The sequence below is a fragment of the Peromyscus californicus genome, unplaced genomic scaffold (assembly GCF_007827085.1).
Source record: "Peromyscus californicus insignis strain IS unplaced genomic scaffold, ASM782708v3 Scaffold_6__1_contigs__length_162567912, whole genome shotgun sequence".
Taxonomy (NCBI): Eukaryota; Metazoa; Chordata; class Mammalia; order Rodentia; family Cricetidae; genus Peromyscus; species Peromyscus californicus.
Window position 1 is genome coordinate 108,230,499 of NW_026294584.1, and position 144,179 is coordinate 108,374,677.

The following is a 144,179-nucleotide window of genomic DNA, read 5'->3' on the forward strand; positions in this document are numbered from 1 at the left end:
GGGGTGGTGATAACAGGATAATAGGGTGTTGAATACAGCCACACATTGCATGTACATGAAACTGTCGAAACAGCTTTTAAAAGAAGGCTGCTAGTTTCTGCTGCCAGCATGGGACATTGTGGTTTCTGTTTGGGGTCTTTGGATTTTACTCAGAAATTTGTGAGGCAATTAATCATTGAAGGGATGTCTAAACAGTGCTTGCCCGTCAGGCAGGGAGCTGTGGCAGACCCAGAGCCAAGGCCTGACACTAAGAAGAATTGAGACACTTTTGGAAATTTTTATAGTAATTAGAACAGTAAATGTTGCTTGTGGGATCCAGATTGTCAGTGGAGTTTATATGCATATAACTCTGCATCATTTCACTTTTCTAGCAGCTTATTTTATTGTACTTTATAGAAACAGTCCGGGTCAAAGGAGTATTAAGGCAAAATAAAATAAACCTCATTTTAAATAATTTCTAAAACAGTGGTCCTCAGAAGTTTGTTCCTAGAGAAAAGCAGTACCTGGGAATTTGCTTGAATAAATCACTGGGCCCCAGACCCACTGAACTGTGGATTCTGAGGCAAGGGCCAACAGTCTATTTCACAAAGACCATCAGGCAATTCTTATGAATATTAAAATTCCAGAAGCACTGACATGGTCTCCAGAATAGTGTCTCATCCTCCAAATTGAGTGAGCAAGAGTGAGGATCACACTCCAGCCCTGGAACAGGGAGAGAATACAGTGCCTTGTCTCTAAAATTAAGCTTGCTCAGCGAGTTCCTGTTCCAGTCTGGTAAGATCAGGTTCAGTCCCAACCAGTTACAGAAGGCTGTCCCATAGACAGACTTGGGACAACAGATGGAGGTTCTCCAGGGCTGAGTTTTATCTTTCTGACTGGAAACCCAGACCTATGAAGCAAGGGAACACAAAGGTGGCTCAGGGAGTCAGATCTCAACACATGAGCCAATGACAGCCATCCTCAGCCATAAGCCTTGAGCTAGACTGTGGTTAACAGTGCTTGTCAAATTGACAGGATCTACAATCAACCAGGAGACAAGCATCTAGGCACCTCAGTGAGGAATGGTTTTGGATTGGAAGACCCACCCTAAATGTAGGTGGCACCGTGACATGAGCTAGGGTCCTGGACTGAGGAAGGAGGAGGTAGTGAGCTGAGCACCAGCATTCACCTCTGTGCTTCCTGACCGTGGATGCAATGTGACCCAGTGCCTCAAACTCCACCTTTCAGCCATGATGGACTGTAGCTCCTGGAAGAATACATGAAACAGACCCTTCCTCTCTTAGTTTCTCCTCGCCAGACATTTTGTCATGGCAATCAGAAAAAAAAATAACTAATACATAAACCAATTCTCTAGACCTCCTTTTAGCATGGTAGTTATTTGTGTATTAAGTAGTTAGCTACCACCCAACCCCAGCCTTCCTCTTCTGGCATCTTTCCAATTCTGTTCATAGGTTTGGAACTCAAATTATTTCTTCTTCCTCATCCCCACTGATCGATCAATAAGTCATTCACATATGAGAGGCTTTTGTTTTCTTAGTGTTAGGAAGCACATTTCACAAATCCATCCTGATACATGGAGTTGAATCCCAAACTGAGAAATTAGTCCCCAAGAGGCATTAATTAGGCTTGAGATGGATGCTTTGTACATAACCGGGTCTATTTCCTGTCTGCCATATTGCTGTCTGTTCCATTGTCTCCTTGGCTAAGGGGTTTTCCCAGTCTCGCTCTTTGAGTGGCAGCATGTGCAATTGTAGCTTTAAACAGTCAGTGCTAATACAGGCAACTTAAAGGAATTACAATGTGTCCTCTTATCCCCACTGCAGTAGTGAATGAATACTGCAGCTTTGTTTAGTGACGTAATTATGTATTTATTTCACTGTGCACTTATTTGATTGTGAAAGTTTCAAAGTGAGAGTGCTCAGGATTCAAGGTGGCTTAAAGACTGCTCATGTTCTCTGCTATCAGTATGGGACATGAATTTAAACCTTTGTTTCAGAATCCAAAAACCCAAGGAGCTGGAGAGATGGCTCAGCACTTGGGAGCACATGTTGCTCTTACAGAGGACCAGTGTTCAGTTCCTAGCACCCATATGGCAGCTCACAATAGCCTATAACTCTAGTTCTAAATGGGATCTGATGCCCTCTTCTTACCTCCATAAGCTCTTGCACACCCATGGTGCACACACAAAACACCCAGGCACACACACACACACACATACACACACACACACACACACACACACACACACACACACACACACACACTGTAGGTGAAAGTTTCTGTCCTGCTGGCATCTCCCAAATAAACACACTGAGGCTTATAATTAATTGTAAATGCTTGGCCAATGGCTCAAGCTTGTTACTAGCTAATTTTTACATTTTAAATTCACCCATATTTCTTATTTACCCTCTGCCATGTGGCTCATGGCTTGTTACCTCACTTTATACGTGTCATGCTTCCTCTGTGTCTGCTGGCATCTCTTCTGACTCTGTCCTTCTTCCCAGAATTCTCTTAGTTTAACTCTGCTGCCCAATCCCTTCCTGCCCAGCCATAGACCCATCAGCTCTTTATTAACCAATGAGAGTAATACATATTTACAGTGTACAAAGATTGTTCCATGGCAACACACAAACACAATGAATAAAATAAACAAATCTTTTTTATACCAGCAAGATATGTTTCTAAGTATAGATATATCCTTATTTACTTCTCCAACAAATATTTCCAGGAAAAAAATAGAGAGTGAGGAATTTTATCAATCAGATATTATGCCATGTTAACTTTATGGGAATAATATGCTATGCAACTTGAAAGTGGAATCCATTCTTTACTTCCCTTTACAATTTAAAATAGCTAAATTCAAGTTTTCCATCACATTAGGTCTTAGTTTTAAGGAAGAACAACTAGACATCCACTTATGAATCCTTTGGTTCATTTTCTCCTAATGTTAAAGAAAGATGTCAGTAAAAACACTGCCATCTAATTATATATCACATGTGTTTTTTCGTATATTCACATGAATTCTTTTCTCCAATTTGTGAATTAATGCACACTTATTAAAAATTCAAAAGCTGAATGAAGGGAAAAGTTGGCTCTGTTTTGTTGGCAAACCTTTGGACCTAACCGTTCAGAGATCAACTAGATTGGCTTCTGCAGCCAGAAGGTATGGTGGATTATTTCTGTCCCCAATGACGGGCACAACAGTTACTCTCCAAGGGCCTTCGGATGGGTTTAGTTGAACCCCTAACTGAGAAACTCTAGGTAATAGTCAGAAAATAGCATTGTTTTGCAGTTTCTTCTTAGAAGTAATGCCCAAACTTGTTCTTTTGACTCTGATAGAGTTAAATGCAAGAGGGCTGCATTGTTAATTGAGTTTTAGACACTTACGTTTTATGTGTTTGGGTTTATTGTGTATGTGATTGTGCATGCATGCTTACTTGTGTGGACATGTAAGAGGCCAGAGTTTGATGGCAGGCATCTTCTTGGTCTCTTTACATTATGTATTGAGATAAGATCTCTCACTTGAGCTCTCCAACTTGGCTGATCCAGCTAGCCATCTTGCTCTGGGGATCTCATGTCTCTCTGCCTTCTGTGTGTTGGGACTAGAGCCTGGCACTTACATGGGTATGGAGAGTTGAACTCTGGGCTCCACGCTTGTTTCAGCAGGTACTAGGCTCTCAAGATATCTCCCTCTGCCATCTCATCCCCACTGTTTTTGAGACAAAGTCTCATGTACCTCAGGCTGGTCTCGAGCTCCTGATTCTGCCATCGTCTCCTACATGCTAGGACAGTGGGCATGGTCCCCCATACCTGATTAAATGTGTTTTAATGCTCTTCTATTTAACAGGATACACTGTGAAACTTACCAAAACAAAACCACAAGCTTTGAGGGTGTAAAGAGGAAGTACATGGATGGAGAAGAGCTGGAAACTGTGAAGGTAGAGAGTTTTATTATAATTAGACCCTGATAGCCACTCAGTTCAGAAATTAAGAGCAAAGCATTAAAAAAAAAAATCAAAACCCCAAACTGACAGGTGCAAGGGGAAGAGGAGCTGTGGCAGTTGTGTTTAGCACATGAAGGGCAGATGCACAGTGCACTCACTGGAGCTGACCTTTTCCCGCCCTTGAGAAACACTGCTTTCAAGGTCACAGTTCTGCTGTACCTGGATGCGGCTCCCTGGTCTTCTTGGGTACAGCTCACGAGGGGGCTACTACCAGTCTATCATGGGTGGCTCAGTAGATTGATTTTCTGTGTGCATTATTATTCATTTATTCACCATTTATTGAACATGAAAACTGTGCCAGCCATGTTAAAGGCATTCAGGAGCAAAATATGAAACTTGCACTCTAGTAAATAGAAAATGTTTTGGTTGCCCTTTTTGGCATGTAGCAAACGCTCAATTTTTCAATTTTTTCTTTTTCTTTTGGTTGTCATACTACATTGAACTATTTGGTGAAGAGCATTCTGGTGTCAGTTAACACAGCTGAGCAGTTCAGGGCAGTTGTGACTCTTCCTCAAATAATGAGGACATTTGTTCCACCTCAATTCACTTCCTGCTCAGGGGCTATTAAAAACACACTGTCAAGATTCCCTCTCAACTCAGTGTGTTCCGAGGGTGGGGGTGGGTACTGAGGACTCAGTGTGTTTCGAGGGTCAGAGTGGGTACTGAGGACTCAGTGTGTTCCGAGGGTGGGGGCGGGTACTGAGGACTCAGTGTGTTCCAAGGGTGGGGGTGGGTACTGAGGACTCACTGTGCTCCGAGGGTCAGAGTGGGTACTGAGGACTCAGTGTGTTCCGAGGGTGGGGGCTGGTACCGAGGACTCAGTGTGTTCCGAGGGTGGGGGCGGGGTACTGAGGACTCAGTGTGTTCCAAGGGTCAGAGTGGGTACTGAGGACTCAGTGTGTTCCGAGGGTGGGGGCGGGTACTGAGGACTCACTGTGTTCCGAGGGTCAGAGTGGGTACTGAGGACTCAGTGTGTTCCGAGGGTCAGAGTGGGTACTGAGGACTCAGTGTGTTCCGAGGGTGGGGGGCGGGTACTGAGGACTCAGTGTGTTCCGAGGGTGGGGGCGGGTACTGAGAGGAGAGTCAGACAGAGCATTGCCTCCTTCCAGGGAATCTGGTCCGTGCATGCCTTTCAGATGTGCAGATTAGATCCTTGCTAGAACACAGTGTCAGGGTCCGTTCTCAGAGGAACCGAATGAAGCTGCACCAAGTGAGGACAAATGGCTGACACCATCGCCTGCTCACATCTTGTGAGCAGCTGTGAACAGCTGTGTTGGTGCCAGTTTAGCTCTGACCACACCACCAGGAGAGAGAGAACGGGCCATTCATTCACAAAGGCCACACCACCAGGAGAGAGAGAACGGCCATTCATTCACAAAGCTCTAGTACCAGAGGCTCACAGGTGTGTTCCAAGGAAGATATTTCCATTTCCTTCTTCCTAATGTTTATGCTGACGTCAGGCCGCAGGGTTCTAGAATTCTTTCACAGTTAAAGGTTTTCTCTGCCCAGGAACAGTGCTATATGGATGGATATATTACAAACAGACAGGAAACAGGAAAAAGCATTCTGCAGCTGCCAACGAGGAGTCTCTGGGTGACTCAGTGACCATCCATTCATTTCGTTATGAATAAGCCTCAGTTGTTTCCTCTGCAGAGGGGAGAGAATGTACCAAAGAGAGGAACTACCTTAGCAGCCCGCTTTAACACCCTCACATATGCAAAAAAAAAAAAAAAAACAAAACAAAACCAAAAACAAAACAACAACAAAAAAAACATCGTCTGTCTACCAACTGACTATACAGGGCCATTCCATCAGAAGACTTACCAGTTTAAATGAACCTGCATCACCTTGGTATTTGTTGTGACTTATCCCTGACCCCTGGTCCAATAGGCATAGTAGAATTATTATAAGTGCTCAGCGCTTACAAGAAGGCTGTCTCGGCAACTATATATCCAAAGGTTCTGAAATAGGGGCTTTGTTGAACATTGTTGATCTGAGGACCTACTGCACCCTCTTACCAGAAATAGAATCCCCAGGAACTCACATCTAAGTGGGCTTTAGACTTAACATTTGCATGTTTTACATAATTGCTTGAGTAATTTTCCCTTTAAGGGCCTCATCCTAGGAGGCCTTATTCCTAGATCTTAAAGTTAGAGACAGTTATGATTTGGAAAACTGCTTCTAAATCAAACTTACCTCGTGTCTGGGAAGAAGCATAAGTTGTGAATATTCATTCGTAGAACATGGAAAACTATCTTTTGGCAGTGGTTTATGGCTTACATGAGTAAGAAAAGGAATTGGCTGTGTTTCAGTGCAAATCCATTTGGTTTACATTTATTCCCTCATCCAAATAATGTTCAATAAACACCGACTGTGATTCGGGTACTGTGCTAGCTTGTGAAGATGCCTTGGTGAAGAGGTTAGAAACTGTCTCCACCTTCAGGCACATTATAGCAATGGTTAGACATTGAGACACTGGGCAGTGGCTCTACAAGCATGTAGTCATGATTCCTGAAGGTTATGAAGAAAATTACTAAGGTAAAAACAATAAGCAGATAAGTACAAAGAGAAGCCTGGTTCACATGCACGCTGCTTGGAATGGGCTTTTCTAGACAGTTGACAAGGGATACAAAACCCAGAAGAAAGAGGGGGAAAGAAAGACCATCTATCTTTCTTCTGACTCATTCTTTAGTCCTGGACTCTTTTCTGAGTTTAGACATTGTTCCAGGGGAAGCTCAACCCAAAGATCATGGGAATATAAATGCAAAGAGAATCTAACTGGTCTTAGTCCAATATTAAGTTTGCAAGACTTTTCATCAACCAATTCCTTTCTCTGAGACATGGATACCTTGAGATTTAAGAACCAATTTTACTCCCGCACAGCAGAAAGATCTGAGTCCAGTCCCCAGCATCAGCCTCCAAGGGCCATCACTAGAGAACTTGCCTGGCCCCCTGGGCCCACACGATGTCCTAACAGGTCACTTCTCTTTTCTCCCAGGATCACCTTGAAGCTACAGAAGTAGATTTGGCCTCCATGACACTGAAAGGCATCAAATGATGCACTTCTGCAATGTGTACATGCAGCTTAATTTTCAGATCTCGCTATGGTTATATCAACAGTACTGATGTTTAAGGAAACCTGCCCTTGGTGGTAGGAGAAAGGGGCCCTGCTAACACTAATATCCTCATGTATTTATTCCAGTTTTGCTGTTCATGGATCTAGAAAAGTGAGTCTCCCGTATCTGGGGTCCTGGCATGTATGGCAGCTGCAGGAGGTGGCACATAGGGACTAAGCAGGATTAGGTAACTAATCATTTACTCATCTGTAGAATTTCTAAACATGCAGTTATTATGTAAAACTATGCTTTGGGAAATTGCTTCAGGGATGTGTGTGTATCTAATAAACAAATGCAAACATTTAGTAGCAGTATTCGGATACAGGTCAAACATCTCTAATCTGAACATCTAAAATTAAAAAATAAAAAAATGCTTCAACATCTGAAATATGAATGCCAACACAATTAGACAAGTGGAAGATTTAATACCTGACCTCTTACACTTCAATGTATTCAAACTTTGTGTCATGCACAAAATTACTAAAATACTGTACAAAATTACCTCTAGAGAATGTGTGTGTTTGTATAGTGTGTATATACACACACACATACATATATATAAACACAAATGAATTTTGAGTTGAAACTCAGATTCCATATGTAAGATATCTCATTATAACTATCCAAGTAGTACAAAATCTGGGGGAAAAAAGTTCAAAAGCAAAAGATCTTCTGTGCCTAAGCTTTTGGGATAAAGATACTCAAATTGTATAGATTTCATGTCTAGATACTAACACAGCAGCTACTCACCTAATCCATACATACTTCTTGTATTCAGTTCTAATCATAACTTTGTGAAAGCATTACTATCATGGTGTCACAAACAAGGAAGGACTGACTAGTATAGCTAAGACCTGAGGTGTCTGGGTCAATAACAATGGACAACTCATAGTATTCATGAATGAAAGGAATTGACATTCAGTTCATCCCAGCCATGTCAGTTAGCACTTCAAGTGATTTGTGGAACATATCCATCATTGCAAGGGCTCTGTTGGACAGTGCTGGAGACCCTAGGCCTAGTTTGCTCAACAGTGATACTCTGGCCTATTGTATGTACACAGTGATGGTCCTATCATCTAGAACAGTGGTTCTCAACATGTGGGCCATGACCCTTTTGGGAGGGTCGAATAACCCTTTCACAGGGGTCACATATCAGATATCTTCTATATTAGATATTTATATTGTGATTCATAAAAATAACAAAATTACAGTTAGGAAGAGGTAGCAATGAAATAATTTCATGGTTGGGGATCACCACAACATGAGGAACTGTATTACAGGGTCGCAGCATTAACAAGGTTGAGAACCACTGGAATAGAGGACGCTGAGCAGCCAGCAGCCACTGGTCACAGTAGCACTATTCCCCAATGGGAGCAACCAGAAACATTTCCAGACGATGCCCGATGACCATTGAGAAAGGAAAAAGAATCTGCCCTAGCTGAGAATGAATGCCCTGGTCTCAGCCCAGGGTTTGTGATCCGACAGAGGACTTGTGCAGGTAGCTTTAAACACCTTGAGCTTAAATTTCCTCATTGGGGAAGAAAAACAACAAAAATGTATTTTTTAGGGTTTTGTGTCTGTTAAGTACTGTAGGCAGGTCATTTGCTGGAGAGTGAAAACACATTAAAGGTTAGGACCTTGAGCCCCAGCCCTACCTAAAGAGTTCTGGATTAGATGATGTGGCAACAGGAAGCCTTGAGACTTTGAGTTCTACTGTCCCATCACCTTACCCATGACTTTAGGCTTCCATGTTTAAATAACTCAAGGGCTGAGACCACGACAAGTTTGATTGTTTAGACATCAAATCCTGGGGACTTGGAAATTCTTAAAAGGTTCTACATGAAAATGTCATATGGAAACCCAGTGCTAGAGAAGCCTCCTAAAAATATACTTGTATATGTATAAAAGAATCTGACCTGCAAGTCTGGAACTAGCCCGCTGCCACTCAAGGGCCTGCTCACTGTATGTGTATAGCATGGGGCACTTTGCTGCTGCCTGAGGGCCTCCTCCTGTCCATCAGCCTAGTCATGAATGAGTCATTCTTCATATTATCTACATAATTTTTTTCTTAATATAACCTAAAAGTTTCTAGACAAGCATCATTTGTTTTTCTAGGTTTCTTGTTCATCAAAGGACATTCTGATTGATCATTTTGAAAAAGGAAGCTGCCATCTGAATCAACCAAACCATCCCAACACCAATAGGCCCAAGCTAAGAAAGATGTTAAAAATAGTTTCAAAGGAAGAATTTACTAAATTAGAGCTATTGAAGGGGAAGACAATTGGAAATTAATAAAACACCATAACTAAAATATGAGTTTAGGGCGGTGGTGGCACATGCCTTTAATCCCCAACAGGCGGATCTTTGTGAGTTCGAGGCCAGCCTGGTCTACAGAGTGAGATCCAGAAAAGGCACAAAGCTACACAAAGAAACCCTGTCTCGAAAAACCAAAAAAAAAAAAAAAAAAAAAAAATGAGTTTAAAAGAGGAAGTCATTATCCTTTTGATATTTGATTCATTGATTAATCAAACTCCATCATGGAAAGGATATAATGATATCAACTTGGCAAAAATAGAATCACATAGGAGGAGTCATTGTCTCTCTTCTGGCAAATAGACAAGACCATTAATTATCCGTTTCCATGTGGGTCAAGGTGCTACTGCACTTCAGAAGAAAACTCTTACTATGAGCTGGTGAGCACTCCTTTGCAGTCTTTTCATGCCATATATTTGGAGCTAAGTCTTTAAAAATATCACAGAGATGATGCACATCTTAATCTCTGCTTACAGCTGCTGTATTGTTGGGATTAGAAGGCATGCCGTCTTATTAGACAGTTGCTCTAGTTTTGATGTGGTAGGAGCCTGGTCCTCAGTGTGTCAATCATGAGGCAATGGTACCTCTAAGGCAGAGCATACTGTGAGGTGGGTTCCTGGGGCTTTACTCTTGGGAAGGATGAATGCTAATCTTGAAGAGTTAGTTCTCAAGAATGGGCTGTTACAAAGAAGCTGTGTGTCAGGTCTCTTCTGCCCTTCTGCCATATTGTGGTACCCAGTGGGTTTTTTTGAATATGTGGGGCCAGCAGATCTTGGATTGTCAGCTCTCAAGACTGTGAGCAAAATAAATCTCTTTCTGTATAAAATAATCAGCATCAAAGGTATGAGCAATAACTAAATGAAGGTCGACTGAGTATGACTACTTCTATTCAAGCCAATCACATTTGTTCAAACAAATTTGTATCTCTCTTCAAATTCATACTTCATATTGTGGGAAACTAAAATAATTATAATTTGATATGTGGTATTTATTTATTTTTGGCTTGGTAAACTGCTTAGTGCTGTGTCCAATATGTTTCTAAATCAGCCAAAACCAAGCAGAGGCTTTAACAAACTGTAAATAGCTTTGTAGGAAGGAAAAGTACTGTGGAAATCTGAATGTATCAAATATCTGATATTCCTTATATCAAATTCTCTTATTCATTTTACATTCAAAGCACACATGTTCATTGTATAAACAGATGTACAGTATATATACAGTTTTAAAATCTCATTGGGGTGAAGTGAGTAGGGAAGAATGGCTTCACCAGTTCCTTGTGAATTGATAAAAAGCTAGAGTAGGACCAAGAGGGGGGCAAGGGCTGTCACTCAGCCTGGGCTGGGGAAGAAACACGGAAGTTGATAGACAGCAAATGAATCTTCTCAACACTCGCTGGCCTGGAGTTTTACCTCAGTGTAATGGAAATTTCTATTTTCTGAGGTTTCCCCACAGGTAATCAACCCAGGGAAAGTTTCTCTCTGGTTTTGTACATTCAGCAACAGTTAAGGCTAAGCACAAAGGTACAAACACTTGCACCCTGAGGTACCATGTGAGGGGCTGGTCCTGATGCTTACTGTGGTGGTTTTTTTTTTTAATGAAAATGGCCCCCATAGGCTCTGAGGGAGTAGCACTATTTGAAAGGATTAGGACATGTGGCCTTGCTGGAGTATGTGAGGTCTTGTTGGGGGATTTGTGCCACTGGGGGTGGGCTTTGAGGCTTCAGATGCTCAAGCCACGCCCAATCTCCCCCCCCCTCCCACTTCCTGCTGCCCGGAAATCCAAATGTAGAACTCTGTGCTCCAGCACCATGCCTGCTCGCATGCTGCCATGTTTCCTGTCATGATAATATTGCATTAAATCTCTGAACCTGCAAGCCAAACCCAATTAGATGTTTATCTTGGGCCATGGTGTCTCTTCACATCTTCACAGCAATAGAAACCTTAACTAACTCACTTACAAGTGTGTTGTAGTTTCCTTTTTCTTTCTTTTATTGATTTTTATTATTTGTTGAGACTGGTTCTCCTTTAGCTCAGGCTAGTTTCTAACTTAGTATGTAGCTGAGAACAACTTCCTGACCCTCCTGCCTTCAGAATCCTGGGACTCCAGGCATGTGTCACCTGTCTCGTTCATTCAGTACTGGGAACTGACCTCAGGGTGTTGTGTATGCTAGGCTAGCTTCAGCTCCAGTGCCCGTTTTCTCATTTTAAAAATCTAGGGTTGGTGAAAATGAGTATTTTAGGCTGATCCCATCCTCAACAATATGGCGTGCCATCTCTAATCTATACAATCACGTCTTCCTCAGGCACGTCACGCGCAGCTGTTAGAATTGCATAGTTTGGGTCAAGACGTTGAGTCTCCTGATGTATTTCTAACCTGTGCCAGATCAGTGAGAGTGAAGCTGTTGACCTGTGGTTGGCATCTTTAGGTGAACTGTACCATCGTTATCAGAGAAAAAGATCCAATCCCTAGGAATCCTGAGGATTGACAACAGGAGTGAGGGATAAAGTCCTTGTGGGTTCTCCAAGACTTAGAAACTACAGAAATACTTAGTCCAAATCAAAATTTTACAGAAAGCCGGTCCATTGTGTGGAACCATGTGAAAGTCTGATTTTTGTAGGTCAAAAATGGCTGACTGGCCAGGCGGTGGTGGCGTACGCCTTTAATCCCAGCACTCGGGAGGCAGAGCCAGGCGGATCTCTGTGAGTTCGAGGCCAGCCTGGGCTACCAAGTGAGTTCCAGGAAAGGCGCAAAGCTACACAGAGAAACCCTGTCTCGAAAAACCAAAAAAAAAAAAAAAAAAAAAAATGGCTGACTGGTGGCAACATTATAGAATCTGTAGGGGACTTTAGCTAGCATGTCAACTGTCCTTAATGGAAAGGAAGTATTTTATCTAGTTATTACATTTATTAAATGGTTGACATTGAGTTTTTTATCAGCATCTTTTTCCCCAATGCAAGGCATAACCAAATTTCAAACTGTAAACAAAACGATAGGCATCTGCTTTTTATGACTTGACCTCAAAACACATAAAAGCACTTTTTTCTTGTCGAAAAGGAAGTTTGACTGCTGAGATATGGCTAACTCAGTTTCCAAGACTGCTTTAGTTTACCATATGTTTATTCATTTATTTATTTATTTTTTGCTGTAGAGTTTTCAACAGTTCCTGGTGGAACTGGCCCATGATGAGCTGTATTTCCAGCTTAATGATCAGGAAGAAGTCCAGGGCAGGGACGGAAGGGGTGGGCTCCATCCCTCTTCCATGTCCACCTCAGCATGCTGTGCCTTGCGCTAGGATTCTGAGGAAATCTATAAACTCAATCTCTACGTTAGAAAGTAAAGAGACTAGATATGGAGGCTGTTTTGAAAAGAGGGAGAGAGAAGAGGAAGAGGAGGAGGAGGAGGAGGAGGAGGAAGGAGAATTAGAAGTGGATGGAAAAGGAAGGGGGTAAACAGCACTTGAAGAATTCCGAGAAGTGGAAGAAGAGCTGAATGAGCCGAAGGAGGGGACCAGAGAAAAATCACAAGGAGAATGGGGGATGGGAGGGGCTAGCTTCCAGGCAGGAGTCACACATGGGTCACTTAGAGGAAAGTAAATGTTTCTTGCTTTTAAATTATGACTTATTCCTTGCATCCTTCCAAAAGAACGTAGAGTGCCTACGAGAGCAAAGGGACAGGGACATTCCGGAACTGCTTGGAGAGAGAGAATGCTTAATTTCTACTTCTTGTTCTGCTCCCAATGATAGAAGATGGTTCAGCCATAACTATATTAAAAAACTTACTGAGGTAAAATGGAAGGTAGGAAGGCCAGCCAGCCGGCCATGCTTTCCTCTCTTGTGGCCTCTCCAGTCCTTTTGGGGACTCACACATCTGTGACTTCTAATCCTTCTGGAAAGGAACACAAACAGGACATGTCCTGGAAACAGGGAGAAAATGTTGTTTGACATGTGGATTAGGCAATGTTGACAAATAGAGTGGTCTGTCAGATACCTCCTCAAAGCTCTGACACCTGGAGAGATGAGATGCAGCCCCCCCATTCTTCTCCCGCCCTGCCCCCAGGATCTGTGTCTCAGCTCCTGGCATATGTAGACCTGTCACACTTTTCAGTGAAAGTACAGCAGACAAAGAGGACTCCCATGTCCCTTCTCAGGCCACTGCCTTCCTTACATGCCGCTGTAGCCAACAATTCACAGCTAGCTAGCGTAATCATGCCGGTAAACAAATGCAATAAATAAATAAACAATCTGTCTCCAGATCCTTTTTCGCAGGCCCCTTCTCCCAGAACCCCCTTCTTCTCTCCAGAAGCAATGCTGAAGGCCAAAGATAAGGATATTATTTGTACACATGCCAGTTCGCTGGCAGCATGCGTTTTCAAACTGCCAAAAAGAAAAGAAAAAAAAAAGGGAAAGGGAAGTGTGTTGAATTTAGCTTCCCTAGAATTGGATTCAACTGGATGTCAGACTTCAGTGTGGGACTTGTAAAAGCTCCACTCCCACTGGTGTCTGCAGTCAGAGCAGGGAGACAGCTGTAAAAAGCATCTTCCAGCCAAAACGTGATTTCAAAAAGGTCATTTTATCACATGATTTATTTATATTATTTCTCCGTGGTACAAAGTGTTCTGATTCATATGCAGAACCCAGAGAGGGAGGAGAAAAAAAACAGAAAGAAAACCTTAAGGCCCATGACTCAGGAGCCCTGCTGCGGCCAAGGAAATGGCCTGCCTGTGTTTGAAGGCCCTTTGAAACCTTCCACATGATACAGCTTTTTCTGGATCAATCAAATTAAAACAGGAAGCCATATCATGATAAGATTGATCTTTTCCCATACCCTCTGAGGCTTCGTCAGTAAGAAACATGATTAGAGGTAGGCCTGGCTTTTACAGTCAGCAAAAACAATCAAGATAGTCTTTTTCCTTCAGAAGAGAAAATCAAGGGTCAGCTTAATCAAATTTCTAAGGCTTTGTTTCATCGCATGGTATGCGTCAACTTCAAGGGTTTAAGTTTTCTCTCCTGCCTTTCTTCTCCCAAGATGCAAAATCAATCCCATTCTAAGGAGACCTAGAGAATTTACTATGGAAGGTTTGGTGTCCTTTGGAATGTAAGTAGATGGCTGCTTTAGTTTGTCTTTCCTTAGCTTTTTCCTTGCTTCCTAAATACAGGACGGGGGTTTTAATACCAAGTTGGTGATGTTGACAGGTAGGAGTTACTGGGTAAATATTTCTTTGGCCATATATTGTATTTAACCTCTCCCTGAAGCAAAGTCCAAGCTAAATGTTCCTAGGTTGTTTTGATTTTTGGTTTGTCCTTTTGCTTAATCCCTATCCCTGGTCATTTACCCTTAGCTGGCCTTAGATAGGGAGGTCAGGTGTTTGAAAATGTCTTCTGAGCATTACTAATACCCGGAGAAAAGAAGAGTCAAATTTATTGAGAAAGAAAAGAATGTAACTCTGCCTGCCATGTCTCACTTACCCTACCAGTGCTAGGCATCTTTTCTTTCTTTCCTCCTCCTCCTTCTTCTCCTCCCCCTCCTCCCCCTCCTCCCCCTCCTCCCCCTCCTCCCCCTCCTCCCCCTCCTCCCCCTCCTCCCCCTCCTCCTCCTCCTCCTCCTCCTCCTCCTCCTCCTCCTCCTCCTCCTCCTCCTCCTCCTCCTCCTCCTCCTCCTCCTTTTCCTCTTTCTCCTCTTCTTTTTATTCTCCCCTCCCCTCCTTCATCATCATCATCATCATCAATCATCATCACCATCATCATCATCATCATCATCATCATCATCATCATCATCATCATCATTAACAAACGTTTCAATACCATCTTGCTAGTTGCAAGTTACAGGACAGTGCAGATTCTCTCACAGTGGCTCACTAGGGAAGACATGGAGCATAGATCGGATTCTGTGATAATATCTGTGGATATATTTGACTTGTTTGCATCTCGGTTGCTGAAATCTGATGTGCTCACGAAATTTGACTTGAGAATGATTTAAAAATTCAACCTCGTGAATATTCAGCAGTGCTGCCAAGTCAGTTTCCAGAGACTTAGTCATTTCTCTGCAGTTTCTCTTAAAGAAGGCTTTGTTTAAACTAGGAAAGCATTTTTCCTGAAGTTGAAAAATTAGAAGTTAAGTACCAATACTATGTGGAACAATTCTACAATGTGTTGAATTTTATGTCTCCAAAAATGTATCCTCCTGTCTGGGATAGTTTCAGAGGGGCATCTCTCTGATTATGGGCACATGACATTAGCTTTTCTGAAACAATACAGAACTTTGCTATCAAAAAGTCATCTCAATTAAGTCCATTTTGCTTTTTTTTTTTTTTGCTCTGGGTCAGAAAAGAGAATCCTAAATCAGGAGAAGTCTCATTCAAAGTTAGGAAGTTCATCTGAATCATTGGAATAGCACTAATAATGTAGGACAGGTAGAGTCAGAAAAATCATCTAAAACTTGGAATAAAGCAAAAATTATTTCGTTCTTCAAATTCATGCCATGTTTTTTAGCCTAAACCTTGGACATATATAAAACAAGCAGTGCCGTTGTCTTGTCTTTTATTTGGATACCTGTGTGTTTACACACTTTGTAAAATAAATTAGAGTGTCAAAACCCAGGGCAAAACAAGGGAACTGGGACTTGGCCATTTCATTAGCCAGGCCAGCTTTAAGTGAACTACTCATTGTCGTTCAGAGCTAAGTCATGCTGGATCAAGTCCAAAGCCAGGAGGTTTTACACCAATGTCTTCCATTTATAGATAGTGAGGCTTTGTATCTACACTCTGAGTGTACTTTGTCAATCAATTAGAATCCTATTAACTCAATATGCCACTAACTAATGGATGCGTAAAATGATAACAGAGTACATATTGTCCACCATTTTAAAGTCCAGGAATAAATTCTCACAAGTCTCACTCAACTCCTTAACCTTTTAAGGGAATATCATTATCTTCATTTCACAATTAAGTGACCAGATACTCATGAGGCCAAACAATTTATTTGTTCTCTAAAACTCAAAGCTTGGATTGGAACTCAAGACCTTGTTGAGTTGGGTCATAGGATGGAACACACCTAGAGTTTAGCCTGTGGGTTTCATTCTCATACTGGCTAGATGAGTAATCTTGGGTGAAACATTTAACTTTTCTGAGGGAAACACACTACTAGCTCTGTGTGTTGAGTATTAAAGGAGACCTTTCATTGACAGCTCTTACACATTGGCTGAGTCACAGTAATTACTCAATAAACCGTGTTTATTATAACTCAGGAACTGTGTTGGTGAAGAAGGAGCAGCAGAGCAATAAACCCATTGTTTAGTTCCATTATCTTGGGTGGGGAGGCATGAGAGGCATTCTGGTTTTATGATATAGTTGACATGTATCTCCAGAGTCTTCCTTTTAAAGTTAGTAGGGCTTAGAAATACTGAAGAGAAATTTTCCAAGGTTATTTGAAAGCAGCCAGGATTCCTGTGTTAACTCTCTTTCTTTCTCTGGGACTTCTTGTGACTTCCATCAAAGTTTACTTAACCTTCCAGTGAAGGCCCCAGCTTACTTGGAGCAACGTGAAATAGGAAGATTAAAGAAATCAGCCTCATGGGATGCTAGGCCTGGAAAATGGATTCCAAGCACAGACTCCTTGGGCCTTATGTCCTATTCAGAGACAGGCTACCCCCAAATCCAGGGCAGAACAACAAATTATTTGTAGGCCATCTTCAAAGCAAAGCAAGTCAAACATCAGTGTTGGGATCCCATGCTGAAGACACACTGGAAAGAGCCATGGGCAGCTCTGAGCAGGAAAGTGTGAGGGGGCTGAGGAGCCAGCAAGGAGGAGCACTGAGTTCAATAAGGACAAAAGACCCTGAGAGAGCTGGGAACACAGACTGGGGAAAAGTTCCTAAAACACAATGACCTGATCCATTCTAAGCAAAGTATGCCAAGTCTCTAGAAGGGGCATTCTCCCCAGTACCCCACTTTCTTACCTCTTTCTTTTTGAAAATGTCCCTGCTTCATAAATAATGCTGCCCTACCCACAATTACTTTTACATGGGTTTACCACAAAGAAAATATGTTTTTCTTTCCTCCCCACCCCCACTTTCTTACGAGATAATATTGGTCCCTGTATGAAGACCCTTATTCACTGATAAACAATTCAATCCAGTGACCTCCTTATTCTGGGATTCCCTCAGCAGAATCCCATCTCAAGCATCAGTAACACTGAAGTCCAGCCTTGGAGAACAGTTCATCCCCCAATGTCCTTGATGGGGAAACGGGATGAGAACCATTTCCAAGGGCTTTCTCGTGACATTTACTCCTCACCTCCTGGGGACATGTCAGTTCTCTCTGTCCCCAGCTGAGCTTGTAACCACTCTGACTGCAGTGCCCCCAAGACTGCGTCCTCTTTCCCCAGAGAGGCATTAGTAGGAGCTGAAAGCTGGAAGGGAGCCACCATTGGCAACCATCTATAAACAGACTCGTCTCTTCCCACTTTTTTCAGCAGAGAAAAAAATACGCAGATTGACAGAAGGAAATATAGGAGGGAGAAAAAGGTCTTAGGAAAAAAATAGCCCTGACTGCCTTTGTTTCTCTGTTGCTGTGATGAAACACTGCTGACCATAATGAACTTGGGGAGGCAAGGGTGTGCGTGGCTTACAGCTTATAGTCTATGACCTAAGAAAGCCGTGGAAGGAGCCTAAAGGTAGGAATTGAACAGAGACCATGCAGGAATCTTGCTTTCTGGCTTGCTTTCTTTGGCTCATGCTGGGCTCACATCCTTATACAATTCAGACCTGTTTGCCCACACTGGGCTGGGTCCTCCGACATCCATTAGCAATCAAGAAAATTCCCCACAGACATGCCCACAGGCCACTCCTATGGAGTCAATTGCTAACTGAGGTTCCCTCTTCCCAGATGTGTTTAGGTTTGTGTCAAGTTGACAAAAGTATATGACAATCCCCAAGCTTAGAAATAAGGCAAACATTACCCTGAGCTCTTTCAAAGTCATACTAACTGTTCTAGTTAGTTCATATAGCTAGGTCATCTGATGTTCAGTTCAAGAGTTGACTACACAATGATGTGGTCACTAGTCCCATAGGGCTCTTCAAATTTAAACATTAATCAAACAAAATTAAATGAAGTTAAAACTCTAGTTCCCTGGTCACTCATATCCAAAGCTGAAGGACTGCATGAAGCTAGCCAGTGGCTATCATAGGCAGATGAGACAGAGAATATTTCCTTCATTACAGAAAATTTGTTCAGATAATTTCTCTAAGGGGATGTAAAGTTGCCCTAAATTTGACTGTTAATCAGAGTCCAGACTTCCTGAAGTTGGATGGTTGCCTGATTTTAGCTGTGAAAATAATTTCTGTTCAAGAAAAGGGCAAACTTATAGATTGCAGTTAATTGCCCTAAAATGAATCAGTTTGGGATCAAAATTTACAATCTTGTTCTGAAATTAAAAACATTCATTTATTCACTCTGTGATAATTTCATACATGTCTATAATTTATTTTAATCTATACCCACTTCTTCTCAGCAAGTCCCCCTCTTACCTTATTTTTTAATGACCTACTGGGTTTAATTAGGGTTGCTTGAACGAACATGGTGTAGAGTTATATTTACTGAAGAATGGACAGCTTATCAATAGATACATCACTGAAGAAAAATGATTCTCCTTTCTCCAAAAGCCATCAACAGCTAATAGTTCATCAGCTAGCTATGGGGCTCTCCTTTATCCATGTCTAGCCTTTTTAACTGACTGCATATGTATAATCAACCTGATAGATTATCCTTAAGCCCTCTTAGTCATCCTCCTGTGTCTTTTGTTATGGAGTTAAGTACTAGATGTGTATATCTGAGGTAGTTTGTTTCTCATACTTTACAAAATATACTCTGACAAAGAGATTGAACTACACACAGTAGGAATTTGATTTAAAGAGAGTCAACATTAAATACTGGGCAGATTATTCTCTTGGAAAAACACTCAGCTTCCTTAACAAGTCAACAGTGGGCTACAGACATTGAAGACTGGGTCAGGGTCCATGAAGCTACAGCCAGGACAATGCAAGAAGTTAGAGATGACACAGAAAATAATAATGAGAATGATGGAGACTTTTCTCTTTTTATTTACATAATACTTATGACTTGATTACTTTTGAGTAATCAAAACTACACAACTAAAAATAAAACCTAAGCTGTACATATATGGAATTTTATCGTTATTGTTTTGAAGGCTTTGGTACATGCAGATGGAGATTAATGCCATATATGAGCTATATGATCTTGGGCCATTTTTCTAATTTCTTTGAACATCAGTTTTCTCATCTGGTAATGACAATAATTAGATCACAGAAATGTTGCAATGATGAAATTAGGTCATATCAATGGTCGATAATTGTGTCACTTGTTCTATCACATTAGAAAGCCAACAAGATCGTGGGGGAGGAGTAATACTGCCTCTGATCCATCTGATCTTACAAGCCTACATTCTTCCCATTGATTTATCTCATTTTGATTTGAACACACTTTCCTTTTAATTCTTCTAACATTAAAGTGCCACCTCAGTCCTGACTTTGCTTGTTCTTTCTAAGCTCCGTGTGTCATCAGAAATGCCCATGCCTGTGAGAGATATCACACCGTGAGTTCAATGTCTCTGAAAACTAACAGAACAAAAAAAGCTTTTAAAACTTCATTTGGTAAACATAAAATCGCCATAACCCAGAAAGAACATGCAAACCACTGCCCCTGGCACCAGAACTGCAAGCATGCTCCAAATACTACCCCCAAACTTGCTTTCTAAAGGTAAGAGAAGAACACGAGTTCCAAGAGAAAATGCAAGAGGTTAGGGGGCAGCCAGCAGGAGTCCTTTCTCTTCCTAGCTTCATCACTGCCACAAGAACAAGAATGTCAAAACCTGAAGCAGTCTGGCAGGCACCCCTGGGAGCCTGGAATCTCTCTTCACCAGGCCCGAGGAACACAGAAACAAGCCTTTCCGTTGTTCAGCACATAGCAGGCGATGGTTCTGTGTATGCTCCTGGTTCCTGAGGAAGGAGTTAGCAGAGGAGAGGAGTTGGGAAGCAGACAGTAGGGAGAAAGCACTCTTCAGCACTCAGGAACCAATGCCAACTCGGTCGTGTAACTTCAGAACCAGGAGGATATAGGCATTCAAATACCTCTCTCCGTCATTTGAATAGGTCCTCCCCGCTGGGGGAGCTCTCATGTCTACATGATTAGCTACCCTCCTGGGAGATCATATCTTCTGCCTATATCTGGGCAGTCATAATAGTCCAGCAAAGGACATTGGCTTACCTTAAATGATCCTTAGGGAATGAACTGATAACCATGACCAGGAGTACAGAATTCTTTCATTGGCTAATTTTGATCAAATGGCCATCCCTGGTATTATTTAAGCACATATGAACCATGAGCACTGACCATGAGGATGAAGAAGGGACTGGGTGAGTAGTCAAAAGCACATAGTTCCTAAGAGATTTGGTATGCATGCCCACATAGAATCTTTACCCAAATGTTGATAGTAGTATCAAGCACTGTACACAATCTGAATGCCTATCACCCAATGAAAAGGTTAACTGTATAATCATACTGTGAGAGGCTGCTCAGCCATAAAGGGTGAAAGACTACATTTATTTATTTGTTTGTTTGTTTTAGTTTTTTTGAGACAGGGTTTCTCTGTAGCTTTGGAGCCTGTCCTGGAACTCACTCTGTGGACCAGGCTGGCCCCAAACTCACAGAAATCTGCCTCTCTCTGCTTCCCAAGTGCTGGGATTAAAGGCGTGCGCCACCACTGCCCAGCCAAAGACTATATTTATAACACAAATATATCCTAAAGATAATAAGCTATGTGAAAGAATCCAGTTATGAAAGTCGGCATAGTTCCATTTACATGAAATTCTAGAGTAGGCAAATCCATAGGGACTAGAAGCAAGTGGTTTCTAGGGTCTGGGAAGGAAAGGGCTCTAACAGTTACAGGATTTCAATTGGGAATGATGACAGAAATCTGGAATTTCATAGCAGCCGTGGTTGCTCAACTTTGAAGAACATCCTAAAATCCATATGATTTGCATCAAAAAGGGGTGAAGTTTCTGGCATGTTCTATCTATCTCAGTAAAAGAAAAAGTCACCATTACTTCAGCACTAACATATTTGCAGGGCCAAATGGTGCTTAGCTGTTACTGCCATTGAAACAGCAAGAGTTAATGACAGATTCATAACCACTATTAACCAAAGAAAGGGTCCACATCCACCAGGTACCCTTAATAGAAAACATTTCATAAATATAGAGAAATAAGCAAGGTGGATAGGTCCGTATGAAGATATCATACAAAGGCCCATTGTTTTGGATAATTAATGTATACTAATAAAAATACCTACAAAAGTAATGTGTAATATTTCTGTTTAAGAATTCTTTCCTTTGGAGATTGCCAAGCTTTGTCTCTAAGTGCCTTGTTAGTGGTTCCTGTCCCATGAGCCCTGACTTTAGGATACTTGCTCAGTCTCCAGTTCTGAGATCCTACCTTGCAAGGCTTAGCATAGAACACCAGAAAACTTAGGAAAGGTTCAATCCATGGGGACTGTTTCAGATCCATCCACTCTAGAGCCAGCATTAGACCACTCCTAGGACTTCTTAGGCTTACTCAGGAAGAGCCAGCAGTCACTTTTCAGGACGCTGGCAGCTAACCAATTGTACTGAAAGTTGTTAACTAAGGGAGGGATGGGAGTGGTTTAGGAAACAGGAGCATTAGGAAGATGTCCAGAGATTGGCAAGCTCAGCATTCCCGAAGATCCCTTAGGCTGAAGATGCAGGGACTGGTATATTGTAAAGGATTACAGAATCTGAGGGAGCAGAAAAGCCTGTAATGATTCCCCTTCCTTGTGGCTTTCTGGCTAGGGTCTGGCTCTAGTAAACCCAACTTGAAGCTAGCTAGTCCCAGAGCATCAAGAATGCATTCTACAAGGGTCAGTCCCCTAGGGTGTTATCAGAAATACAGAGACTGCTATTACTCTTTGCTGCTGATGGTTAAGACCCTCTTGGCCTCTGGCCCTAGATCTGGCAACCTCTTCCCCCTCATTAGCACATGCTGTCGTGAGGACTACAGCCTAAACAAGTCAGAGGGCATGCAAAGACAACTTGCGCTACTTCATTTCAAAGACGTAACTCTTTGAACAGCATTAAAATCTGTTTCTCATAGAAGGCAAATTAGTTCATTTCAAATGTGCTCTGTGAATATCAACAGACCACCCAAATGTTTACTTATTTTAAGCTGTCCTCCTAGTGGGTTTTAGGGGGAAAAATCCAGTTGCTTTGAGGAAAGAAGAGGGTGGTTTCGTGCATATAAATTGTCAACATAAGGCCCAGCTCCATATTAAAACATTAATTGCTCATTTAGTAACAGAGGAAAATATACTTACTATAGAAAACCTCTAGGGAAACATTTTTTCCCCACAAACCTACATCTAAAGCCAATAGCATGCCTAGAACACCTCTTACCCAAACTTCCTTCTTGCATACAACAGAATGTTGTGGGAAGAAAAGCAAGCAACTGCTTTATTGTTGAACCATATCTCGTGGCTCACAGGTCAGTACACACAAGGTCTTCTGGACCAGGAATTCAAATGCATAATTCTAGAGCTGAGCAGTGTGCGGAAAACAGCCCCTTGCCTCCAGCATTGGAGGCCAGCACACACAGTTGGAAATGATCTGCACACACAGTTCTAGGCTTGGGGTTGAAGGTCTGTGGTGCAAAAGCCCCTGAGGTGGTATCTAACTGTGGCTGGATTTCTGAGGCCTCCTTCCTCCATCCCCAGCAACTTTCTGGAAATAGAACAATCATTGTCCAAAGTCAACTCACAGTGGTCTACCAGGAGTAAAGTCTATTGTTCTGCCAACTGGAATGTTTTGGATTGTCAACAGCAGAGAGAAGACATGTTCTGGGGACCCAAGGGGATGAAGAGCCAAAGAGCATGTTTTTATTTGCTAGAAAACCACCACCTGGTCCATGTGACATGAGCCATGCCAGGGATCTGAACTGCTGTATTATAAAACTGCCCCCGCTACTTCCTCAGACTCTGTGGATTTAAAGCAGTGGCCTTAAAGAATTATAGCTTTGGTTTGAGTAAACCAGAGAATTTGTGTGCATCTGTCTTGAGAAGTGTTGCCAGGGGGTGTGGGCTTGCTAAGACATCAAGTAGCAGCTCCCTCACTGCCGCCACTGAAGAGTCTCAGGAAAGACTCCTCCACCAAAGCAGAGCAGGCCAGCTCTTCCCTGCCTGATTCAAAAGCTCTGAGACTCACAGCAGGTCCGTGCGTTAGAGCTCCCAGGTCTTTTGTCCCCTAAGACTTTCCTATCAAGTATAAATGTCTTTAAGAGAAGATGATCTTGGAATTCTTGAGACCCTAGGCAGTTTGGGAGACAGTAGAAGTTGGAAGGGCATTTCTCTAACTTGAAAAGAGCATACTGTAAACTAGTTTAGGCACTATGCAAGTCAGCATGGTGGTTCTTCAAAACAACTAGAAATACAGCTACTGTGCGTCCAACTCTGTAGTTCAAGGACATATGCAGGAAGAAATCTAATAGTGTGCCTCAGAGATGCTTGCACAGAGAATGGTCACTGCAGCCCTAGTTATAACAGCCAAGATAGAGAACCAGTTAGATCCCGATCAACAGGTGGGTAGGTAAGGAAAATGTGATACCTACACCGGCAGAAAGGGGACTTGGGGGGTACAGGGAAGAGGGATCAAGAGAGGCCAGTGGTAACAGAAGGAAACCAATATTGCATGATCCCCCAAATGCAGAACCCAGAGTTAGCGCACATATGCATATGTGTCCATTTATGTGTGTGGGACACAAACACAATGGGAGGACGATGTGAGGGGAGAAGAGGGACTAGGCGGAAGGGGAGGCGGGGAGGGGGGTGGGGGAGACAAATAAGAGCGGAGTGCACCGATACACGCGTAAGGAAATGCCATCAAGAAACCCACTATTTCGTGCCCTTTCTAAAAATAATTTTGAAAACGTAAAAAAGCATGATTGAAAGGGTGCCAAAGCTACTTGAACATACTTGATGATTTTCTAAAGGGTTCTCAGGGCAGCCCAAGCTTCTTACAGAAGGGAGAGGTTCGAATTCCTGAAAACCCCGCTTAAGCTGTGTGGCTTTTGGCAAGTCCGGTCAGCTTCCTCCTCCTCCTCTGTTTTACCACCAGGAAACGGAGGCTTACTACTTCGTTAGCTTTGCTGAGGCTTATCTGAAGTAATTTATATGTATTTATTTTCACAAACATGCTGCTTAGGAGGCGGCCGTGTCCGGTAAATAGAGCCCGAGGATGACAAGGTCAACTCTAACTTCTTCCTGCAGACAGATAACAAGACAGCAACATCTGAATGCGTGCGGAGGAGGGGAAGACAAGGAGAGGGGCAGATGGAAGAACGTCTTCATGGCAGCTGGCTCTCTCGTTCACTACTTGAGTCCCATGCTGGGAATAAGGAGGCTTAAAAAAAGGAAGCCCCAACCTTGTGGGTAGAGCTGGGAAGGAGAGCAGAGACACATGGGAAACTCTAAACAGACACAGCTGTCTGGTTCTTCAGGTCTGTCCCTGAGAGGATATTGACTCAGCTCCGAGGAAAGCGTTTTGTTTGGCAGATTATGATTTTAAAGTCTTGTGCGTTTGAATGTTGACACTTCCTTTTCTCCAGCTAACTGCTTTGTAACTTCAGCAATGCATCCTTACAGACAGTACCCACTGGGGTTTCTCCTATGACTGAAATTCAGCCTGAGCTGGGCTTGTCTTACAAAATGTTACATCATATATTGATAAGATGAGACAGTAAGAATGAAAGAGAGCCGAGCAGTGGTGGCACACGCCTTTAATCCCAGCACTCTGGAGGCAGAGGCAGGAGGAATCTCTGAGTTCGAGGCCAGCCTGGTCTACAGAGTGAGTTCCAGGACAGCCAGGACAACCAGGGCTACATAGAGAAATGCTGTCTGGAAAAACCAAAACCAACCAAGCAAACAAACAAAAGACAGTTTGAATGGGGGGCAAAAGGTACTGGAGTAGGAGGGAGATGGATGTGAGTTTTCTTAGAATGATGTTCCTTATCTGGGACCAATGGTGTTTACAGAGAAAGAAACATGGTGTGGATTTCTTAAGTTATAAAATAGATCTTAGAGGAACAATGTATTCTTAGATTCCCCTCATGGCTTAATTTTCTGTTGTCATTTCATTCCCTAAGCTATCCACGTTCATCAGGCAACACGGAGGACAAGGAGAGAAGAGGCGTTGGCATGGAGTTGTGGTTACCAGCAGAGCAGCGGAGGCGCCTGCCCATTGCTTATTGATTAAGTTCTAGCTGTAGAAACCATGATCTTTCAAGGTCAGCGAAGACTTTGTTACCTGGGCTCACACACCACCCCTGGGGCTGCCTCCTCTAGCTGGAGATGGTCAGAAAAGGAGTTTCCAAACAGCTCAGTCAATAAAGTGCTTCCTTTGTCAGCACGGGAACCTGTGTTTGACCCTCATGAGCCGCGTGAAAGAGCTGGGCAAGGAAACGTGTGCCTGTAACCCCACAACTAGCATAGGCAAAGACAGACCCCTGCAGCTCACTAGCCAGCCAGCCTAACCTACTTGGTGACCTTGACTCAAAAATAAAATGAAGGTGGATAGCTTCTGAGGGATGACATCTGAGGCTGAGGTTGAGGTTGTGCTCTGGCATCCACATGCACCCCCTAAATACACAAATGTACACACACACACACACACACACACACACACACACACACACACACACCAGTTACATGCTTCAGCTCCAGGAAGGGAGACTAGACCATAGGCTACCTCCTACCATCTTGTTGGGGAGTTTGAATCCCCGGAACTTACCCCAAAAGCTAAGCCTAGGCATCTATAATTCCCTACTGTGGTGGCGGGGGGGGGGTGGGGGGGGGGGGGATGGTGGGGGGGGTGGGAGGGGGGTGGGTGGGAGAGGGGGACAGGGCAGAGACAGAAGGATCCAGGGAGCTCCTGGTTAGCCAGTCCAGCCAATCAGTGAGCTCCAGGTTCAGTGAGAGAGCCTGTTTCAAAAAGCAAGGTGGTACAGCATAATAGAGGACGCCAGACACCAAGGTTGATTTCTGGGCCTCCAGACACTCACACACAGGCACATACTCCACCCTCAGTAAAGAAAACATTAAAATGTAAATAACAAGTAAATAAGAGGCTCGAGAGCTGGCTCAGCGGTTAAGAGCACTGGCTGTTCTTCCTGAGGACCCAAGTTCAATTCCCAGGTCCCACATGGCAGCTCACAACTGTCTGCAATTTCAGTCCCAGGGGACCCAACACCCTCACACAGATGCACATGGAGGCGAAACACCAATGCATATAAATACAAATAAAAAAAATAAGGATCTACTTAGAGACTCCTCTTTAACCCTAATCCAAGTGCAGATGTCCTGTGCGCCTCTTATCTATTAGATTTCTTCAAATATTGGTGTCTCCAAGGCTATCAGCTACTCCATCTCTATCTCCCTGGAACGGAAAATCCCACAAGTGCTGTATGTATAAAACTCAGCAACTTCCAGCCCCAAACTCTCATTTGGTCTCCTGCTTTTTGGGTAGTAATACTCTCCATCCTTCCTCCCAATTGTGGTCATGTAAATACAAAGCTAAGTGCAGCATTTTCTTAGAAGAGAGAAGTTGTCTACAGATTGAGAACTAATTTTAGTCCTTTATTCCAGATTCATTACTGATAACACCCATGTACCCCTAAGGTTGTTGCAATTTCAGTGATAATATGCAGGATTAAGGATTATGTTGCTTTAAGAAAAAAGACCTTAAAATAGAGTAGCTTCCCTTAGACAAAGATCTCAGTATCTCACTTATTATGAGACAGGCATTCAAATCTCCCAGGATGGCCTTGACCTCAGTATTTAACGAAAGATGCCTCTGAACTTGCTGTCTTCCTGCTTCCACCTCTCAGTGCTGGGATTGTAGGCACATATCACTGCACCTGGTTTACTGTGGTGCTGGGGATGATGCAGAGCTTCCCATATGCTAGGTGAACACTCCATGAACCAAGCTCCATTCCGACGTCCAGGTTTCTTTCATTCTTATTAAACAAAATCCTGCCATATCATTATTCCCCCATCTCTTTGAATGTTTGGATTTATCTATGTGGGTTTTGTGTTTTCTTTTGCAGTTTGGGGGTGTGTGGAGTTGTCGAACCTGGGCATGTAAACATGCTGGGCAAGTGTTCCAGTGCTTGCACTCTCAAAGCCTCTTCTCAGCCTACGTTAGTCCAGTTTATAGCTTTGGTCCAGCTCCAAGAAAAGAGGAAAGAAGACTTGGGAAGAGTATGCTACAGGGGACACAGGACCAAATCAGCCCCAATTTCTATTGGCAAGCCTGTTACAGAGACATGGCTGGTGTCTTCCTCCAAGTCCCTTTCAAAGCAGAGCTTAGGCAAAAACAGCTTTTTATGCTGTTTTATTATGGCTGTAGTACCAAGAGGCAGAAGTAAGTAAAAGTAGGTGTGACTGAGACATGAGCAAGAGTGATTATCTTATTGAGTGGTCCGACTCCTGGTATGGAATGTGAGCCGCTGTTGTGGGGTCAGCCTCTGAAATGCCAGGTAAAGTACTGGGGAAGATTTTATTTCTGCTTCCCATTTTCTAATTATAAAATGTCCACAGGCACAAAGTCCAAGATGGTTCATGTTGGATGTCGTGTTCTCTTTCTTCCCCATCCCCAAACACAATTATGAAGAATAATAGTCCTACAAGTTTGGACCACTGTGGACCATCATGTACCATTACAGTGATCAAATGAGGAACACATCCACCATTTCAAAGTTTCTGCTTATCTGTAGTAAACTCTGACCTTCGTTCATTTCAACCTTTAGTAACCTTTGCTTGCTCTTATATTCTTGAGAGCTGCCTTATTCAGAATGTCCTTTATAGAGAGTCATTCTTTTAATTCTAGCTACTAGCTGGCTGGGAATTTAAAAATGTCTGCAAAGACTTATGTGAAAAGCAACTGGATGATTTCTCCCACACCTGATAGAGACATTTCAGATTCAAACCATAGGCATTTCAGATTCAAACCATAGACCCTGCCAATCAACTGGAACATTATCTTGACTATGGTAGGCACGCACTAAATACATCATCATTGGAACCCAGAGAAGAGCAGCACATTCATGAGGAGGCAGGTCACCTGCCCGCCTTCAGCTCTCCCTGGTATACAGCCTCTCCTTCAGTAACAAGAGAAATTATGAAGTTGCCTTCATGGAGGTCTTTTCAGGCATCTTAACATGATTTTTTAATGATCAGCCTATCCCCTGAGCCCCAGGAATCAAGGGATTTTACCACTAACGAGCCCCATCGGATAAGCAGTCCTTGGCCTCTGAGCTGCCAAAGTGTAGACAGGCCAGAGATGTAAAACTTAGTCAGCCTTATCTCTCAGTATTTTGCCAACTCTGTGGAGGTCTTGGATTGTGTGCCTTGCCTCAAGGCACCAGCATAGGTTTTGTCTAAAGAAAGCTGAATCCCACGTGGCCTGAGGTCCCCAGGGCCCCAGGTAGACAGAGAAGGGAAAGATGGGCAATTGTTCAAGTAGGTCCTTAGGACAGAGGACTGAGGTGGTGCACTGAGAGGCTAGAAGGTGGGGTTGAAGGCCCCTGTCCTTTGCCTGTGCCCCCTACAAAAGTAGTATTTGCTATGACAGAAAAATTTAAAATACCATGGATCAAAAGAAGAATCTAAAATTATACCATCCTGTCACTAAAAGAGTAGCAGTTAGCATATCAGATCGAAGGTTTTGTGTTTTTTGGGAGGCTACACAAAGTGTGCACACAAACACCAGAATGATCCCTGTGGTAAGCCAGGCCACACAATTAAGCACTAGGGACATTTTGCATGTTAGCAGGAGTTTGCTTGCCAATTCATTTTAAGTACCTGCATTTGGTTTGGAAACAGATTTGAAAAGTTGTCAGAATGAATTTATGTTTAATCGGTCTGCTTTTCTTATTTGTTTGTTTGTTTGGGGCTTTTTTTAGAAAACAATATCATCACAGGTGCTTAGGAGAATGGCCTTTAGTGTGGGTTTGAGGTTCAAGGCTGACTGACTTCATCATTCTTTAGAAGGTTGCCTTATCAAATAGAACAGCAGCTACTTCATGGGTCTTTTGCAAGGATGCACTAGGGTGATACATATGGAATGCTATGGTACCAGTGCACAGGAAGCTCTTTGTACATGTTATCTATAATCCTAAACAAAAGAATCTAACTAAAGAAAAATATGAAACATCAAAACCACTTTCTACAGATAACTGATGTGAATTGTAATGATACAATGTGTTTCTGCAACCAATAGATCTCAGGCACCTTCTCGTGACAAATAATATATATTGCTCAATAGTATGTCAAATTCGTTAATGACCACAGAAGTTTCCATTGATAGAAAAATGCCAGGATATAGTACTGAGAGAGAAGAAAAATCACACAAAGAACAGCAGAACACAAAGCCTGGGTTTTCTACCCAGTCAAATCCTCCTCCCTGAGCACATGGGATGACACCAGAGAGGAATAATAATTTTGCCACAAGCTTGGACTCCACAATACCAGGAAGGATCTGAGAATGGTGTCCCCATTTCTAAGCTGGACCTGTATTGTTCCTGAACTTCACCCTTCACCTGAGCACTCCCCTCTTGGCATTGAGAAGAAACAAAATTGGAAACAGTTGAATTCCTCTGGTGGCTTCTGCTGACTAAGCAGGCAAAGGACCCTACTGCAGAGTTCATGGTGGTTTTGGCAAAGCAGGATTCCCTCCCGAGGTTCCAGCCTCCTGGGGGCCAGATGAGGGGCAGGCATGTTTACACAGCATCTCAGACCAAACAGCTGGGGGAACTGTAACCATTTAAATTTGCCCTGCTGACTTGAAGAGGAATTTGGTTATACCACACAAGGGAGAGGCTTCCTCAGCTCATTCCTTGCTTTGTGGGTCTCTTCCTTTCTTCCTTTTTCCTTTAAAATTTTTTTCTTTCTCCCGCCTCTTTACTCCCCTCTCCCTTTCTCATGTTTTCCTCCTTTTCTTTACTTCCAAAACAAAGTGCTACGGAAAGGAGAGAACACTTAAGACAGAAAGAAATCCTTTATTTTTAGAGCCAAGGGGTTTTGATCCCTAAAGATCTGTTTGTGGCTGAACTAGTAAAATAAATGGGCTAAATCCTTTTTTCTTATTCGGGCAAAACACCAACCTCACATTGGCCTTAGAGATGATGTTTTTGGAAAAAGAGGAATGGAGTCCCTCAGGGAGTCTGGCCCAGCAACACTGGTTGAAAAGTCCACCCAGGTCCAAGTAAAGGAGAGGAAACGGAACCCAGAACAGGGTGGCTAATTCTGAGGAAACATTTATCCACATACTGTATGGGAGAAAAACTTCGGCCTTAATTAGAGTCCTCATTTTAATCCTTATTGCTTATTAAGAAGGCAATATAGACCTTGTGAGGTCAAAATACAAACACCAGCTCAGCTATTGAAATGGTGTGTCTTCATGAACAGGATTCCACCCTGGAAGCACTCAAAGTTCTCTACCTTTCCAAGTGAGACTAGCCACGGTGGCCATCTGCTTGGGTTTTGTGTTCCAGGTATTGAGCGGAGCAGACAGCGGAGGCAGTTTGGAGCCTTGGGTAGTGATTATTCACAGTTCAGTTAGCTGCGGATCCAATCTCCAAATCCCTATCTAGCCCGTGCTTTCACAAAGAAGCACACACATCTGTGTATCAAATGAGCTTGCAGGAATGCACACTGTCTGGAATATTTTATTGATCTATCAAAAGCAAACCATTGAAAGAGGAAGCAGCTTAGGGCAGTGGGCTGAGTGAAGTCCTTCAGGCTCCCAGCCATCTCTGCTGAACGCTCCTTCTTAAAAGCTCCTAAAATATGAGTAAATAGTCGGATGCCGTACCCTACGATCACTGCCTTCTAGTTTTTAGAATCCACATTTTTCTCATTTTTAAAAACTGGAGTAGCATATTCTTGTCTCCAGTACCCTGGCCTCGATCCCAGTCCCTGATTCCTTTAAGTGTACTAACAGTGGTTTTGTAATCACATCTGCAAGTCGGTTCTGTATTCCAGAATTTAATCCAACTTGAACTCATTAAGTATCTAGTTCCTCTGTTATTACCTCTTGTGCAGTCTTTGTCTACATCTTTCTCCACAGTTCCCCTTTCTAAAGATGTTTCTAAAAAAAAAAAATCCACCTACATGTATGTAATGTGTGTTCCTGGCTGAGCATATAAGAACTATAGTTTAACCCCCACCCCCCTGTTCTTGCACACAGCAGTTCTTCTTCATTTGAGATAATGTCTTTGGGGTTTTGTTAATGTAGAAACCGATACATACGCTGTTGCATGATTAAAGCATGAGAGCAGCTGGTGATGTCACACAGCAGAGGCCTTGTCTAGCATGTAGAGGCCTTGGGTTTGATCTCGCGCATCACAAATAACTGGGGGTGGGTGGCTCAGGTCTGCAATCTCAGCACCCGGGAGGTAGAGGAAAGGAGATCAACAGGTCCAGGTCATCCTCAGCTACGTGGTGAGGTCAAGTCCAGCCTGGGATAGATGAGCTCCTGTCTCAACAAACAAACAAGGCTTTTCTTATGTTTTCATTGTTTTGCTTGTTTGTTTAAAAAAAAAAAAAAAAAGACAAGCAGGCAAGATGGCTCAGTGTCTAGAGGCATTTGCCATTCCAACCTAGTTTCCTGGATTTGGAAGAAGAGAGCCAGCACCCCCCTCCCCAACAGTGGTCCCCTGATTTCCATATGCACGCTGTGGTATGCACATGCCTGCACTCACACAGTCACCACCCATACATACAATAATAATAAATTTAAAAATCCTAACATATGGACACGTTTCTATAAAATTAGCCCCCTTTCTGTTGTCTTATTTTTACAGTTTCTCCATAGTCCTATGAGATAATTTTTGTCTCACTTAGCTGCTTTGCGTAAGGATGGTGGAACTTTTGACCCTTCTGAATTATAAATGATAGTCACTACTTTGGGAAATTGCACAGGTATTTAGGAAGTAGCTGCTGGTATCCTTAAGAGAAGAGGTTCCAGAAGCATTAAAGGTAGCTTACAGCCCTGACCTGATGCCTCTCTTTCTCAGGTAAAGGGCATACATTAAGCAGATCACTCTATTTTCAGGGCCTCAATTTTCTTCCTGAGGGTGCTCGTCTATTAAAGAGTGAGGAGTGATGGACAGTGGCCCCCAGAAGCAGCTCTTGTGAATGCAGCACAGGTATAGCATAGTGAATTGGCTCAGTAAATGGTAGCCATTGCCACCAGCATGGTTTTTGTTATAAGACTTGGTATGGTTCAAGATTTGCAGACATTGAAAGGAAAGATCTTGTTAGCCATCCATGATTAAATTGTGGATTTGCATTTCTAGCTCTACGCACAGCTGGTGGAATCTTATAGCACACCGTAAATCATGTTAGCCTGAGGACCTGTTTACAGATATTTGTGTAAGCTACAGAATGGCTCTGTTACAATGTACACATATTCCTAAAACTCAGCATACTATTCGGGTAGTGTGGTAAATACCACAGAGATTATGGGAAGCCGAGTCAGAGCAGCCATTCCCAACCACTCAGAAAAACCTTATGTGAGTTAGACCCTTATCCCCAGGGGATATTTACAATGTCTATAATCATTTTTTTTTTTTTTTTGGTTGCTAAGGTGTGGTGGGGGAGCTCAGAGTTGGGTATTCCTGGTGAATAACAGACAGGATAGACTGTTACTAAACATTCTTTAATGCACAGGCTCCTCACTTACCCCCAGCAACGAATTACCCAGCCAGCATCTCAGTAGGGCTGGGGCAGAGAAACCCTGGATTTGTGCACAATACTCAAAAATTACAGAAAGAAAAAAAAAAGATAAAACCTGATTAAATACTAGTGCAATTTAACTTGTGCTAAATGTTTCATAGATATGTAAGTAAGCAATATATACTGCAGTTAGCCTTGTCAATGACCTAGCATTTGCCTGTGGAAGTGGGTGCCAGCAGGGCTGCTGTTTGTGAGTTAATGGGAAGTGGTGGAAGGGGCTTCTCTGACCCCCAGATGTAGCACAGGCATGCATGGGTGTGGTTCATCACACCTGGTGAGCTGAGGTGGATGGTGGATGGTGCAGGATGTTCCTATGCATGTAGGGCGTTGTTCCCATGAAGTGCAGGCCATTGGACACTGCGTTCTGCGTTCGTCTGAGCATCTCCATGATTAAGTTGTGAGTCAGTGAGTGTGAAATGCAGTTGATGTCCAAATGATTCCTTACCATCCTAATGGTGCTGAAGCAGGCCCCTGTTTACAAAACAAGCTAGATACCAGAACTGAGCTTGCACGGCTAATCCCACAGAGCTGACTCAAACGATCCGAGTTCACAGGATCCAAGAGACTTTAACCAACACAACTGAACAAAGAAATGTTTCAGAGAAAAACCTTAGGGCTGCTCCTATCAGCCTGCCCCATGTGGTATTGTATAGCATCAGACTTTTCTATGACCTGGCAAGTGCCCCAGGCTATTTATATATATCAAAGTCTATTTAAAATCCTGAACAATGCTGGAATGTTTAAAGGCAAAACTGTATGATATATAGCATTTGTTGAAAAACAGTCTGAGGAGGGACTGTGAATGGAAGGGCTAAGATCAGTCAAGGCTGGCCATGAGTTGTTCAATGAGATGAGGAGGGGAGGGCGTGAGCTTTGCCTATCTTCCCCGCCAGATTGTGGCATACTGAAGAGAGAAGGAAAGACGGTTGGTGTAATCGTTATGCAGCCGCAGTGGACTTGCAAGCGGGCTGGGTTTTTAGAGGGTTATGCTGTTTTTCAACATCATTTGATGTCATGCTAATGCAAGGAAATACCGTACTGTAAGCCTGGGATGCGCTGAAGGCCCATGAAGCCAGCCAGCTCCCTTTCCACAAGTCCCAGTGACTCTTGAGGATGGCATAGTAGGTAGCAGAGCCAAGTGTCAAAGGGAAAAAAAAAATGTGCACCCAAGTCATGGTCAGTGACCGGGAGAAATACACAACGAGGGTTTCCCTGAACTGAGATGATACAGTCCTGATGGGGGAGGAGAGACTCTGAGCCAGGGAAGGCATGTAAACCTCGTGAAAACCCAGGGAGGCAGAGAGCTTGGCAAAGAGCTCTGGTGGGTGTTAGACCTTGACCTCACTGAGAGGCCTGATTTTACTGAGCGCCCATGAGCAAGTGAATCTAATCATTCTGAGAACTTTTGTGTTCTTTCCAGATTGTGAAAACTGTATTCTTTTGGTAATGAAAGAAAAAAAAAAACCAGATGTCTAAAGAAACAAAATAGGAGGCTGGGATCATGAAGCTGAAGACACCGAGAAACTCCTAAGTGATTTTGGAGGCCATGGCAAGAAGTAGAGATACTCGCAGCCCCCCCCCCCCCCCCCCCCCCCCCCGTGCACACAAGAATTCACAAAATTCACAGACCCCAACAGCCACCGGAGCACAGGGTTAAGTGTTTGGGTGAGGAGCTGTTCCCAGCGTCTGCATCCGCCTCGCGGCGAGGATGGAGGCAGGGTCTGTGGGTCTGTCATCTTAGCTCCGCTGTCTCCCCTCCTCTGTTTCTTCTCATCTGTTCCTCCAGCCTGAAGTATTGTTTACTCTGCTCTCCAGATTTCACCTCATTCCTCATGGTCCCCAGCTCCTGGGATGCCTTTCACAATCTGGGCTTCTAGGGACGCTCCCCCTCTGAGCTCCCCTGAACGCTTATCTGTGTTGCTATTCTGGTCCTCAAGTGTGCACTCTCTTGGAATGCTTATCTCCGATGCCTGTGCACTTTTCCTTCTGTGCCTGCAGGGGATTTACTCCGGTGACCCCCCAGGGATATGAAAGTCTGCAGTTGCTCAAGCCTATAGCCTCAGCACATCTTGCCACCCACTTTCGGGCATCTAGATTACTTCTAACACCCACTATAGTATAAATGGGCACAGTTATACCATTTTGCTTAGGGAGAAACAACAACAGCAAAGAGCCCATTTGTTCCATAAAGATTTCTGTTTTGATTGGTTGAATCTAAGGCTTGTGTGTGTGTGTGTGTGTGTGTGTGTGTGTGTGTGCTAACTACAGTGTAAACAATCTGAGAGGGACTGCTTATCAAATTTCCTAGTAAATGGCCTCAGCATCACAGAAAAAACTGATAGACATGTGACTAAGGTAAGCAGGCATAAAATACTGATTAGATAAATATCCTGTCCTTACTCCTCTCCCACTACCTTAAAGCCAGACATCTGTGTTCTTTGTGTTTGGAGCCCCCTTTCCCACTGGGAATCTCTAGCAAACTCCTATTCGTGTTTTGATGGTCAGTTCAAAGCCCTTAAGGAAGTCCATTCCACCTATTCCCTTCTCTCTGTGCCCCGGACCTACTCTGCCTGAGCCTCTGTGAGACATCTGACTCATATCTGTACATAGCACACCATGTGACCAAGATCTCCCATGGGCAGCACATAGGGAAGATGGGAGTATACTAGGTGTAAGGTACACAGACGAACAGGTTTCCTTGTATATGTATTTATTTTAATGTGCACATAGAATAGTGTAATGGCATATCTACCTATAATGTCCCAGAGCATATTGGTTAGGATGAAACTACACTTAATAAAGGAAAGATAGCCTGAAGAAAAGTGGTGGGAAAACGGTAGTCTAGTTGTTGATTTTTCCAGGGAATCATGGGAAGGTAGGGTACAATCAGGCAGGCCAGCACTGTCGAGAAGGTGGATATGTTGTAATACAGGTATCTTTCTATCTGTTTTCCCCCTCGAAGGCAGTTCTCAGAGGGTAAGGATGGGACCTAAGTAAGAGCCATAGGTTCCAGAACTCCCGTATTCAGGGAGAGTTGACTGAACTGAAGTAGATGAGAAAACAGAACTCCCGTATTCAGGGAGAGTTGACTGAACTGAAGAAGATGAGACAACATCGAAAGCCTGCCCCAGAATTCCCCTTGCTCTCCTCAAAGCACTGTAGTGGTTGATCTTAGAACAGAAGACAGTTAGGAATAGCCCAGATATCCTTGTCCCCAGCACTTCCCCAAGGGGTCCCACGGAGGACCGGCGGAGCCTATGCTCACATAATTCCCAGATGCCTTTGTTTGCTTATGTGTTCTGCCTGGGTGTTCTAGCAGGAATGCCTACTTGGAGATGTGCAAAAACTTACCTTGCCTTTAACACAATTAACCAACAGCTCTCAGAGACTCATTTACCCATGAGGACTAGTCTCGTGTCCCAAGCATTTGCTCACTCTCCTGAACAATGGTGATTACCTGACTCATGGGGGTTACTGAAAGAGAGGAGAAGCAGACTACCACTGTTGTGCCAAGGAAAAACGGAGTCAAGTTTTCCCCTCGGCACCTGGGAGGAAAGACTAGAGGGTGGTCCTGGAGTGGGAGGTCCACTGGCCTCTTCCCCAGGGAGCCACTGAAATTTTGGAATTCTGAAGGTCTTTGTGCAAAAGGTGAAGGGTGCAGTGGAGGGAGGGAGCCCTGGCTGGGAGGGAACAAAGAGAGGAAAAGGGAAAGGCAGGGTGCTTCCACTTTTCAAGGTAACATAGCTGAATGAATCCCAAATTGAATTTGGCTCTAAGCACTAGTGATTCATTTGGAGACGAATCACAAAGGGCCCTTTCCCCCTAGTTTCCGCTTTACAGATTTCCCAGGCTAAAAGGGCGGCCCAGATTTGAGTCACTGGTTTTAGGAAACCCAGAAATGATAACACGAACCAGATCTGACCTGTGGGAGATTAACCCTGTGTTTACAAGGATTCCTTAAAAATCATTTATCTGCCCTCAGATCTGGATTCCTGCAAGTGCCCTGACCCCGGCTGCTGGCTCTGCTCTCCTGCACTGTGTCTTCCCGCTTTGAACACCCACCTAACCAAGCAACAGGTCAAAACGGTGATCAATGTGGTTTGCCACTGATGAGCAGGTACACCGAAGATAAGTTCACCTTCTTTATGACGTATGTTAAATACCTTTCTCTCTCTCTCTCTCTCTCTCTCTCTCTCTCTCTCTCTGTGTGTGTGTGTGTATGTGTGTGTGTGTGTGTGTGCACATACACATGCACTCACTTGTGCACATATGTCTGTATTTGTGAAAACCCAGGCCAATTTGTGGATTCTTACTTGATTGCTCTCTCATGGTATTAATAAAGGTAGTGGCATGAATGAGAATCTCCCCCATAGACTCAAATGTTTGGATACTTAGTCCCAGTTGGTGGCTCTGTTTGGGGAGGTTAGGGAGGTGTGGCTTTGTTGACCTTGTATGTCACTGGAAAAAAACCCACGCCATTTCCAGTTCTCTCTCTATTTTGTGCTTGAAGTTCAAGATGTGAGCTCTCAGGCTCCATGCTTGTTACCACGGCTCTACTCCACTATCATGGACTCTTACCCTCTAAAACCGTAAGCCCAAATAAACTCTTCAATCTGGAAATGGTCTTGATCATGATGTCTTATCACAGCAAGGAGAAAGTAACCTGTTACCAGCAGCCTTTCTCAGTCAACACACAGCTACCTGAAAGGCTAGACTTGCTAGCCAGCTTGCTCTAGGAATCCCGTCTCTCCTTTTGAGACTGAAATTGCAGAGAGGCTGCTACATCTATCCCAAATTTACATGGGTTCTGTGGACCTGAACACTGTCCTTCTACTCACACAGGAAGCAAACCACTTCCAGCTCAAGTATCTTCAATAAACAGTTCACCTGGGATATCAATATAGTTTCATTTTTATTTGACCAGAAAATAAGTTGTCACTTAAAAGTACATCATTTCCTTCATTCCATCAGAAAAGCCAGTGAGATAAGTAAAATCTCCTCACTGGAAGACTAAGAAAATTAAATCCCAGAGAGGTGAAGCCATGGGTCCACCAAAGCACTCACTTAACCAAGGGTAGAGCCAAGATAAGAACCTCAGGTTTTCTCTATTCCAATGATATCTTTTCACTCTCTTTATCATCTTTCTAGAAACACTGTAGAAAATAGACTTAAGAAAAGCAAAGAGGAGACTCTGGCACAAATAAATTAGGACTTGCCACAAACATCCATCATCTAGGACATAGTCCTTGCTATGAAATAACAAACAAACTCATATTGTCCAGCCATTCACGAGTTGGGCAATCATTATGAGTCTCCTGGGGATGTCCCTAAAGTTCCTTAGTACTCTACTGGATGTCTTCAACCTTTGACCCACACTCACATCATACTACCTCTTGCTCTTTTGTTAATGTCAGGGAGAGGATATAAGTGAATCAGAGCTGTGTCTTTCATTATTCCTTCTTTATTCTTTAACTCCTGGTGTTTGTGGATAGCGAGTACATAACGCTCAGCAGTTGCTCATTTCCACGAGACTCCGAGATTTTGAAAAGGGAGTTTCATCATGATTGTGGCTTCTCTTTTGTCATTTCCAATTCCAGGAGCATCTCTCCTCTCTCTGTGAAATAATTGAACTGCCAGAGTGGTATAGATGGAAAGAGAACAAAGGAGCTGATGTCACCCAAAGGAGCAAAAGATGAAAGGCAGCAAGGACCGCCTAACCTCTTGTGGCTGGGAGCTTCGCCACCCCCAGCCATACCAGACGCTACAGCTAGGAAGTGCCATTTGAAAGACTCCTGCTAGTCTGTCACTTTTATTTTCTGAGCACTGCTCTCAGTGTTTCATGAGAATCCAAGGGGCATCGTGTTTCCAGAAACAGCCTCCTTATTCACGGACTGTCTCAAACGGACCGCTCAATTTAGACAAGATAAAAATGAAGCACAAGGGCGTCATATTTCCTAACTAACAGACAGGAGAATGATCAGCTGTTCCGAGAGCAGAGGCCCTGATGATATCCTCAAGGCATCTTGATCATGGCCATCCTCACTGTCCTTCTGGAGGCAGCTCTAGGACCTCTTCACTTCCTAAAGTGCTGCCATTCATGTACTTCTGGTTCATTTTATCCCCTGACTATGCATCAGAGCTAATGATTGTCCTTTGTTGATGTTGTCCAGACCCCCTTAAGCCCACTTTCACACTTTGCAGCATTCTTCTAGCTGCTGGGGAAACTGGATCTGGGCTGCCTTATAAAAACAAGGAATTTGCCTCCTCCTCCCACAAGATCCCATCTCCTCAACATATTCTCCCTGGGAGGTTTTGCATTCCTGGGATCCCCCAACTCTCCAGGCACAATCTTGAGCCTATGGCTTATGTCTGAGTGGAACTGACTGAATTAAGTATTGTTCCCATTCCAGATGGTGAAACCAAGACCTGTAGATTAAAATCACCGGCCCAGTGTCACAAAGGTAATTCATTGTAAGTGGCCAGGCTGTCATCAGATGGAATGCAAGGTTTTAATGGGGAGTATTTTAGTGGTCATTGTAGAGACATTTGTGGGCTGGTCAACATTCTAGAACAGTTACCTAATGCATCAGCAGCAGACAAAGGGTGATGAGGTACAAAGGAAAGAAGTGGCAGGAGGGGAGAGTAATGTGAAAGACCATGGCAGGAACTCATGGAGTCATTGGCTTTGAGTGGCCACTGAAGTTGTTTGCCTTTGCCATGAGTAACTATACCCCAGTTCTTAGGAGTATGTTCACACTGTTACTCACTTGAGTAATTGAGCCTTGAGGCAACAAGATTACATTTCTTATTGCCCTAGTCTTTTTTGTTTGTTTGTTTGTTTTTTTGTGATTTCTCAAACATGCAAATATTCCTCACCCTGCGACTTCCCAGCTTGGCAGAAATCAGACAACGTTCTTGTCTCTGGCTCTAGGGACATCTGGCACTGTCCTGGCCTGTAGGTACCCAGAAGCATTGCTGGCTTCCACCATGGGGTCTTCACGCTACATGCCTCCTCCTGTCACAACAATTATAAATGACTCCACCACACCTCGCTTAGCAAACTCATTCCAGGTGAGAATTACAAATCTAGATCAAAGCTTTCATACAATCAGCAAGTGCTTAATTAGTCCATTATTGCTTACCCCACCACTTCATTTCCATAATGTCTTCTGTCATCCCTTTTAAAATATCTGTTTCATCATTTTCTTTCAAAACCATTCTTGGTCAGATACAAAATACTTGGTAGACTGAGGCAGAATGATCACATGAGCCCAGAAATTTGAGATATTCTCCAGAAACAGAACAAGAATCATCTAACAAACACACAAAGAAACAAAATAAAAACAAGAAATCATCAAAGCAAAACCAGTAGTACCTCTGAGGAGAAAACTAGACAAAGGAATTTGCACTGAGAATGTTTTCATTTTAATCTGGGGTCATTATCTAAGGCATGGACACTACCTCTAGTGGGCAAAGTTGAAGCACCATATACAAATTGTTCTCAAAAGCTGCCTACTTATAAGTATGCTCTCTGGAATGTAAAGAATGTAATTACAATTCTAAAGAATGTCAATATTTCACTATAGAGTTGCGTGGTTAAATAAATTTGAGAAATTAAGGTTATCCAAAATTAAACCTTTTTTTTTTTAAACTTCTTGGGCCTTCTCCGAACCTTTCCAATGCTAATATATACTATCAATATTCATGAAGACATATGGTTTGCAGCTTTCATAATCTTATTTTTGTAACACGGGTTTTTATAGTTTAGGGTCAGCAAAGTATAATCTACAGGCTAGATCTGGTTTACCGCCTACTTTGCAAACAAAATGTTATTGGAACCCAACCAGCCCACCTATTTACACACTGTCTGTGGCTCCAAGTTGAGTCATTGTGATCGAGACAAGACAATTTTGAAAATCTAAATTCTCTACTGTTTAGCTTTCCAAAGAACAAGATAGTTGATCCTATTTCAAGCTGAATGGTTTAATGGCATATTCACTGGGAAACATTAGCTTTGAGACCTGTGATGTTGAAAAGAATTCTATAGTTTATCTATTCACTTGAGGCTCAGTGATGTCACGGTGAACAGGAAGTAAAGAAACACATTGAGAACTTGTTACAAATGCAGATGTGTCTGGAATCTGGTCCTGACCTTTTGAATCAGAACCTCCAGGGGAAGGGCTGGGGACAGTTCAGTCATAGAGTAGTACGTTTCTAGTTTATGCAAGGCCTTTGACTTGATCCTTCGCACTCTAAGAAGATAGACTGTTAACTGGGCAGCCAAGGAACTAGAGCTACCAGACTGTGTGTACAGCTAATGCAATGTAAAGGACAAAGCTACCACAAAAACTCTATACTTTTACATTTTCTTAGCACTAGAATTCTTCAAGAGGCCTTCTCCAGCTTCTCTGGGTAAAGTTACGTGCACCCAGTGCTCCTAACGTTTACCAAAGGTCCCTCTATTCATGTATTCTCCATATTGCTGTAGTTTAGTACTATGTATGGACACGTGACTGAGTCAGATAAACCTGAAGCCCTCTTTCATCTGGCCTGAGTAAATTACCCAAATCAACTAGCTCTTAGGTGCCTTCCTGAATCCGTGGGTAAGATATTTCACCTTAGGCTTCCATTTTCTCATTTATAAAAAGTGTCAGGTAAGAGCATAAACTTGGACATAATAGTTCTGAGACTCCATTGCATGAGTTGGCTGTTTGAAACCTGGGGCCTATGCAGGATTGTTTGGCGCGGCCTGGGAGGAGGGGACTAGACCTACCTGGACTGAGTCTACCAGGTTGACCTCAGTCTGTGGGGAAGGCTTTGCCCTGGAGGAGATGGGAATGGGGGGGGGGGGGGTTGGGGGGAAGGTGAGGGGGACGGGAGGGGGGAGAACAAGGGAATCCGTGGCTGATATGTAGAACTGAATTGTATTGCAAAATAAATTAATAAAATAAAAAAAAAAGAAAAAAAAATAGTTCTGAGACTCAATAAGGTCTCACAAGCCTAAGTTCACAGCAGTGCTCAGTCAGGATTAGTAAGAAACCAGGCATGGGGGCTTATGCCTGTACTCCCAGCACCCGAGAGGCTGGTGAAAGAAAGTTGCCTTCAGTTCAAGGCCAGCTTGGGATACATAATGAAGTCTAGGCCAGCTTGGACTATGAGTAGTATTCTGCTGAAACAAACTAAAATGAATTAACAACTAACTAAAAAGGAAGAAAAGGAGAGGGAAGAGACAAGATGTCAGTGAGGGAATTAGCGAGTCTCCATCCCCACAGGGTGGTCAGCTTTTCCAGGGAGAGGGCCACTCATAAGTCATCATCCTTGGATTCCCCAGTGACCATAATACAATAAATTCCTGGAAATAAAAGATTTATGGAAGGGATGATGAAAGACCAAAGGGGCAGATAAAACGGTGGTCAGGGGAGGAGACAGAAAGATCCTGCGCATCGCTCCCAATCCTTTTACCACCTGTTGCTTCCTGTGTGGTCTCCAGAAAAGAGCCTGGGTTCTCTCTACTGCACTTTCCTCCCTGGTCCAACGGAGCCCTGCCTAGGATGGTTGGAGATGTTAAATAAGGCACTGTAGGCCAAGCATGTGACACGCTAAAATAGAAGCTCCGTCAAGGCTATCACTCCAGACAATTATTGTTACTACCACAGTTAATTGCTAGCATCCCCACAGCATAGGCCATCCATTGCTGGAATAAGGGGCCTGAAGAAGATAATTTTCTTTGTTTGTGGATAAGTCTGATTTCTGTTTTTGCTGCTACTTATCCTTACATCCCATCGGAAACACAAAACACAGGGAAGAGCTTGAAATTTGGGATTAGGCTAACAGCACATGGGATCTGCCGTGGAGTTATATACACAGTAAATCCTTCAGCTTCGCTGCACTGTGCACAGCTGACAGTTCCCACAGTGCCATAAAGTGGATACCTCTCTCTCTTTCCCTGGCTGTTTGTAGCACATTAGGAGCAGACTTAATTAAAACCCTAAACAAGGAAATGGCAGACTCCAAAGGGGATAGAGGGAATGTCTGTGTCCAAACCAAATAAAGCAGAAACCATAAATACCAGGGCTTTGAGACATCACCACTCATGCTCAAAAGGTTCTTCCTGCTCTGCAACCTGGCTCTTTAATCCCTTGGAGATTTGCCTTTGGGTATTCCCCCACTGATCTGAGAGTCCAGGACAAATGTGAGCACCTGGGGGCTTTTCACACACATGCTTCTAAAGAGGTCAAAAAAGTTGAGTGTGAAATGTCTGCCTCCAAACTCTGTGAGCACAGTTCTAGATCCTGGGGCAAAAAGCACGCACACACTATGCTTACCCTACCAGAGCTCATAGTCCAGTGAGGGAGACAGACATCAGTCAAAGAACTATATTACGTGTAAAATGAAGGGGAACAATAGTATGAAGCAAAGCCCCAGGTGCTCTGAGATAGCATGGTAAGCCACCTGCTTAGAAAGACAGGGACCTCTTCCAGTGGAGTCAACAAAACTAATGATGCCAGGAGAAAGCGCAGCCTATGACACGGAAGGACCAAGGATCATCACCGGAAGTGAAAGAAGTCCTGAGCAAACAGTATAATACCAAGACGTCTGACCCCCTAGCTGAGAATTGACAGCTGCAGAGAGTGGGAGAGTCAGCTCTCTTTGATAGTGTAGACCCCGGTAAGAGGCCCACACTCCAGTGGAAGACCACAGCTCTAAGAATATAGAGATGGCACAGACTGGACTTGATAGGTCTTAAAAATAAAAAGAGAGAGGGCACAAAATCGGCTAGGGAGGGAAGAAGGATGGATCTGGGAGGGGTTGAAGGAGGGGGATGAATAAAATCAAAATGCATTGTATGAAATTATCGAAGATCTAATAAAAAATGAGAGAGAAAGAATATTAATATAATGGAATTCATTTCTTTGCCAACCAAAAAGTTTAAGTTTAAAATGTAAAAAAAACCCAAAAAAAACCCCTAAAAACCTTTATGATACTCATTAGTAATTTTAGCTGAAATGACGCCAAAAGTAACAGAATAAATATATAATTACATTTGGAAAAAAAAAGAAAACTGAGAGGGAGAAGGTACTTAGACCATGGTGACATTAAGCTGCCCTAACAAAGACTGTCTTTATGTCCCAGCAAAGAGAAGCCATTGAAACACAGGAACAGGCGGTTGATGTAGCTTGCATTTGAAAGAGACCCGAAGAGACTAGACAGTAGAGAGGACATGAAAAGCTAGCACAGGCGATCTGGCAAGATGTGGTGCTGGGATGTTCCTGTGCAATAAACTGTGAAGGTGAGCACACCTTGCTGAGGATCTGATGCAGAGGCTAGGCAAGACAGCAACACTTGATCTGGAACCAGGAAATGCAAAACTCCATTCTTCTAAAACGGGAGTTGACAGAGACCCAAAGACAGAAAGCAGACTGCATAGTCTGACTGGGCAATGCTAATAACATTTGCATATCCATGCTGCCACGTCTTAAACTTTGCCCAGTACAGGCACTTTTCACTAGCATCAAGAGCAGCAGGGAGGTGGTGGTCACCTGTCATCCCAGCACTAAGGAAGCAGAGGCAGGGCCCCTGGGGCAAGCTGGGAGCTAGTCTAGCTGGAGTCCATGAGTTTGGGTTTATCAAGAGACCATGGCCCAATAAACAAAGTGAAAGGAGTCAGGGAAAACAGCTGTTATAAGCCTCCATGTGCACATACATGTACACCCACGCCACACATACCATACACACACATGCACATCACACATTTGTATCACACACATCACACATACACACATGCATACCACACATGTATCATACACATCATACACACACATGCAGGCACACACACCCCCCCACATGTATACCACACTCACACACTCAAGCACATAATACACATGTATCACACACACATCATGCACACACATGCACACACATACACACCATGCATACCATATGCACACATGCACACCACGCACATGTGTACAAGCAGGAGAAGGTTCAAATCTTATCCTAACCAACTTCCTAGAAAGTGACTGTCAATAATGACATCAAGCCTGGCCAATATTCTTCACCTGGGTGCAGAGAGGGGCCTTTTAGTGGCAGCTATCAGCTTAGAAGGCAATGAGAGGAAGATTAAATGTGGATCATATGTATAAATTGCCTATATTTGAGGGGACATGTGTATTAGCTCTTATCCTCATCAACAAAATACTCTATCATGATTTGTTCACTGGAGGAAGAGACAGGGGAAAGGTGAAAGGTGATTTTGGGGATGAGAGTATTGTACTCTCCCATCACCTTTACCAGCATTGGAAAAGATCATGGTCAGCAGGGTGTGGTGAATACAGACAAGGGAGTGGCAACCTCTCAGGAATCAGAAAACAGAGCAATGGATTTTCATCTCTCTGATTACAGCTTCCTAGAGAAGTAAACTTTATGCTGTGAAACAGAAATATATATGGCACTCTGCATCCTATTTGATTAAGCTTTATGATAAAAAATATTTCTGGTCATGATTCATGAAAATGGTTTCCTGACCCGAAGATCATGACCTCCAGTTTGGAAAACACAGAGTTCAATAGTTCTCATGCAAGTCCTTCAGGAAGCCTCTGGAGCACCCTCACGTCTGGAGGCTGTTCCCACACTCGGGTTTCCTTGGCTCCTAATGATTTCAGGCTGTGCCCCACCCCCTTCCTCCTTAGACACACTTCGTGGTGATTCTTCCTTCCTACTCAGCTTCCGAGTTTCATTTATTGTTTTACTTCCTAGGGACTTAAGAAGCAGATATGTTTTTATATTTGCTATGGCATGGGGAGCGGCGAGGGTAGGTAGAGGCAGGTGGAGATGAAAATCAGCATCTATTTAAAACAATCCATGTTGGTTGGGTGGCTGTTTTGTGCCTTGCACTCCAACAAAGCTGATGAGGTAAATAGACCAATTTGAGACTCTCAAAGCACGGAAGCCGAGAAGAAGTTGAGAGTGTGTGGGTATAGCAATCCGTCCTCAGGGTGGAGTCTCCATGCATCTGAATTGGGATTTAGGAAAATCCAGCCTTTGCTCTGGGCAAAAGAAACTTCCATAGTGATAGAACAAGCCTCCATTTACCCAAAGAATGGGCGCGAGCAGGTCTCCTTGCTCACCCTTCCGAAGTAGCACGCCCGACTCAGAGTACACCGTGGATTCTGACATAAGCCCAGATCTCAGGGGCAACACAGGGACTTGATTCCGGCAGGCTGGAAAGGGCAGGCATCCTTGTGTCTGCGAGGCTGTTCGGGGTTGCTGAGGAGCCTGGAGGCTGTGGTAGCTGAGAAAGCAGCCCACCGCTGAGGCTACAGTGGGGCAGCTTCTTGGCAGCCAGCCTCCCATACTCCAGTCAGACCCCACGGCTGTGTAGCTGATGGACTAGGAATATTGAGCTGAGCTTCTCTTCCCTTAGTAGAAAAGGAAGTTATTAATATCTACAGACCAGTGTGCCCTGAGAGCATGAATGAGAGAGCCCCCAATACAGTCCCAGAAACATTATAAGCAGTTAAATAAATACAAGCCAGGGTTATTATTTTTAACACTTAGTTCAGCATAATTGAGGGGTGGGGAGACAGTCACCTAAAGCAGCTTTTCCTCCAACAAGTCGAAAGGACTGTTTCCTAGAGAAAAAAAAAAGTCAGTGAATTGGGGCCTGACAACTTCTAGACCAGATTGCTATCTACCAGGCTTTGTGTTATGCTAATGAACAGATACTCCTTAGCTGTGGGGGGTCACCTACTAGCTCTGCAGACACTGTTTGTTAGTTGGTTCCTGGCTTTGAAGGGCAAGCTCTCTTGACAGCATTCTTAGTCCCACAGGGACCTCCAGCCTGTCTCCTTCTAAGTTTATTGGTAATAGCAAACGTTGGCAGCCTTGTACCAGAGGTCTTAGGAATGTCCACACCTTTCCTCCCTCTATATCAGTGGGTCTCAACCTTCCTAATGCCGCGGCCCTTTAATACAGTTCCTTATGTTGTGGTGACCCCCAACCATAAAATTATTTCATTGCTACTTCATATTGTAACTTTGCTACTGTTATGAATCGTAATGTAAATATAGGAAACACAGGATATCTGATATGCGACCCCTGTGGGTGTCTTGACCCACAGGTTGAGAACCACTGTTCTAGGGTTTCCCAAGTCAACTCCCACCTGCTCAACAGGAAAGCAGTCCCCCAGATGACTAATAATTCCAACTGTACTCTGTTCTCAAGGATCCATGACACTCAGTGGCACTGTCCCCCGGTCCCTAGTCTGAATCAATATCTTCCCAAATGTCCCATAGTGAAATACTGACTTCTGTCACAGCACAATATTGCAATGTGATTGGAACTCATTGTATATCTAGTGATCTGACTAAAGAAAAAAGTAATCAGTGGCACCGACTTTGGAGAATGTATTTCAAAATGCATTTTAAAATCTAATATGAATTTTATCCTGAGAGCACATCTCAATTTTGACTTGCCACATTTTGTATGCCCAAAAGTCACACAGAACTAGAGTAGCAGAGGCCTTAGTACATACACAGACACACACATATATGCATGCATATGCATGCACATACAAGTATATATATATATTACATATACATGAAATTAAATCTGCTATATGTGTATGTGTAAATTGATACATCAACTAATATTTTTGTTGTTTGAAATGTTGTTTAGATACAATGGACTGCATAAAACACATCATTTCTACTGGATGCTCTTTGACTGACAGGGGCCACTACACTGTCCAGTCCTTTTTCCTAGAAACAAAGACTTCAGTCTTCCTTTTACTCACAGCTGGAGCTGCTGCCAGGGAATCCAGCAAATAGATAGAGGAAGAAAAAGAAAATCCCCCAGAACCTTCCCTTTCTCCTCTCTCCAGAGCCCACTTGCTTTGCTCAGCCAGCAGATTCTCTTCCTTCTGCGTTTGGTGATGCCTGACTGGACTCTCCTGTGCATACCACTGTCTGGGATTATAGCTTCTGGACCAGAATGAGAAAGTAAGAAAAAGAACTCAACACATTCCATTATTTCCTCTGTCTCTTAGAGCTCCCTCCTTGTCACCCAGACTAGGGGGACAACTTCTGCTGGGGTGGCCTCTTCTGTGCCCCATGCACTAACTCAGGACTCATGTTGCTACTGGGCCCAGATTAGTGGACCCAGGAAACTCCGTGTTGAGATCATACACGGCGTGCTGCTTCTTCTGTTTGCTGCCTGTCTTCTGTCTGAGGTTTTCAGCTACATTCAGTGGGCGAAACCAGGAGAAGTGTGCTTACTCCACCTTAGCTGGGGCCAGATTCCACAGAGGGGCTTTCCAGAGCATTGCATTATCATCTCTGTGACACTTGCTATCTGCAAACTGCATAGATAGAAACTTCAGATAGGATGAATTCCTGAACCATGCCAAATACCCATTATATTCACAGTCTTCGAATGGGAAAGAACCACTTTTCACATTAACAATAGGTGTAGAGTGATTTTATTGTTTGTCCTGAAGTAAAAAATGAGATAAAGAAAATGACTGATTGATTGATTGTGTGCATAGTGCATGTGTGTGCATGTATATGTTTATGCACATAGTGTGTATACATAATGTGTGTTCATACAGAACTCAACAGTGTGTCTTTGTATAGAGTTCACTACATCTATTCAGTTCTTTCACATAATTAGAAAACATATAGACAATGTACACTACCTAATTAAACACATATGTGACCAAGTCTATAATGTGAATTAATAGGCATTTAAATGTCTCTCTCTCTCCCCCTTCCTCTCCCTGTCTCTCTCAAAAGAAGAAAAGAAAAAAAAAAAAACAGAGTCCATTTTGAGTTGGTGCACTGCTCCTGAGCTTGGCTCCTGCCCTGGAGTATGAGTGATACATGGTCACTCCATTGAGGAAAACTGATTCTCCCTCTCCCAGCAGCTATCAATTCCCAATAGCTCCTTGATTAGGGGTAGGACTTCCTGCTCCCTTTCCCTTCTCCATGCTGGGATTTTCTCTAGCTTGAACTTATACAGGCCTTGTGGATGTCGTCAAAGCGTTGTGAGTTCCTATGTGGATCTGTCCTGTTGTGTATGTAAAACACCATTTCCTTGAAATCATCTACCACTTCAGACTTACAATCATCCTGCCCCTATTTTTGCAAAGATGCCTGAACCTTGAATAGAGGGGTGTGACATAGACATCCCATTTAGGACTAAACATTCTAAAGTCTCTTATTCTCTACACATTGACCAGTTGAGAGTTTCTATCTTAATTACTGTTTACTGCAAGAAGCTTCTCTGATGAAGGTTGAGTGATACACAGATCTATGTAATAAGCAATATGTCATTAGGAGTCTTTCTTTTTTTGCTATGTTCACTTACCAAAATATAAGTAGTGATTTTTCCCTTAGGGCCTCTGAGCTACATAACCTTAGGGTCTTGGCCTCATTGACAGTTTCAGCTGTTGCTTCTATCTCATGGACTGGGCCTGAAATCCGATTTTCAGAAAGTGGTTGGTTACTCCCGTACATTCATGCCACTGCTGCACTAGCAAGCATATCTTGCAGGCAGGTTGTTATTGTAGCTCAGAGTTCACAGCTGGATGACACTGATGATTACTTTTCTCCTTTGGTAGCACGTGTAATACCTTCCAGAATTATGAATACTAGCCAGTAGGGGTGAATCTTCTAGTTGAGTATCAACTGGATTTCTCCATGTTCTCTGCCATAAGTATGTGGTGCCTTTAGCAATAAGATCTTATTATCAAGTTTGGGAGGGGAACTAATAGCACTGGCAGCAGTCTGTGATATTTGGGGGTGCAGGTTGTCTTTAGAATCCCATTGGCCAACAAGTCAAAAAGATGTGACCCATTTCTGGAACTGGAGGTTTTAATTGGTAGCATAAGGTATCTAGTTGGGGTATTGTCTTGTCATTTTATGGTAATTCCATTTAAACTTCTTTTATATATGTATGTATTTTAGGGAGTTTCTACAGTAGTGGTTTTCCATATGGCTTTTTAAAAAGGCTTTTAGTGTTGGTTATTCCTCCCCACATCCCCTCCTCTACCCTTCCCTCCCATCCCCACCCTATTTCATTCTTTTATTCTAATTTCTTCCTTATCCCTTTATAACATTATATTCTAGTTCCTTTTCCTTGGGATATCTTCCTCTTTCCCCTGGTCCTTTTCTAGCTAAATACTGTGAGTATTCTGAATGGAATATAAAAAGCATAAAAACTAGAATCCACATATGAGAAAAAACATGAAACATCTGTCTTTCTGGGTCTGGTTTACCTCACTCAGGACGATTATTTCTAGCTCCATCCATACCTGGAAATTTTGTAGTTTCATTTTTCTTAACAGTTAAATAATATTCTATTGTGTAAACGTACCACATTTTCATTATCTATTCACCATTTAATGGAAATCTAGTCTGTTTCCAATTTGTAGCTATTATGAAAAGAGCAGCAATGAACATGAATAAACAAATACCTTGTAACAAGACGTAAGTCTTTTGGTTTGGGGTATATACCCAAGAATGGTATAGCTGGATCTTGTGATAGAACTGTTTTAAGCTGATTTTTTTTGTTTTATAACCTGACAAGGCAGCTGGGGATTGTATTTGTGTAGAATCTCTAAGGATCACATAGTGGTCCCAGTTTCCTTTTGTGGAAGACAAAAGTTTTGAAATCAAGTAATGAAGGGTGTATTACAGAGCAAAATATGTCTATTGGCAGTGGGTAAACTAATTTCCTAATTAAGTTCCTATTGTCCACTTTACCAAAGAGGAAATGATGTACACATATAAATTATTACAGTGCCAGTCATGACTTAAGACACAGTATGTTCACAGACATAGAGCTGATAATGTCCTGATAAAGATGAACTAAATTCCCAAAATAGTTGTGAAATAATTTGATGGTTAAAAACATCTAAGTGTAAGAGTTCCTGGCAATGATAAAGTGGATATTTGCATAGTTAAATGTGCTACACTGAGTGATTTCAATCAGCTAATTGTTCGTTTTTATAGCCATGACTTACAAGGTGAGTGTGTCAGCATTCTGCTAGATACTCACAGGTTCAGAATTTGTAAGTCATCCTAGGTGTGCTCTGAGTCAATCAAACTTCAGATAGGAAAATCTGAATAAACTGAGCAAATATAGCAAGAGCTACACAAACACATTGTTGAGGCCTTAAAACAACAAACTATAAGAATGTTTGATATTTATAAACATTAAAACTATACATGCATCTCTTGGAGTGTACAGCATGGGACATGAGATTTGGAATCAGAAGCACTGAATTTTGAGTCTTTGAACTTAATGTAACCCTGAGTTCATGATCTACATAATTTGTGATGTGTATATGTGTGTGTGTGGGGGGGGTACATGGGTGAATATATGTATGTCTATTCATATGGAGGGCAGATGGCAATCTCCGATGCTCCCCAGGAGTCACTGCCTGGCTTATTGAGATGGGTCTTTCATGGCCTAGAACTCGTTGAGCCAGGTAGGCACTTTGTCAGGGAGCCCCAAGGATCCACTTGTTTCTACTTCCTTAGTATCAGGTTTACCAGTTCCTGGATGAGGAGTGGACTCAGGTCCTCAGGCTTGAGTGCGAGCACTTAACAGACTGACCTGCTTCCATAGCCAGCATCCATAACTTAGAAGACAATAAAAGTATGTTAGAGAGTTGTGTTCAGGTGCCCAAGATTTAACCATCTCAAGCCTTGCTGGATTCAAGCAGGTGGTGTGGGCTCGGGGTCTATATGTGACAGACAGATACTCTTGATTTACCATGGGATTACACCCTCTAGTAAGCCCATCAGAAGCTGAACATTCCATATGGTCAAAATGCATTTGCTACTTCTAAATGACTGAAGATCACTGATGAGTCCGGTGTACCTTAAATAAGCTGTGTCCTGGCTGCTTCCATTTGCCAACATCACCTAACGTAAAACCCACTTTATAATATAGTATCAAATAGCTTATTTACATGCAGATGGGCATCTTTCAGAAATTATGGGACACAAAAAACACAAAACACAATATGCAAAAATCTCGGTTATGTCATGAGGCTGCCTGGGAGTTGTGACTCACTGTCATTGACCAAATTCACAGAAAAGAACTACAGCCCAGGAAGCGATCGAAATGAGTAACTCAGAGTGAGGCTTTTCCTGAGTGAGTGAAGCTTTGACACCATCATGAAGCTGGAAGGAGTTAGTCAGACCATGCTCTGTCGGGAGCCCTTTGTGCATCTCTGGAACACAAGGCTGTCTGCATGACACAGAAAATGAATTATTTCTAACAGATTGATATGGATGCCATTGATATGGATGATTCTCTTGCCTATCATGTTTAAGAGGAATGGTCGCATGGCAGAAAGCTGGTTAGGAACAAGGCAGTGTTAGATACTTGAAGTTTGACTTTTCATGACTCATAGACTGAACAAAACAGTTTTCATAGTCAATATTTTCTTAGGTTATTCTCATTGTTATCACTTACTAAATACTCACTCTGTGTACTTGAGGATCTATAGAACTCATAGATAATACAATTCTGACTTTCACAATTTACTTAGAGAAAAGGTATGATGCATTCCTTAAAGAGAGTCATTGAAAGGAGAACTATTGGACACTAACCTTTGTACTGGAAAGCAGGTAGGTTTGCCCAGTTCTCTCTCCAGGTCTCCTCTTTGGGACCCAATTATTTTTTTTAATTCGCTTACTATATTCATATCATTTCCCCTCTTTCTCCTCCTTTCACGTTTTCCCATGACCCTTCCATTCCTCCTCAAATCCACAGCCTCATATTCTTCAGTTATTATCATTGCACACATGTGAATATATTCACACACATATTCAGAAATACAACTGATGAGCTCATCTAGTATTGCTCATATATGTGTGCTTAGGGCTGAGCGCTTGGGATTGGATATTCTATCACGGGGCTCTTCCCTGGAGAAGACTCTTTCTTCTACTCTCAGCACCTACTAATTGCCTGCAGCTCTTCTAAAGGTAGGGTTCTGTGAGATTTCCCCCATCTGTGTTTGCTCATCAATTGGTGTCGTCATTGTTCAGGTCTTGTTTAGGTGACCAGGTTGCTAAGATTTCCCAGGTGCAGCCTCCCTGTCTTATGTAGAAGACGTCTGTCAAATGGAGTTGGATAACCCGTGGTCAGCTCTTCTCTGGATTTTGAACGGTTGTGCCTTCCTGTAACGGTTTTCTGCCTGCTATACTAATCTCTAGGTTTAAGTCTTTAGAATGGAACTTTAAATTATAGTGGTTTAGGAAGCGGCAGTAGTGGCTGTCCTCTAGGGTCCATACCTCTCCAGCCAAGGGTAGTGGCTAGATATACAGTACTAGGAATGAATTCCATCCTACTGAGCAGTCCTGACATCCAGTTAGATGACTATTGTTACCCTAGGATAGAAGGACCACTAACTCACCTTTTGGGATATCTTGTCATTCTGGTCATTGGGATTTGTGGGTGTCACAGCACAGTGAAACATTTCTCCCTTGGCAGCTTATATAGCTCCTTCTGGTACTGTAAGAGCTAATCCTCAGAGTAGAGGCTTCTGGTCAGTTCCAGCTCCAAGTCCTCCACCCAACATGTGTGATGTCTTTAGCAATAATGTCTTCAGTTTCTGGAAGGCAACTGAGGACAACGACAATAGAGGGAGCTGTGGTTTGGATGAGATAAAAATTGAGCCATTTTCCTGAATTTCAAACGGGGTTGAATCGCTTCTCAGCATTTTTGCTAAAATCAAATGTAGTATCTGTTCTTATCAGTTTAATATTAAATGGGGTTGAGTCTTTGATTTGAGTGAGCAGAAAATAAAGTGGCAACATCATGATTCCAAAGTGGTTTAGGAAGTCCTTGATCACGGTAGCAATGATTAATATCATTTGTTAAGCACCTTTTCAGAGCCAAGTCCATTGCCAAGTATTTGCATGTAATCCACACAATAAGCATCTCTGGGTTGCCTTGGTGATCAATGAGGTTCAGAAATGCTTAGCAACTTGTACAAAACAAAGGCAGCAAGTGCCAATTGGAGCTCACAGGTGAGCAGGGTGGTACACTCCCTCCCGTATCCCCAGTTATTCGGAAGGCAGGAGGGGCAGGAGAATTTTCTTGAGTCCCATGAGTTCAAGATGAGTAGGGGCAACATAGCAGGGCCTACCTAGCTCGAGTTAGCTGACTCAAGCAATCGAGCAAATAAGCAGTAAAACAGACCCAGGATCTGATATGATCCCTGCTAAAGTAAATGCCAATGTAAACAAGGCCTGAAGCCTCTCTCAGCAGACAAAGCTCAAACTTGCTGCTTTTTTGTTGATGGCTCTGTTGTTGTTTCTGCTGGATTGAACCTAGGGCTTTGAACATGCTAAGCATGAGCTCTACCATGGAGCTACACTCTTGGCCACAACCTTGATTACTTATGCAGAGTGATCTGTTCCTTATAAATGCTTATATTATAAGAAAACCAGGAAGAGAACTTACGCTCAATGAATCAGAAGCAACAAACAAACTCACAATTATATAACTAGGGACTTTCCAATGAGGTAGACCAATTACAACAGCTATATGACTGTAACCAAAGATTTTCTCTGTTTTACTTCTGTGTTTGTCCTGCAAAATCCTCAGTTTACATTCCCTTCTAAGGACTTCCGCGCCGCTTCTAGTTTGGAGCTGTCCAATCCATGATGAATCACTGATCAAATTATTTCTACCGGGCCTCACTTTATCTCTTTACCGTTCTTTACTCACCCAAGAATATGAACTACCATCTTGGAAATGTCTGTTCTTTTTGGATGTTTTTTCTGTTATCTGTTTCTCAATAGATCTGTATATAGTACTAGAACCCTTAAGTTTCCTGCCTTATTAATTATTAAAAATTATTAATTGATCACAGACCTCTTCTCAACATCATTCTAAGGCAGTCAGTCTCAACCATAATTAACAACATATCTGTTTGGCATGTCTGTCACAACATCTTGTTTACGACTCTAGAAACAGCACATAGATACCCTATGTTAATTACTTGCTTCTGTTTGGTTTTCCATGATATATTTCCATGATATCTGAGACTTCAATGAGAAGACCATCCGTCATCCCAAGTTCATCATCCCGCACACAGCATACTACTCAACACAATAAACACGAGTGAGAAGTTTGTTGAGTTGAACAAAGCTATATATTTTGATTTAAAACCTATTTGATTCCCAAATGCCACCGCAGATTACTGCTTGATAATGAAAATAGCTAATATTTATTGAGCAGTGACTCTGGGCCATGTGCTAAGCTGGGCAGTTCACTTACACTGATTCCACCGAAATAATAATTTCATGAGCTAAAGATGTCCCCAGTTACAGTGATAATGTTGAAATCTAGAGACAGCATAGGTTATTTGTACAAGGTCATGGGACCCAACCCAACCATTCCGATCCATAAAACTACACTTTGAACCACTCCATTGGCTGTTCATAAACACGTCACATGAGGGCCTGGCAAGAAGACTCTGTGGGTGGAAGAGCCTTGGAGACTGACAACCTGAGTTTGGTTCCCGGAAGAAGAAAGGTAATCCAAAATTGTCCCCTGACCTCCACATTCATGCTGAGGAATGCATGTGGCCCCCACCCATAATAATAAATAGATAAAGGAGGTCCATAAAATATGCTTATAATCTCATAGTACACCTACACTAATATTACTGTACCACTTCCCAATATAGACATTTAAGAACTATGCCAGGTGATGTTTGAATTTTATTTCAAAACACTTTTCAGGTAATCATTAAGTATATATCATTGTTCTTCTTTGACACACACACACACATGTGCACACACAAATGAGAACAGCATTAGTGTCTTAGACAAATCTCCATTTTCCAGTTCATCCCATCACAGCTGCTTCAGACTCTATCGTGTGTGTCAGTGAGGTACAGGGATGATTAACACTATCCCCTAACAGTCCTCAGATCCTAGCAGATATATGCTCCCATGATCGCAGTGGGGCTGCCATCTAGAGACTCAAGCGATGCCTGCCTGGGTGAATAAGATTTGCCTAAGAGAATCTTGCACAGTGAAAGAATCATCCAGGGAGGAGATGAAGAAGGAGGTATCACAGAAGAAACACAGGAAAGATGATGCTTTTGAGTATAAATCCAGGCCTTAAGAGACATGACTGCCAATTTTAAAGTCCTCAGAATACATCCCCCCCCCCCCCTCTCTCTCTCAATGGCCTCAGATCCTTCCAAATAGAACACCAGCAAGTCTGGGAATATCCAAGTTCCAGGCACTAAGCAGACCATTGTAAATATCTTTGCATGCCAACACATGGAAATATTCTTCTATTTATTTATTGTTTTAATGCAGTGATTGATCATGGCTGTTGAAGGGAATCATGAGGTTCTGAGGATTTCAGCACACCTTTTAGATACCCTGAGGGTCTGCCCTCTGAAATCAATGAAATGCCTCATGAGCATATTCTGTCAGAAATGAGACCTTCAAAAACAGGCATATAATTTCCTCCAATTTCCTATGGAAGGCATTATTCAGATGTCCTCAAATGACAGATGGTCTAATAATTTGCAAAAACGTGCTCCTTACACTCTGAGGTCAGTCATGTTTTACTTAAAAGTTTATACTCACACAAGTGCCATCTGGAGCCCACATCCTCATCTTAAGCTTCAAATAAATCCTGATTTACCTCAGAAATATTTGCCAAGAGTCTGCCTGCTGGAGAAGTGGCTAATTTCTCTCTCCTCTCTGAGCATGTCTGTGCAGTATAGGAAATATAGTAGACATGTAATAAATGCTTGCCCCCTGAGATGTTTCAGGATGCTACAAAAAGTACTGATTGGGAGACAAAGGCTGGGCAACCCAGGCTGCAGGTTTTCTGAGGAGAGAGGGAGGGGTGAATCTGACAAGAAAGTTTTTTCTTTCTTTCTTTCTCCCTTCCTTCTTCCTTCCTTCCTTCCTTCCTTCCTTCCTTCCTTCCTTCCTTTCTCCCTTCCTTCCTTCCTTCCTTCCTTCTTTCCTTCCTTGCTTTCTTCCCTCCCTCCTTCATTCCTCTCCTCCTTCTTCTCCTCTCTCTCTCTCTCTCTCTCTCTCTCTCTCTCTCTCTCTCTCTCTCCCTCCCTCCCTCTCTTGCTGAAACATCCTAATCCACATAAAAGTTCCACATTTGGCATCGGCATTCTGACTCAATACCACAGCAGTTTCTTCACCAAACGCTTTCTGGCTCAGTCAGTCAGTCTGAGACACACTGTGATCGGATGATGTATCTGTATAGAAAAACCAAAACCCAAAGAGACAAGTGGGGCTCAAGACACTGCTTAGCGGGTACCACACTTGCCATGCAAACATAAGAAACTGAGTTCAGATCCCCAGAATCCGTGTAAAGTTGGGTCTAGCAACATATGTCTGCAATCCCAGAGCACGCAAGTGAGATGGGAGCCTAAAATAGGAGAACTGCCCCCCACTCCCAAAGCCTATGAACCAGCTAGACTAGCCTAGACCACGGCGAAGACACTCTGTCTCAAACAAGGGGAAAGATGAGGACCCACATCTGTTGTTGTCCTCTGATCCCCCTCTGTATCTTATGGTATAGCTCCACATTCACACACATGAACATGAGCACACACACACACACACACACACACACACACACACACACACACACACACAGAAAGGGGGGGGGGCGGGGAGAGGATGGATGCTTGAAGAGGAATGTTTAGACAGTGAAGGGCTCATGTAACTATTTGTTCTTTATGAAGCCTGAGCCATACTTTTGGTGGGCTTGACCCCACAGCCTGGTGGTATATTTGTGGCTACCACCTTGCAAATAAGGCCCTTCATGCATATGCTTTCTCTCTGGGTCAAAATGATTTCTCTAATAACTCTAAGGTGTTACCAAGTTCTGGATATAATGTATTCAGGAAAATGCCTTAAGCCTTTCAGCCAGAGTAAAGAAATGAAGCAAATGTAGCTGCCTTGTGTTGTGTGTGTGTGTGGACATAAGTGTGAGTGTGCCTGCATGTGAGTGTACTTGTGCACACATACACACATGTAGCTGCTGCTAGCCAGTGGATCCACAGATGCTCTGAGCGATGGGATGCTTGCCAGGACCGGAAGTGGACCACTCCTATGCTTCATATTGAGTTCCCTTAAAAGCAGGAAGTACCCCTTCCTCTATAAAGAGGAGTTTCAGCACTGGCTGGACTTTTTCTTGAGTTTGATTCATAGTCTTTGAAGTCAATTCCTGGTAGAAGGTGAATCCTACACATGGCTTTCCTTTCCAGAACCAGGGAAATGAGTAACTCCTAAGTATTGGGCCAAGAGGAACACCTAGAGCTTTAGCAGGTCTTTCATGTTCTGGGAGGAAGAGTTATAAATATGACATTAAGTCATCCAGAGTTCTGTTGTATAGCAATAGCATTTTTACCACCTTAAATTAAAAAAAAAAATTTCTATTCTACCTATCTCAAAAAATAAAATCATAATAATGATAATTAAAATCTAAAGAATGCATTTTCTTTCTAAAATATTAGAACCACTTTTCTTGCATGTTTAATTTCTAGATATTTTCAAAATCATTTTATATAGGGGCCACTTAATAATTCATAGAATCTTATGAGAGACAGTCAATACAGTCAACCTGAAACATACATCGGTACTGCTAATAGGGAAGGACCCACCAGAAAGACCCAACTTTGAGTCTTGGCTCTCCCTGAAGAAAGGGGAATGTGAGCAATATGTAAATGAATGTGACACAGCACTTCCTGAGAGCCTGCTTCATAGCAGGATATTTGTTAAGTCCTTTACAAACCTTAATTTTTTTTTTTTTTTTTTGGTTTTTCGAGACAGGGTTTCTCTGTGTAGCTTTGCGCCTTTCCTGGAACTCGCTTTGGAGACCAGGCTGGCCTCGAACTCACAAAGATCCGCCTGGCTCTGCCTCCCGGGTGCTGGAATTAAAGGCGTGCGCCACCACCGCCCGGCTACAAACCTTAATTTTAAGTCCTCCTTACAAACCCCAGGCAGCTGCTCTTCCCCGCCTCCCCCTTACAGAGCAGGATCAAGCGGGAAGCTGAGTTCAGAAAGCCAGGACGGGGAACTGAACCTGGCCCACGCTCATCTCCACCACTGCATCAATGCCATCTTCAGACAATGGAAACTGGTCCCCTAAAGGCTTGTGTCTTCCTACCCTTAGGCTCCAGGCTCCCTACCAACAGTCACCCCTCCTCATCCTTCACATCTCCCCTTAAATGTCCCTGCTTCGAGACTAGGGCCTGACACATCATCTCTTGAAAAGGTACACTCCATAATCAGGGTGGAGATGGGTTATTTTCACAGCTCAGTTCTATGTTGGCCATCCTGTCCTGGGCTGAGGCTCTATGAGGCCCTGCATCTATCTGTCTCACTTGTGAGTGCGGTAGGTACCATCCTCACCCTTTTAACCAACGATATGCCGGCTCCTATCATCAGTTCATTTCTAATCCTGTGGTGTTCAACATGACAAAGACGAAGGATGAGGGTCAAGAGTGGCTGTTCAACTACAGTATGAGACTTGCTTGGAAAAAGGGGGACTCTGGAAGATTCTTCCATCTTGCTGCTTTTGGACCAGAAGCTTTAGTCTACCCAAGTCTACCCAAAGTCACTTTTGCCAAACAAATATGTAGACTGTTGTGAAAGGGATGCTCCTGCCTTTCAATTGCAACAACACAAAACTCCAAGCTCAGGGGACTACTACCAAATAAAAAATGTGTGCAGGAATGGGATAAGTGGTTATTATTATTATTATTATTATTGTTGTTGTTGTTGTTGTTGTTGTTACTGTGATAATATCTCATTATTGGCCTTGAACTCATAATCCTCTTGCCTCAGCCTTCTGAGTTCTGGGATTCCAGATGCATACTTCTGAATATCCTTGGCTGGGATAAGTAACTGCTAACGTGTGTGTTGTTCTAAGGTATACCAATTACATACACTTCCTTTAGAAAGGGTAATATCCCTTCAGATTCCACAGTTACAGGAAACGCTGCCACAAGCCCTGCATGGGAATTTCACAAGGCATATTAGCCTATTAGAGAAGCCAAAGGTCATAGAAGGGAGGGCTTGGGGAGGAGTGTTGTAGCACATGTATCTAAGTTCATTTTTCATGTTTAGCTATAGAATGCTGTCTTAGATTAGACTGCACCAAAAACAAATCTCAAGATAAGGATTTCATGTAAGCAGTTTTAGTTAGAAGGTGAGTGTGTAAAAAGTTTTAGCAGGGGAGACAGGAAGCTTGGCTGGAAATAGAAACCAACTCAAGTTGCATTAAGGAGCTGATTTAAATTTTTGGACAACCAGTACTCGGGACTGTGTTGAGGAACGTGCTTCACAGATGTTTTGTCTAAGGAGCAAGTAGCTGGTGACTTACCACTAAAGCTCAGCAGCCATAGTAAATGGGTAGCCTCTTCTGGGGAAAGGAACCAACTCTATGGTCTCTCCATTTTACCTAGCTAACAATGATGATGGTCACAGCAGGTGCTTGCCAGGGTGCCTTTGAGTCATTGTGCAGGAGCACTGACAGTGTTGATGGGAGAGTAACAATAACGTGTGAGGCATGCCGTCCTCCTCACCTTTCTCGGTTTCAGACAGGAATCACGGTAAGGCCCAGTAGAAGTAGTATTTGAGAAACAAAAACTGGAGAAGAGAATGCCCAATGCATCGGAGTGGTCTTATGAATTCTAAAAGGCTCTGATTTAGCTTGACACACAGAGACAACATTATTCTATAGCTGGTAGAACTCCAAAAGGAATTCCCACAAATGCCACCAAATACCAGGCACATAAAACTTCAGGCTCAGCAGAAATAGCCTTGGAAAATCATAATGTGTAGGGTGCTGCCACAGGAAAGAGGCTTCAATACTCCAAATGTAGTCAGGTTCTAACTTTATCTATTTGTGAAACAGTAGACATCTCTCCACAGCCAGGGGCAGAGGATCGTATCCTAACTGAGCCCTGGGGATGATGAGCACAGGATGTTACTTAGAAAGCATAGGCATAAAGGCTCTGAGGCCCCTTTCTTAACAAAATTGCATTCTGCTAAAATCTAGGAATATCAACCCTGTAGAGAAAAACAACCATGTAGAGTGGTAAGCATAGCAAAGACCTTAAAAAGGATAATGAGGGAGGAGCCAGGGGAGAATGATGTCTGACATAGTGACAGATTTCTTCTTGGAGGAAGAAAATTATTAGCTGACCTCACCTTGATAGGATGGAACAGGAGAAAGGGCATCTCGGGTATGTGTTGGGGGGGAGGAGACGGTGAATGCGAAGACCACATGATGTGGACAGAACTGGAATAGTTCAGGAACAGAGGAAGGCAGTCTGTGAATAGAGAAAGTTAGGTGAGGAAGGCTGTAGTCAGAAGTTGTCAGTGTGTGTGTGTGTATGTGTGTGTGTGTGTGTGTGTGTGTGTGTGTGTGTGTGTGTGTGTAGAGGCCAACCTCAGATGTCATCCCTCCAGTGCCATTTATGTTCTTTTCCAGACAGGATCTCTTACTATCTAGGCTGGCTGGCCAGGGATCCCTAGGGATCCATCAGTCCCATCCTCCCTAGAACTAGGGGTGATGACAAGTGTCCTCCATCACTTCTTTAATGGAGGTGGAAATTAATATATTCTTCCCCAAATTTCTTAGTCTCTAAGGAAGTAGCTTCCCAAAGCAACAAATCACACTCACACTGCTCCACAAGCCTGGACTTCTGAGCCACCTCCAGAAGGAAGTCCCCCGAAGTGTTTCTGGAAGACCAGGCCAGTAGGGCGCATTCTGTTCTTGGACGTTTCTTCCCAAGATCTCAAGCCATCTCACAAATTAAAGCCAGTCCTTACAGACTGCATTTCAACCTTCCCTTCAAAGGCTCTCCAGTCCCAGTTCCAAAAGGCAATAGCTTCAGGAAACAGGACACATTCTTGATATGACCTTTTTTTGTTGGAAGGAGCTGGGCTCAGTATCTCTGTAGAGATGCTTCTGATGTATAGTCTCAACCCAGGCAATGCAAACACTCCTTGGACTGTAAGTGGCTGGAGGCAGGATTCCCATGATGCAGCTACAACATACCACTCTGTGCCATGAGGAGGGTTGTGAGGGATCATTTCCCTGAATGGCAATGTTGGTTGTTGGTTCTATAGTATCTAGCAAGGCCGAGTTGGGGAGCAGAGAGGGAAGAGCCTTGCCCTGGGGCTGAAATTATAACAGGGGCGTCTGTCCTCCATGGAAGCATTACTCAGGAGCCTGGCTCAATCTCAATTCTCTGTCACCACAGCTATTGCATAACTGCTATATGTTCCCTAGGAAGGAGTAAGTCACAGGTCCCAGGTGCCAGTTACAACGGCCCCTTGAAGAGGAAAGACATATTTGACCACCTAATAGTTGCAGGCACAATGAAATCAATGTCAGAAGATACATCCAAATTGGGAACGTCAGGAGCACAGAAAGAGAAGTGATTTTGCTCACTGGCTCCTTTGGTTTGTGTGGTGGTATTGTGTTCCCCAAAATAATGTGCACCCTAATAAACTTATCTGGGGTCAGAGACAGAACAGCCACTAGATACAAAGGCTAGAAAATGGTGGCACTTACACATTTAATCCCAGCATTCCAGAGGTAGAAATCCCTCTGGATCTCTGTGAGTTCAAGGCCACACTGGAAACAGCCAGGCATGGTGACACATGCCTTTAATCCCAAGAAGTGAGCCTTTAATCCCAGGGAGTGATGGCAAAAACAGAAAGATATATAAGTTGTGAAGACCAGAAACTAGAAGCTTTTAGCTGGTTAAGGTTTCAGGCTTTGGAGCAGCAGTTCAGCTGAGATCCATTCAGATGAGGACTCAGAGGCATCCAATCTGAGGAAACAGGATCAGCTGAGGAACTGCTGAGGTGAGGAAGCTGTGGCTTGTTCTGCTTCTCTGATCTTCCAGCATTCACCTGAATATCTGGCTCCAGGTTTGTTTTTATTAATAAGAACATTTAAGATTCCTGCTAAAGATTTGAGAGCAGCTAATTGACTCTGCAGATGCACACAGCACTCTGTTTCCTTTGTTTCACAAATTAATAGCCCCCCCCCCACACATTTCTCCTAGGTAGTATGTGAGGGGCTGGAGGCATAGAGCTGCACAGTTGGCAAAGTGCTGTTTGCATCCTCCTCTGCACAGGTGAACATCAACAGGGCCTGCCTGTGCTCTTTTTATTTTTAGGGTAGTTATCTATGGGAACCCCAAATGTGGTCAGAGTAGCCACTGTTGATATTGTGAGCTGTCAGCTATCTACTTAGAAGGCAGCTGTAGGCATTAAAGTGTAGGACCCTGTAGGTGCTAGACCCTTCCCTGCTTCAAAATACCTGTCAAAATAAAACCTTGAATCTTATCACAGCGTTGTGATAAATTACAATATATAATACAGGATTGTTACAAGTCATTCTGAAAATAACAGTCTAGCAAAAAGCAGGTAAAAGTCAGAGTCCAGAGTACACAGTTTTGCTTGGCCTTCATCTCTTTCTTTAGGGTGCCAAGTCTCCAGATTGTTCTGTCGTCCCATTTGATCTACATGGATGGTCTGGAGCTGACTCTCTACCCTAGGTATGGGACAGGGGCTCTCAAAGCTCCCGTGGACAAATCTCTTGCCTGGGGCTTCTGTTGAAGCTACTGAAAGACATTCTCATCTCCTGGGGCTCTGGAAGACAGGCTTAGTAAGTCTGAAGAACAGAGAAGGGATGCCAGTTTGCTAGAAGGAGCAGGAAGTGAGCTAGCCCAGAGACACTTTAAAGACACCAATCTAGCCCTGTCTGGAGCTATTATCAGTTGCCTCTATACATGATCCAGTGGGTTCCTTTGCATTGTGTTCATGTAGACTTGTCTCGTCTGGAAATCTGTTGCTTACAAGTGGAATCATATTGACTAGTCGCTCAAAAAGAACCGTTTCAATTTGTGTGTTCTACCCTTTCAGGCTTCCTCCTCCTCCTCCTCCTTCTCCTCCTCCTCCTCCTCCTCCTCCTCTTCCTCCTCCTCCTGCTCCTCCTCCTTCTCCTCCTCCTCCTCCTCCTCCTCCTCCTCCTCCTCCTCCTCCTCCTCCTCCTCCTCCTCCTCCTCCTCTTCTTCTTCTTCTTCTTCTTCTTCTTCTTCTTCTTCTTCTTCTTCTTCTTCTTCTTCTTCTTCTATTCTCTCTGCTTGTTTTTAAATGAATAATGGCATTAATCCATACATTTAATTACTTTCTTTCCTTGCTGATCTTACATGTACTGTGGGTGCTGAGCTTTTAGTCCTTGTACAGAAGCACAAGATTGCTGCCTGTCACTAATCCCCCTGCCTCCCACCCTCTGTCCCAACAGCAGGTATTCCAGAAGGACAAAAATGCTCATGGCTCCACCCATTGTCCGTTCCTCCCACACTGTCCTGTACCAGTGGGCTGGAGACCATCAGCTTTCATAGAGACTTTGGCCTGAGGTCAGCTTGGATGCCTGCCTGATCTTTCAAAGCTCTTTCCGCTTAAGGTTTCCAAACACAGCATTTTCCATAAACATTTTTTTCTTTTCTTTTTTTAAGTAGAAAGAAATTCAAAGATGGGCAAATCATGTATTAGTGATAATCCAGAGACACACAGCACAGGAGGCAATTGACTTCCAAATGACCGTTTGGAGTTCTACCGAAAATTTAAACTGCTATAATAACATGGGGAAATGATAGCTGTGAGTCTTAAAGACTTCTGAGGTGAAGCGCCCTTTGCTTTATGGTTAGCATGGTGAAACAGCACAGGCTACAGAACATTTGCTACCAATTACAGCACTTGCTCACTGTGCTTATAGCACAAAAATAGCAGCGAGATTTGTTTTTCTGATCTCTCCCCAGGATTTGTGAATTATTTGCTTTTATTACCTTATAGATAAACAGGGATGAAAAATCCAACAAAGAGGGAATTTTTATACCAAAGAACATTCCAGTTGTCTTTGGATGTGAATGCTGATCTTAATTTAATAAAAAACAAAATCAGACCCTGTCAGAAGTTCTGATGCAAGAATGTATCTACAAGGAAAGAAGTCACAGGTCAGAAAATGAACATGGACTTTGGAACCAAGCTTGTGGGTCATACCCACTCTTTATTGTGCGAGGTGACTTGGACTAAGTTGCCTCTTCGTTTTGGGTTCTAAATTCCTCCCTCTGCCAGTGGTATGAAAATGCCAACCCTGCCCGCTCAGAAGCTGGGAAAACGAGCAAAGGAGATAATATGCTTGAAAATATTTGGGTGTTCTTACAAATATAATGAATTTCAATGCCACGATGCTAAACAGTGGGCCCCATAATTTATATACTACTATTAATGCATCCAATAGGTGTCATAGTTTTAACCACTTCTCCTACTCAGTAATGTCACAGATCTCAGCTACTCAGGGTTAGTCTATTTTGAGTTGTTATAGAAAAGACCTGGGTCCAGGTAATGTCTAAGAATGGCATTTTATAGTGGCTCGGCATCCTGGAGCCTGGTAAGCTCAAAAGGATGCTGGCATCGTCTCAGCATCTGCTGAGGGCCAGCTTGCTTCATTATACCTACCCTGCCTTCACCAGGGTAGGGTATCCCCTGGTGAGACAGAGCAGGCATGCCAGCTCTGACGAAACAGAGCAAGTGTGCCAGCACTGGTGTCTCTCTACTTTAATTTATTATTATTATTATTATTATTATTATTATTATTATTATTATTATTATCACATGTGTTTATTTGGGGGAAAGAGTGCCACAGTGAGTGTGTGGAGGTGACAAGACAACTTGAAGGAATTGATTCTCCCCTTCCAAGACCTGGGTCCCAGGGATTAAACTCAGATCACTCAGTGGACTTCACCACACATGCCGTTACCCATAATACCACCTTGACAACCCTTCCTCTTCCTGTAAAACAATTCATGTCATCATTATTGACCTGATTGTATCCTAATTTCTTCTCATTCACCTCATTTCCAAATATTATTAACAGATTAATTTGGGGCTGAGTTTCCAACACATGAACTTTTAAAGGGGGCACATATAGACCACAGAAATAAGGCTTGATTTTCAGATAAATTAAAAAAAATATTGTAAATATGTTCCACTGATTACTTATCTGAAACTAAAAATTAAAATGAACTGAGATTCCCACATTTTATATGGCAGCCTATTCTTGGGTGGTTGGACAGGAATGACTTTAGAGCGTTGTTTCTCAACCTATGGGTCGTGACCCATATGGGGTCAAATGATCCTTTCACAGGGGTCACCTAAGACCATTAGAAATATCAGATAATTACATTATGATTCACAATAGTAGCAAAATTACAGTTATGCAGTAGCAGTGAAAATAATTTTATGCTTGGGGGTCACCACAACATGAGGATGTATTAAAGGGTCACAGTATTAGGAAGGTTGGGAACCACTGCTCTAGATCATCTTACTGACAGACACTTAAGAAGCTATAAGATGTGGTACTATGGTCATTTAATGTCATATTTTCATTTTTTGTAAATAATTATTTGAGAATTTCATACATTGTATTTTGATCATATTTATCCCTCTTCTCTAGTTCCTCCAAGATCTATACACTATTCCACACACCCCTAACTTTCACCCTCCATTTAAAAAAACCCATCAAGTCCAATATGTGCTGTCTCTATATCTCTTGGGTGTGTGGTCAACCTATCAGAGACCATACTATTAAAGAAAACTAATGGCCTTACTCCCAGCAGCTCCTCGGCTAGGTTGGGACTCCACACCTACCTTTCTTCTCCATGCTGGGATTGCTTCCAATTCTGTAGGCTGCCTCCTCTCTCAAGTGATGGTGTACTTGCTTGAACAGAAGCTTTTTCAGTTTCATAAGGTCCCATTTATTAATTGTTGGTCTTAATGCCTATGTACCAGGGTCTAGTTCTAAAAACCCTTTCCTCTGCCCATGGTTGAAGTATATTCCCTATATTCTCCTCTACCAGATTCAGGGTATCAGGCACTATGTTGAGGTCTGTCTTAGTTAGGGTTTCTCTTGTTGTAAAGAGACACCATGACCATGGCAACTCTTATAAAGGAAAACATTTAATTGGGGCTGGCTTACAGTTTCAGGGCTTTAGCCCATTATCGTTGTGGTGGGAAACATGGCAGCCTGTAAGCAGACATGGTGCTGGAGAAGTAAATTAGAGTTCTACATCTTGATCCACTGGCAGCAGAAGGAGGCTGTGACACTAGGCCTAGCTTGAGCATATGAGACCTCAAAGCCTGCCTCCACAGTGACACACTTCCTCCAACGAGGCCATACTTCCTCCAACAAGGCTATACCTTCTAATAGTGCCACTCCCCACTGGCCAAGCATTCAAACATAAGAGTCTATGGGGGCCATCCCTATTCAAACTACCACAAGGTCTTTGACCCATTTGGAGTTGAGTTTTGTGCAGGATGAGAGATAATGACGTGGTTTCATTCATCTATGTGGAGCCATTCAGTTTGACCAGCACCATTTGTTGAAGATGATGTATTTTCTCCATTGAATATTGTTGGTTTCTTTGTCAAAAATCAGGTGACTTTAGGAGTGTGGCCTTCTATGTGGGTCCTTGTAGCATGAATCTTAAAAGGTCTTATTAATAAAATCAAACCTGAGGCCAGTTATTGGGGTCAATGCTGGAAGATCAGAGAAGCAGAACATGCCACAGCTACCTCACCTCGCCGATTTCTCAGCTGATCCTGTTTCCTCAGACTGGAAGCTTCTGTGTCCTCATCCAAATGGATCTCAGCTGAACTGTGCTGCTCCAAAGCCTGAAAGCTTAACCAGCCTAAAGCTTCTAGTTTCTGGTCCTCACACCTTATATATCTTTCTGCTTTCTGCCACCACTCCCTGGGATTAAAGGCTCACTTTCTGGGATTAAAGACATGAGTCACCATGCTTGGCTGTATCCTTGAACACACAGAGATCCAGAGGGATTTCTGCCTCTGGGATGCTAGGATGAAAGGCGTGTGCTACCACTGCCTATCCTTTATGATCAATATTGTGGCTGTTCTCTTCTCTGACCCCAGATAAGTTTATTAGCAAGCACAACATTTTGGCGAACACAATACCACCACAGGTCCTCAATAGCATTCCATTGATCAACAAGTTTGTGGTTAAGCCAGTATCAATGCATTTTTACTGCTGCATCTTTGAAGCACAACTTGATATCTGAGATGGTGATCCCACCAACAATTATTTGTTAAGGATTGTTTTGGCTACTTTCAGCATTTTTTGTTTCCATTTGAAATTTAAGATTAGTTTTTCAATTTCTGTGAAGATATGCATTGGAATTTTGATGAGAATTGCATTGAATCCATAGAGTGCTTTTGGTGGGATGGTCATTTTCATGATATTCTATAAATCCATGAGACTTTCCATCTTTTAGTATCTTCAGTTGTTTTTAATTCAGTGTCTAAAAACTCTTATTATATAAGTCTTTCAGTTATATATGTGGGAATAAATATTTATATATGAATAATGTATCATGTAATAGGCATATTTACATTTTTAAAATTCAATTCTAGGACTTTTCGCACTTCTTTCTTGATTTCTTTCATTGCCCTATTAACATTTGGTAGTATGCTGCTTAGTTTCCATGAGTTTGTGTACTCTTTGTAGTTTCTATTGTTGTTGATATCCAGCTTTATTCCATTGTGTTCGGACAGAATGCAGGATGTGATTTCAATTTTCCTATATTTGTTAAGACTTGCTTTATATCCTAATACGTGGTTGATCTTGGAGAAAGTTCCATGGGCTGCTGAGAATATCCTGTATTCTTTAGTGCTCGGGTGGAATTTTCTGTAGATATCTGTTAGATCTATTTGATTTATGATTTAATTCAACTCCAGAGTTTCTCTGCTTATTTTTTTCCAGATGACCTTTTCATTGGTGAGAATAAGGTAGTGAGGTTGCCTTCAAATAATATGCTGTGTTTAATCTGTGATTTTAGATTTAATAGTATTGCTTTCATGAAACTGGGGAGTATATATGTTTAGGATTGTAACATCCTGTACGTGGATCTGTCTTCAATGAGCATGAAGTGACCCTCCTTATGTCTTCAACTAGTTGCTTGAAGTGTATTTTGCTGGATATTGGAATAGCTACCTTTGCTTGTTTCTTAGTTTCATGGAATGCCTTCCCCTGAGGTGGTGTCAATCTTTGATGGTAAGATATGTTTCTTGGGGACCCTATTTTCTAATCACTCTGATAGACTGTGTCTCTATATTGGGGGAAATGATACTGTTAATATTGAGATTTATTCTTGTATAATGTGTATTAGTTCCTGATATTTTGTTGTGTTTTTTTTAGATCTCATTTTATAATGAATTTGTTGTGCAAATTCTTTTAAAAAGTGTTTATTTGCTTTTATTTTATGTGTGTCTGAACATCCCAGTCCTGGGATGGCTGGGGTGGAGACAGGTGGATCCCTGGAGCTCACTGGTCACCCAGTCTAGTGGGACTGGTGGACTCCAAATTTAGTAAGACATTCCAGTTCAAAAACAATTGAAGAAGACAGTTGATGTGCTGAATAGTTTTATATCAATTTGATACAAGCTCAAGTCATCTGAGAGGAGGGAACTTCAATTAAGAAAATGCCTCTGCAAGATCCAGTTGTAGGCAGTCTATAAGGCACTTTCTTAATTAGTGATTGATGAGGGAGGGCCCACCCCATTGTGGGTGGTGCCACTCCTGGACTGGTGGTTCTCTGGGTTCTATAAGAAAGCAGGCTGAGCAAGCCATGGGAGCAAGCCAGTAAGTCCTCCAGTGGCCTCTGCATCAGCTCCTGCCCTGTGTGAGTTCCTGCCCTCACTGCCTTGATGATGAACTGTTATATGGATCTCTCTCTCTCTCTCTCTCTCTCTCTCTCTCTCTCTCTCTCTCTCTCTCTCTGTGTGTGTGTGTGTGTGTGTGTGTGTGTGTGTGTGTGTGTGTGTAGGATGTGCCTACCCGGTGTCCTTGAAATTCAGAGGAAGGCATCAGAACCATGAAACTGGAGCTATGGACATCCTAGGTGCTGGAAACTTTTAACTTTTTCACACTGAGATATTTTTTCTAGTATCTTCTGTAAACCTGGCTTAGTGGTCATAAATTTCTTAAATCTGTTTTTATCATGGAAAGATGTCCTTTTTGCTTCTTTTATGACTGATTGTTTTGTGTACAGAAGTCTGGGCTGGCATCTGTGGTCCTTCATAACTTGAGAACATCAGTGCAAGCCTTGGAGGGCTTTCAAGTCTCTTGAAAACTCAGTTGTTATTCTGATGGACCTTTATACATGACTTGCTCTTCCTTGAAGCTTTCAGTATCCTTTCCTTGTTCGATGTATGTAGTGTTTCGGTTTTTGTATGATGACATGAGTTTCTTTCTGATCCTCTCTATTTACCGTTCTATATGCTCCTAGCACCTTGACAAACATCTCTTTCCTTAGAGAAGAGTGCCCTCCATCATTATTGAAAGTATTTCCTGTGCTTTTTATTTGGATCTCTTTTCCTTTTCTCTACCTACAATTCATAGATTCAGTCTTTTTTTTTTATCACGTCCCAGAGTTCCCGTATGCTCTGTTCATAGTTGTTTTATTTTTTTTCCAGTTTTAACTTTTTTTTTTAACTGAGTGATTCAGTTCCTCTAGTTTGTCTTTAAAACCTGATAATCTTGGGGCAAGAGAGATAGCTCAGTGATTAAGAGCACTGACTGCTCTTCTAGAGAACCCAGGTTCAATTCTCAGCACCCACATGGTGCTCACAACTGTCTGTAACTCCAGGATCCAACACCCTTACACAGACATACATACAGGCAAAACATCAATAATATAATAATAATAACCCCCTAATATTCTCTCTTCCATTTTATCCAATCCATTGTTGACACTTTGCCTCTAGGTTTTTTTTTTTAATTGACTTTCTGAATCTTTCATTTTGAGTTTTATTTCTGCTTGGCTTTACTTCAGAAATTCTATCTTAATTAAGTTCTATTTTCATATCATGAATTGTTTTCATTATTTCACTCAATTCCTTGTGTTTTCACGGTCTTCACTTCAGAATTTATTCTTATCTTTCTTGAGTTCCTTGGTAATATTTATTATTACTATTTTGAAATCTTTGTCTTGTACAACATCTAAATTTCCTTTCTCAGGGAACATTACTATGGGAGTACAAAATTTTGGAGGAGACAAACTGTCTTCATTTTTTGTTTGTGTTTTTGCGGTGGGACCTGCACATCTGGAGTTAGGTAGTTATTAGTGTTTCTTAGTCTGGGTATTTCATCCCCTCTTCATCAGTGGGAGTTTGGATCTTTGTTTCCTATGATCCCAACTTGTCAGGTTGTAGACCAACTGAATGGTCCTTAGCGTTCAGTCTTGGGATAATTGAGTGTTGATTCTTGGTATCAGAAGTGGTCCCAGATTAACTAGGGATGGGTGACATTTCTAAGTCTAAAAGCAGACATTTTGTAGAGTTAGAGGATTCCCACAGGCAATCATCTGGTGTTTGGAGGAGGTGCTCAGGTCTCATCTTCAAGTGGTGAGAGTCTTTCAAAGGTCTCTACCTTGAAAAGGGGGACAGGCAGGAATGCCATACAGGTAGATGAAGTTGGTACAACTCTGCGATCTCTACCTAGAAAAGGAGCTTGTTGGGTAGGCATAAGAGACGCAGGCCTCAAGCAGGTCACAGGGGTGGTCAATTTCATGTCATTCTGAAATGTGTTTTCACCTGTTCCTAGACCAACTGAAATCATAAGCTATTTGCAGGAAAAGAATAACTGATACTATTAATTCCATAAATAGTCCCTCTGATACTTTCAAAAGGATTGAATTATTTAAATAAACTGTCAGGACAATCTGCTATAATAAATAATATTTAATTAATTAAAGAGAAAACTGAACCTCAGAGCCATTCAATAATTTTCCCAAAGACACAACAAAAACCAGAGTATCTCATTTTAGCCTCTAGTAATATAAGAGACACGCTATTGCAAATGAAGGTTTTGTGTATATATATATGTGTAGTACATATGTAGTATGTAGTATATGCATATGTTCATGTGTGCACCTGTACGTGTATAATTGTGTACTCATGTGTGTGTGTGTGTGTGTGTGTGTGTGTGTGTGTGTGTGTGTACATGAAGAGGTCGAAGGTCAATGTCAGGTGTTTTCTTCAATTGCTCTCTACTTTACATTTTGACACAGGGTCTCTTTCTGAATTTGGGAGTTCACCAATTTTCCTAGGCTGACTAGCCAATGAGCTCCAAGGATCCACCTGTTTCTACTCTACCCACCTCCGACACTGGCATTACGCTATTATGTCTGTCTTTTGCAACTCAGGTTATAAAATTATGGAAATAATTCTGGAGAGATAGCTCAGTAGTTCAGAACACTTCCAGAGGGCTTGGGGTTGATTCCCAGAATCTACTCAACAGCTTACAACTGTCTTTGACTCCAGTTCCACAGAATCTGATGCTTTCTTCTGGCCACTGCAGGCACCAGGCACACATGTGGTACACAGACATACTTGCAGGCAAAAACTTAGACACATAAAATAAATTTTTTGAAGTTAGTAAATTAAGAAAATACTACTCAAGTCTAGAGCCTAATTCAAACTTCGGTTAATAACAAGGCAGACTTACACTAAAGCTTATGACACAGTCACACAGATCCATAAGCCTAGTCAGTATGAAAATAAAAGGCAGAAGGGGAAATTAACTTCAAATTTAGTATTTAATGCTAAAATCATACATATCTGCTTTAGTCTTGGCCTAAGTGATATTTCTCTATTGATAAAGTTTCCACTCATTTGTCCAGTTTACACTTATCAATTTTTATTGCTTAGATACCTTAATAAAAATTTATCATTCCAAAAGAATAGTCAATAAACAAATACGGAAAAACTGGGGATATAAAATTAAGTCAATTATATAAGGTTCTAATTCCAGCTAACAAGGAATAGAGCTGAGTTCAATTTCAAAAGGACTCCTTCACTAGTCCTTATGACACACACTCTGCAACATGATGTTTCAGACATTACAAATCAAATTTAGAGCTGTTTCCCTTGGATTCTGGGAATGACTGCAGAATCCTTCTCTTTCCATTATTGTGGAGAACCAGTACTGGCTTATTGCAGCTCGCCTTCAGTATTAAGTCTATTCTCTCCTCCAGCCACAACTTCTGCTTAGTTCCCTTATCTAAACAGCTTCTATGACAACATTGCATGGTTACCATGACAACACTGCACAGTTACCTGTACACACTGTGTGATTGGTGTTGCTTTATGAGGACTGCTTGGTAAGTTCCAGAATCAGAGATCATCAGACACTTGGCGCTCCACAAGCTGCAGATCAACCTCTTTTGTAAAGTCCCAGAGTTCCCTGCCACCAAGCCAGTTGGGAAGCTACCAACTTCCCAAATCATGATGGCCTTTTGCATCCCAGAAAAGGAAAACTACATACTACCCTGTGCCAAGAACAAAGCAAAAGGCCCACCTCCTGTCTGAGGGCTTACGTCTATTCTCAGAAAATGTGCTTTTCCCTGTATAACCACTGTCCTATCTGGGAGTGGTCCGGGTCATGACATGGTATGGATTTAGAGACTCATTACACTGGCTTCTTAGTCTGTAAACCAAGTCCAGTTGCTTCACCTCTTTATGCCCCTAGATCTCCTCCCATCCTCCTTCTAATTCCAGGCCACAGAGCAAACAGATTTTCTTCTTTCTCAAGAGAAAAATTTAAAGCTATGGGAACAAGCCCAAAGCATTGCTGGAAACATTCAGCAGGAGACCATGAATGAACTGAGTCAGGCATGAACAGTCCAAGACAGAGTAGGAAAGAAAAAGAAGGGACTATTGCCCTTCAGATGTATTTATTTCTAAGAGATGAGGTCCAGCAAATTTCATGAATAGGGCTCCCAGATTGTATAGAGTTCTTAACTCTACCTTCAGACAATTTAAGAAGGCAAAGTATACCTTGAGAGAAAGGACTATCGCTGCTCTGAGGCCTCAGTAGAGCAAAACTGTAACCAGCGTAGGGAGGTGATTGGAGGGTGCTAAGAAGGATAATGCCCATTCAAGGGCAGGAAAAATGCCCACAGAGTGCAGCACAGGTAAATCAGAGGGATTTGGGAACTGCTCTGAAGAGACACAGTTCTAGATAGAGAGATGGATGGTGGCTAAGGTTTGTCTAATGTACAACTGCTGGAAGCTGAGTCCTGGCTCGCCTCTTACTAGCTATATGGCACCAGACAGGACACTAAACCTCTCTAAGACCCCATCACTCTCTAAGACATTCACAGTAGCCCTCACATGGCACTGTTTTGAGAACTAGGGAAGATGATTTTGCATCCGAATAGCTCAGTAAATGTAAGTTACTGCTGTTAAATAAATATCCTTATATTGTTGAGATTTTTTAATGTTACAGAATACTATTAAGTGAGCTTGTTTATACAAAAAAATAATCTATTTAAAAATTTACATATATTCTTACTTGTACAAAGAAAACACAAACATTAGAACTTTGAAAGATATGGAACCCAAACTATTAATTATAGGGGACAGAAGTGGCTTTTATCTGCCTTAAATACTTGTGTATCGCTTGAGATTTATTATCTCTATAATAAGAGTATAAGACAGGAAATAGAAAAGTATAAAAAGAACAACTCTGACCTTAAAGTATAATGTGCAGTCTAACAAAGGCTAGCTACTGCAACGGATTAGATGGCCCCAACCAAAGCCAGTCTAAAAAAATACAAAAAAACAAACAAACCAAACAAACAAACAAACAACAACAACAAAAACGAAAACCACGAGCAAACAAAAACAACTTTGCAAAACAAAGAATACAAATAAGAAGGACAAGTGCTCCATGACACAAAACGGGGCCAGGTGTGAAGCAGCACCACAACACACATGTCCTTTAAGCCGGGAGTAGATGCAGCCCAGCATCGTCTGCCTTTTTTACCAGACAAAGGGCTCGGTACTGTCTCCCGTGAAGGTGGTGTTCACTCTGTCCGCCGCCATGCCTGCGCTTCACTTGAGTTGTTTGGAGCCTGACAAAAACTTCTCAGGAGAGGAAAGGCCAGAGCATGCTTGCTACATGAACAGGAACTTGGGAAGAGGAAAGAATGACTGACGCTAAGGATCTAAAAAGCTGTACGGAGACCAACAACTTCATAAGCTTCATAATACACATTGCGCTTTAATTGAAGTTCTCCTACCCTGAGGGTTAATGCTCTCAGAAACCATCGGTTATAATGCAAAAAACCCAATTCCAGGTGTGGCATACAAAGCCACCATTGACTGAAGTATTCTGGGAACTAAAAATTAATTATGAAAAATATAAAGACCAGCTTGCTGGTGTGACTGAGGTTATTGAAACTATTGTTTGACCCAAGAAACTGATTTTAATTGAACAGAATTCATCCCATTAGTCTAGTTGTGAAGAATAGTCAATGTTTGAGCTTTCCATCATCAATATTAGACAAATGAAAACAACTTTTCTTTGCTACCACTATTATTGTTCCCACCACCCAAGGGCTGGGGGTAGACTTCAAGTTCTTGAACCTGCTGGGCAAGCATTCACCTATTGAGCTAGTACCTCAGTTCCCACAAAATACCTTCTCTATTTTTCCTGGTCTTGAGTATTGAACCCAAGACATTAAGCATTCTAGGCAAGTGCTACGTAGGCAGTGCATTCCTATGTTCATTTCTGGAAGCCTTCTAAAGAGGCTACCGACAAGGTATGAAGTATTGAAAATTCTATCAGACATATTTTGATTTCTTCCTGAAACCTCGAGCTCAAGGTTCTGCAACTGCTCCAAGGCTGAAGGATCCTGTCCCTAGCTGGTAATGAAGGCCTCAGCTTCTTTCTATATGGACCTCTCCATAGAACCTGTTAATCTCCATTGTCAACTTGAAAGGTTCTAGAATCATTTAGGGCAGTGGTTCTCAACCTGTGAATCAATGACCCCTTGGAGGGGGGTCAAACGATTCTTTCACAGGGGTCACTTAAGACCATTGGAAAGCACAGATATTTACATTACAATTCGTAGCAGTAGCAAAATTACAGTTATGAAGTAGCAACGAAATAATTTTATAGTTGGGGAGTGGTCACCACAACATGAGGAACTGTATTAAAGGGTCGAAGTATTAGGAAGATTGAGAACGGTTTATCTAGGCGATAAACCTCTAGGCATGCCTGTGATGGATTATTTAGATTAGGTTACCTGAGGTGGGAAGACTCTCGCTCGTGCTGGATGGCACTGTTTCATGGACTGGGTCCTGAATAAAAAGGAGAAGGGAGCCAAGCACTCATCACTTTCTGCTTCCTGATGGTGTCCACAGTGTGACGCCTGCCTCAAACTTCTCCTGCCATGACCTCACTGCCAGAGTGGACAGTGCCCTCCAATTGTGAATCCAAATCAGGTCTTCCTTCAGTTCTTTCTGTCATGGCAGTGAGACAAAAGGACAGCTCCTATGCTTGCTAGCATGACAGCTGGATTTGGTCAAAATGTGTTCTCTGAATTAGGGCTTCTTAAATGTTTTCTACCCACAGCCCCTCTACCCATAAGAACTTTCTATATTATCCTGTATATGTAGGTATATAAGATAAGAATATAAACCAAATATTTGCTGATAATAACTATAAATTTATTTAAAGATAATTATTTTGTATACATATATTTTCACGAATATTCACTAGTACAAGACGCAGAATATCAGTACTTTTCAGAGTTGATCAGTATTTTGATTTTGTGATCATCAACACTGAGCAGGTTTCTTATCACTCTGTAGTACAAAATAGCGGAAACATGTTTAAGACCACTTCAGAAATTGTTGAAAATTCTGTCTTAATCTCAAGGCCAAATTCACCGAATGTTTTAGTTTGTTTGTTTTTAGTGATACTTCAGTCAGCAACACAAACAGTGTTATTTAGTAGCAAACATTCTAGTATAATGTAATCCAAGGATAGATCATTTAATATTTACATGTTAAGGCATGACAGTGGGAACATGTATGAAAATCTTGTTTTTTCCAAAATGAATCAGAGAATATATATATATATATATATATATATATATATCCCACTGCAGTTTATAATGTACAATAGTCTGGAATCTGAGTGTGCTGGATTGTGTTGTGGCATGATGGACGTGTGAGTTCAAAACCAAGGCTGCAGTGACATCATAGGACACCAAGGGTGAGACTTGCCAGAAACATTTCAGGTTCATTATATTTGATTCCAATTAACCTTTTGTGATTTCAGAAACTCTTTACTGTTGATGATTTTTTTTGTGTGTGTGCCCTCCATATTCAGTCATGAAACACTGTGTGGGGTGATGGCAGACAGTTCACGCAACTGGGGTCTAGAAGATCCAGGCAAGGGCTGCCATGGCCATGCCTTTAAGGACTTAGCTATGTCATTGTTGTGCAAAACACCTGAACAAAGCAACTTCACAAAGGAAAGCTTCGCTGTGTGCCACAGTTTCAGAGATTTCATAGGAAGAGGCAGAGAGAGAGAGAGAGACAGAGACAGAGACAGAGACAGAGAGACCAGAGACAGAGAGAGAAAGAGACACATAGAGAGGAAGATTGCATGCTTGTGTGAGTGGGATGTCTCTTTCTGTCTGTCTTTAGTCTGTGAGGGCCCCAAGACTTGGGACGGGACTCCCACAACTCACATTTCCCACATTCAGGGCAGGTCTTCTTCCCTTAAGTCTCTCTGGAAACACTCTCAGACACACCCTAGAAGTAGGCTTTACTAATCTCCAAGGCATCCATGAATCCAATCAAACTGATAATCAAGATTAACCATTGAAGTGGTCTAACCTTGGAGTTGCATAGCAACCTAGGAAGTTAGCAGAGGCCAATCCTAACTCACCACTCACCCGCTCACCGTGGGAGGCAAACACAGGGAGGGATTAAGAGGAGGATCATGGGGGTGATCACAGTCACCTGTGTGTACTGACAGTTTCTTGAGTCTGCATTAGAAGCAGTGTTGAAGTGTCATAATACACTTTCAGAGGTCATCAGCACCCTTTATGGGATGGAAGTTTTAGCTAATCATAAAGCCAAGATAGACCTCGTCTGGAGACAGAGGTTGGACTCCTTAACCTCTAAGGTTTAAGTGGGAATCATTTTCCACTTCGGCCTTGCACCAAGATGGAATGGAATATCAGTTAAATGGATTAATTAATATCAACAGAGTCTTTATAAATGCAGACACTTGACATTCCAGCCATCCTAACCTCACGATGACTGCCTCGACACAGACCATAAATGTTGACCAGATGCGATGAGTTATAATTTTTTGTAAGAAAAATGAGAGTACTCCATGAGGACTAAACTTGCCAGGCAGTCTCCGGGACATGGTACTAAATTGAGAAATGATGAGTAGGAGATACTCAGAGAAAAGGGAGTGGACAGGGAGGTGTCGGCAGTGGAACAGCTTGTTCAAAGGCCACGGGGTAGTAACAAGGCAGAGAACTCTGAATCCTGAATTCCTTGCCTAATATTTTGGGATTTACTAAATATCTGATTCACTTGGTCCGGTGTTTAATTATGGAGATAAACGTATTATTCATTGAATGCCAAATTATTTCCTCTTTCACCTCAGGATAAAAATCAAATTACTTGTTTTCTGGATACTCAAATCATCAAGGCAATATTGTGGATCACATTGTAGAAGAGAACTCATACATTATAGAATAAGAAAAATAATAGAGTTACAACAAAAAAATAACCAAGGATTTTATCGCTAAAAGCTCTGTCTGTTTTTAATGCCTAAAATTAAACAGAATGGGGTATTCTGATCTCATGGTTACCGGTGTCTTACCTAGGCAAATAATTACAACCCCACACTTGGTTACGTGTATGAATCATTAACTTTTTTTTTCTTTGCTCTGAAATAACTTCAAACATAAAAATCAAAAATGCACACAAACAAAGCCATGGAATGTCCCTTTAAAATAAACCTGGCAATGTTTAACTAGAAGTTACCGGCTGTTCCAAACACGACACTCTGTACTCTGTCGAGAGAGAAGCCCTCTGTGTGTGTTTCTTCCCTCCCTCGGTTACAGCAATGAATCACCACCATTACCTGCAAAGCTAGACATGTAGGTTGCTGTCTGGGCCAGAAAGGCAAGGCCCCAGTTGGCTGGGATTTAAAATAAGAAGGGGAAAAATGTGGAATTCACAGATTTAATTAAACATGAAAGCTTCCAGGAAAGAAAACATGTTCCCCAACTACTACTCACCCCTTTTTAAGAACATCTCTCTATAGCTCTATTCCCGAGACACTGCACATATTAGAGACCTAACGTCCAGTGATCTGTAGAAAGGATCAGTGTGCCCCACATCAGAAAAGCTGCATCCTGTGTCATGAGGATTAATGTAAAGAAAACTCCCCAGATTTGTCCAACATTAGCACGCGATTGATGCTAAGTCAGCCTCTGGTGCCCACCTGCTTGTGACTTCCACGAAGCACAGTGAAGGTGACGTAGTGGAAATGTAAGCTCCAAGGGGTCCAAGAACACGATGACTGGGTGCAGTACACACTAGCCCTGAGTTACCATGTAAACGATCCTTATTCTCCACCCCTTTCTTGAAACGAGAGCCTCCCAGCCACAAACGAACTCTTACTTTTATGAAGTTTCAGACATGCACAGCAAACCCCACTCTTTCTGGCCTAGTAGCTGAGATAGGACCCCAGCATCCTGGCTGAAAAGTTAGAGTCTCATCTCTTTGTACTGATGGAACTGAATAGCCAGAAAGAAAATAGGAGAGTTAAAAACTCACGATTTATCATTCCAGAAATACAGGAAGGTAACACACACATTTCCAAACATCTCTTCATGAAGTGAGAATAGATACATATATGTATTTCAACATATCCACTGGGCTTCCAAGACATGGGTGGGCTTATCAACCACGCCAAGATCTATTCAGAATCTGCAGTTTCATCTGGTCCTGAAGCCCAGTATTCTCCATCCTAAAGAAATGTGTCCAAATGTGGGACTCTTGTGGGAGAGAGTCTGTGTGTATGGAGATGGGGGAAGGTGAGTGGTGAGTTGACAGCTTTAAAGCATGAAGCTGGAAATGGGAAACCCAACCCCCAACAAAGAGAAAACACATTTCCTATGGAGGGACCAAAAAGTCTCTTTTTGACACACACACACACACACACACACACACACAGAGACACAGAGAGACACAGAGAGAGGGAGAAAGAGCAAAAACTTTGTTTCTCTGCAGGGCATGGTCAGATAATATTAGTGAGATGCTCCATTTGTCTAGCAGACCAGAACTGGTTTTAATTCTGTTCTGCACTGTTAGAACTCAATAAATTGTTAGCAGCGGTGTTCCAGAGGTGATAAGACATTGTTAGAGCTTGGATATAAACTGTCCCCGACAGGTTCATGTGTGAGGTGTTCCCAGTTGTGGTGCTGTTTTGGGAAGTCCTGGAGCCCTTCGGAGGTGGGGCCTGGTTGGCAGGAGTGGATCAGGGAGGTGCATCTCTGCAGGCTGGAGCCTGGCCCCCTAGTTTTAAGCTACACTCTGTGTTACCTGATCTCTTGTGTGACAAGCCTCTGCCACACACTCCTACAGCCATGTCTTCCCCACCACCACGGCCAGAGAACCTCGGAAGCAGTCATCCAAAGCAAACTCTTCCTCTGCCAAGTTGTTTCTGTCTGGCATTTTCATGACAGCAGCGCAAAAGTCAGAGGTGCAGAGGTCCAGCTCACTCCTTGCAGCAGCGACTGCATGAGCATGTTGGGATCCGGAACAGACATCATGGACAAAGATGCCTTTAGAGCAGCGATTTTCAGCCTTCCTAATGTTGCCACACTTTAATGCAGTTCCTCAAGCTGTGTTAACCCCAAGCATAAAATTATTCTCTTTGCTACTTTCCAACTGTGATTTTGCTACTGTTATGAATAGTAATGTAAAGATCTGTGTTTTCCAATGGTCTTAGGTGACCCCTGTGAAATAGTTGTTTGAGCCCCCTAAGGGGTCGTGACCCTTAGGTTGAGAACTATCGTTTTAAAGGAAGGTTCATGTCTAAGGCTCATTATTCTCATACAGCACACACACACACACACACACACACACACACACACACACACACACACACCCCAAACAAACAGCACCTTTCTTTTTTTAATCTCCTGTTACATTTTCCTCCTGTTCGGAAGCTTCAATGCCAGTGTCACAGTCTTTACTTTCAGCCAAGACATCCATAATTTCTCCCTAGATAAAACAGTAATGTGGGCCTCATGAACCTGTCTCTCTGTGTGGTAAGCAGATCTCCTTAATTCAAAAATAGCCCCCTTTGCTTTGGAAATGCACTTTCCCTGACTTTAGTTATTTGGTTTTAATGTGGGTTCACCATCAACTTAACCAACCTGTTTGTTTAGGTGATTGAACACAGGATACCACCTGGTTGGTTGGCCTGACTGACCTGTCACCATATTTCACCTGTGATTGGTACCAGGGATCCTCACAGGATCAACACAGCCAATGAATAAGAATGCTGTTTGGAGTTCATACTCAAGACATCCCTGAAAACTACCTCCAACTTGCCTCTAGCGATGTCCACAGGAGGAAAAGGTTAAGAAAACATGGAATCAATTCACACAGAAGTAGAATTGAGAGAGGAAGGGTATGACCTTGGATCCTCATCTCTGACATTCACTCAGCTCTCCCTTCAAATGTATGAATTATATCACAAGTCTTCTATGCACTCAACCTTTTATACTGGGCAGCTTGTGCTAGGTTTCTGGTCCTTCCTGATTAACTTAGGTTGTACCTGCAGGAAGAAGCATCTTGCATACTGGTTTGTATAGAGTAGATACCTAATGGATGTGCAATGTTAAAAAGACACTATTTCTATTCTTTTTAAACAAATGAACTTTGAAACCCATAGAAAGGAGTCCAAATTATTGGTGCCAGTAGTACCCGTAGAGACACTTTGTCAAGTCTACTAGCATTTCAGTTCTTACTGGTACAGTAATGAAAGGGATAGATCAGTGCTGTCCACAGAAATACAACTGAAATGTAAGACACTGCCAAAATTAATCACAATATTCTACTTTATTTAACCTAATGTATAAAATTATCATTATACTGCAATCAATGTAAAATACACTAATGGCATAGTTTAATAACCACCTCCTCATTATCACACAGGTTGGCCATGCCTAATGAAAAACTCAGAAATCTGAAATGCCCCAATACCAAAACCTTTTGAGGATCACATCAGCTCCGAGGATGTTCAGATTTTCGAATTAAGTGTGCTCAATCAATAAGTCTATGCAAATATCCCCAAACGTGAAAAACCTGGAAAACGGAGCACTTTGGGTCCCAAGCATTTTGCATAAGGCTTACCCAACTGGGATTAAGTCTTTCAACTCTCGGATGTATTTTGTATTTATAGAATACTTCAGTTTGGACTTGCCACGGTTCAAGTGCTCAACAGCAATACTTGACGAACATGTTGGATGGCATAACTGTGCTTTAAAAATTCCAATCCTGGTGCTGCTACTAACCAGTGCTTTGACCCTAAATGTAGACACACTCTTATGGCGTTGAGAAGAAAATGTAATAGGTTACTGAAGAGCAGGTAATAATGATGGCAAGGATGGGGAGGACCGAACGCTGTGGGTTATCAGGAAGGGCCTCTTGGAGGAGGCTGTCCGCTATTTACCCTGGAGCTCAACCGTAAGATGGAGCCAACCACATCACCACCCAGGGCTAGGAGATCAGTGTCGTTTTCCAGAATGAAAATGAAGAAGCCGAGTATCTGGTGACAGGAGACGCTGCTGTGTGACCTGTGCGGCCACCAGCCTCACATCGTTTTCTAAGCTCAACGGTGTGGAGTGCCAGCAGCAGCTGTTCGGTGTGCTGCATAGTTTTTCAAATAGTCCCTGCATCTGTTCCTCCTGCATCCAGAGAAGTTAAGAAGAGAAACAAACTTGGCAGAAGGTGGGGAAGGCCGTGGTGGCACTAAAAAAAAAAAGAAAGAAAAAAAAAAAAGAAAGAAAGAAATCAAGCAAGGCAATTTCAGGCAACTCCAGCTTTAGAATAGATAGGTACAGGTGCCATGGAATAGCCCCAGCTGATCTTGCTCACGAACGCAGGGGTAGGGGTTCAGGACAGTATTGAGCTGGTGAGGCCCTGCAGAGACACACGCTGAGCCGCGTGTATCTTTGCTGCTGCCAAATTTGTCCAGACTTAGGGCTGGGCCCACTGCTGGCCGCCTCCTCCCACCCCCTTGCCTGGTTCTCTTTGAAAGCAAATTGCTCTGCAGGCTATTTATGACATGTCTCAGGCAGCTGCCGGCTTGGCAGCTTCTGGAGGAGCGTAGTGTTTGCGGGGCAGGTAAGAAACCACAAAGGTTAGCTGCTTTATCGCAGATCTGCGCATTTGGGAGTTTGTGCTCGGCCTTTGCTTAGCTCTGCTACCTTCCTCAAGACGGTCCCACAGATAGCCTCAGAAAGGTTAACCCGTTTCCTTGAACCCACACAGCAATGAAGTGGTAGCTCCCTACTCCCTGACAGTTCTGTTCTAAGCTGAATGAGAAGGCTTAGGCTGGAGAGAGGGAACTGTCACAACCCATGAACTCCTGATGGGCCACAAACAAGCAAGGAACTTGACCCAGTAGCTGGGGACATTCCGAGTGTACACTCAGGTCTGACTGAGTCTAGACTTTCCACACTGTTTCCAAGTCGGCTCAAAAAAATGACAGATGATGAATAGAAAAGACACACGCATTAAGGGTTTGTGGACTGCACCATTGGGTTCAGAATCCAGAGACAGGGAAAGAAGAATGTGGAGGGGACTGCAGAGCCAGCTGCTGAACTCATTAATAAATGTCTTTGGGAGAGCATTTAGGAATGCAGGATCATAATATCCAAACAAGAATCTGAGCACAACATAGAAAGCAAAACCAGATCATATTATTAATCCTCAAAAAGTCACGCTACTACCTGTAGTGGAAACTAGAGTTTAACCTTGAGAGCCTCACTTAAGGGGTGTGTGTAAGCCCACACGGACCCTGACACCCTTTCTTCCCTAACCCCGCCCAGAATGCTCACATGATTTCTTTGTGAATCACAGCACCTGCCTACCGGCCAGAAGTAAAGCTTTCTCCTGCCTTGTCATCCACTGTTATTTCTGCTCTCTTGGCCATCTACGATAACATTTGTCATTCACGCGTCTCAAGGTTGTGCCTTCTCTTGATGTCTGACGTCACAGGAGAGGATCCAGCCAGGTGTTGTGTAACACACTGGTCCCAGCTTAGGAGCTTAAAACCGGACAAATTCTGGCCTAACATTTCCTGTGGGTCAGGAAGCCAGGCATAGCTTATCTAACTCATTGGTACTGCGATGTCTCTCAAGCAACAAGGAGGCGCTGCCTCTAGCTATGATTCTCCCAGCTAAGGTTGGCGCTGTCCTCAGGCTTCCTCAGTGATGAGTGATGGAATCTGGTTTCTTGAGCATGGTTGGACTGCTCAGTTCCTTGTCATGTGGGGCCTCTCTACTGGGAGCTTCATCAAAGTGAACGCTCGAAGGAGAGGGTGGGGTTAGCAAGTGAGGACAGGGAAACCATGCCAGCAGTCTTGGGCAGCACAACCATGGAAGTCTCCTCTCATTATTTTAGCTACATTCTTCTTGCTAAAAGGAAGTATCGGGTATAGCACCCCTTCGTGAGGAAAGGGTTATTCAAGGGTAGAGACATCAGGATGTGAAGTCCATTGACCACAATCTTGGAAACTGTCTCCTGCAGAAATTATGTGTCATGTCTAGTGAGCACCGTATGTACTTCCTCTAAATGCCCCAGGAAGAAATAGCCACACTGAATTTCACATTTCCCTATACTCTTGCTTCTTACACTCACTTCAGAGGACGGAGCACTTACTATGATAGCAGATAAAAGAAACTGAAGGTTCCCTCTTCTGCTCCATATTACTTATCCTTTTCACCACGAAGCAGCCAGGATGCATTTCCTAAAACTCAGATCTGATCATGACAACCCCTGTTCAGAATTTTTCAGTGGCTCATGGTGTCTATCACACATCTTATCGTGAGTCTGGAGGTCTTGGGTACCGGCCTGGATTCCCTGTCCCATCTCACTGTTCTCACATCACCTCTAGTTGACTCCATGTCATCAGCCATGCGTATGCTCTGGGTATTCTTTTAGGCAAGGCATTTTCTCTCCCCATCTCCCTATCAAAATTCTGTCCTCCTCAAGCCCCATCACCCCCAGATAAATGAACACTCTTTCTCTCATCCGGAGTGTCCATGGGGGAGAGATGATGCTAGCGGTTTATCACTGTTCCAGTTAGGTTGATCGTTTCTGTGAAGAAATGTCATGACAAAAGCAACTTGGGGAGGAAAGGGTTTATTTGGCTTACACTTCCACATCACTGTCCATCACTGATGGAAGTCAGGACAGAACTCAAACAGGCCAGGAACCTGGAGGCAGGAACAGAGATGCAGTACCTGATGCAGAGGGTATGGAGGGGTGCTGCTTACTGGCTTGCTTCCCATCGCTTGCTCAGACTGCTCTTTTTTTAAGAAATAGAACCCAAGACCACCAGCCTAGAGGTGGTATCACCCACACTGGGCTGGGCCCTCTCCCATCAATGACTAATTAAGAAAATTCCCCACAAGTTTGTCTATAGCCTGACATATGTAGACATTTTCTCAGTTGAGGTTCCTTCCTCTCAGATGACTTTAGCTTCTGTCAAGTTGTCATAAAATCTCCAACACAATCACTCTGCCCTTAGTCTCTTGCATTGTATCTGGTGTCAGTCAGTGTTATGGTTGATGATAACATTTTAGAAGATAATAACGGAAGTTCCCTAGGCAAAAGGGCCCGGGGTCTCACTAGGTGCAACACTGCTTCTTTACACTTGGCTCTTGGCCTCTTCCTCAGTGAAGGGAAGCCCTCCCTGAGAACCGAAAGTGGTGACAACACACCTTTGGGCTACTATGTTTCTAGGGCTCCAAAATAGATGGAGATGTACTTATACCAATGAATGTATGGTATGGTTTTTGAATGAAAGATTTAAGAGTTTTGGACAAAAAAGATAGCACATCATCCCTGCAAATGGCACATAAGTCAACACTGATTAATATGCAGGATGCAAGGTGTTTTGCATGGAGTCATCACCCATGTCACATTGACAACATTGTAAATGTATATCATTATTCCCATTTCACAGATGAGAGGACATAAATCCAGGGAGGTACTGGTGCTTAGCCACAGGAGACAGATACTTAGTGTAAATTGAGTTGGACCAAAACAAAGATGAGTGCTACTATTTTGTAAGCCTTTAGTATGTGCCAAACTTTTACCAGCACTTAATATTGGTTCTCTCATTCTACCTTCCTTGAAACCATCAAAATCAGATACAATTATCTTTGAATCAAAATGAAAAAATATTTAAAGAGTTTATGAATATTGTCTCTGATTATGTAGATAGAAAGAGGCCAGCATTCATATTCTTTTCCAGTACATATCTAATTGCAGTGGCATTTTAATGAAGAACTCAATTTCCAAGTATGAACTATTTTAGGACATATGTTAGAACCCCAGACCAATAATAGCGGTGAAGACTAGCCTTTTATTCTTGGTTATTTTCCTAAATAATAACACTGGCATAAATATTTAGAAGACTTGAAATCATCACTTTTAGACAAGCCATGAAATATCTTACAGTGAACTTTAACTCTACTTGACAGAGAAATTAAGGCTAATTTAAAGCCAGCCATGAAAATGTAACTCATGTGCATGCTAGTCCACGAAGGGAAACATGCCACTATACAAGGACTTGGGAGCGTTTTTATTTCCTGCTGTCTTGAAAGCAATTACTAAACCATAACTGAGGATTTTATTTCTCCTGCTGGCTTTTCACTTGCATTATGTAGCTGATGGTGGTGACATTAAATACTCTGAATATCATGGCCTTCGAGGGTGGGCCCACAGCCCCCATACTCCATATCTTTCTTTTTCCCAGCTAGAGTGTGTCCTCTCTCCCTCCTTAATTCCACACTGGGATCTGAACCCAGGCCTGTCTGGTATACAAGTCTGTGCACTGCCCTCACACAAACCCTTCTCAAGGTCTTTTCTTCCACCAGTGCAGGCCACTGTATTAAACGTGAAGCATGGAGCCCAGGAAGGTTGAAAGTTGGTGTGTACCTGCGCAATGGAAGACCGTGATAGTCTCTCTGGATCAAAACATAATTCCACCAGTTCCTCTGAATCCTCCAGGCGTAAATGAATAGGAAGGCTTTCCAAGTCTTATCAACCAGGGGGTGGTAGGATTTGTTCATTCCTTTGTTTGTTTAGTTGCTTTGTTTTGGTTTTTGACAGGCTTTTATTATGTAGCCCTGGGTGATCTTGAACTCACTGTGTGAACTGGCCTCAGACTTATAGAGACTGGACTGCATCTGCCTCTGTCTTTGCCTCTGCTTCCCAAGCTCTGGATCTAAAGCTTGTGCTCCATGTCCAGTGGTTTCAGAAGCAGGCTGATGATTCGTGTTAGCTGCAAGTTTCCATTTGCCTGTGTTTCTCAGGAGCCATCACAGATCTGTGGCTTCAGGCACTCAAGGGCCAGGGCTTAGAAAGTTGTGTGACCAAGCCCCTAAAGGATTCTGGTAGCTAGTCAGACAGAAGTCACCAGTTCCTCCCGCTCTACCAAGCACCTGCTGTAAAACAGAACCTGACCCCATGAAGTCTCTTGCTCTTGACCCTTCATAAACCCCAAAAGGATGCTGCCTTGGTAGCTGGTGGGTGTTTGGCCCAATGAATGGCAGCAAGATTTTCCATTTCTCTAAGGAGGTTCACCATTTAACTAGCCTCTTGCATACCTAAACCCACTAAAACACTTGTTCCTTGCTGTGTATCTCAGAATTCTAAGCATGAAATGCAAAACAAGGATGATGATGATGATGGTGATGATGATGATGGTGGTGGTGGTGGTGATGGTGGTGGTGGTGGTGATGATAATGAGGAGGAGGAGCATAGCATCTACAGTTACTTTGGGAACATATAGCGTGTGTATTGTATTATCTTTAAGCTCAGCAGCTCTGTACGTTGTGTCTCCATTTTTCACATGTGAAAACTGAGTCAGAGTGTGAGGTGTCAGCCGGAGCAAGGTTCAAATCCAGTTCCTAGGAACTCCTGCCCCAGTTCCTTGTTCCCCAGTGGCTGAGTCGTTTTGAACAAATTGCTGAGACTCTTGATGCCTTTTCTTCTGCAAAGGTGCCGGGTTAGGGGGCAAACAACCAGTTCACAAGGCTGTTGCTGAAATCCAACAAACCGATTTATGTGAAACAAAAGCACGGGGCTATGAAATATCATCATAGTCATTTGGTAAACCATAGCCTCCCAAATACATCTCGGAAAATGTTTGACCACTCTCAACCTACAGGTTGAAAATAATTTCGGCATTAGTGATTCTTAGTACTCAGCAGCAAAGAAAAGATCGCAAGGCAGCCTTCAGTTAAGCCTGAGGATGGTATTAGCTAGTATTATTTTTTAAATCACTTGGTCTTTACATTTCATCTGGCCAAGAAGGAAAGGGGGCCCTTTCCGCCTGATTTGGAGTGGAATTACTTGGGTAATCACCCTCTCCCCGTTGTGCTTGGAGAAGGCTGCTACTGCAAGAATATACCATTAAGTTCTTGCTTTGATTTCGGCTGTTAATCCCATGGCCCAGCTTGACATTGTCTCTTAGCAACCTCCTGTCCTTTTCCCCTTTTCATTCTTGTGTCTCTAACAACACTTCCTCTCTCTGGTTTTTCTTCAGCTGGCCTGCGGCTTTCAAGGCCCCTTAAGCCTAGTGTACACAGAGAAGTGGGAGCCCGGAGCCCATGCGCACGTTTATGTTAATAGTCTGAGGGGAGGAACATGCTGTTCTGGAAGCTGCTTTCCAACTGTCACATAAATCAGTCAGGGAGAAAAAAAAAGGGTTACTATTTTCACAAAGACACTGCCAAGGAGAGCAGCGGGTCTTGGCTATGCGTCAGCACCCAGCCCCACTCCCCAGAGCTGAGCTTTCTCAAGTGTTGCCTGTGTTCGCCACTGTTCTGTAGTGTTGACTTATTTCGTAGATGCAGAGGATTTCCAAGTCAGAAGGGACCTTTGAGATCATCTGCGACTCCATCAAATGGAAACTTCCAGTAAGTGCCTATTCCTGGACTCTTTCCCTGGAGATTCAGGGCCAGTTGTCCAGACTGGGGCAGATGACTGTCATTTACTGAGGGTTGAAAAGCACTGATGTAGCCATAGCTTCATGGAGATCCCAAGGTCCAGAGTGCTGGGGCTGAGGGTGACGTTGAGAGCCTTGATTTACAGTGGTATTTCCTTACAGCACTGTGAAGTGCTGTAAGTCCTGGAGTAGAGTGGCGGGGAGGCCCAGACAACATTTTCCCCAGTGCTCTGCACCCAATCACTTGTGGAACCCACACAAATGTACACTGACTTTTCTTAGTCCACTGGACCAGATTCACCAGAATCTCTTCAGAGACCCCAGCCACAGATTTTATAGGCTTCGGAAAAAAATATTTTTAGCAATATTAAAATATATTTCTAATTACATCAGCCACAGCCGGCCAGAAAGAACATCAGGTCTGGAGTTAGAACTGGATCTATCAAAAATGGACACCAGGAAGTACAGTGTGTTAGGGCTCAGGACTTATTTGTTCCCTCAAGGTTTCATGCCCCCAGTTGAAAAGTGTTGGAACGTTAAGAGATGGGAGCAGAATAGGTAGTTAGATTATGGGGCTCAGTTCTTTGTGGGGTGTGTGTGTGTGTGTGTGTGTTCATGTATGTGAATATTTTTCTGTATGAGTGCCTATGCACAAATGTGGGCGTGTTCATGGCAGTCAGAGGTCAATGTTGGGCATCTCCTTCTTTTGACCTCTACCTTATCTTTGGGATAAGGTCTCTAACTGAACCTGGACTTCACTGATTCAGTTAGACTGGGTGACCAGAAACTCCCGGGATTCTCCTGTCTGTCTCCCCAGGGCTAGGATTCCAGGCACAGCTTTTTATGTGGATATTGGGGATCTGAACTAGGCCCTTGTATTTCTGAGCGAGTACTTTCCCAGCTGAGCCTTCAGATCCATTCCTGAAGGATGGATGCTCGCCTGTAGCTAGGCTGAGTCTCAAGGAACTAAGTTGGTTTCTGTAAAAGCACATCAGGTTCCTGGGATTGCTCAGCTGCCTCCTTCTCGCCATGCAACCCTGTCTCCTGCAGGAGTGTCACTCAGCTCTAACATTTGCTCTGCCGTGTGATGCCATATGCCGTCTTATGACATGCTATGGTGCTCCCTCAGAGGTTGTCCCTGGTCTTGAACTTTCCTACTTCTAGAACTGCAGTCTCCTCTAGACAAAGTACTCAGTCCTGGGTTTGTTTGTTTTTTTTTTTTTCTTTTGTTTTGTTTTGTTTTAGACTCCAGCTCTTTCAACAAGTTATATGACCTTCTGAGTTACTATTTTTTGATCTCCAAAATAAGACTACACATATAAACTTCATCTAACTTTCAAATTTATAATGCAAAGGTTATTTCTCCTTAGAAGTCTTGGCCAAGTTTTCAGATTAGGCCATTGCCTACCAACCTGGAAAAAGGAATCACCCTAGATACCTGCTTTATAGTACTGATCACAATTCATCAGTCAAGCAATTGAAGTTTACCAAGTCCTTATGAATGAACTGACAACAAATTATGATTAAATAGATATGCAAATGATTGCTCATTCCCTACCTCCATCATCAATATTAAAATTTTATGATATAAGATGCAAAGATGTCCAATTCAACTTTGTGTCCACAGTGCCTGGCAGAAAGCTGGCATTCAATCAATGCTGGTTAAACAAGCAAATGGCTGGATGGATGACTAATACATATGAAGTACTTGACATGTAAACAAATGTTAGTTTTAATTACTTTTAGAAAGGTTAAGCTTCTTCCCCAAAGAAGCAAAACAGCTAAGAATTGAGCTGGCTTCAGGCTTCATTTTTAATGCATTCCAGTAATCTACCTTAAGGTTTATGTATGAGTGGAAGGGATGTAGGAAAATGTGACAGCTGCCTTCCCCATTAGCCAGAAACTTATGTGGCTTTTGCACATCCCCAGCCTCAGGGATGCAATCGTGCATGAGCACACACACATTTCCAGATGATGATGTCTGCTGGCATGAAGAGCCTTGGTCTGTGTTTGAGAAAATGTGGAGTTATCAGATTCTTAAGGCCGGTGACAATGATTCTCATTCCCATCGCAAGATAGACTCATAGGAGTGTGACAAAGCTGTGGGCAGCTGCACTGACCTGATCCCAGCACCAGTCAAACTGTGGGACAAACCTGTGACAGCCCCTGACCCTCCCACTGGCCACCACGTGGTATGCAATTTTGGAGGAGTGTGTGAAAAGAGAGGTGCCGAGGGAAGGCAGTCATATGACTGGCTGTGTAGGCCCAGGGTCCAGAAGTCTGAAAGAAAGTTCATTGTCTTCTTGTAGATTCTAGTGTTTAAATCAAGAAACTCTTCAACATGTATTTTAGTTGTTCTGGTTAGTAGTGATTACACCCCGGAGGTACTGCCCAGTGCTCCTCAGGGATTATCTCACTTCACTCTCTGAGCTTGGAAACCACTACCATCAATACTTGTTGCTCTTTTTTTTTCTTTGAGTGGGAGAATAACTCTGTTTGGGGTCAGATACCGTTGGGTCTCAGACTTCATAGAACTGCTTCTTGGTGTCAGTGCCCTTAGTAACCCCAGATATTGAAGGATACAGTCCTGTTCAGGACCCTGCACTGGGCCACAGTAACGATGCTGCCCATCTTCACTTCCCTGAAGCAGGCACAGGGCACACAGGCACATTCTTACATTGTCTCCTGGAACAGCCCTCCCTATGGATGCAGTGGAGATGGTCCTGAAAGATGGCAACGCCCCTCTGCCTCTTCGTCTTGGTCACCATAATGGACAAGAGCCTCCCTCAGTTGGAGACATTTGCAGGAAGTTTTCTTGTCAGTATATGTGTCTTGGTTGTTTCCCTGGGCATCTTGAAGCCTACACTGATGTTCTTGCAGTGTGGAGGAAGCTTCTCCTTGCTATTTTCTTCCAGATCCTCTTCCCATTTTGAAAGATGGTAGGCTGCTCTTGGTGGGCATGCTTGGTCGGCCATGCTCTGAATCTAGCCTGAGAAAAAGAGCATCATTATTATTTTATGGGGGAGAAAACAGGATCTAATAGGAATTTCCAAAACATTACATACATTCAGGAAACACCAGCCTTGGGCCCTTACCTTAGTGATTATTTGATTATTCTGTAATGTGTCCAGTAGATATTGCCTAGCATCTACTATTTGTCATGTTGCTTTCTACTTGCAAAAACAATGTGTTAGAGGCAAAAGTTCATGCCAGTATGACATGGAATGGACATAATGAATCTAAGTCAGCTATGTGACCCACCAGACGTGAAGGTCCCACGGGACAGAAGTAAGGCAGCACCAAAGGGTGGAGAGTTTGGTTGCAGGTGGAGTAGCTGTGGCAAGGGGCCTATGACACAAGCTCACAGTCTAAATAGAGCAATTTGGACAAGAGTCAGTGATAAAGTCACCTTTGAGGAAAGAAGGAAAGATTTTTAAGAGGTCTAAATTATACTGTGGTCATTAACCCTCTCAAATGGATTAATGAAAAATAAAGACCTACTGCAAATTAAGTACCAATATATATTAGGGACCAGTACTTTCTCATAGTTTCTCTTGGAATTCTTACAGTAGCTGTAGAACAATATCATTCATTTCTCAGATGAGGAAGTTGGGTCTCAACAAGAATAACAGAGACTGTTCAAGATTATTCAGTTAATAAGTGATGTGTGGCTGGATTGTAAACTCAGGTCCAGCTCATCACTGTTCTTCAGCCTGCCAATATCCTGCCCTTCCTTCAATTGAGCTGCCTTCCCTCCTATCTGGCTGCCCCTTTACCATGCCGACCTTCTGCCTTCTAGCACATTCCTCATTCATTCCTCTGTCCTGGACTGATGGGGACTGTAAATCTAGGAAGAACTGTGCACTGTCAGCCCTGACTCAAGTATGTCACCTTATTTCACTCCCTGAGAGACCAGGAGATCTGAATCTGGGCGTTCGCTTGCCTCTCTCCTTGCTCAGTCCTCCTGCTCGTGCTCTTTTGCAGCATGGTCCTAATGGCCTTGTTCTTTAGTGGGGGCAGACAACAGATGTGGAGAAGCAGTTCCCCAGAGCAATACCTGAGAGAATATTGAACAGGAGGAAAGGTTTATTTTGGCTTACAGTTTAAGATGCTACAGTCCACGTTTAGCTGGCTCCATTGTTTCTGGGCCTGTGGTAAGATGGAATGTCACAGTGGAAGAGCATAGTAGGGCACAGATGTTCGCTTCATGAGTGACCCATCGACAAGACACGGCCCTCAAGAACACATTCCAGAAATTTGCTTCCTCCAAGCCAGCTCCACCTTCTAAGTCTCTGCCATTCCCAACGATAGCATGGTGCCATTCACATTATAAATCCCTCAATAGACTGTGGAGTCTTTGTGGTCCAATTAGCTTTCTGTAGATCTAGAAGCTGGAAAGCAAGACTTTTACAATAAGTCTTTTTTTTGGGGGGGGGGGGTCACATGAAATCCAAACTGGAACAGTTTCTAAAAGTTCATTACTCTCAGTTCCCTAAGACGAACTCTCTTCTGCTGATGAACTGTAGACTGTCAGGCACCAAAGGTAAGAAGTTAGTTTATCATCCTTCTAGGTGCTCATCAGGAACCAACTGTTCACAAACTTGATTGCTTTCGACTTGGCAAGCATGGCTTTCATCGATGTCTCCCCTAAGTCTGACCTCATCTCCTCATGCTGCAATTCTCCATCCCCATGGGCTCTTAGAGCCACACAATGTAGGACTTTGCCTGCCAAATATAAGTATATTCAGACAGCAAGTATGTTCTATCTCCCTACAGCCTCATGAGGATGTTCATGAACACGTGCCAAAGAACACACATGTAGACTCCTGCAAACTTGGATATGATCACTAGATAACAAGCTTATCAAGACAGACCAGCACAGATGGAAATGACTGATGTGTGAGAGCTTGGAGATATTAGGAACACCATGGTCACACACTGGAAATGATGAGAAAGAAAACATTTGAGAGAAAAATGTCCACATCCCATCTTTCTGGTACCCCAGAGTTTCACAGCCTTGGTTTACCTTTTAACTCTAGCAACTCCAAGGCAGAGAGTAGTCCTTGATACGTGCTGTGCATATGCACACTTACATGAAGAGCAACGAGTGGGAGTGTTTTAAAGCATTTCTACCCACTGAGAGCCCAGCTGGTGGGCAGGAACTTGCTGATCTTATTCCAGTGCTGAAACAGCCCAGTCTGTGGGATTGAATCTTTACAAGCCCTATTTTGCAAATGAGGATACAGAGACAATGTGTCAAAAGCCAGTTTGTGTGTGGTGAGAGTGTGGCATGTGACTCATGTCCAGGTGTCCTGTGTCAAGCTTTATATATGTGTTCTCCTAGACAAAGAAGAATGTCTGTCAGTAGGATTACTGGAAAGTTCAGCATGATCATGTTCTCTCTCTCTCATTTCCATGTATCTTTTTTCCCCCTTGGTCTCTATTGTTGATTCTCTTATCTTCTTGTCTCTGTCTGTCTGTTCCCCTTTCTCTATCTTAAGTTGAATTTATGTTTACTCCAAGGTGGCATGTGAATTTCATTAGGAGGCCAACTTAGGGTGTCATAGTACAGCTGAGATCCCAGGGGAGACATGGTAACGGGGCCTTTGTGTGCCCTGATGCCTGCCAGTAGGTACCATCCTCATCAGGGGTAGCACACAGGGGAGAATCTGATAACAAACAGAGAGAGGTGACCCACATTGCGTAGTCAAGGTCTCGGGCCCAGTCCTTAGAAGCCCCTCTTGCTAAGACTCCTACACATATCACACTTTGATATATCTGCTGTTCCAGAGTCTGTCCTAGCAAATGGGGCTGTACAGGCAAGGAACTATGTGTAACCCTCTTAAAAGCTGTCCCCTTGGTGCAGAGCACAGGCCTACAAATGTGAGGGTAAATTGCACGAAGGAATAAAGTAATGATGTTGATACCAATGACTTACATGCCATCTGGGACAGTTAATAGTGCCAGTTTAGCCAGTATCTGGAATCAGAGGAGAGAAACTTCTGGGCGTGTCTGTGAGCAAGCTTCTATGTTAGGCGAAGATGGTGGAAAGACCCACCCGTAAGAAGAAGGTGACAGAGCAGCAGCTTCCACCTCTCTCTGCTTCCTGACTGTGGATGCATTGATCTCCTGCCACACTACCTTCCATGCTGAACTCACTGCGCCCTCAAACTCTATGCCGAACAAAGCCTTCCTCTCTTATGTTGTTTATTGGGTGTCTTGTCACACAACTACAAGAGTAATGCACGATCTTCATCAGGGTTACTTGTGTTTTGAAAAGAGATTTGAAAAGGCCACATTGAACCTTTATCACTATTGTCACAGAAGGCATTCCATTTGGAGTTATTAGCAATGAGAAGAATCCAACTATCCAGTATTTTTCAAGTGCCACCCAGGCAGAGCCCTTGGCAGGAAGGCAGCCCCACCACCCTAAGCATGAGTGTCTTGTCTTGGGGCTGGAGAGATGATGGCCCAGGGGTTGGAAGCACTGTTGCTTTTCCAGTTGACCCAGGTTCAATTCCCAGCACCCATATGACAACTCACAGCCGTTTGTAATCCAGCTCCAAATGATTCGACACCCTCATACAGACTTAAATGCAGGCAAAATACCAATGCACTTAAAATAAAAATAAATAAGCCATTAAAAAAAAAAGAGTGTCTTGTCTTGACCCTAAAAACAAGGAGTGTGGGAAAGGTGAAGGGAAAGGCATTTAGGGAGGGGCCCCCCTTCTTGGGAACCTCCAGTTATTCCATCCCAAATGTGACCCGGGCAAAGAGCAGGCACCAGAGCTTAGAAATTAAGGTTCTTGGGAGATAATAAAATATGAACAGAACGGTAGCACCAATGACGCTCTCTTCAGTCTTGGATTCAAAATGAGAGAAGGATATATTAGCTGACGCAGCAAAGGACCTTCCTGTCTGCAGTATATGCTCTACCTCTTCCCTGGCCACAACCCATTCCAGTAGAGGAAAGAGATTGTAATCCTGGGGACATTTGTCATTAGAATGTGCAGAAGACTTCCAAGCTGTGTGTGTCCCTTTTTTTTTTTTTTTAAGGCATTTGTTATAAATTAAACAGAATCAATGAACAAGCACAATTCTGTCTTTGGGGGAAATGCACGTAGCCAATTCGTTCCCTGAGTGCTTATGGGATAAGTGAGACTGTGCCAAATACTGCTTTTGCCAAGCATCCTCCGACCATGCCAATCTTAACAGCCCGTGATTGGAGAGGCAGCAGTGCTGGAGACTGGGCCATTCCTGGTAGGAAGGAGGTAGCCGCTGCCTGTGCTCACCGCCAACATCGGCTGTTTGAATAGGCACTTCCTCTCCGAGGGGAGTTGGTTCGTAATTTTCCTTTTGCTGCTACTGGAAGTCCTTGAATGGTAATATCACAGCTTGTACCCATTCAGGACAGGAAAGTTTGACATCTGCAGATGATCGTAACACGAGAGGAGGAAAAGCACAGTCCTGTGTGTCAGCTTCTATACAAGAACCAGGAAAGTAATTCCTATGGCGTAGCTCATGATGTAATCATTGTACTTGAGGTTGGCCTTCAGCCAGGGAGCCTTTCCCTAGTCATTTCTGAGCTTCGCTGACGTTTTCAAGGCAAGGATCCCAAGGGAAAGCAAGATTTTAAGTCCCTGAAGAGACATGCTATTTTAACTTCATCTAAATGCTAAGAAACGGCTTTGTAGAAAGTGTGACAGCCTCCTGTAAGGAAGCACGTTGTAGTGGTGTGCTCCTGACTGTTTGGGAGAGCTGGCTTCCCTGCGAAGGATGGATCCATCTCACAGGAAGGCTCCCTTGGCAACTGAGAATAGCCGACACAAAATCTGATAGGATCTTAGGTCATCGGCATGAGTTCTTTTCAACTGATCTGAGACAAAGGATGGTCCTGTTCTTTAATTTCATTTGGCTTGGATGGTTCTTTCTGAACCTTCACCAGCTAACAGTTTTTGTTTTACATCTATAAAAGATGGATGACCTAAAGGGGAGCGGGGAGATAGCAAAATAGGAGCTCCTGTTTTGTTTGCTATGATTAGGTCAAGTGCCCTCCAATTGCAGGATTCTTTCCTCAGTCTGGGTGTTGGTTAAATAGATAAAGTGTATAAGACTGTGTTGTGCTTCAAGCAGTGTCTGCATGGCCCCCAGGTGATCCAATGCAATCTGGAGAAGCACTCACTGGTGACTGTCTCAGTCTTGCATAAACAAACATTTGGGGGAATAGAGAATGAACACAATCACCAAAACAGGGGCAAGGAGCAGAGGATGCAAATTGTCATGGTGACAGAGACCAGGATGTAGAAGATCAGGAGGAAGGGAGAGAATCTTAGAAATCGGGATTTCACTGGTAAAGCGTGTGTGTGTGTGTGTGTGTGTGTGTGTAATAGTATGCCATTTAGTAAGAATGAATAATAAGGATACTCATTAAAAGATAATAAGTAATTAAACTAATTTTTGTGTAAAATGGGATACAGAAAGCTCCGCTCACTGTACTAAGAGATCCACAAGCCTATACTACACCAAATATAAAGGTTCTCATTTAGGTAAACCTGGGGACACTGGGCAGATAAATTATAATCTCTTCCACCCTAATGTACACTTTCTAATGGGCACACACACACACACACACACACACACACACACACACACACACACACTTCCTCTCCCAAAACTGCAAATTGGAAAATAGACTTGTATAAAAATCTATTTTTTCACTAAATATAAAAGTTCATTTCCATAAGAAATCATAGTTAATGATTCTTGAAAGCAAATTTAGAATTAAATTGGACAATTACAAACTGAATCAGACAATTACAATAAGACATTAGGTGAGTAAATTGTGAAAGATTTTCTTTAAAGCTGTAGGATTCAATTCTCAGCAAAGGGAGCCAAGCATTTCTTTATTACTCTAGTATTTTGGAAAGGAGACAGATCGTTGGATAGGTAAGACAAAAGACTGGAAATCCACAGGCATTTCAGTTTCCAGTCCAAGACAGCTGCTGGGTGACATCACTTAGTGTGCAAACAGCCGTGCTTGGAGGGAATTAGCAGATGAAAAGCTAGAACACTTGATATGGGTGTGTAAACGTGCTTTCTCTGTCTCTCTGCATTCTCTTTATAGAAAGGCACACCTAAAAGTAAAGTCACCCAGGACAGCATTTATAGAGTGTAAAGACACAAGAAGAGGTTCAAGACAGTGAAATTGGTGGAGGAAAGCAAGCATTTCAAGATTCAGATCATGTTGCTGCCCAGATGCAGTCTCTAAGGAAACAGCTAGAAGGGCTGTTCAACTCTTAGCTTCCTTCCAAGGAATAAAGAGCTGGCTATGGGCAAAGGAAATGCCAGGAAAATGCCAATTTCTGTCATACTAACATCTTTTTCAAGGCTGAGCCTGCACTGGGGGAATATGAACCACTGGCTGTGGGGAACAGTCGGCCCTGAGGGGTTGAAATTTGCTTCTTCAGAATGGCTGAGGGAAATCGGAGAGGAGAGGGACACAGACACCCACTAGTTAGAAAATGTACCGACATCAGAGACACCGTTGCAATGAGAAGCACAGTCCTTGGTGTGGCTCCCAAGGTGACCTCGGAGAAATGAAACACCTAAAAACGTGTTTGGAAGTGATTTTGTTAGAGACAGCAACTGCTAGAGGTAAGGAGGAAAATGAAGGAGACACTCTCAAGCGAGGTGCTGTAAGTGAGAGGTCCTGGTGGGGGCCAGTGGAAGGAGGGATGTTCTGGAACACAGTCACTGTCCTGTTTCGGACCAAATAACCTTCAAAGGCTACCTTCCCTCCCAGGTGGCAGGGTAGCATGGTTTAGGATAACCACTAATGTCTCTTACAGCCTTAATAGGCTCCTTTCTGCATTTCTAATTTTCATAGAGGCAGCTTCCTGCAAAGTAAGTAATGAATGTAAGATGACACTCTTTGGGGAGTTGTAAAGACAATCTAGGAACACGTCATTTCAGAGTAACAAACTTCACAGCCGGAGACAATTTCCATTGCATAATGTGTTTAGCCTGGAGCTGGTTTTCTTCCGCCCACCCCCCCCCCCATATCTACGCGGCTGTGTCATTATTTTACTTACCTCATTGGGGAAATCATTGTTTAAAAACTGAATATAAATGATGAAATACTCTTCGATTTTATCTTTCGCAGAATACTATCTTTCTTCCCTCACTTCCCGTCATAGAAGAGTTTGGCCCCAATGGGTGATGAATTGCTCCAAGGAGTCTGACAGTCCCAGAGGGAGGAATGAGTAAAAATAACCAGCTGATTACCAATAGGGAGCAAATTGGCCACTTGAGACCTCAGTGGCTAGAATGACAAATGAGAAGACGAAAATCCTCATCAGGGGACCAGACTTTCTGATTAGTCCAAGTGCTGATGACTACTTCCCGTGCCTCTCCCTCCCTGCTGTGGGATGATTTACATCTGATTGGACATCATTTTGTATTTGGGGCAGTCATTTCTAAAAGGGTGTTTGGAAGACTTTGAAGTACTTAATTACAACCAGGAGGCATTTAGGGCTGAGCTGTGAAATGGATGCTACTCCACGTTAGGCTCGTGGAATGTTCATTTATAGAAAGAGCCTGGTTGGTTTGGTCTGAGTATTCATGCTATCACTCTGAAAGGCAACCTTCTAAAGTCTTCTCAACAGTGAAAGAAAATAGAAGTGAGAGGAATATTCTTAGCTAAAGCATCCATATCCAAGGCAGGCTCCATGTTTTCAGCATGTATGGGGACAAACTGGGCTGCTGTTAATAGTCCATTACTAAAACGCCTGAGAATTTGGGCTCATTTGAAGAATGGCCTTTTCTTCTTTCTTCTTTTCTTTTTTTCCCTTCCTTTCTTCCTTTCTTTCTCTCTCTCTCTTTCTTTCTTCCCTCTCTCCCTCCCTCCCTCTTTCTCTCTCTTTCTTTCTTTCTTTCTTTCTTTCTTTCTTTCTTTCTTTCTTTCTTTCTTTCTTTCTTTCTTTCTTTCTTCTTAACCAACCTTCATTTAAACTGACCCATCAAGAGGCAAGTCTATAATGAGCTGTAAACCTGCCTGATTGTACTAAGTGACAGGATGCATGAAGAGAAAAACAGGACCAACCACTAACTCCCACATGAACATAGCACCATGAGCTATAAGAATTGGGACGAAGAAAAGTGGATGGGGATTTTAACATGGCAATGAAAGAAAGATCCAGGGAGAAGTGATCTCTGCTTTGAAAAAAGGATAAAACTGTATTTCTGAAGGGGAACTGCTTGATTAAGCAGCAGTACTGATATTTTTTAGTTTTGTATTGTGTGTGTTTATATAATGTGTATTGTGTGTATGGTGTGTGTGTGCTGGTACACAGGACACTATATATGTTTGGAGGGTAAAGGAGACCTTTGTGTGTCCATCACTTTGAGACAGACTTATTACTTTGAGACAAGATCTCTTATCAAACCTGGATCGAGGCTGGTGCCCAGCAAACCCCAGTGATCCTCTCGTCATTGGCCACCCCAGGCCTGGGATGACAGGCACACACAGTCACACCCCACTTTTTATGTGAGTGCCAGGGATTTGGACTCAAGTTCTCCTGCTTGTGAAAATAAGCACTACTACCCACCTGTTGATCTTCCCTGACCAATTGCACTGACTTAAAGAAAAAAACAGTGTGGTATAGAAATGTCTCTTCGGGAAAGTCATGTGGAGGTCACAACTCTGTCAACATGAAAATGGACACAAATGTTGACTGTAAGCACATGCTTCCAGTACTGAGAAGGGAACTAGGTTTGATCAGAAAAATACTGAGTGTTCTGACTACAGCCAGAACCATTTGAAAGGGCTTCACCTTAATCACAGAAGACACCAGCAAAACAATATTCTGTGGGACTTTTCCAACAGTGAAACCAATAGGCAAGATTTCTGTTTTGATTCTTTGGCTTGAGGTCAGGGATATAGAAGAAAAGAATGAGCTGGCATAGTACCTGATGTATAGATACGTGTGAGAGACATTATTCCAGGGATGAAGAAAGCTGGACCACACAGAACCTGGATGTGACTTCCTCAGGTGGCTGTGGGACCCCCGGGTATAATCCAGTGTAAAAGGCAGCGATGAGTAATTGGAAGAGGACCAAGTTCAGGGTTACAGGAACGCGGGCAGGCAACTTGGCGTTATTGTGTCTGTTTTCCCCCACCTGAATAGGCAAAAGCAGGTTTTGTGAATAGGAATAATTAATGGAAGTTTTTTATTTTTGTGTGTTTTTCAGGGAGGAGAAGCTAAGCATTACTTCTGCAGATTCTCAAAGGAGTCCATGTTCCAAGATGAGATGGGTACCAGTGGGTCATGTTCCTTTACTTTAGAAGAGGTAATTCTGAGATCCTGAGGAGGACCTCCAAAGCTGGAATAACAACTGGACTATTTGACACTATTGTGTTGTTTACTGATGTTGCCTCCTTGTAGGAAGCCTATGGCTATTTTATTTGTCAGAATGAGAAGAAAAAAAACTCCTTCCTGTCAACTCAGCTTAGGATTCCTGGACAGTTTAAGAAGCCCCGTTGATCAGATCATTGGTGCTGAGGAGGAAACGCCCATTCCCAGAGACAAACCACTGAAAGGCACTTCCTGCTCATCCCAATTTGACATGGGCAGTGAGTAGTTCCTGATATAGCAGCCCTTTCTGGAAACTACCCCCTCACACACGTAACCCCCGCTTCCTTCTTTAAGTAGCTGCATTAGGGGTGCCTCTGTGGTAGGTTACAGAGAAGAATAACTAGATAGTGTCGGGGAAAGCACTTGGGGAGCTGATTTGCTTCTGCTTCTCTGGTTATCTCTCTAAACAGGCGATGTTTTTGTTGAATAGATACAACCAGTGTTCTCGGATTTGGGGGACTTAGAGTGATATGCCACAGGCCCATTGGCACATCCGTGTGAGCAGTTTGGGATATCGCTGTTGTGATTGGGAAGCACCACCGTTCTAAAGCTCCAGCGCGGAGTCCAGCAGGGTACCACGATGCAGGGCCCTCATTAATGACAATCTGCTTAGTGCGTTCTGAATGGAGTTTTAGGGGATAAAATCTTTACAATGAAATAAGATCTCAAGGAAAGATTAGGCTCTAGTAAAAGCAAGTTAGGTTTTAAGAGTGGTTTTCTATATTAAACACTGTTGGCTTTCATTTACACTTAGAGAAATGTGTTATATTTAGCTGACTCGTAGTCCTCAAGAAATAAGAATGGACATTATACTTTAATATTAATAAGTTGCATACACAGAAGTAAACACTTTTGGTGATAGAAGGTGACTATAAATGCCAGCAAGTTTGTTTGCTCTTTCTTCATAGTACCATCCATGCTTAATTAAAAAGAAAAAAAACCCAAAGATTTTTTAAACATTTAAAGAGGTGATGAATTATAGCAATGAGGGTGATTAGGGATTCCACCTTCCATTCCCCCTCCACCATTATACTTTCTTTTAAGAAGTCATGATGCTCCTTACTTTCCACATCATGAACGCCAAACTGAGAGAGGACTGAGGGGTGGGGAAGATGGTTCCGTCGATAAAGTACATGCAGAATAAGCATGAGGACCCGAGTTCCATTTCCAGAACCCACATAAAAAAGTCAGGAATGATGGCATGCGTTTGTCATCCCAGTGCTGAGTGGGTAGAGACAACTGGATCCTGGGGCTTGCTGACCATCCAATCTGATTGAAGAGATGAACTACGGGTTCAAGGGAGGGTCTTGTCTCAGAAAACAAGGTGAATGCCTCCTGAAGACTTATCCCTGCAGTTGATCTCTGGCTTCCACGAATGTGCAGGTGCCCATATGCACTCACATAAACATGCAAACCTGTATCTCACCAAGGGCACTTAAGTAGTCCAATTTAATTGACTTATAATGTCCTACAGAGAGCATGGTCAACAGTAACTTCATTTCTTTCATGAGCACCGAGCTATCTGAGAGTTCTCTATATGGCATCAGCAGAAAAGCAGACTTATGCATCTATAATTTCTTTCTTCTATTGACAGTAATAAGGAAAGTTGCCAACAACCCTCAAGGTCACCTTCCACTGAGTGTCAGAATTCTTACTGTGCCCAAATGCTAAGAATTGAAAAAGGAAATGAGATGTGTGAAATGCAACTTGAGCCCAGAGCAATAGCATAACATGCAGGGAGTTTATAAATAAACAAAATGTTTAGCTCAACCTTCCATGCTCACATAACAGTGGGAAGATACCAATAAATCTCCTTACATTGTCCCATGTCAAATTCACTCTTCATTTGTGAGTTAGATGAGACCTTCTGCTCTAAGACCTTCCCTCAAGCTCTATGGTTTCCCAAGTCACCTAATCTTTTTCCTTATCACTGCTTATGTTCCAAGAGGAGCTGGCTCCATTTGTATTTATTGTGACAATGATTTACTATTCTAAACAATTACTATTTACCATTACTAAAAACAATTCTGTATATAAGAGCCTTTTTATCCCCTCCTCCTCCTTTTCCCCCTCCTTCTTAAATAAAGGAATTTGATTCTACTGTGGTGACTCAGGACTAGCCTTGGGGTCAGATTCTTATCGCAGATAATGCCAGTGAGGAAGCATGGAAACCATTATGAAGGATATAAACCATAAACTTAGCTTATCTCTGTTGAATTCTCAGGGACCTCTGAGAATGAGAGGATTTGTCTGTTGATGGTTTTCCCAAATAAAAGCCACCCAAGGGCACTGATGTCATGTGTCAACATCAACAAACACTTGCAGTGTCCAGGCCATAAGGAGTCATTGGCATTTCCAGAAGATAGTGGCCATGCACTTGCTTTCCCATAGTCATTGGTGGGTTCTAACATCTGGAGTCATTGGGATATTTGCAATGGCTCTTCTTTGGCATCTAAACCACAACGTCGTAGAGCCTCTAGACTCTCCCTAATTGTTTCTTTCTGCCTGTGGAGCAAGTTTTTACTGCAGGGGCATTACTTCTTAAATGTCCCTTAGGGTCTCTCCAAGTCTTCAAGATCTTTGATAGGGTGGCTGTGTTCTTCAATCCAGTGCATGGACTCCTAAAAGTAGGGTGTTTTCCTTATTCATCCTTAGCAGTTATATCTCCTGAGGAGTGTGGCTTTCCATTTGAAAGATAAGGAAACTAAAACCCAGGGAAGCTAGCCAGTCATCCATGAAGGAAAAGATAATTGAAGGACACCTTGAATTACTTCCATTGACTTGAAATCTTGATAATGTTCTACAAAGACCCCAGCAGACTGCACCTGTATACTTTCCAGGGTCCAAAAACAGTGGGATAGACCGTGATGGCTGTTCTTGGTTGTCAACTTGACTACATCTAGAATTAACTAAAGCCCCTAAACGGGGAACATCTGTGAGGGATTTTTTGCTTAAAGTGGGAAGATCCCCTTCTAATCTGGATCTTTGAGGTGGGAAGAGACACCTCTAATCTGGGCCATGCCTTCTGCTAGAAGCCTATATACGGACATGGAAGAAGGAAGATTTTGCTCTTTGCCTGCTTGCTCTTGCCTCTGAAGCAAGTCCATTCCTTCACTGGCATTAGAGCCTACTTCTTTGGGATTCCAGTGTCTACTGAAGGCCAGCTGAGACATCCAGCCTTGTGGACTGAGCAACTACTGGATTCTTAAACATTCTGTTCATAGACAGTCATTGTTGGACTAGCTGGACCACAGCCTGTACGCTGTTCTGATAAATCCCCTTTCTCTGTAAGTAGAGACTCATTCTGTAAGTTCTGTTCCTCTAGAGCACCCTGGCTAACGCGAAGACCTCTGAGCATGAGAGAGGAAGGGATCTGAGAGAAGCGGGGTGGGCAGGGAACAGAGAGAAGGGAGGGAGGGTGAAACAGAAAGAGACAGAAAGAAAATAGAAAGTTTTAGGTTCAGCTCTGCTGTTGTTCCTCTGGCTTGGGAAGTCACTATTCATAGCTCTCCTTTCCTCATTTGTCAAACACAGCAGGGTCAGCGAGCAAGCGGGGGCTGAGGGGTTCTAATGCACGGACTTCATACCATGGCCTAGAGAAATGCAATCATATGGGTTTTCTTTTGCAAAGAACTTTCCTCTTTGTCCTACTTCTTAATTTGAGAATTCCCAGAGTCTCACCCCAAACTTTCTGCTCCTTGCTGCTACCGTCTTCTTCCTGGGTGGTCTCCCCTTTTCTAGCTCTTATTTCAAAGTCCCCTTTGTCTGATATTAATGCAGCCTCTCCAGCTTGCTCAGGGTTGCTGTTTGTATGGTTTATCTTTCCCTTCTTATGGCTTTCAGCCTATTTGTATCTTTGGATCTAAAGTGTGTTTCATTTATGCAGCGTATACTTGGGTCTTGTTTCATGTTTTAATATGGTCTGATAATCCCTGCCTTCTGACTGGATTGGGTAATTATTTGTAATTAAGGTTCAATTTACTTCTGCCACTTTGCTTTTGGCTTTCAAAGCTTCAAATGTTGTTCATAGATTTTATCCCTCTTTTGCTGTCTTCCTGTATAAAGGGTAGATATTTTATAGCATGGCATTTTCATTTCTTTGATTTAAAAAATTAAAGTATGTTTTTATTAATTCTTTGAGAATGTCATACATAAATACAATGTGTTTTCAATCATATTTACCACCCCTCCTACCTCTACCTCTTCCCGTACCTATTTCCACTCTCTGTTCCCGCTCAACTTGAAGTCTTCTTCTTCTTCTTCTTCTTCTTCTTCTTCTTCTTCTTCTTCTTCTTCTTCTTCTTCTTCTTCTTCTTCTTCTTCTTTTTAATAATAGACAGTCCAGCTGATGCTGCCTATATACCCATGGGTGTGGAACCACACTCCAGTGCCTGGTTATCACACTAGCAGTCACACCCTCAAAGAAAACAGACTCCAGCAGCCATCAGCTGTCAACAGCTCCTCATCGAGGGGTTGAACTCAGGACACCTTCCCTCTCCATGCTGGAATGTTGAGTGGCTTGATCTTATGCAGGTCTTATGCAGACAACCATAGCTGCTGTGAGTTTGTGAGGGCCCTGGTCTTGTCATATCCAGAAGGCATTGTCGCCCTCCAGTCCTCCCCAACCTCTTGCCTTGACAACCCGTCTGCTCCCTCTGCCAAAGGACCCCGAGCTTTGAGGGAAGAGGTGTGATCCAGATGTCCCATTCAGGACTGAGTACTCTGGGGAAATGGGTGTGATCCAGATGTCCCACTCAGGACTGAGTACTCTGGGGAAATGGTGTGATCCAGGTGTCCCACTTAGGACTGAGTACTCTGGGGGAAATGGTGTGATCCAGGTGTCCCACTCAGGACTGAGTACTCTGGGGAAATGGGTGTGATCCAGGTGTCCCACTCAGGACTGAGTACTCTGGGGAAATGGGTGTGATCCAGATGTCCCACTCAGGACTGAGTACTCTGGGGAAATGGTGTGATCCAGGTGTCCCACTTAGGACTGAGTACTCTGGGGGAAATGGTGTGATCCAGGTGTCCCACTCAGGACTGAGTACTCTGGGGAAATGGGTGTGATCCAGGTGTCCCACTCAGGACTAAGTACTCTGGGGAAATGGGTGTGACCCAGGTGTTCCGCTCAGGACTGAGTACTCTGGGGAAATGGTGTGATCCAGGTGTCCCACTCAGGACTGAGTGCTCTGGGGAAATGGTGTGATTCAGGTGTCCCACTCAGGACTGAGTACTCTGGGGAAATGGGTGTGATCTAGGTGTCCCACTCAGGACTGAGTACTCTGGGGAAATGGTGGGATCCAGGTGTCCCACTTAGGACTGAGTACTCTGGAGAAATGGGTGTGTTCCAGGTGTCCCACTCAGGACTGAATACTCTGGGGAAATGGTGTGATCCAGGTGTCCCACTCAGGACTGAGTACTCCACAGATTCTTATTCTCTGCACTTGGACTGTGAGTTCCTGCATTAACTGCTGTTTACTGCACAAAGAAACTTCTCCTGTGAGATGTGAGAACTGTGGGGTATAAAGATGTCTGTTTACTACAATGTCCATCTAGAAAAATAATAGTAGTAAGTTCCCCCATGGAGCCTGTGAGCTCCCCAACCATGGGTTCTTGGCCAGATGTGTAATTTCAGGCAGGTATTCCTCCTCTAGAGCAGGCCTGAAGTCCAATCAGAAGGCAGTTGGTTGATGCCATAGTATTTGTACCACTCCTGCACCCATCAACATTTGTCACACAGCTGTTCCTGTAGCTCCAGATTTTCATAGCTGAGTAAGAGTGTGGATGACTTCTTTCTCCCAACAGCCTGCATAGCATCTTCCAGGACTATGAGAGCTCACCAGCAGGGAGGAAGCTTCCTGGTCAGTATCAGCTTCATTTCTCCATGTTCTGTGACCAAATGGTATGGCGTCTTCAGCAATAGGGTCTTAATATCAAGTTCTGGTGGACAAGTATGAGTAATAGCAGTTGCCTCTCATGTTTGGGGATTTCTCAGGACACCCCTGACCTCACCTGGTACTTGAGCTTTTTATTTTTCTTTTAAAGTATTTTTTATTTTTATTTTTTTTACCAATTTCATACATTATGTTTTGATCATAGTCACTCCCTCCTTTCCCTAACTCCTTCCAGATCTAGCCTCCTCCCTACAACTCCAACTTTGTGTTCTTTAAATATGTACATACACGTATACACACATATATACATATGGCTTTTTATTTGGTAACCCTTGGGTTCTTAGAGAAGCACTGTCCTCTCGGTAATTCCAGTTAAATCCTTCCATATTCATATATATCCATATTCATATATATATGAAGTTTTAAATATTAAGCTTCCATATGTTTTTTTCAAATATCTGTAGTGTTAGTTATCCCTCTGCCTACCCCTCCTCTTCCCTACCCTCCCATCCCTCCCCCCACTTAAATCTCCTTCCAGAGCTGCTATTCCCTTTGTTTTCTTCATATCCCCTGTGTTCTACTATCCCTGTCTCCATATGGTATTTCTTCCCCCTCCCCACCGATGACCCCTTTCCTGGATTTTACAGCTATTCCAAGTTAAACACACAGATCTAAAGATTTGATGTAAAGATCTGTATAAGTGAGAACATCAACACTTGTCTTTCTGTGCTTGGGCCACCACCCTCAGTATAATGTTGTCCATTGGTTCCATCCCTCCCTTGCTGTCTTCCTTTATAGTGAATGGGTATTTTTCTAGTGTTCCAATTTCTTCAATATTTAACTCTATTTAAAAATCATTTTCAGACCAGTTACAGTTTTTCTGGCAACATACATTTTAGCTGTTTAAAATATAATATCAAATTCATACTAATTTGATTCTAATGCAGTGGAGAATATTTGTACCTAATATATATCCACCCTTCCCAACCTTATTGTTTTATATACTGCCATTTATTTACAGGTTACCAAACCCAAATGCATTCTAGTAATCATATAGTTGTGTGTATTATAGGCTCTAGAATAAAGTAAGATCATGTCTGCAGAGTATTAGATTGTTCCTCCCATTCACCGTGTCTGATTTGCTCCATTTCTTCCTGGAGATTTCAGTTGCTGTCTGATATCTTTACTTAAACTGAAAGCTGTTTAATTTTTGTCCATGTCCTTTATGTTGCTGTTTTCAAATGTATGACATTTCAGCATACTCTAAGTCTGATAGCACCTATACATATATATACTGTTTTGTTATGCATTTCTTGCCAGGAATACATATCCAATGGTGTTTTTTTAAATCATGTTTTAACTGAGGTGAAATTCATATAGTGCTAAACATATTAAAATGTAGAATCTAATGGCATTTATCACACTCATCATGTTATACAACCATCACATTCGTTAGTTTGAATTCTTTGCAAACACCAGCCTTTCTGCCTTGTGATATATCTATTATAGATATTTTATTTAAAAATTCATGCATTATGTGACTTATGTCTGCTTTTCGCTTAGAGTGTTTTCAAGGTTCACCCATAAGTACTTCATTCCTTTTTATGGTTGGATAATATTGAACTTTATGTATATAACAAAATGTGCTTATATGTTCATCCGTTGATGGTCATAAGCATTGGTCTTTTTCCCTCTGGGCTATGATGAATAACTGCTGTTATCAACATTCATGTACAAGATTTTGTGCAAACAAATGTTTTTATTTCTCTTGAATGCAGAAACACAGGTGAAAATGCTGGATCATGTGATACTCTGTTTTTAATGTTTAAAAACAATAATGTTTTATTCTTTGAAAGTTTCATATATTCATACAATGTACATTGACCATATCCATCCATCACTACCTCCCTGCAACTCCCTGTGGACCATCCCATTTCTTTCCCAAATTTATGTCCTCTTTTTAATTTTTTTATAAGTACTCCCCTGAGTCCAGTCAGTGCCCATATGAATGTGTGTGTGTGTGTGTGTGTGTGTGTGTGGCCATTCACTGGGGCACAAACACCCTAGCAGCGGTGCTATATTCAAAGAAGAGTGATTCTCCTTCCTGCAGCACCTCTGACTGCCAATAGCTCCTCTGCTATGGAGAGAGCCTCAGGAGCCCCTCCCCCAACCATGCTGGAAATGTACCGGCTTGATCATGTATGGGTCTTCTGTAGGCAACTGCAGCTGCTTTGATTTGATGCATGCATGGTCATGTCCAGAGAAAGCATTTCATAGCTCTCTCCATCTGTTCACTCTTGTGTTCTTTCTTCTCCTTCTGTGAAGTTCCTAGAGCTTTGGATGGTAGGAGATTAATACAGATGATCCATCCATAGCTGAGTGCTCAGTTATACACAAATGGGCATTTGAACCACCACCCACTGCAAAAAGAAGCTTCTCTGATCAAAATTGACAGCAGCACAAATCTACACATATTCACACAAAGAAGGTAGTTTCACAGCATGATCACTTAACAAAACATCAATAGGTTCCATGGGCCCATGATCTCCCAGTCATGGGCTTTGATCATGGGCTTTTGTCCATGTTTCTAGTACTAGGTATGAAATCCCTCCTATAGAGCATGCCTCATATCCAATTAGAAAGCAGGCACTTAACCTTTTACCCATCATGCCACTCTCACACCAGTGCACACATCTTACCAGCAGGTTGGTATTGTATCATGAATGGTCCACAGCAGGGCAAGAACAATGATTTTTCTCCCCCAGCAGCCTGCATAGCATGTTCTGGAACTATGTAAACTAGTAAGCAAGGTGAATATTTTCTAATTAATTCAAAATTGGTTTCTTTCTGTACTGATTCAAAGTGAGTGGTATCTTCAGCAACAGGGTCTTACTATCTAGTTCTCATTTGCATCCAGGAACAATGGCAATATCCTGTACTGTTTGGGTGCCTCTGGGGCCTATCCAATCCTGTAGGATAACCCACAGGGAGGTAACCTATGCCTGACTCTGAAATTTTCACTAACAATCCATGTCCTCTGGGAGCAGCATGTACTTCAATTCATACTCGCCATCCATCAACTGCCCCCGTCTTTTTTTTTTTTCAATTAACACACACAAATCAGTGACTCCCTATGTACCAATGACAAACACACTAAAAAATATATCAGGGAAATAATCTCATTCCCAGTACCCACACCATCCAAAATCAAACAAAAATAACTCGGGAATAAACATAACCAAGAAAATGAAAGACCTCCACAATGGAAACTTTAAGACACTAAAGAAAGAAATTGGGGCCTAGAGAGATGGCTCAGCAGTGAAGAGCACTGACTGCTCTTCCAGAGGACCCAGGTTCAATTCCCAGCACCCATATGGCAGCTCACAGATGTCTGACTCCTCCATACATACTTGCAGGCAAAACACCGATGTACAAAACACCTTTAAAAGAAAGGAAGAAAGAGAAAGAAAGAAAAGTCCTTAATATCCTTAGCTATCAGGGAACTGAAGATTTGAACTACTTTAAAATGTAATCTCACGGCAGTCAGAATGGCCAAGATCAGGAACGCAAATGACAACAAATGCTGGTGAGGATGGAGAAAAGGAGAAGCCATACACAGTGTTCATGGGAATGTAAACTAGTAACTACTGTAGCCACTGGGAAAGCACTCTGGAGGTTTCTAAACAAACAAGAAACAAACAAACACCTAGACACAGAATCATTGGACCCAGCTATGTAACTCCTGGGTAGAAAGGACTTTATAGTCTACCACAGAGACACTTGCAAATTCATGTTCACTGTGGTTCAGTTCACAGTAATCAGGAAATGGAATTAACCAAGATGTCTGTCAACTGATAAACAGATAAAGAAAATGTGATTCATATACACAAACGAAATATTACTCAGCTGTAAAGAATAAGATCAAGAGTAAACTCTTATAAAGGGAAACATTTAATTGGGGCTAGCTTATAGTTTCAGAAGTTTAGTCCATTATCATCATGGAGGGACATGGCAGCATGCAGGCAGACATAGTGCTGGAGAAGGAGCTGAGAGGACTACATCTGGATCAGCAGGGAGCCAGAAAAGAGAATGACATGGGTCTGGCTTGAGCTTCTGCAACCTCAAAGCCCACCCCCAGTGACACACTTCCTCCAACAAAGCCACACCTACTCCAACAAGGCCACACCTCCTACATCACAGCTTCCTATGGGAGGCCATTTTCATTCAGACCACCATTTTTAGCCTTTAGATACATGAAGAAGACTTAACAGAAATCCACTAGTATGATAGCTAATAAGAATTATAATGATTTGATTAAGATTCTTTCCATAGCAGTAGAATCATTTGTACACTTCTATAGCAACTGATAAAGGTTCTAACATCTTCACATTTTTGCCAACATTTGCTCCTGACAGCATGTCCTGGTTAGCATATTGTCAACTTGACCCAAGCTGGAGTCCTTTGAGAAGAGGGAATCTCAATTGAGAAAACACCTCTACCAGATCGGCTTGTGGCTAGTTGACAGAGGAGAACCCAGACCACTGTGGGTGATGCCACCTGTGAGGTTGATGGTCCTTTGGATGTATAAAAAAGCAAATTGAGCAAGCCATGAGGAGCAAGCCAGGAAACTGTTCCTCTGTGATCTCTGCTTCAGTTATTGCTGACCGCGTGCCTGCCTTGAGTTCCTGCCCCGAGGATGAGCTGTAAACTGCAAACTGAAATGAACTCTGTCTTCCTCAAGTTGCTTTTGGCCATGGTACTTTAACACAGCAATAGAAACCCCGACTAAGACAGCATCCTAGTGGACTGGCATCTCCTTGTGACTTTCATTTATGTTTTTGTAATGTACAAAGACGGTATATCTTCTTTAGACAAATAGCCATTCGAGTCTTTTTCCTGTTGCTTAATTGAGATGCTCTTATATTGTAAGGTTTTTGACACATCCTGAATACTAAGCATATCTCTATCAAGGTTTTTATTTACAACATTTTCTTATGTTCCGCTGGTTTCCTTTTCCCTTCTTTGACTTTTAGCCCAACTGTTGAAAACCAGTCCCCTATCCTACAATATGTCATTCATGAAATGTCATTCATGCACAGTGTCACCTAGACACCAATGATGCCGACATCCTCTTCAGCTAGCTGCAGCCTTTCATCTGGAAACCAGATTTTCTATTTCTTGCAGACTCTTGCCTTCAAGTCATTTTAGCTCTTCTTCAACAAGAACACTCCCTACAAGTCTTATCTCAGCAGATGAAAATCCCACTAGCCTAGTTCATGAGGTCAAACACTAATATCACCTGAATGCTGCTCCCCAACTCTCCAGCAAGTCTCTTTGGCTCTTTACCTCAAACATGCTTAGCAATTAACCATTTCTCTCCATTTCCATGCTTCCAGCTGAGTCTGAATTCTTCCTTCTCCTGAAGGTTTTTGAGTTCATTCTCGCTTCTCCTCCGCTATGGGCCTCACATAGCCCGAGGAGGAACATTTAGACACCTTTCTCTGCTGCAGGCTTTCTAGCATCACCTTCCACCCCAGCCAGCTACTGCACACTGTTCCCTGTGTTATGGTTACAACCTCCTCCTGTGCAGTAAATGCACTTCCCCCTTCCAGGCATTCTTCCACTCCTCCCCGCTCTGCAAAGCTAGCATCTCCCTGCTGTGGGATGTTCTGTATGGCAAATGTGTTGCTAATTAGTCAATAAATAAAACACTGATTGGCCATTGGCTAGGCAGGAAGTGTAGGCAGGACAAGGAGGAGAATAAAGCTGGGAAGTAGAAGGCTGAGTCAGAGAGACACTGCCAGCCGCCATGATGAGAAACAGCATGTGAAGATGCCGGTAAGCCACAAGCCATGTGCAAGGTATAGATTAATGGAAATGGATTAATTTAAGCTGTAAGAACAGTTAGCAAGAAGCCTGCCACGGCCATACAGTTTGTAAGCAATATAAGTCTCTGTGTTTACTTGGTCGGGTCTGAGCGGCTGTGGGACTGGCAGATGAGAGAGATTTGTCCTGACTGTGGGCCAGGCAGGAAAACTCTAGCTACATCTCCCCCACCCCGCTTCGTCTCAGTGTCAATGGCACCTCCTTTAAAAAGCTTGTCCTATAGCGCTCTCTCCTTCTTCAGCCCATTCATTTCCTCTACATTACATGGTTTATCATTATTAAGTTGGTGTTGTTTTTTAAATATAGTCTCACTGAGTGGCTGTGATTGACCTCAAATTCAGATAGTCTAGGATTGCCTCAAACACATGGTTATCCTCATGTCTAAGCATCCTGAACACTAGAATTCCAGTCATGGGCCTCATGCCTGGCTTAGTGTACAATTATCAATTTGCTGGATGATAAACTGGGCAGGGGGAGCCACAGTTGTTATCAACATCACTCTAAGAGACACCAACAATCGATAAGACCTCATATTCTGCCATCAGTGAATCCATTCAGAAACTGTGCTAAGGCACATATAAATATCTATGTGTATGCACACACAAATGCATTAAATATATTTGCATGAATATATGCATATACATGTGTATACATAAACAGGCACATTAGACAAACACATTCATGTAATCCTTCAACAACTCCCTGAACTGCATAAATTACTCTTGATTTTATAGCTGATAAAAATAAAGATAAGTGGCTTGCCCGTGGTCATGCTGTGAGTACCTGAACTGGACTGCTGCAGAACTTCTGCTTTGAAACCCTCCTTGGAGCAGGGCCAAGGACAAAGATGATGCTCAACTAATGCTTCTAGAATCAAGAACAAACAGGAGTAATGCTGTCCCAGACATGTTCTGGGAAAGTGGAAATGCTGTTTGTGCTTTTGTTCTGCACAGTTCCTAGTCCCCAGGGGTTACTGAGTATCTGACATGTGGTGCTTAGTACAACTCACAAACTAGATTTTTCACTTCATCTCATTTTAATTAATTTTAAGTTTAAATAACATCTGGCTACTGATTGTTATGGTAGACAGTGAAGTCCAAGACGTTTGAAATCCTACTGCTGTTGAATTCTTGATGTTCACATACAACCTCAATGAGCTCAGTCCCAAAGACAGAGCTACACCTCTGTTTGCATCCCCACACACGTTTTTTTACCCTGCACTCTCTACCTCCAGTTTTCTGAACAGTCTTCCTCTTGGCACTTCACTTTGCTGTAGTGATAGGACCAAGCCTCCTCCCCTATGTATGGCTCCAGCAAAGCCAACGCCTTTCCCCTTCAACAGTGCCCTAAACAGTGCTGAAAATGAGTTTATATGGCTAATGAATATCTGATGTTTTCATTAGCCTTGGGAGAAAGCTCTGGTTAACATCCTTAGGGCCGGAGAGATACAAAGGCCAGTGTTCAAGGTCCCTGTCTAACAAAGAAGTGAAGATGTTAGCAAAGAACCTAACTCAAGGAAGGGCCTTGGTCAAGGGCTTGGTGTGATGGGAAGACAGAAGACTATGTGTCTGCAGCTGTGTGGCTCCAAACTAGGCACAGGAGCACCTGGTTGGCCAACATTGAGGTAAAATGACACTGATCTCATTTATACCTTAACCAGAAGAAATGACTATGGTAACACTTGCCTTCAAAATGATGCTCATGACAGACAAGACCAAACCTTAGAAGCACTGACACAAAGATAAATTGTCTAGAAAAAGAACACTGTAGTTCTCTGTAGAAGAGCAATCAAGGAGCTTTGGATGTTACACAGTTGGTAAAGTGCTTGCCCCATGAGCATGAGAACCTGAGTTTGCATCTCCTAAACCCTCTATAAAATGCTGCACTTGGTGATATGGGGCTCTTGGAATCCCAGCTCTGAGGATGTGGAGCCAGAAGGATGCCTGGGGCTTGCTGGCCAGACACTCTAGCCAATGGGTGAGTTCCAGATTCAGCGAGCGACTCAATCTTAAAAAATAAAACAGAAGCAACTGAAGAAGAAAATTGATGCTGATGTCTAGCCTCCACACGCACACGCACCCACCCATTCACCCACACATGTACACACATAAAACAAGAGCATGAAGATATAGAAGATAAAAAATCAGACGGGTGAGGAGGCTGAGGAGATGACTCAGTGGATAAGGTGCTTGCTGAGCACATAGGAGGACTGAAGCATGGATCATTAGCACCCACATAAGTGCTGGCTGGGTGTGGAGGCCTGCTTAGAAGTTTAGCACTCAGGAGGCTGCGACGGGGAATCCCTGGAGCAAGCCAGCTAGCAAAACTAGCCATACTGGTGCACTCTGGGTTCAGTTGAAGGACCCTGCCTCATTGAATAAAGGGGCGAGCTATGAGGTCCAGGGCCTCTAAATGCACTCATACTCATGTGCACAGGCACCCACACACACGTGCATTCACACATATACGCATACACACCACAGATATACAGACACAAAGAAAAGGTTACACTGAGGGATGAGTGCCTGCCTAGCACCGGTGCAGCCCTGCTCCACCCCCACCCAGGCACCACAGCCAAAGCAGGAACAACAAACACGGACTAAAGTCCAAATTCCGGAGCGAGCGCAGAAAGAAGTGGCAGTGGATGTGGATCGGTCCTTGTGAGCTCAATGCTCGTATTGTGGACAGTGGCCACTGACTGGGATAGTGAGAAAGCCCTTCTTTTCCTCCCACCGTTCGCATAGTTGGAATCTCACTCACACTGTATGTAGGCTAGAGCAAAATGACGCTGTTTGTTTGGATTTTGCTTTTTCAGTGGAATATCCGTTATCAAGCAATGTGCTTTTGTGTGTCAAAGATTAGAAAGGACCCACTTCCTCTCCTCAAAAGGATTTGGGCAGGAATCAACTACTGCATTTATTCCCAGAGGCTCTCCATGTTCTAGCTGAGTACTAAATATGTGGATGCTACAGAAAAGCAGAGTTATTCCCACAAAGGACTTTCTTGCCCAGCATCCATCTTACAGCAAGCACCATGCCTCTAAAATTGAGATTTCCCCAATCAGTTAAATGATACTCTATAAACAGGAAACCATGGAAGCCTGCAGAAGAATCTAGCTGATGCCCAAGAGTCTAGCGTCTTAGCAAATCACCATTACCAGTGAAGAGGTAGAGCAACTGGTTTTGATTTTTTTCCCCTGAATTTCCTCAAATTTACTCAAAAATTTCAATAAATCAGGCCATTAGATACAAAATCAAATGGGATTTCATTTTGATAGCTAAGATTTTCCTTGCAGATTACCCAATAAATCAGAAAATGGGAAAATATTCCAAATAAAAAAAGAACCAAATGTGTATTCTCTGAACTCCCTGCTCATGAGTTATCACCTCTGTTCTCTAAATTATGTTGTAAGAATGCCAGTTCCATGGCGAAAGCCTTCAGCCTACTTGGCTGAACAACATAGCTATTTTCATAAATATTTTTATCCTTCAGATGGGCTCTTTATGATTCAAACTTGTTTCCCGATAAGAAGTCACTGTGCAAGCATGTCTTAGATCAAAGCCTACTCTCCTGCACATGCATATCTTAGCAGATAAGCACGAAGGTGACAAGCTCAGGAGAACCCTACTCAGTGTTCAGAACCTCACCTCACCTCTTTCCCAAAATGTTCACCTTGCCTATGAATGTCTGGGGTGAGTGGGGCAGCTGAACACAGGACTCTGTCAGGTGACAGTCTTACATTAAGTCCAGAAACTTCATCTTAAGTGCCAGAAGACAGAGGTGGCTAGGTTTTCCCACTCACATACCGTGTTCATGGAAGGAGGAACAGTTATCATGAATCACTGCCTTTAACTATAAAAGGAGTATTCACAATTTCTCGTTTGCAAATTAACCAAGTCTGTGTTAACCATTAGAGTGGAAGCATCCAAAATGTCTGAGAAAAGATTCTTGTTGATAGTTCTTTAAATGCTACCTAAGTTTGCCTCCTGGGTTTACACATGCAAGCACCTACATATAACACTATCCTGTTTATGTTGAGGGTAACATTTAAGTTAATCCCCACATGATCCTGTAACACAGGCAAGTTTGGAAGTCCTCTAGAGAACTCAGAAGGCTGATAAAGATGTGAAAGGCTTTGACAAGTGTTATAAAGTGAGTGGAACTGACTAAAGCCAAAGCATCTCAGATTGTTTAATCCTTGGGACCTCAAGACATGTGCATTTGAGGCAAATAAATGATTCTGTGCTGAGAAACCTGCTTACCAATCTAAGCAACATTTATAAATGTTGATTCTGAATAAAGACTAACATTATGTGCCACATTGAGTCCAACCAGTTCTTGCCATAAGAATCCATGGACATTTAGATTTGTAAACCACTCTCTTTTTTTTTTTTTTTTTTTTTGGTTTTTTTCGAGACAGGGTTTCTCTGTGTAGCTTTGCACCTTTTCCTGGAACTCGCTTGGTAGTCCAGGCTGGCCTCGAACTCACAGAGATCCGCCTGGCTCTGCCTCCCGAGTGCTGGGATTAAAGGCATGCGCCACCACCACCCGACTGTAAACCACTCTCTTATAAGCTTAGTTTGCGAAGGCCTGTGCCTCGGAATCTGACATGTTCTATATGACATGACCAGACTGAGTTCTTAGATCAGCAAAGTTACAAATGGTAGCAATGCTTGACAGAGCATAGCACAGTGTCTGCTGGAATCTGCTGCTAGAAAGGTGGACGCTATTATTTCATCCCTCTACTAAATGATACATGGCAGATAGGTTGAGTCCATCTACCTATTTATTCATTTCTTTATTTAGAAACAGAGTCTCACTGTGCAGCCCAGGCTGGCCTGGAACTTGTTATGCAGATGAGGGTGACCTCAAATTTACATAGATCCACCTGCCTCTGCCTTTGGAGTGCTGAGATTGAAGATGTGTGTCACTATGCATGGCTATTTATTTTACTTATTGATTAGTAAATTAAATTTTACAATTGTAGGGATTCAACCAAGTACTTTGTACATGTTAGGTAAGTATTTAGTCACTGAGCTATAGTCTCTGTCCCTGACCACCTTTATAGAGAGTGAAGAGATGCTTTGGAAGGCTGAAAAAGTTTCTAAAACCACTGTAGAATTAAGTAGCAGAGAACAGAATCCAGAATAAGCTTATCTGAATGCCTGAACTCTTAGCCACCATATGGTACCTCTGAAAAGCTGACCCTACCTCCATAACTACTCCACAATAATCTTCCATCCTCCCACATCTAAGTGCCAGCAGCAAACCAAAAGCCCTCCACCAGTGTTGGAACCTGGGCATTGCATATGGCTGTGTGTTAGTCATAGAGCACTGTTTCCACAGACTTGAAACTCTCCATCATTCCTATTGAGATGCCCCGAATTTTCATTTTTCTCTGAGATTCACCAACTCCAGTCAGAGCTTTCTGTAGCTTGTAAATCATAACTGACATGAAGCTTTGAAAGTTAATTCAGGCCAACTGCTGACTAGTTTAAAGGAAGTTCCTGGAAGCTAGCAGTATGTTACCCAGTCCCACACTGCAATTTTGTTTTTAAAATTGTCTTAGTTGGGGTTTTATTGTTGTGAGTAGACACAATGTCCATGGAAACTCTTAAAAAGGAAAACATTTAATTGGGGCTGGCTTACAGTTCAGAGGGTTAGTCCATTGTCATCATAGCAGGAAGCATGGCAGCACACAGGCAGACACAGTGCTAGAGAGGAACTGAGAGTTCTACATCTGGATCCACAGGTGGCAGGAAGAGAGAATGACATGGAACCTGGCTTGAGCTTCTGAAACCTCAGAGCCTGCCCCCAGTGACGCACTTCCTCCAACAAGACCACACCTACTCCAAGGCTACAACTCAAATAATGGCATTCCTTATGAGTCTATGGGGGCCGTTTTCATTCAAACCACTGCAAAATTCATGTCTTATAACTCCAATGGGAAGATGTAAGCCCCCAGATTTCAGTCTGTTAACTTCCCTGGGGAGAGTTTCAAACCTCACAACAATAAATAGCACATATGTTTCCCCATCTCCCGCTTGTTTGCCACTTCTTCATGGTTAACTTCACCAAACTACCCGGGTGCATGGCAGTGAGTAGGTGGCCACTGTACTCACAGTTAAATCAGTTGAAGATGCTTACGGTACGTCACACTGTTGCACTCTGTAGCAGAAACCACTAGGTTGGCCAAGTCAGCTGTGGTGTGTATCACGAACTGCTAAATGGTCTTATTAAAAAAAAAAAATCAGAGCCAGATATTAGGGTGAAAGCTGAAAGGGTAGAGAAACAGAACAAGCCAGCCACATTCTTACCTCTGTGAAATCCTCAGCCTCAAGAGGGTGAGTTCCTGTTTCCTCACACCTTATTATATACCTTTCTGTGTCTTGCCATATTATTTCCTGGGATTAAAGGCATGTGTGCTTCCCAAGCAAAGACATGCCATCTCAAGTGCTGGGATTAAAGGTGTGTGCCACCACACCTGGCTCTGTTTCCAGTGTGGCCTTGAACTCACAGAGATCCAGATGGATCTCTGCCTCCCAAGTGATAGGATTAAAGGCGTGTGTCACCCCTGCCTGGCCTCTGTGTCTAATCTAGTGGCTGGCTCTGTCCTCTGGCCCCCAGAAAGTTTATTAGGGTACCCAATATATCACCACAATGGTGTCTTCCTGCTCAGCTCTCCCAGTGAGGCTAGGAAGAAGCTGAGCACCCACTTCTTTCCCTGCCTTCTTTGCAGGTCTAAATCATTGTGTGACACAATTATAACCAATCTACTGTGAAGTCTTCTGGGAAACCTCTGGTACAACTTCCTTCTTTATTGATAAAAAGAGAGTACCATCACAAGGGAGATACTTTTTTCCACCACCATTCTGTTGCCCACTTTCTACCTCGATGTCATTTGGAGTAACGGCAGCCATGTTGTGATAATGGGAAAGATGCATAGATGGCAAATTATTAGCAACTGACTAACACAGCAGACATAAAGGACCTGGTGGGACCAGGGGGCCCCCGAGCCAGTACTGGAAACCACCTGATGGTGCACCATTTCAGGATCTGCTAGGTAACATTCTTTAACATGTGCAGTTGAAGTTGTTCTCCAATAGACATTTTAATAAGTATCGTATTCCTTTGGTGGAGCATGTCTTCCACAGCCATCTGCTGGAAGATGCCTTCACTGGCTCGGACAAGTGCATCTGGCAAACCTCCCAATGCGGTGCTACCTTTCCTCTAGGTCAAAATGTAGCAGAGGTCCTGTACTTCTTTAGATGCCTGTCACCAGAGCGTGTTTTATGAATACGTGTCAGCGTCTTTCACTCCACACAGACCATGATAGCCAAAGCTGTTGGGAAATGTGTAGGGTGAATGAAAACACAGCTGTAGCTGGAAAGTTTCTCAGTTCCTGACTTCCTTCAGTCCTGCCTGACCCTGCCAGACCCTGCCTGGCCAGGCTGCTTATAAAAATAATCACTCAGAAACTTATATTAATTATAACTGCTCGGCCATTAGCTCAGGCTTATTACTGACTAGCTCTCACACTTAAATTAACCCATAATTCTTATCTATGTTTAGCCACATGGCTTGGTACCTTTTCTCAGTTCTGCCTCATCATCCTGCTTCCTCTGTGTCTGGCTGGCAACTCCTGACTCTGCTCTTCCTCTTCCCAGCATCCCTTTAGTCTGCTCGCCCTGCCTGGCTGCTGGCCAATCAGTGTTTTATTAAACCAGTGTACAAAAGCATTATCCCACAGCACACAGCACTGCCCCTTTCCTCAGCAACACAAATCTTACTCCGCTTTGTTTCCTTTTACAATTGAATTTTAATATGGAAAATTCATCGTGAGTTGTTTTGAAAGGACTTTTAAAAAAAAAATTCAAGATGAAGCAAGATGTGATGATCCACACCTGTGAATCTCAGTTGTCAGGGGGCAGAGGCAGGAGGATCACAATCAGAGGCTAGGCTGGGCTACAAAGCAAGACTCTCTCTTCTTCTCTCAGCAGGGAATAATAATGTTTGATGACTAACACCTGGTAAATTAGGAGCTAGAGAAATGGCCCAGTCAGTAAAGTTCTTGTTTAACAAGCATGAGGACCTGAATTCAGATTCTCATATGCCACATAAAAAAGCTTGGTAGGGCAGCACACCCTTGTAATGTCAGTGCTTGGGAGGAAGAGACAGACAGATCCCTGGGGCTCTCTGGCCAGCTAGCCTACTTAAATTGAAGAGTTCCAGGCTGGTGAGAGACCCTGCCCTACCCCCCAAAAGGTGGATGGCATCTGAGGAATGACACCTGAGGTTGACCTCTGACCTCTACACCCATGCTCACATGCAGGCACATGCACATGTATACACACAAAGTAATTGGATCCTAAGAGGGTGTGATTGGTCTCTGCTAAAAGATGACAGGATCCAGTTGGTTGTCATAGAACAAGAAATCAAAGGCAAAGGTTGCAGCTGGGTGGTTCAATTCACAGCTCCACCCCTCACTCCATAGACCTCATCAGTAAGTTTCTCAATGAACCTCATTCCTTATTCTAAACTGGAGACAGTCCCTCACTCAGGAAGCTGGGTGAGGTCAGAGAATGGAACCTGTGAAGCTTTTATAAAAGCTATACCACAAAGTGTCTGTAAGTTTTAGGTATTGTTGCTTTTCCTCTCAGGTACTATCTGGAAATTATTTTTCAAAAATTCTCAGTGTATCACACACATCTAATCTCTGGCACTGCAAAGGCCTTCAATATTTAATTTAAAATTTAAAAATAAATGGCCTATGAATTGCCAAAATATCTGATATTCCTAGTGTGTTAGAGCCCAGGATCCAGATAACAATGGCCTGAAGGTTCCATGCAGTGCTGTTCTTGCAGATGGCCCACATAGTACCTCAGTTTCCTTAACTAGAAAATGTAAATAATAATAGTATTTTCCCTTCTAAAAAGTAGAGTTAGTGAATGGGTTGACAGACAGCAAGCAGTACATAGCTATTGACATTTTTTTAAATTACTTTTATTTATTGTTATTTTAGAATATATGTATAATTGTCTGTGTGTGCATATGTACACATAAGTATGGGTGTCTGAAGAGACCAGAAGAGGGCATCAGATCACATGGAGCTGGAGATACAGGTGTTTGTGAACTACCTGTCATGAGTGCTGGGAACTGAACCTGAGTGGTCTGCAAGGGCAGCCAAATGCTCTTAACTTCTGAATCATCTCTTCAGCCCCTAGTGTGTAGATGGATTTTTCTTTGGGCTGCCAGCTCACAAAAGATTACATGGAGACCTATTATTAATTGGGAAAGCTCAGCCTATAGCTTAGGCTTGTCCCACTAGCTTTAATAACCTAAATTAACTTGTTCATATGTTTGTCACGTGACTTGTGGCTTTTACCTCTTCTCCTGCATCTCTCTCTCTCTCTCTCTCTCTCTCTCTCTCTCTCTCTCTCTCTCTCTCTCTCTCTCTCTCTCTCTCTCTGCATCTAGCCGGCGACTCCACCTCTTTTCTTCCCAGAGCTCTCTCTGTCCAGACGTCCCTGGTATATCTCCTGCCTAGGTATTGGCTGTTTAACTTTTTATTAAACCAATCACAGTGACACATCTTTACACAGTGTAAAGAATATTCTACAACACATAACACTAATGTTGGTCCTTTACAATCAGCCCCCCACGAGGCTTAATTCACTATATTAAGTAAAAATATACATTTTATTGAAGTGTCCCTGTTTTATCTCCCAGGCCCTTTCTAAATCCTCAGATCTTCAGTTAAACATTGGACAAATGGAATTCTTCCTTCTGCCTCATTAATACGCTAAGGTGGTTTTTTTTTTTCATGTATCATGTCAGTTCTCAATGAATAAAGTAAATTGTTCCACATAAGGACAACGATTCTCATTTGAAAATGCCTCAGTAATTAGTTCTGTAAATGCATTTGCAGATTGGCTATGAGTAGATCGTTCTGGGAGCTCTGGCTAAGACAGACTGTGGGCCTATTCTTCTGTTGCCGGAAACACTGCATAGATGATGCACAGAGACATCTCTATGTTTCCTAGGAAACCCCAGAAGCAGTACTTATTTCCAGCCCACAACTGCAAGCATCTCCCTTCTTTCCACAACTGTGAAAGGGTTGCAGGAGTTGAGTGACAGACCTTCATGGAGACCGAGGAAGCCAAAGGAAGTCAACGTGTCAGGAAGAAAATCTCTAAGGAATTTTCACTCACATAGAGACAGTCAGCATCCAGAACACAGTGCTCAAAGGGCTTCATGTGCTCCAGACAGTTGGCTGCCAGAGGAGTAGCATCAGTGGGCAAGGGGCAGATCTCTTGCAGGTAGATCACAATGGTGTGAGAGGGGGAGTTCACTTCAGGAAAACTAGCCAGAAAGAAGCAATGGGAAATTCTGACTCCCAGGGTAGGGATGGAAGGATACCCAGGGAGGGATACACTGGGTCCCTTCCTAGTGACCATGCCATCCTCTCTGGGTATTATGTTTTTACTGTGACAGAATATCCTGACTCAATCAATTTAAAGAAGGAGGGATTTATTTTGGCTTATGATCTCAGTGAGTGTGGCCATCCTGGCAGGGAGAGGCAATGGGGAGGCACGTAGCTTGGTTTGTTCACATCTTGGCAGATCAGGAAATCAGAGATGGGTCTGAGAGCAAGGGATGGCCTCTCAGCTTCAAAGTTTGTTATTTGCCTATATTTGCCTGGTATGTCCTAGGTAGTAAAGGAGCTATAACCATCAAAGACAACGGCACAAGCTGTGACTGAGTATTCTATGCATGAGCCCATAAGGAGCATTTCTCATTCAAATCCTAACAGATACCACAGGCTCAGTATCTTTGATGGTGGGGAGTGGGATGTGTCTTCCGTGTGGTTCGCACAGTTCTCTGACTGACAGAAGAAGGACACCAAATGAACCAGGCTCAGCCAGAGATTGTGATGATACAGTTCAAGAAGCTACTGGTTTTGTTTTTTCTTGTGTGGGTGCTAAGTTGGTAGACTATGCCAAGGTCTTCTGGGGACATTCAAAGATGAGTCAACACAAGAGTGTAAGGCCAACACAGTGGACAGGAAGCCAAGAGGTAAAGAGGTCCATTAACCAGGTCATTGTTTGAGAGCATGCAGCCAGCCAGCCATGAATCCTCAGGATTTTTCAGTTATAAATCTGGTAACTTCTCCTTAGTCTAAGCTGGTTCGAATTAGTCTCTATCACTTACAACTGCAAAAACAAAACAAAAAGCAACTCTGACTCATAACTGAGGTACAGGAAAAGTCATGCCGATTTATAATATGCAGTACTTTTACCTCAACACATTTTTATAGATATTTTATAAATATTCTAAACATAGAATATTTAATGTGATATCTATGCTAGTCTATGCTACTCATATTTCCTCAAGTACTTCCCCACAAACTCAAGGTATCTGATTAGACAAACAGAATTTTACTCACACAGTAAAGGAGCAGAGTGTTTGAAGATCACAACTATATCAAAAACTTGGAACACTTGAGAAAACACACTTCCTGCTAGTAATGATGACACAAGCTTGGCTACCCAAGAGAACTCTTAAGGCATGCCTTTCAAAGTCACATTCTTCCGTTTAGTAGTCAGGCTAAAAATAACCTGCGTACAATGTCTGGCCAATGATTAAAACACATTGCCCCAGAAACCCTTGTATCAATTATCTGTAGCAGGCTCTAAGCTGGGCTGCCAATATTTGGACCTTGTAGAAAGAGGCCTATGGAGAATTCATTTTACACACCCTGCTCTTTCCACCCCCTGACTGTCTCTATATGGTTGTCCTCTGGCCTCCAAGCAGTAACTCCATTCCTCAGTATCTCAATAAACTTGTGGCCCTACAGTAGTGACATCATTTACCATATAGGAAAGTTTACCTGGAAGCTGTGCAAAACCAGGTTTGTCCACTCTGTCCTGTTACATAAGCCCAGGACGTGGGCAGTTCACAGCTAATCCACCTGCAACTCTTAATAGGAGCCCCCACAGTGGGCTCTGCTGGCACTGATAGCATCATTTGTCTTGCTTTGGTCATCCACGGGACTACTACTGGATTCAGCTCTGACCATGTACTGTAGACTACGGGTTAAACATTTTACAGTAACCATTAAGTAAGCAGTCACAAAACCTCATGACATTACATCTATTGGTGTCTCCAATTCATTCTTGAGAAAAAGTCAAAGCAGTGGAGCAAAATTAAGATTACGCCCTGCATAAATGGAGAGACAGAACCAGGTTGCCAGGTTCCAGTTCATTTCCCCTGCTATCCGTAGGCCATTGTTGTTATGCCTACAGTATTTCCACTCTTTGTGTGGGGTGTTGTGGGATATTTGTGCACTGTGTCAAAATGTATTGCTGTGATTGGTGTAATAAAATGCTGAATGGCCAATAGCTAGGCACGAGGTACAGGCAGGCAGGACTTCAGGGCAGAGAGAAAACTCTGGGAAGAAGAAGGTGGAGTCACCAGCTAGATGCAGAGGAAGCAGCATGAGCAGTAGGGAGAGATGTGGTAATGAGCCAGGCAACAGGATGTAGATTAAAATAAATTGGTTAATTTAAGTTATAAGAGCTAGTGGGACAAGCCTAAGCTAAGTCTGAGCTTTCATAACTCCGTGTTGTTATTTGGGAGCTGGCGATCCAGAGAAAGACTCATTACAGTGGGGTGTGTATGTGAGCGTGCATGTTGGTGTGGCTGTGGATGTGCTTGTGTGCATGGGGATGTGTACATGTGTGCACATATGCACGAAGAGGCCAGAGGACAACTTCAGATCTCATTTTTGCAGGGCCAACCACTTTATTGGTTGTGGCTTTCTGTGATGGTTTCCATCTGTTGCAAAAAGAAGTTTCCTTGATGAGAGATGAAGACAACACTTATCTGTGTATACAAGGAGAAATATTTAGAATGTAGGTAGGGACCAGAGTTGTCCAAGAGACTCCCAAAACATTACAGACTGTTTCTGCTGCCCTTCCTCGGTCCCTAGAAGTAGGAGGTAAGACCCTGTCTTAGTTACTTTCCTATTGCCATGACAATGCTCCATGATCAAGGCAACTTATAAAAGGAAGCATTTAATTTGGGGGATCAGAATTCCAGAGAGTTAGAGTCCACGACCATTGTGGTCAGGAGCTTGGCAACAGGCAGGCCAGCATGGTGCTGGAGCAGTTGCTGAGAGCTTACATATTATCCATAAACAGGAGGTAGAGAAGGCTAACTGAGAATGGCTTGGACTTTTGAAACCTCAAAACTTACCTCCAGTGACACACCTCCTCCAACAAGGTCACACTTCCTAATCTTTCTCACACAGTTCCACCACTATGACCAAAAATTCAGATCTATGAGCCTATGGAGGTCATTCTTATTCAAACTACTACATTCCACTCCCTGGCCCCCATAGGCACGTGGCCACATCATAATGCAAAATGCATTATTTCAACTTCAGAAGTCCCCATAGTTTTTCATAATCTCAACAAAGTTTAAAAGTTCAATGTTTCTTCTGAGACTCAAGGCACTCTTTTAATTATAACCCCCTGTAAAAATCAAAAGTCTAATTACGTATTTCCAACATATAATGACACAAAATATATATTGCCATTCCATAAGGGAGGAAAGGGGACATAGTCAGGAAATGTTGGACCACAGCAGGGAAAACTATATCCTGCAGCTCCACGTTGAATGCTAACGGGCTTGGGTGGTTCTTTCTTACAGCTTTGCTGACTGTAGCACACTTGACTCTCTTAGTCTAATTCTCCACCCTGTCTGCAACTCTCCTTGGCAGATATCCCACAGCTCTGGCATCTCCAACATCTTTGGATCTCTAACACAATCCAGGCTTCACTTTCGCAGCTTCATGCAATGGACTCTCTGGGCCTGAATGCAGGGGATGCCCCCCTACATGTCTGGCCTCAGTGCCTCTCCTCATCTACAAGGAAAGATTCTACAAGACCTTTGCTCCTGTATTCTTCATGACTCTAAGCCCAGAACCGCGTGGCAGAAGCTGTCATGTTCCACTCTCTGTTTAGGATAGAACCTGGCCATCTCCCTGAATTACATAAGATTTGTTTTGGTTGTTGCTTTAGTAGCAGTTTTCCTTAGGCCTTTTCTTATTACAAGGTAGAGGTTTAGCTGGGTGGGGTCCTGCCCTGAGGTTACCACTTCCTTCATTCCACTTCCCATCAAGCCTCTCATCTCCTTAGCACAAGCCTTGTCTCCAGTGTTAAATTTCCTGGTGCCCTTTTTCTAAACTGTACATTTTGTCTTTCTTTTTGCCCTAAATGCTCTTTTTCATGGCAGATCTTCACAGGAGTGATTACTAATAACCAAGTGACAGAGTTATTATTAGGCTGTCTTGAAATCTCCTCTGCCAGTGAAATTAATCCAGAACTCTTCAGTTTAGCCTCAAGCAGATTCTTAAGACAAGGGCAAAAAGCAGCCACATTCTTTGGCAAAGTATCACAACCGTTTCTAGCCCCGTTACTAATATTAATTTCCCCTCTGAAACCTCTTGAGCAGGGCCTCCAGAGGCCATATTGTTCTTAGCAAGACCATCTTCCAAGCTCCTATGATAATGGCCAGTTAAGCCCTGCTTACAGAGTTCAACTGCTTTCTTAGCCTAAAATACCAAAGCCTTCCACATTCCTCCCAAACAAAGATGGTCTGGCCAGTCACAGCAAAGCTACTACTACTACTGTAACAAAACATGAGGACCAAAGCAACTTCTAGAAGAATGAGTTTATCAGGAATTTACAGTTTCAGAGGGTGAGTCCATGATCATCTTATAGTCAGGGAACCTGGCAGCAGCCAGGCAGGCGTGGTGCTGGAGCATAAACTGAGAGCTATGTGTTGATCCACAAGAAGGAGGCAAAAAGTGAGAGATAAGTGGGAATGACGTGGGCCTTTGAACTCTCAAAGCACACCCAGTAATGGCCCCCAGCCTATGGGGCCCAGGAAGTGGAATGTGGTAGTTTGAATGGCTCCCATAGGCTTGTGTGTTTAAATGCGTGGTCTCCAGTTGGTAAAACTGCCTGGGAAGGATTAGGAGATATGGTCTTAATGGAATAGGTGTGTCATTAGGGGTGAGCTTTGAGGTTTCAAAAGCCAGACACATTCCCAATTTTCTTTCTCTCTGCCTCATGATGTCTCAATATGTGAGCCCCATCTTGTAGCAGGCCTTGGCAACTAGTCAGAAATGCAGATCTGGGGCCATATCTCGGATCTATCGAGGCTCCAGAAGATGCTTCAGCACACCCAGATGCCTTCAGAAGGATCCAATTGGCCAATCTGGTGTCACCGGTGATAATGAAACCAAAGAAAGCAGACTCCTGCTGTATCTGCCATTCATTAGCTCAAACTTCCTTGTGGCAGGTTTTCTTAGCTAGGAGAGATCTGAGAAGCAGTGTCTGGGATAATGCTTTCCAAATCACACTCAGTGGAGCATGAGGCTTCAGTCCTCCAGGGTCTCCTGGGGATGGGGATTGTGTAAGGCTACCCAACAGAGCCGGGCCTCCGGGCTACAAATCCACTTCAAACAGAGCTCCTATGCTTTGATCAGCTTTAGGACTGGGATTACAGTTTGATTTCCTCTGAGAAGAAGATGTATCTGCTTTGCTTTTGCTGATCAATCAACCTGTGTTGTTCCACATTGTCCATCAGTCACATTAGCACGGTCCTCAAATTGCCCCAGTCATGAGCTTGGGGAATGAACCTGCTTCTATTTTCTATACACTTCCCTTGGAGTACAGATGTGACCTTTAAAATGCCAAAACCTCTGTTCCCAAGAGGACGGCTCAGTTACTTTCCTATCTTATTTTAACATGTAATATCCAAGAAAGACACTAATGTGGAAAATTCTGAATTTGGCATATATACCACCCCTGCTTTGCCCTCCAGCAAAAGCTCTGTATACTTTTTTTCTTACAAAACAGTCTCACCAGGCAATGGGAATTTGATGTTTAAGGTCAACACCAGCAGTCCAGTTTTACCCCTAGTCTAAGCATTTGGGGGTCATCTTTAGTGATTGGCATTGCCTTGTGACTACTGTTACAGTCTCTCAGAAGACTATATTGCTTATGAAGGATGCTACATGAGGATCAGGAAAAAAATGCATTCCGTTTTACTAAGGAGGGGATCTCTCTCACCAGCAGGGAGCTTCAGGCAAGCTACTTACTGGACACCTATGTACAGTTAGTTTCCAGGAATGAGAATCTCTAAAGTCCCGACATTGTAGAGGTAACAGTATGACAAATACAAAGAAAGTGTCAGAGACAAACAGATGCTTTTTCCAAATGGAAGGCAAGTGTGACTGTCAAGTGTAGACATAGCCTCTCTGAGATGAGGCTAGCTCTGCTCTAGGTTCATTCTTGGCTTAGCAAGAGGCACCTGGGAAGGCCTGTGGGGAGATGGCTCAGTGGGAAAGATGAATACCCTGAAAGTATGAGGGATGGAGTTCATATCCCCAGCACCTGGGTAAATGCTGGGCAGGTGTGGTGGCCCACCTGGAAGCTCAGCATTTGGGAGGCTGAGGCAGGGGAACTCCAGAGTAAGAGAAAAAGCTAGATCAGCTGATTGGTTGATCTCTGGGGTCAAATGAGGATCACTGTCTCAATACACAAGATGGAGACTGAGCTAAGAGATACCAACCCTCAGTTTCTGATCTCTGCATGTATGTGCACATTGGCATAAATACACCACACACGTAGCACACATCAACATGCATACATGAACTCTCTCTCTCTCTCTCTCTCTCTCTCTCTCTCTCTCTCTCTCTCTCTCTCTCTCTCTCTGTCCAAAAATAAAGAAGAGGAAGGAGGAAAGAAGGAAGGAGCCATGCGTCCTGAAAGCTCAGGGTGGCTAGAAAAAAGTGAAGAAGGACACCTGTGGAAGTAAATGAGGCCCCGTCAAAAGTCAAGGACTGTATTGGGTAGGTCTTCATAAGCCATGAAAAAAGATGCAGGAAGCAATAACTTTTCCAATAAGCTTCACCCTGGGAAAAATGTCTGCACAAAAGACCATGCCATTCCCATAAGCAGTGGCCAATGTTCTAAAAGAGTGCTTTCCAATTTTATATTTCACTTTAGTTTTATAGGAGTGGCAGAGTTAATAGTTTTCCTTGGGGACACAAGAATTACTTTGGGAATGGGTAGAGTTGTGTGAAGTGTATCACCTCTCTCTTTCTCTCCCTCTCCCTTTCTATCTGAACCTCTTACACTATAAAGTAACCCCTGCTCACAGTGAACAACCTTTCCCTACAAGATAGGGCTACAACCAACAGTGCCTAAGCCAACCATATGCACATTTGGGCAGGGGGTGGGGGTGGGGGTGGGGGCTCATTCACCCTAACCTTCAGCTCAAATCTCAAGCATCTCTACTCTAAGAAGGCAATAACTCAAATACAATGCAAACAAAATCCAACTTGTCTTTGTCTATAAAGAAGTTAGATTCTTCTCCACTGTCCATGTTAGCAGGTATCAATATGGCACCACACTGGTACAGGCTACCTGTCTAGTCAGTAACCATCAGACATCTGACTGAACAAGTCAATAAATTAAAGTTCTGGAACTAAATGAAAGGGGGATAAGCCAGGGAGGAGGGCTGGAAAGTCGTGTGCCAGGGAAGAATGCCTTTAGCACTTCTGGGCCTATTTCAAGGGGACAGCCCTCAACCTCACCTGCATAATGGAATCATCTGGAGGTCGTGCAAGAGCACACAGATTCTCCTCCACTCCTGATGTGGTTTGATGGGATACAGTCCAGGTGTCCAGTTTATTCAAAGATTTCCCTGTGGATTGCCTTCTGCATCCCTGTTGAAAGCAGCTATCCAGGAGTTACTGAAACTGAGTCCAAATTTGTGTGGACCTCTTGCAATTTCTTGTGTGTGTGTGTGTGTGTGTGTGTGTGTGTGTGTGTGTGTGTGTGTGTGTGTACAGGTGTGCATTTATATGTGTGTATGTATGTACATTGTGGCAGTCAGAGGACAACCTTGGGTATTATTCCTCGAGTATTACCCATTTTGTAAGAGAGAGGATCTCTCACTGGCCTGGAGCTTGCCAACAAGGCTAGTCTAGCCCACCAGCAACTCCCAGGGACCCATCTGTCTCTGCCTCTCCAGCACCAAGTTTCTTTAGTCAATGACTTCAGTCAAACTCTAGAGCCACCAGGCAATGCTACTCACAGAAGAAATCCCCAAAATAACTGATCTAAAGAGAGAGTTAATTGCCGATACTTATCCTAAGCATCAAATTCCCACTGACTATGGGAATACCATGGTTTTAAAGAAAAAGTATATGGAACACAGGGGACTACTGTGGCCCAAGAACCTCCCCTCCCGCCTCCTTAACCTGTGAGTTGTCAGGGAACTTCCTCACTCTCTCAGGACAAAGTTTCAGATTAGACACAGGTTATTTTTGTCCAACCAATCAACTTCATTCACTAGATACTGCCTCATTTATTTTTACTACTGTTGTTTTTATTTATTAGGCTGGAAGAGTTCTGTGAGCATAAAACATATGCTTTTATTTCCAATGAAGAAAGAAACATCAAAACATGTGCCCTGACCTCCTGAGCACCTGTAGGTGGTATAGCCATGGAGGCAGCTTTTCCCTATGCTGTGCCTTTCTAGACCAAACGTGGGCAAACTTGTAATCTCTCTTTGTTGATCTGTAAAATAGTCATCATGGTAGTCTCTGCCTCCAAAAGATTTAATAAAAGTTAAATAAAATCATACCTTATCTTGTTTCCTGTTAAGTCAGCCTGTAGTTGCTTAAGGAAGACTTTTCTCATGAGCTTGTTCAGTTATCCGCATTGACAAGTGGGATCATGGTGTTCCTCTCCATAAGTCCTTTCCAGGACATAGTCAGATGGCAGTAAAGCTGACCCATCTGAGGGCTTCTCCACTAGAAAGCCTGGTAGCTGGGCGAAGATGGTGTGGTAGTTTATGTAACTGGCCCCCATAATCCCAAAGAGAGTGGTACTATTATTAGGTGTGGCCTTGTTGAAGTAGGTGTGGCCTTGCTGGAGGAAATGTGTCACTGTGGGGTTGGGCTTTGAGGTCTCCTTTGCTCAAGCTTTATTTTCCTGTTGTCTTCTAATCCAGATGTAATCTGTGCCATGTCTGCTGCAGAAGGCCCCTGTGCTCCCCACCATGATGATAATGAATTGAACTTCTGAAACTGTAAGCTAGCCCCAATTAAATGTTTTCCTTTATAAGAGATGCTGTGATCATAGTGTCTCTTCACATCAATAGAAACCCTAACTAAGACAGATGGCTAGAGCAGGTGGATCGTGGTTGGTTAGGTCTGTCTGCTGTCTGTGGTTAATGTAGGCTTTCCCAAAGCCTGGGATGCTTCCAGTTGTTGAACTTCCCACTTGAAAGCTAGCCTCACCCTTGAATGAGGACTCTAAGGGAGAGGAAGTAGACATTTAAGTCTATTAAGGCCTGGACCTACAAATAGGTTCAATATCACGTTCTGCTTATTTTCTTGCTCAAAGCAGTTCCAGTACCTTGCAGACATAAGAGTGTCATAGTTAAGGTTTCTACTGCTGTGGTAAAACACCATGACAAAAAAGGAAGTTGTGGGGGAAAGGGTTTATTTGGCTTACACTTCCATCATCATTGTGGTGGTTTGAATAGAAATGATCACATAGACTCATATATTTGAATGCTTGGTCATTAGGGACTAGGAGGTGTGACCTTGTTGGAGGAATTGTGTTCCTATGGGTGGGCTTTGGGATTTCAGATGCTCAAGTCAGGCCCAGGCCCAGGCCCAGTCTCTCTCTCTCTCTCTCTCTCTCTCTCTCTCTCTCTCTCTCTCTCTCTCTCTCTCTCTCTCTCTCTCTTTTTCTCTTTTTCTCTTTTTCTCTCTCTTTCTCTCTCTCTCCTGCCAATTCAGATGTCGAACCCTCGGCTACCTCTCCAGCACCATGCCTGCCTGTATGTCACCATGCTCCCCTTCATAAGACTTTCCTTTCTAAGACCTTTATATGTCACAGTGTTTTTTCACTGCAATAGAACATTGACTAAGACAATCATCAAAAAGTCAGGACAGGAACTCAAACAGAGCAGGAACCTGGAGGCAGGAGCTGATGCAGAGGCCTTGGTGGAGTGCTACTGATTGGTTTGCTCCTCGTGGGTTGCTCAGCCTGCTTTCTTAAGAACCCAGGACACCAGCTCAGCCATGATACCACCCACAATGGACTGAGCCCTCCGACATCAATCACTAATTAAGAAAATACCCTATAGGCTTGCCATGATCCAATCTTATGGACAAATTTTCTTAATTGTGGTTCCCTCCTCTCAGATGACTTTAGCTTATGTCAAGTTGACATAAAACTGTCCAGCACAAACAGTCACCTCTCCAATGGAGGAATGATGCTCCAGTTTTGTGTTTAGTCCAACATCGTTTATAAAGCATATGGCAAAATGTCTAGCATATTAAATTATAATATTTCAAACAGCATCTATTGTAACAATAACCAAATGGTATTATAATAACATCATGGTGGTATTCTGATCTTTTCATAAAATTAATGGAAGTTATGATCAGCACATGAGTAAATAAAAAGAAAGAGAGAGACCATGGTAATCACTGAAAAGAAGCATCTCCTTCCCTGTGGGAGGCATTAGTCACCCTGTATTTGCTGAGCAGCATCAGACTGCAGGAAGCTGCTGTCAGAATCCTTCCAATGCAGCTATTGTGGGGCTGTATAGAAGAGGGGGCTTCCCGGGAGACTCATTTCATTGCCGGTGATGGGTGTGATGAATGCTTTTGTGTGAAGGTGGCACCGTCCACAAGGAATGGAATGAGTCACTGGGTGAAATCATGGCTTCTAAGGTTCTGCCAGCCTAAGAGAAGTGGAACTGGCTCAATGGGACTTAAAGATCAAGGCAACCCAGTCTTCGGATGTCCATAGGGCAAGGAGAGAATGTAGTGCCTCAACTACTGGCATATAAGGGTGATACTGAATTCTTTTTAAGAAAAAGATAACTCACCATTAAAACTGTAAGACAGAAGGAAAATAACAAACAAGGCAAGCAAGTAATACACTGTACTTAAAAATTAATTCACTATCACCTGGGGATAACAGAGTTAGGAAAGTGCTTGCTGCTTGAACATGAAAATCTGAGTTTGATCCCCAGAACCCACACAAAAATGCAGGGTGTGGTGGTGCACACTTGTAGGTCCAGCACTAGGGAGACAGGTAGATCCCTGGGGCTCACTCAACAGCCAACCTGGCTTACTCCTAATATCCAGACCAATAAAATACTCCATCTCACAAAAACAAGAAGTCTGAAAGCTTCTGAGGAACAATACCCAAAGTTGGCCCCTGGCTTCCCCATACATGTGCACCCACACAAACATGCACTCACACAAACACACCATACATGCAGAAGATAATTTCTTGTGACAAAGTTAAGTCAGTCTATTGCAGTTATCAAAAGAACAAGTAAACATTCGAGAATAAAACTGATGCAGTTAGCTATATTAATACATGACACTCACTCTAAACATGGAATCTGGCACCAAAGCCTTATTTGACGCCCTCTTCACTGACTCTGGGCTGTCCTCTGACTTACTTTAATTAATTGAAGGTGGTAGAATAGACGTGGCACCAATTCCAGGGGCACCTGACTTTTAATTTTGGCCTGTCATGTGAGATGAGATATGAAACATCACTGAATGTGGTCTGTTGTGTCCCTGGGAGCCACAATACTTGACAAACTTGGAAGAAAGGTATACTTTGCCCTCTGGATTCAGAAGAACTCAGTCCATCATGGCAGGAAATACACAACAGAGTTCCTGGCAACAACAGTGTATGGCAGAGACTCCTGACACCAGGGCAAAGCAGGAGAGCTCCAGAACTGGGGACCAGGGTGTGACCTTCAAAGGCTCACTCCTAGTGACCTGCTTCTACAAGTCAGGCCCTGCTGAAGAGTCTTTAAGTTGCCACTCACTAAGAAAGACACATTTAAAACGCAAGCCTGTGGAAGACACTTCAGAATCAAATGATAACATTCTGTGCTTTTGATATTTTAAAGAAGACTAAAAAAAAGATAGAACAAACCTGAGGGTACAATGTAAAGATATTGCTATAAGGATATTAGCTTTACCCTCATCTTATAGCAGGAGGAAAACCGCAAAGCATTAAGCCACAGCGTGCCATGCTACCACAGTATATGAATCAAATATATCACCACACGAAGAGCCACAGAGCAGAACCCAGATTCCAGAAGTGATAGCACCCAATAGCATTCCTCGGCCTCTAAAAGGAGTCAAGATGCATCAGCAAGTAGGAGATGTTTCCAATACATTATACACAGATGTTCCCATTATGAACATCTTATGCATAGGAAGACTGGGAGGAGCATATAGTGCTAACTAGAGTTCTAGTTACATGATGGCGTTATCGGGCTCTGGGTTTTATTTTGTTTTGCTCATTTGTAGATGAGTTCAGAGCAATGGGTATGGGCCACTTTAGACAGAAATGAAAAGAAGATAAACTATTTAATTGAAAACAATAATGACAAAAGAGTCTAGAGATTTAAAAGTGGGGCAAGAATTAGAGTTTAAAAACATATTTGGAAAACACCTGGAATCCTACCAATACCCACAAGCCCATCTGAATGTGACTTTTCTCTGCCAACGGCCACCCACCTGGCTATGTTTGTCTCTGGCATTTGCAGTCAGATCCTGGCATTGAAAATCAGCTCCAGCTGTTGGTTTGGAGGTACACAAGGACAAATGTGAGAAGATCCCCAAAGGGCTCACACTGGCCAGGCAGCCTAACCCACATGGAAAGTTCCAGGACAGTGAGAAACTTTGTCTCAAAAAAGTCAAGGTTAACGGCAACTGAGAACAGTAATTGAGACAGTCTTCTCACATGTGCACATACAAGTGCACCTGCACACACATGCTTGTGGGGCTCATGTGCACACACACACACACACACACACACACACACACAGAGAGAGAGAGAGAGAGAGAGAGAGAGAGAGAGAGAGAGAGAGAGAGAGAGAGAGAGGCAGAGGCAGAGGTAGACAAGCAAACAGATCGAGAGACAGAGAAGATAGCCTGACTCTAATTGAAAGGAAATGAAAAGTCCCCAACCATGGCAGAGAATGGACTGATCCTCCCTCAGACCTCCTCTCTTTGCTCCCTCTAACAGAGACCAAGACAGGAAAGATGAAATGTACTTGACACGTGTCAGCAAAGAGGTGGTCATTCCCATGACAGAGAGCATCGCTACTCTGGGAACAGCTTCAGGTGGAGTGGGCAACAGGCCAGAAGACATCAGCCCAGTGCTTGACTTCACAGTGGGTATCTGGCACAGACAGGAAGCCAGCAATGGGCCAGTAGAAAGGACCCCTTTATCCGTCTGGATCTTTTCAGCACATGAAATGGGGGTTACCTTCTACACATCTGCTAACTCCTTGGGGTAGGATTTCACAATTGGTAAGTTGTGTGTACAGGTTTTCCCCCATGAGATGGGTACTCTTGACTCTAGGGAGAGTGGCCTCACCTTCAGGCCAACACTTCTAAAAGCAAAGCATGTCACACATCAAGAATTTATAAAATTAACAGTTTTATGGCAGATAAGGAAACTAAGGCAATACAGAAGAATGACATAAAGTAGAAAGGGTATTGATAAGTAACTATTACAGTGTATGAAATGAGCAAGAGTTCCCATTTTTATCAGGCCTTCTATGACTTGCAGAATATTGGCAATTTGGAGACTACCACGGTTAATCTTCATAATAAACAAGGCCTAACGCGAGGACAGGGTAGGTGAGTAAGGAAGGGACCGGTGACTTGAGACAGGAATTTTCAGTGGAGGCCTGTAATTATTAAGAGATATGCTGGAGAGCAGGTGGGCTGACCCATTGAAGCCAGTGAATTTGGAAAGGGCTAATTTAAATAAAACATGTGTTGTTTCAGAACTGAGTAGAACATACTGTGCCTTCCAGAAGTAAAAGTAGTATGGGGTTATTGCAGGAAACTCTAACTGGGAACTATCACCTGAAGAACACACCTTGCAAATTGCTGCAGTGAAAGCATCTTAGTGCTCTACCCACTTAGAGAAGGATGGGATATTCTCCCTGGTAGACTTCTTTAAAGGTGTGAGAGAAAGCATAACTGTCCCCACATAGCATCCTACCCTAGCCCATCTGATAGCAGGGGAAGCCCACACTGGCTGGGTCCTTACTAGTGGCGAGTGGCAAGCCTGATAAACTTGAAACAACAACCAAGAGTGTAGGGTTTAATCAGTCTGGCTGAGTTCCCGGCCTCTGCAAAATGACCTCACAGAACTTGGGGGTAGTCTGGAGTTGAAGCTGTCAGCATTTGGCCAGAGACTAAAACGTTTCTTCCCTTTCAGTGTGTTTTCTTTACTGGAAGAAAGAAAACAAAAGGGTTCAAAGAAATAAACAGGAATCTGTAGAAAACCTTAAATATGGCATCTCTATGGCTTTGCAAAATAAACAAAGAATGGAGGTGTACTTGTGTGCACATTCACATACTTGTTAATATGGACCTGGGGGTCTTTACGGCGTTGTACTGATTTCTTTACTCATAACGAAGAGTAAACATTCAGTCTAAGGGACTGTCTTGTGGATTAAATTATAGTAAGAACTAAGCTGATTGAAAACACAGGGTAAAGGATTACATAGCCTCCCTCACTTTATCCCAGGTGTCCTTCTATAGCGTAGCAACGTAAACTTCAGCCAGATGAACAGAATTGAAACGAAGACTCCATGCCAAAAGAAATAGGACTTCATATTTCTTCCCAAGTCTACTTCCACTTGAAAGGTTTCTTTCCTCACAAGAAACATGTGTCAAAGGATATAAAAGTGCCTTTCGGTTTGGGGCTAGAAACAGAAATCAAAAGACAACGGAGAAAAACTCCAGCTCAGCTTTTCTAGATTGGAAATGATGTGTGAATTTTGCTCCCAACATTTCAGAGTGGGTCTGACATAATGTTTAATTCAATCTCCCAGTGAATCGCCATTTCTTTGTGGGATATTAACACTGATAGGAAATTTCTCCACGTGAGGAAGGGGAAAGAATTGAAACCCAGCGAAGCTTCGAAGATTGGTAAATAAAATAATTTTGTCTGAACCCCACTAGCTTTCCCCCCACCCCTGAGAGGTCCTGTGGGCTGTAGCAATGCATCATTTAGATAGCTCGTCCATGGAAAACGAACAAAAATTGATGTTGTTATCTGGGGTTTCCTTGTGCAATTTGTCTAACTCCTCCAACTCATTATGTTTTTGCCCTTCTTTAATAAATGGCCCCAAATTTCCTTCAGATGTTCCAGAAAACTTTTGGGCTGGCTGGAAGAAAATTTAAGAGTCAGTAAGTTCATGGCAAGGACATCCAAGCCTTCCATTTGAATGAACCTGCTGTGGCAGGCAAGTTGGTGTCTCTAGACTTTCCATTCCAAAGCTGAACAGCACTGATGACTTTCTGCAAAGCACATCCTAAAACACTTTTATCCCCAGAGGTTGTATACCAGGCTCATCAGGAATAAAGGCAAATGTGGGCAACAAGATCCCATCCCTTCATGGAATTCAGTCTCTACCAGGAAGACAGACATCAAGTTAGAAATCAGCAGTAAGACTTGAGGAGCACATTGAGAGAATTAACTACCGCTGTGGGTTTAACCTAGGCGTCTGGAAGCTCCCCTCCCTGAAGAAGTGGAGACTACTGAAAGATGCTCACGACAGTGCCAAGCCAAGAGGAGATATGTGCTATAGATCGTCAGAAATGGCAGAGGAAGGCAATTCATTCTGTCGTTCATACTGCAGTCTCTGTGCATGTTACTTTTAGTTTCTAGGCCCACCATCTGTGCATTCAAAATCTGTTTTCATTTCTCTTGTGCTGCTTTTGAAAAACAACATAAAAATAAAAACTACTCTTGAACATACTGTGCCAAATCCATGAGACCCTCATACAACATTAACTTCTGTCCACACTTGAAAATGATGGGTTCCGGTCATTTAGATAGGAGTTAACACAGGGTTCAGATGTTAACACAGGTAGGAGATGTTCAAATGCCAGTTTCCCACCACTTTACTGTGGTTTCTCCTGTTCAGATCTATATTTCACCAAAATGACTGGTAGAGGGATATTTCAACTAAAGACACTGACCAGAAGAAGTAAAATAATTACGAATCAATTAATAATTGCCCTAGACCCCTCCAGCTGTTTGAAGTTGGACTCTCAGAAGATGTGAGTTGGGAATTTGAATTTTATCATGCTGCCCCCGTGCATCCCATGTCTATGAGAATCTCGGAACTTCAGCCAGCTTCCCCACACTGGCGAGAGAGACTAAGCAGTGGGTAGAAACAGAATGCTGCTAATACAGGTCTCTGTGTCCCAACTGCACTCTTGGGTTGGTCTTCTCACCTTCTGAAACACTACAAGGCAGAGAGTTTATGATTTTCAAACTGCAGATCATTTAGCCTCACACTTGGGCAAGCTCTCTAGGCAGGGCTCGGAGAGCTAGCTGCTGGCTCAAGCTTCAGCTGAGATGTGAAAAGTGAGACTTTTTCAGAGGAAGTAAGATAAGGCAGAACTTACAAAAACAAACATCCTGAGGCCGGTGTTCCAAAGGCCACTGGCAAAGTCTATGGTCTAACGCTAAGTGAGTTATGCAAACACATTACCCGGCCATCCAGGAAACCTGAAGCAGATGCCTGGAAGTAGGATGTGTGTTTGCAACCTGGGAAGAAATAGCCTGAGTGATGATATGGAATGAGGCACAAAGGGCACAGACTAACAACAAAGGGAATCTCCAGCCGGCAGTAGACCCAAGGTGGGCAGGTGGTATTCCAGTCATGTGACTCAGAGCAAGTTTAGGCCTGGAGGGAGAATCGTGTCTTACTGTCAGAGCTGTCAGGGTCTGGGCCTAGGCAACCCTAACAAGCTAGGCTCAGCCTCAGGAGGTGAAAGACAATAGTGACTATCAGAGGAAGGGAATTTATTCAATGCAACCACATTTTGCAGAGAAGCAAAGGAGTCCAGTGGCTCTCCCACCACCAGCAAGTCAATCTCAGGATCCTGACCTGGGATTTTGGTTTAAATCAAAGGCTTAGAGGGGTATGTACAACCATTAAGTGCTGATCAAGGTGTGGTCCTGCCCATCACCAACCCATCGGTTTCTCAGCTTTGGTCTGTCTTGCAAAGTGGCCTGAGCAGCAGTCAGAACTGGATGAAATCTCTTTCCAGAACATAGCCTCTCTTCTGACTGCAGGAGATTTCTGCATTTTCCTTTTCTCAGGATGAAACTTTTAGGGAACTTCTAATTCCTTGGGGACCATTGTTTCAATAGTCTGGGAGCCAAAGCCAAGGGCAAGGTGTCACTTGCTTTAGAATATCTTCACTCCTGCCAGGATCATCACACAAGCTAATGCAAAGTCATGTGCCTTTCTTTCTCCTGTCCATGGAAGTACCTGGTGACTGCTACAGACAGAGAAATGGTAATTGGAGACCCAGTGGCTCTGGCTAGTGCTTGGGAGCTTTGGAATGCTAAAAAGATTGTGGTACTGCCTACCCACCCATTACATCATGTGAAATAACAGTTCTGATTCAAAATGGGAAGGAAGGCAGTGTCCTCCAGACAACCTCAGCAAGGTCTTAATTTTTCTTCTGATGTGGATTGATGCTTTGGAGGAAACACAAAACAACAATTTCTGGCAAAAAAAAAAATCAAAACAAAAAAGATTTGGTGTGTTGTATTGACCCTCTTCACAAACTTCATCCGGTGAAATGATGATGTTCAGTAACACGATTAGAAATTCCTCAGCACAGAAAACATAGTGGCCCAGTGCAGCTTGCTATTATTTTAATAAGAATAGCATAGACTCCCAGTAATTTACTACGGTTTGCTTTGCTTTAAAAGGATGCTAACACTGAACAGGGCGCCACATACCTATAATTCCAGCAACTGGAAGTAGGAGCATCAAAAATTCTAGGCCAACTTGGCCCACATGGTGAGATCTTGTCTCACTAGGGCAATAAGGAGAGACGGAGGGAGGGACAAAGGGAGGGGTGGGTGGATGGATGTGTACTTCAGGTCATTCCTCTGTGGACTCAGTTTTGACTCCTATTTTAGCACGTGGGCAATTGTTGGACGTGGCCCTACAGCAGTTAGGGCACTCTCTCCCAGCCTCCCATGTGGGCTCATCTCAGAATTGCACCCCGTTCTCTGACACTGTCTCCCCTGGAGCTCTTTCTTTCTCCTGCTCATTCCCTTTCACATGATGACATTTCATTAACTATCATTTTTGCTTGCTTTTAATTAAGGAAACACTGTTTGCACTCTTCTCAGAATCACTCACTGAATGCCACCTAGACTCTTGACATTTATTTAGGAAATAGCGTTTTGCAGAGTTTTTATAGCATGAATATTAGATGATGAGGATAATTCAAAACCCTGTGCGGGGAAACAGGCTCATATTACAGGACAGCGAGGTCAGCTCTGAAATCTCAGCTGCACTGTGGCTTGACAGTATCAGCAACACTTTGGAAATTTGGGGAGTGCTTGAAGCTAGCCACCCAAACTTGGGCTGTATTTTGTGAAATGATATAATTTTTTCAACAACAACAGAAAGACTGGAGATGTAGCTCCTGGATTTGATTTCTAGAGCCACCAAAAATGATTGTCCTTGGGAAGCGATTCCCTTTTCTACCAGCAGTTTTTAAACATTTTAATTGCCAAGGGATTCCCAATTATTCTCTCTCTCTCTCTCTCTCTCTCTCTCTCTCTCTCTCTCTCTCTCCCTCTCTCTCTCTTTCGAGACAGGGTTTCTCTGTGTAGCTTTGTGCCTTTCCTGGAACTTACTCTGTAGACCAGGCTGGCCTCGAACTCACAGAGATCCTCCTGCCTCTGCCTCCCAAGTGCTGGGATTAAAGGCATGTGCCACCACCACCCAGCCCCAATTATTCTCTTAAGTAAAATTTTCAAGATCTAGTTGTAGGTTCCTGAAAGATATTCTAGGTGGTGGTGGGGGGCGATGAAGAGGAGAGAAAAAGAGGCAGGCAGACAGGAAAGAAAGAAGGGAGAGAGAGAGGGAGGAAGGAAGGGAGGGAGGAAGGAAGGAGGGAGGGAAGGAGGGAGGGAAGGAAGGAAAGCAGGAAGGCAGGCAGGAAGGAAAGAAGGCAGGAAGGCAGGCAGGCAGGCAGGCAGGAAGAAGGCAGGCAGAAAGGAAGGAAGAAGGGGAAGGGAGGGATGGAGAGATAGTGCCAACCTTTTTCTTATTTCTTTTGCTGCATTCAGGTTATTTATTCTTTCTAGTCAAGACACTAGGACTACTTGATTTTAATAAAAGGTTGCGTTGCTGTAGGAAAACTGGCCTCTTCCCTATGATGCCTAAGGAGCAGGGGTTGTTAGAGAACTCACAGCAAAACAAATCTGAGTCATTGGTCTTTCCCGGGCATGTCTTAAGATCTGCACAGGTCAAGGATATAGGCTGTAGAGCCTCTCATTTGGCTCCAAGTTGTCCTGCCCCATTTCCTGTAATCTGGGGGCAATTGTGAACCTCTTAAAGAAGCAAGCTAACAGTGTACGTGCAAAGACCCAGGGCTCTCTCTCTGTCAGGGGCCTCAAGAGTGGGGCAAAGATAACCCCACGAAGAGAGAAAGTACCACACTGGGGCTCAGGGAACAGTAACTGGAGGGACCATAGGAAGACTTAAACTTTCTCAAATTATGTATATTCTCATCTAGACATATCATACGCATTTAAAGAGTACTAATGTTGAAATAATTGGCATATGACCTAATCTTAGCCTGAGCACAGATTTCTGGCCTCAGCAGCACCTCACTGGAGGATTTTAGAAGGTTCTCTCCAGCAACCATTCTTGTCGCCTGAGTTCTTTCCTCTTGCATCTGTCACCGAAGGGCTAGCTTTTGGTACTCTTCACACAGGTCCTACTTTAAAGCGAACATATAACGCCCCATACTCATGAGCCTCCACTCCCAAACTCTCTGATGATATCAAGCAAATTAATATTGGAGTGTTGGAAAGTACTGTGTTGATGAAATAAGGTGAATCTGCAGCTCAGAAAATGTTAAATATGAAAAGAATATATCTTTGAGTAGGGAGCTCGTGGGCTGTTCAGGTTGGGAGTTATATCAAGACTCTGGCTTTAAATTGGGTCGGAATCCCAGTTCTGCTCCAGATGAGGCATGAGCAAGTCTTTCTCCCTTCCAGAGCTTCTGTGCCCATCTTTGTGTCGAGAAAATGGGAACTCCTTCCCAATTACTTTCAGGAGGCAAGAAGTAATATTCTTCTAAGGTCTGGACTAAACACAGAAAACATGGGACTATATGTACACATAGGGACCAGGCGATGAAGTAAACATAGCGCCCCGCCCCGCCCCCCACTTCCTGAACTGTAAGGTGGAGCAGCAGTGCTTGTCTGCATGTGCATGTGGCCTGCGTGCTTGGTCCTCAGACCTCCCGCCATGGCTCCCAGCCA

General features: G+C 43.1%; 2 long non-coding RNA genes and 1 other non-coding gene across 4 annotated transcripts; 2 read left to right on the forward strand and 1 right to left on the reverse strand.

Annotated features, from left to right (window-relative positions):
- Window positions 1-54,021: 54,021 nt before the first annotated feature.
- On the forward strand, window positions 54,022-54,206 carry LOC128100247 (U2 spliceosomal RNA). Its single transcript, XR_008214756.1, has one exon. It is a non-coding gene; the product is annotated as a U2 spliceosomal RNA (small nuclear RNA).
- Window positions 54,207-83,301: 29,095 nt separating this feature from the next.
- LOC128098822 (uncharacterized) lies at window positions 83,302-104,034 on the forward strand. Of its 2 annotated transcripts, none has more exons than XR_008214352.1 (2): window positions 83,302-89,478; window positions 101,757-104,034. It is a non-coding gene; the product is annotated as an uncharacterized LOC128098822 (long non-coding RNA). The 2 variants fall into 2 exon arrangements; XR_008214351.1 differs by lacking the exon at window positions 83,302-89,478 and adding an exon at window positions 98,440-99,161.
- Window positions 85,675-101,403, reverse strand: LOC128098821 (uncharacterized). The gene is made up of 2 exons (XR_008214350.1): window positions 99,599-101,403; window positions 85,675-92,496 (listed from the first exon to the last, which is right to left on the reverse strand). It is a non-coding gene; the product is annotated as an uncharacterized LOC128098821 (long non-coding RNA).
- Window positions 104,035-144,179: the final 40,145 nt, after the last annotated feature.